The sequence below is a fragment of the Herpailurus yagouaroundi genome, unplaced genomic scaffold (assembly GCF_014898765.1).
Source record: "Herpailurus yagouaroundi ecotype Mexico unplaced genomic scaffold, PumYag 67690, whole genome shotgun sequence".
Lineage (NCBI taxonomy): Eukaryota > Metazoa > Chordata > Mammalia > Carnivora > Felidae > Herpailurus > Herpailurus yagouaroundi.
Window position 1 is genome coordinate 2,759,467 of NW_024420490.1, and position 110,835 is coordinate 2,870,301.

The 110,835-nt window shown below is 41.6% G+C and overlaps 2 protein-coding genes and 1 long non-coding RNA gene across 6 annotated transcripts; 1 reads left to right on the top strand and 2 right to left on the bottom strand.

Annotated features, from left to right (window-relative positions):
* Positions 1-19,635: 19,635 nt before the first annotated feature.
* Positions 19,636-20,456, bottom strand: LOC121025680 (uncharacterized). The gene is made up of 2 exons (XR_005788127.1): positions 20,294-20,456; positions 19,636-19,871 (listed from the first exon to the last, which is right to left on the bottom strand). It is a non-coding gene; the product is annotated as an uncharacterized LOC121025680 (long non-coding RNA).
* Positions 20,457-20,649: 193 nt separating this feature from the next.
* Positions 20,650-75,349, top strand: TXLNG (taxilin gamma). 2 transcript variants are annotated; one of them, XM_040468282.1, is made up of 10 exons: positions 20,651-20,810; positions 47,723-48,026; positions 51,325-51,416; positions 56,015-56,185; positions 57,398-57,592; positions 61,010-61,129; positions 62,614-62,688; positions 68,489-68,581; positions 70,844-70,939; positions 72,357-75,349. In XM_040468282.1, exons 1-10 carry the CDS (start codon positions 20,709-20,711, stop codon positions 72,669-72,671), a joined length of 1,563 nt encoding a protein of 520 aa, XP_040324216.1. In that variant the 5' UTR covers positions 20,651-20,708; the 3' UTR covers positions 72,672-75,349. The 2 variants fall into 2 exon arrangements, with proteins under 2 accessions (XP_040324217.1, XP_040324216.1); XM_040468283.1 differs by lacking the exons at positions 61,010-61,129; positions 62,614-62,688 and having other exon boundaries at positions 20,650-20,810.
* Positions 75,350-76,507: 1,158 nt separating this feature from the next.
* Positions 76,508-101,205, bottom strand: RBBP7 (RB binding protein 7, chromatin remodeling factor). Of its 3 annotated transcripts, none has more exons than XM_040468286.1 (12): positions 100,895-101,205; positions 99,914-100,058; positions 94,253-94,398; positions 90,665-90,838; positions 89,539-89,654; positions 84,469-84,629; positions 83,581-83,707; positions 83,382-83,459; positions 82,694-82,770; positions 80,237-80,294; positions 77,674-77,784; positions 76,508-76,955 (listed from the first exon to the last, which is right to left on the bottom strand). In XM_040468286.1, exons 1-12 carry the CDS (start codon positions 100,908-100,910, stop codon positions 76,887-76,889), a joined length of 1,278 nt encoding a protein of 425 aa, XP_040324220.1. In that variant the 5' UTR covers positions 100,911-101,205; the 3' UTR covers positions 76,508-76,886. The 3 variants fall into 3 exon arrangements, with proteins under 3 accessions (XP_040324220.1, XP_040324219.1, XP_040324218.1); XM_040468285.1 differs by lacking the exon at positions 100,895-101,205 and adding an exon at positions 100,338-100,500 and having other exon boundaries at positions 90,665-90,811; XM_040468284.1 differs by lacking the exon at positions 100,895-101,205 and adding an exon at positions 100,338-100,500.
* Between the last annotated feature and the right edge of the window lie 9,630 nt (positions 101,206-110,835).

Here is a 110,835-nt window from a genome sequence, read left to right on the forward strand (position 1 = left end):
TTTTTTTTTTTTTTTTTTTTTTTTTTTTTTTTTTTTTTTTTTTTTATGAACTCCCTGAGTCGTTCCCATGAGCAGCCCGATTTGCAAAGCTCTGGGCCTAGGGGGAAGAGGCCTGGGATAAAAAGATTTGCTCGGGCAAAATAACCAGGGGGACGCTGAGTTACTTCCTTAGAAAAATGAAACGGTAGAATTGCCTGTTTCCTGTTTTTGTTTGGTTTTTTGTTTTTTCATTTTTTAAAGAAATCTCTGCACCCAGTGTGGGGCTCAAACTTAACAACCCTGAGATCAAGAGTCACATGCTCTACTAACAGAGCCAGCCATGGGATGGTTTTCAAAGTCCATCCCGTGTCCTAAATGTTACCCTATTTTTACCCTTTGTAAAATAGATACGATTTTAATTCTGTTTTCAAAGTGGTTTTTAGTTTTCTGAAATGTACGATGTCTTGGGCTTTGAGATTGAATATGGTAGACTAAGTATATGCGTTTAGCTCCACCCCATCCACGAATCGCACTAAATGACAGTAAAGCAGTAAAAAGAAAAGGTATAAATTCATAGTAACAAAAACAGGAAAGCAGGCAACAGTAACCAGATGGTGAGGAAGACATTCTGATGTTTCAGAACCCTGAAAGGCTCAGAATTCCCAAAGGTGTGCCCCCTCTAAAGACAGGGAAAATTGGTATCAGCATAGGCGACTAGAGAGACCTTTCCCACAATTTACAACTGAAAAATCAAGAAAGAGTGGTATGAGCATATTATGAGCTACAGAAGCAAACAGATGAAACTGCTAAGGGTTTAAAATGATGGCCCCTGGGGAAAAACAAATAAAAGGAAAAAAAAAATGATGACTCCTGGGAAGTGGGGATAGGGAAGGGCAAGTCAGGGGTCTGCTGTCCTGAAAGCCTTTATCATTTGACTTCTAAAATTAAGATTAGATTATAAAGAGAAGTTTTTTTTCAATGTTTTCGTTATTTTTGAGAAACAGAGCGTAAGCGGTGGGGAGGGGTACAGAGAGTGGGAGACACAGAACCTGAAGCAGGCTCCAGGCTCTGAGCTGTCAGTGCAGGGCTCGATGTGGGGGCTCGAACTCACGAACTGTGAGATCGTGACCTGAGCCGGAGTTGGACGTTTAACGGACTGAGTCACGCAGGCCCCCCTGATCTTTTTTTTAAAGCCACTTTTGACCAGGGTATGGGGAGAAAGGAATGCAAATACTGTAGATGAGAATGCAAAATTGTAAAATCTGTCAGAATGGCAGTTGGATGATATGGATCAAAATGTTAAAAGTGCAGAACATTTAGTCCAGCATTTTCACTCTTGGAATTTATCCTGACAAATTGGACAAGTGCTGCTTTGGCTATAAAAGAGGAAAATTGGAAACTACTTATATGTTCTACATCAGAATCTCTGTTTGAACAAGTGATGGCTCATCCATATAGTGGAACGATATGCAAACATTTTAAGTGATGGATTTCACACCCACCAGATGCTCAAAAATGTAGAAGTCTTAAAATAGCAAGTTGGGGAGCGTGTCAAACAACTGGACTGTCGATATACTGCTGGTGAGTGTGTCCACTGGTACAATCTCTTTGAGGGAAAGCAAAACTTGGCATTACTTAAATGCAAAGTTGAATATGCACTTCTCTTTGACCAGCAAGTCCCCTCCCGGGGAGTATAAAATGATATAACTACTTATGAAGAAAATTACCATTACTTAGTAAAATGGAAGATAAATGGAAGGATATATCCAATGTGACATGTGCCAAAATACCCATAATAGTGTTTGTTCTAGGAGCCTCAGGCTGCCCTCAACCCAAAGGACCATCAACACAGAATGGAAATATACACCAGAGTCCACAGAAAGAACATGAATAAATAACAGCTACATCCGGGAATGTGAACGAATCTATGAATCTCAAAATGTTTGAGCAGACAAAGCAAGACCCAAAAGAGCAGAATGACTTCGTCTGCATAATCTTGAAACACAGTAAACAGTAAAAAAACAACAAAGACAACCACCATGAAAATCAGATACTACAGAACTAGAAAAATGAGGGCCCTCTCACAATTTAGGAGAGACAGAAAAAGAAAGATAGGAAATCACAACCGCGCAAAAGTACGTGGCTACAAGATCGACCATTATACACAAATATCAGCCCAGCACGTACAAGGGCTCAAAAAAGATCAATACTCAAGCTTGTTTCCAATCCACAGAGATATTTAACGAAAGTCAAAAGATTTGTACTATCGGAAGAGAAGCAGGAGTAGAGCGGCACCATTAGAGAGAGGATTGACAGATGCTGTCACTCCTGGTGTTCTGAGGGTGAGGTTAAAACCAGCTCGAGAGCCCGCAGCAGCTCTTCCAGCCATTTGGGTAAAGAAAAGTCTCATTCTTTGAAATAATAGGTTTAAAGGAAACCTTTGGCTTTTAACTGGAAAATATATTGCCTGCGGTGCACTATGGTGATGCAAATCAAAGCTGAGTCATCGCCCTGGAGATTAACGCTCCCCAGATTGGCTGATGCCTGCTTGGCAGAGAAAGGCCCCCTCCCTAGTCGGCCCAGACCCTATTGCATCTGTTTGTTCATGGAGGCTCTGGGTGTGATTTCTCTGGGATGAAGCATTTTGTTCACTGCCTAAGAAAATGGTGTCGGAGGTCTGTATTTGACAGGAAAGAATGTTCACAGTATGTTAGATGAAATATAAAAGGCAAATAACAAAAATATATTTAATAAGGTTACATTTTTTTCTTCCCCCAAAACGCACGTGTATGTGTGCATTGCGCATGTATGTGCATAGAAAAATGCTTACACCAAAATGATTCTTACACCAAAATGTTAAGGCTGGTTGTGCCTTTTTAAAAACTCTCTGTTTTTGTCTATATTTTCAGAAATGTCTGTGTTGGGCATAGTACGACAAAATAGAAAAATAAAATGATTTCATAATAAGCAAAGACAAAGAAATTAGAAGGGAAGAGTAATAAGCAGCAGGAGCACAAGACAAAGAATCAGAGAAGCTAAATGATTTTTTTTGAAAGATTTGATCAAGATGAAAAAGAAGGCACAAATAATATTAGGAATTAGAAATGGGATAGGGGCATGCCTGGGTGACTCAGTCGGTTAGACTCTTGATTTGGCTCAAGTCATGATCTCACAGTTGGTGAGTTTGAACCCCACATCAGTGTGGAGACTGCTTGGGATTCTCTGTCTCCCTCTCTCTCTCTGCCCCTATCCCGCCCCCCTCAAAAATAAATAAATAAGCTTTGGGGAAAGGAAAGGAAAGGAAAGGAAAGGAAAGGAGAGGAGAGGAGAGGAGAGGAGAGGAGAGGAGAGGAGAGGAGAGGAGAGGAGAGGAAAGGAAAGGAAAGGAAAGGAAAGGAAAGGAAAGAAAGAAAGAAAGAAAGAAAGAAAGAAAGAAAGAAAGAAAGAAAGAAATGGGAGAACAGCATTCCTAGCCAGTGAGAGTGGCCAATGAGAAGCAAGTAAAAGTCTTTAGGGGAATCCTCAGAAAACTTTAATCAACCTCCTTCTTTCTTCCTTCTTGCTCCCTGGAACCTGTATGTGATGGCTGGTGCTACAGGTACCTCCTTGAGACCAAGAAAGAAAAGTCAAAGAATTACAAAAACCTCAACTTGGATAATTGAGGTTCTAGACCAGGGGTCAGTAAGTATCCGTATGAACTTATGGGTTTAAATATATTTGATGTGTGTCTATTCATTACAGTTTTTCTCTTCACTGATTTGTAAATTCTTATCTTAGTTCAATAGGTGCTTCTACAAGTAGGCCCCGGAGCCCTTTTGACTCAACTTAGTAGCTTTTGATATAGCTTCATTGTTTTGCTGGATACACACACTCACACACGCGCACAGCCACACACAGGCATGCACACGTACACAAGATGTTTCATACTCGTCTTTTATATGTCCTGACTCAGATATAGAATCAGGCATTTCTCCAAGAGCCCAGGTTTCTTTTGATTAGACAAAGTATTTATTCTTCAAGAATTGTCTTGGCTATTCTTTGCCCTTTGGTTACTATATTCAGGACATAGATGGAGTTTTGAAGAAGAGTCAATGACACGAAGAATTGATGAGGGAAAGTTCTTTTTTATAAAAAAAAAAAAAAACAAACAACCCTCCAGCTAATAAATACAAAAGGTGCCAAATGAAGTAAGGGTTTAGTTAATAATCACCAATGATGCTGAAACCATTAGAAGAAAGGTTGATGGGAAACTATAATGAACCTAAAACAAACAGAAACTCTCATATCTTAAATGAGATATTAGAAAGTATTGCATCCATGAAAAAATAACAGTATGCTATAGAAAAAGAGCATTCAGAGAGCAGGAAATAGGTCTAGAGAATTAAAATATGATGGCATAGGTCAAAACTTCACTAAAGTATTAGAAAACAAAGTTGAGATGATCTTCTAGAAAGCAGAGCAAAATAAGTGGCAGAAAAATAGAAGAGAAAAGGTAAAAATTAGGGGATCATTCCAGAATGTACAACCTCTAGCTTGAGGAAGTCCAGAAAGAGAAAACAAAATGGAGAGAAGATTATGAAACAATTAAAGAAACTTGAAGTACACACATGCACATGCACTTCCCCATAAAAAACATAACTGTGTTTTAATTTTGTTAATCTCCTTTTTACATTATTTCCATGTGAATATTATTTACAACTTAGTCATATAGTGCCCTATGAATATAGTAGTTTTCTTGTTCAACTTTTTTTGTCTCTGAGTTAACTATTGCCTTATGTTTTTATGTGCTTAATTTTTTATACCCCTATGACCCAGTCCTCTTCTAGAGTCTCTGCTACGAATACATTCAATGCAGTCTCCTTTCAATACATTCTAACACCTCAGGTAATTGAGTCATTTTATCTGATTCAGGAGACATCCCTCCAGGAAACCTACTCCCTTCTGTTCTGATCTGGACTGTTCACTCTTTCCAGTCAAGGCCTCCTTTCTCCAGTTTGCTCGATTGGGTCCCTTTTTCTGGATTTCATATTTTTCTTTTTTCTGAGTTACCCCTTTGTATGTTACCCAAGGTTAAGTTATGCTTTGGTAACAAATGATCCCAACACCTGTCTGGTCTTCAACAACAAACCTTTCTCAGGTGTGTTATGTGTCCCTCATGGGTTAGCTGTAGGTCTATGCCTCTCCTCCCCAGGACCAAAGGGATGGAGAGGCCCCTGGCTGGGACATCAATGTCAAACTGGAGGAAAAGACAATGTAGCTAACCAGAGATGACCCTTAAGCTTCTGCTCAGAAGTGAGTTTGTCTATTCTGCCTACTTTCCAATAGCCAAAGCAGGTTACATAGCCACTCTTGAGTTCATTCCCTATCTATGCTTTGGCTGGGTATATGATTCTCGGTGGGAAAAAATTTTCTTTCAGGGTATTAAAGGTATTGAGATTTCTTTCAGGGTATTAAAGGTATCTCAATATATATAGATATAGATATCTATATATACATATATAGATATAGATATAGATATCTATAGATGTATAGATATCTATATAACATCATGCTAAGTGAAAGAAGTCAGACAAAAGGTCACATATTGTATGATTGCATTTATTTATTTATTTATTTATTTATTTATTTATTTATTTATTTTTAATGTTTATCCATTTATTTTTGAGAGAGAGAGAGAGAGAGAGGCAGACAGAGAATCCCAAGCGGGCGCTGCTCAGCACAGAGACCGATGCGGGGCTCAAACCCATAAACCGTGAGATCATGACCTGAGCCAAAATCAAGAGTCAGATGCTTAACTGACTGAGACCACTAGGCACCCCATGTGTGATTGCATTTATATGAAATATTCAGAATAGGTAAATCCATAGAGACAGAACAAGGATTGCTCATTGGGGGAGGGAATGGGGAGAAATTGCTTAATGACTACAGGGATGATGGGAATGTTCTGGAACTAGATAGAGGTGGTGGTGACATGACGTTGTGTATGTATCAAATGCCACTGAATTGTTCACTGTAAAATGGCTACTTTTGTTCTACTCCTGAACCCAAGACTACTATATGTTAACTAAGTTGAATTTAAACAAAAAATCATAATAAAATGGCTACTTTTATGCAAATTTCACCTCAATAAATTTAAAAATATATAGCAGATACATTATGTATGTATTTTATATCTAATATGTGTATTACATATTAGTTGTGTATCATATATCTAAAATATATCCCTGAGACAGTACATTTGAAAACGGACTGGACATTGGATTAGATGAAAATTATTGTTAGAAATTTAGCATTGATGGGGCGCCTGGGTGGCTCAGTTGGTTAAGCATCTGACTTCAGGTCATGATCTTGCGGTTTGCGAGTTCAAGCCCCACATCGGGCTCTGTGCTGACAGCTGGAGCCTGGAGCCTGCTTCGAATTCTGTGTCTTCCTCTCTCTCTGCCCCTGCCCTGCTCACTCGCTCTCTCCTCTCAAAAATAAATAAACATTTAAAAATTTAAAAAAAGAAAGAAATTTAGCATTGATAATGACACTGTGAATATGTCCCTCTGCCCTTTGGGTCACTCAGACCCCTCTGCCAGGACTCCCCTCCCTAGTCTTCCCTATGATCCAGCCACTGACACCACTATAGCCACCTTGAGCCGAGGGCCTCCAGGACCCCAGGCGGCCAGAAGTTGACGACCTGTGCTGAGCCTTAAGCTCCCCTCTCAGAACGTCACACCCGCCTGTCCAGCTGCTTGGTTCTTCTGGGCCAGCTGCTCTCCATTAGGCCCTGCCAATGGGACGTGCTGGAGAGAGGACCTGTTTCTAGTTTTGTCCCCATCAATTTCACCTGGCTGTCGTTAGTTTCAACGGGAGCAGGTAATTCCCATTTGCAGCTTTTCCCTGAGAGACCCCGGTATCGACAGCGCCCCCCTCATCGGAGGCGCGGACCCCCCTCCACGCTGGTCACCCCAGTACTTCCCACTTCTTCTCTGTTTCCTCCAGTCCTAGGAGCAATAGCTGTTTCCGGCAAGTGCGACCTCAGGGTTCCCTTTTCCCTCTCCAATATGTGGATGAATCATCTTCACATTAAATTTGATCTGTGACATAACTGTCTTGTTGAAATTGGTAACCGAATGTGGCTAATGGGATGCACTGCAGCTGCAGACTAACAAGCACAGGTGCAGCTTTTTACCCAGAACTTTTTCCTTTGCCTTTTTTTTTAAGTTTATTTATTTCTGAGAGAGCGTGGGCACACACGAGAGCAGGGGAGGGGCAGGGAGAGAGAGAGAGAATCCCAGGGCAGAGAGCCTGACAGGGGCTTGAATTCACTGCGATACCATGACCCAAGCCAAAATCAAGAGTCAGCCGCTTAACCCACTGTGCCCCTCTTTTGCTTTTAAATTTCCGAGTCTCCTCCGTCAGGGAGGCGGATTTGAGGCTAACTCTCTTGCCCTTTGGTCGTCTCTCGAATAAGCCCCTTTCCTGCTGCATACTCTGCATGTCTCTGATCGGCTTTGTTGTGCGTCAGGCATAGGGGCTTGGGTTTGGTTACAAATTTGGCAAGCCAGCGGGGAGCTCCGTGCCCATGGTTCCTCTGGGCCCCCCGCCGGTAACAGGAGTCTGGTGAAGAGTCTCAGCAGCTGCCTAGATCTTTGTCCTCGGGACTCCCCAGGGCCCCACCCCGATTGAGCACGGCTGACCCGAAGCACCTAATCTAAGTCTTGCGGTTTGGAAATGGTTTTGACGTTTGGTCTGGACAGACTTCTCTTGATGAGTACTTTGTGTGACATGAGCTTCTTCCTCCCGTTTGGCTTGGCTCTCTTAGTCTTCTTCCTCTCATTTGCTTGCCTCCACATAAGGGATTTGGTTCTCCTAGCCTCCTTTTCTTGTATGCTTAAAAAAAAGGCTAGAGGGGCGCCTGGGTGGCTCAATCGGTTAAGCATCTGACTTGGGCTCCGGTCATGATCTCGCAGTTCATGAGTTCGGGTCATGACCTCGCAGTTCATGAGTTCCCGCCCCACGCTGACAGCTCAGAACCTGCTTCCCTCTCTCTCTCTGCCCCTCCCCCCCCCCCCATTCTCACTCTCAAAAAAAAAAAATTTATTTAAAAAAATTTTTATTTTAAGGCTAGAGAGGAAGCCATTTGGTTCAGTGACGTGCCAACTTTTCAGGGAGGAACCAATGCTCATAGAGCTACTCTGGGCTTTATTTGGTTTGCTTCTTGCTGCATCTTTTGGTGTCTTTGCATAAAACTGGCCATGGTGTAAGTGGAAAATGGGAAATGACAATTTGATCCCTGTATGCAGCCCTTTGGGCTATATTCTCCCAAATTGGGCAACAGTTTTGGTTTTTTTGTTTGTTTGTTTTTTGTTTTTTTGCAATGCTGCTTGGCTAGATATTTGCTAGACTCTGGAGAAAAATGACCAATTAATAGATCCATAAATTATAATACCATCTTGCAACTAGATTTGTTTTGTAAGAGAGAGATACTGAGAAATTGGGCCTTTAAGATTTTGTTTGCATCTTGTGTATCCATATATGTGTCCATGTATATTGTAAATGTGAGATCTTTTTCTCTACCTCCTGATGGTATTGCTAAAATTAATTTGTAAAAGAGCTCTATTTAGTTGGTTTAAAGACAAATACTTGTAAGAATTGGGAATTTAAAAACAGTTTTTTAATGTTTATTTTTTGAAGGAGAGAGAGAGCGTGTGCGAGTGAGCATGAGCAGGGGAGGGGCAGAGAGAGAGAGGGAGACACAGAATCTGAAGCAGGCTCCAGGCTCTGGGCTGTCAGCACAGAGCCCGATGCGGGGCTCAAACCCATGGACCATGAGATCATGACCTGAGTCAAAGTCAGATGCTCAACCGACTGAGCCACCCAGGCACCCCAAGAATTGGGAATTTTAAAACTCAGATGGTTTTCAAGTTCACATGATCTTGGGAAACGCTTGGCATTAAAGCTAATTTAAGGTTGTTGGTTTAATTAAAATGGACATGTATTTAGAATTATCAGCATTAAATGTAAAAGTTCATGGGGTGCCTGGGTGGCTCAGTCGTTTGAGCGTCCAACTCTTGATTTTGGTTCAGGTCATGATCCCAGGATTGTTGGATAGAGCCCCACCTCTGGCTCCTCACTGAGCATGGAGCCTGCTTAAGATTCTCTCTGTTTTCCCCTCTGCCCCTCTCCCCTACTTGCCCTCTCTATCCCTCTCTCTCTAAAATAAGAAAAAAAAAAGTTTAAATCAATGTAAAAGTTCATGTTATCTCCATTGCAAAATTTGTCAGAAAAGGAAAAAAAAAAGCTTAGAGCTTTGTCTACTGCTTCATGAAGTTTTTTGGGTCATCTAAGACAAAGCAGTAAGGGAAACAACTCTGTATGAAAGGAAGGTGAGACTGGTTAAAGAGGGAAAACTTAGAGCAAAATCTAAACATAAAAAAGGAAAGTTGTAGAAGGCTTGTGAGAAGGGAATCTTTGGTAAGGAATTTTGTACACCGCTTAGACTAAGGTTATAGAGAATGAGCATGGAGAAAAGTTTCTTAGGGAGTGATCAACACCTGGGGAAGAGAAGGGAGAGTAAAAGGGCAAGATGAGGTGAAAGTTGAGCAGTGATGAAACATTAACAGAAGGCTTAGCTGATTCTCAGCAGTTGCAAAAGTTGGACTACCCTTCAGAACCATCCAAAATGGGGGCAAAAGGGTTGGGCTTCCGGTCATTGGATGTGACCACCTGGGAAGAAGCCATGGCCTTCCAGTTATTGGATGTGACCACCTGGGAAGAGGGCATGGCCTTCACGAGGCAGCAGTCTTCAGCCAAGGCAGTCCCTGACAGCCTTGGAGAGTTGAGGATGGTTAGCAGTCTCCCCACAGCTGAGAGTCCTCCATATCATAGCATCCATAACTCAGATCCATGCAGTGCCCTGGACATTCTTGTCAAAGTAACTGTGTGTCAACATGGGAGGAGACACGGAGGGAAAAAGAGATGGCAGAAAGTCATTAAAAATTCGTCTTGGAATAAGAGTTTTATTTTTTATTTATTTTTTTTTTTTAAATTTTTTTTTTCAACCTTTATTTATTTTTGGGACAGAGAGAGACAGAGCATGAACGGTGGAGGGTCAGAGAGAGAGGGAGACACAGAATCGGAAACAGGCTCCAGGCTCTGAGCCATCAGCCCAGAGCCCGACGCGGGGCTCGAACTCACGGACCGCAAGATCGTGACCTGGCTGAAGTCGGACGCTTAACTGACTGCGCCACCCAGGCGCCCCGGAATAAGAGTTTTAATATCCAGTACACTGTACGAGATTGGGATTTGGTTTTCTTCTCTGTTAAAATGACAGTTTTTTGAGGTTATTGGTCTGAATTGTAAGCCAAGGTCATTATCTTTAATCTGTCTAGAAAAACAAAATTTGTATGTGTTGTCTTTATTAGGTCTCTGATTAAACTGAGGTTTCTAATTTTCTCCCATTGTCTTGAAATCATTGAGAACTAAGCTAGCCCTTTTTTCCAGAAGACCTGCAAACTGAGGCTAGAAAACTTGAAGTAAACTTCAGAGAAAATGGCCACACTAGCCCATGTTTGCCTGTTGCTGCGTGGGCCACTCAGATCACTGGAACAAGTTTATTCCTGTGTCCTGATTTGATGGGTCCGCCACTGGAAATTCCAGACCTTGAGATAATCATCGATGGGAGCAGCTTTATGGATCAGGGACAACAAAGAGGTAGATGGAGTGGTGACCCATCAGCTATGGTCCAATGCCAAGGACACCCCAAATTGTTTGACTGCTCAAGGGAATAATCGGAGAGACCAATGCGCCAACCTGGCAGTCTGTACAAAGACTCCAAAACCATCTATAATGGCGTTAGTACTGGACAGAGACTTAATTAAGTATCTGCCCCAATATTCCTGGGAGAGTCTCAGGAGAGCTAAAGAATGGGGATTTGGATACGATGCTGGCACTAAAGACAGCTGGAAATATAATGAATCCTTATCCTGGTTACCATATTCACCAAAACCCATCATGGGTGAGATGCTACTCTTCAGTGGATCCAGAAGTATTTGGTGGGTCCCAATCTTCAAAGAACAATTCCGAAATAAGACATTTATGTTCAAAGTAATCCTAAGACTGGGCCCCCACCAGTTCTAAAAGGTATATAACTTAGAGGCACCAAACCTGGAGAGGACTGACAGACTAGACCATGATGCCAAAAACAGGTAATTTTTTTTAAAAGTAAACTCTATGCCCAACATGGGGCTTGAACTCATGACCCCGAGATCAAGTTGCATGTTCTAGTGACTGAGCCAGCCAGGCACACCCAAAACAGGTAATTTTTATATTTGTTAGAGTTTGTAGACAACTTTACAAGTTGGGTTAATGCTTTTCACTGCTGTTCAGAGAAGGCCTCAGAAGTTGTCAAACACCGTTAAGCAGAATCATTTCCAGGTTTGGATTGCTGCTAATAGTTGAGAGGGACAATGGGGTAGCAATTGTGGTCCAAGTCACACAAGCAATGTCCAATGCCTGGGGCACCCAGTGGATATTACATCCTCCCTAAAAACCCCAACCAACTGGAAAAACAAAACAAAACAAAAATGAACTTTGGTCAAGATGCCAGGACACCAACTCAAATTGGGAAAAAGCCTTGCCCGCTGCTCTGCTCCAGCTAAGAGTGGCCTGTAGAAGTCGGCTTGGTTTAAGCTCCTCTGAAATGTTACATAGAAGACTATTTCTACACCCCTTTCATGACTTAGGAGTTCCCGATGGGGCTCACCTTAGGGAATCGGATACTATCAGATATATCCTGAGCCGGGTGGCTCAGTCAGTTGAGCATCAGACTCTTGATTCCGGCTCAGGTTGTGATCCCATGCTTGTGGAATTGAGCCCCGTGTCAGGCTCGGTGCTGAGCATGCAGCCTGCTTAAGATTCTCTCTCTCTCCCTCTGCCCCCTTCCTCACTCATGCTCTCTGTCTCTAAAAATATATATATATATATCAGATATGTTCAATAGGTTTGCTTCCAGCAGGTCGATGAGCCCCGCATATGGGCCCTTGTACTGCCTGAATCCTGGAGACTTGGTGCTATTAAAAACCTGGAAGAGAAAGTGCCCGGAGGACCGGCTCCAACCTCGTTAGATAGGACCTTATGAGGTGCTGTTGACCACCCATTCTTGAGTGACACTAAAGGGAATTAAGCTGTGGCTTCCTCACGCAGGTTCCTTCCACCCTTAGCAAGGAGAACACCAAAAAGAACACTGCTTGGACCAGCAAGGCTCTGACAAACCTGAACCTACTATTCAGGAGAGCCGCTCTGAAGACATGAATCGAGGGTCACTTGGCTGGCTCAGTTGCTGGAGCGTGCGACTCTTGATCTCTGGGTTGTAAGTTCAAGCCCCATGTTGGGTGTAGAGATTACTTAAATGAACACTAAAAAGTTTTTTTTAATAAAGTACAGCTGCAACTTTTTCATTGGCCTTTAAATTCCCCTGACTCTCCTTTAGGGAGGTGTATTTGAGTCTTGCTCTCCTGTCTCATTTGGCTACCTCTCAAACCCTTTCCTTGCTGCACACTCCATATCTCAGTGACTCTGTGCATCTGGCAGGTGAACTTGGGTTTGGTTACATTGTTACATTCTTTTGGCAAAAGAGGACTGATGCATCACCTGCAGACAGTGATATTTGCTTTATAGTTTGTTGTTATGTCTGAAATATTTCATTTACTTTTATTTTACCACTTAGCAACAAACAATATAAGGAAGCTAGGAAAAAATCTGACAAAAGACGTACATGCGATGTAAAGAGATATTAAATAACACTTAAATAAATGGGAAGATATACTGTATTCATGCATGGAAAGACAAATATTCCTAAAGATGCCACTCTTCTCCAAATTAGATCTTGGAGGGAGACCTGGAATATGTAATTTATCATCCAAGGAAAATTTTAAATTGGGGCTCTTAGACCAACTTTGGAAAACATTGAAAAGAGATAATATTTCAGGTAGAATATTTTCTCAAGGAAAAGTTGATACTTATACAGGGATTTTTAAAAAGATTTTGTCTTTAAGTAATCTCTATACCCAATGTGGGGCTTGAACTTACTATCCTGAGATCAAAAGTCGCATGCTCCACTGACCGAGCCAGCGGGCTCCTCTATATGGTGACTTTTAATAGAGCCTAACCCATGAATGTTTTGTGCTCTTTATTGTCTTTATATACGTAGTTTCCATTTCTTTGGAAGTATATAATTAAAGCTGAGACTTGGGGAAATCAGAACAAAAATTCATGAATGCCTATACTCAAATGTGCAATATATGTATTTGAGTTCTTGAAATGCATGTACTCTCCCAATATTCCAGACATGATAAGAATTTTGGAGGTATCCACCTCCTGCTGGAGCTGGCTCCCCAGTGTGTGCCGGTCTGACAGTACACTCCGTGACCTGCCATCAATATGCTTGAGCAATCCGGGTATAAAGTAAAATCATTGCCTAAATCTTTTAGCCTCTGCCAGCAATGTGGAAGTGTATAGCAAATCCTGCAATTGGCCGAATTCCTATAAGCACCAAAATCAGGGTTAGCTCGCAAGGATGGTATTGGGTAATCGAATTAAACAATAAGCTCTCTGTTCTATGACAAGGCAGATACTCCTTCCACTGCCTCCAGCCCCAGTAGTATCCAACAAACATGAAATTTAACTCTTTTTTTAAAAATGTTTATTTATTTTTGAGAGAGAGACAGACAGACTGTGAGCAGGGGAGGGACAGAGAGGGAGACACAGAATCCACAGCAGGCTCCAGGCTCTGAGTTCTCAGCACAGAGCTCGACGCGGGGCTCGAACTCACAAACCATGAGATCATGACCTGAGCCCAAGTTGGACGCTTAACCAACTGAGCCACCCAGGTGCCACATGAAATTTAACTGTTGATGAAGTAATACTCTTGGTGGCTTTATAGGCTACTAGGAGCTTTTCTTTCTCTGAAAATACTGAGGTGGACTAGTTAAACTGGCATGGTTAATTTAACTCCCGTTGACCCTTTAAGACACAGCTTAGATGTTACCTTAAACCTTCCTTAGATCTTTTTACCACCAGTAGAAAATAACCCTCAAGAAGTTCCTCTGCAATACCTGTATCTTATGAATTACATCATTTGTGTATGTCACTGTCTAGTATTGGCCTGGGAGCCCTTATTCTAAACTGTGGTATGGCCAGTGTCTAAGAGCTCAGAACGTAGTAGGTGCTCAAATGTTTACTCGATGAATGAAACTTTCTATTGCCACCAAGTTTATTCTGGGCTGATCTTGGTCCTGTGGCTTGCTGACGTCTTCTCAGTGTAGTGGTGGGCGGTGGGGGAAGTGTTGCCACCAGGAGACTCCCCAAGACGTTGCACAAAGGAATACCACTTTGGGGGATTGAGGGTTTGGTCTTCATCTGTACAGGTTCAGAAAAATGAGGGATCAGGACATTTTATCTATTCAGAGGCTCTTTTTCTCAAGTATGTAATGGGAGCTTTCTCTCAGTGTGACATTCTACTGGGCACTGGTAATACAGGAGTTTGATGGGCACAATCCTCACCCTCACTTCATTTACTACCTGGTTGCGGGAAAGAGTCAATTAAGCCTTTATACTGCAGAGTGGGGCTGACTCGGGATGAGTAGTACAGCCTGACAGGGATGGATAACGTGGTGCATCTAAGACACTCTGGGCACCAGAGAGGCTTCCCGGAGGGACCACTCGCAATACGTTCTTTCCAGAACACAGCTCTTGGGCCTGATTTACAAAGTCAAAATGTCCCTTTATTAACAATAAGCAATGGAAGTGGTTCCCTGAATGGAAATGCACACATATTTACATTCACTCTCTGTAGTCAGATCCACAGAGGGAGCCAGATTCTAATGGTAAAGTTGTTTGGCAAGACATCAACACAGTTTTCCCTGTTCAAAGACATTTGGATGATGGGGCCACCATCCCCACACTAGGAGTTAGGCTTGTGAATAGGGCCATTATTTTTGAAGTTCTCTTTTTTGACTAGGATTCTCTCTCCCCCCCAAACATTGCCTAGATGGTTTTATGAGCCAGGCTTTCCTGACTCTCCCTTTTCTAGGTTTCTATTCTTCTTCTTCTCTTTTTTAATGTTTATTTATTTTTGAGAGAGAGAGAGAGAGGGACAGAGCACAAACAGGGGACGGGCAGAGAGAGAGGCAGATACAGAATCCAAAACAGGCTCCAGGCTCTGAGCTGTCAGCACAGAGCCTGACGCGGGGCTTCAACTCACGAACCGAACCGTGAGATCATGACCTAAGCCGAAGCCGGAAGCTTAAAGGACTGAGCCACCCAGGCGCCCCTAGGTTTCTATTCTTCTAATAGACACACTGCTTCTCTAGATTTGTCAATACTTTTGATTATGTTATAGGGTATTGTTGGGGAAGAAAAATTTCCCTCTATCCTTCAACATTGTTCTAGGTAGTCTAAGAATCAAACTGACAAAAGACAGATTAACAGGAGAAAAGAATATTTAATTATGTATGTACATGGAATCCACACAGACATGAGAGGCAAAATGAAGTGTAAAGGTCCTCCAGAACTAAGGAGAAGTGGGTAGGGGTCTGGGACCACAAAGGGAAGGAAAGCAACTTACCCAAAGATGAAAGAGTAAATGTTTGGTAAACGGATGTTTGCTGGGCCACTCAAACAATGGGACACAAAGAGGAATTTGGTCAAACAGGCTTGCTGGGTTCCTTCTTGTCTACCATACCTAGTCCACAGTATAATATAGTTACCTACTGTGCCAGCTCTCTTTCTGGAGCAGGCCCTCTATGTTCTCTTAGGCAGTTAGGGGAAGTTCAGAGTTTCTTCCTGAGTATTTTTGGGCTTTGGTTATTTTTAGCTTGAAATAATCTGCATACTAAAGTGGCACATTTTGGGGCAGTCTGGCCTTGGCCCTTGCAGTATGATGAGGTCTGTAATTTACTGTCGTCAAGAAGTGTGGTCTTAGTAGCCTCTGTGTGTGTGTGTGTGTGTGTGTGTGTGTGTGTGTGTTGCATTAAATTATGGGCTAGCAATGACTCTGCTCAGGACTTTACACACCACAGGTGCTCAGCTGTATCAATCAGAGAGTCCATATGCCATATTATACCTACAGATGCTTCTGTCAGCCACAGCTCAAGCCAACAGCTTTGCTAGGTAGCAAAATGAAGGTTAGAAATTGGTTTTCATTGGTGGAATTAGTAGTTTATTAGCTAGTATAACAGGTGAGAGAGATGGGCTCGAATTGGCGAAATCAATGATATTGAAGACATGTGTATTGTTTAGAATATGTGAGACTGTCCTCAACATTGCAATGACAGGGTATAAGAACCTAACAAGTTGGAAGCCTGTTTCCTTAGGGATAATACTGTAGGCTAAACCTCCAAATGGCCCTGTGTCCAGCTATGAACTCTAAGGGTTCCAGTTCCCTGATAATGTCTATGAGGCCAACAGAATCCCTGTTCTGTAATAGTGGTGAGTCTGTCTTGAGTGCCTTGCATGGTTACCAGAGTACGTGAAACAACAGAGAGCTGGGGCATTACTGGGACATAAAAACTGTTTTGTGCCACAGAATCATGGCTGTTTCATAAACATCTGAATAAATGGGCCCATATTTAAGTTATATAAATAGCCCTTAGGGCACCTGGGGAGAATACCCCCTAACCAAGGAGGAACTTGTGACCTTCACTTTCCTGGCAGGCACAGTTTTGTTTTGTTTTTTTAATGTTTAGTTATTTTTGAGAGAGCGCATGCACGGAGGAAGGGGCAGAGAGAGAGGAGGACAGAGGATATGAAGCAGGCTCTGAGCTGACAGCAGTGAGCCCGATGAGGGGCTTGAGCTCATGAATCATGAGATCATGACCTGAGCTGAAGTTAGATGCTTAACTGAGCCACCTAGGTGCTCCAAGGATTGCACAATTCTTTTAAAAGAATTTTTTTTAATGTTTATTTATTTTTGAGACAGAGAGAGACAGAGCATGAGTGGAGGAGGGGAGAGAGAGAGAGAGAGAGAGAGAGAGAGAGAGAGACAGAATCCGAAGAAGGCTATAGGCTCTGAGCTGTCAGCACAGAGCCCGACGCAGGGCTTGAACTCATGAGCTGTGAGACCATGACCTGAGCTGAAGTCGGACACCCAACCGACTGAGCCACCCAGGTGCCTGAAGGTAGGCACAATTCTTAACAGACGACAATTCCTTGAGCAAATGTGAAAATAATTAATGAAGACAGAATACGGGGTGCCTTTTTAAGACTCAGAAAGAAAAAAATGATGGCCCCTGAAAACCTAAAATATAACCCCAACAATAGATCCCAGCAAAGTGCTTTATAGAGCTTTCGACTAAGGCTTGCCAGTGACCCTTTTGAAGACATTTAAGATAAAAATCGAAACAAAGAAAGGGTATATGAAAAACAATCAGGTTAGTCTGACCCAAGGAATATGAGAATGATCCAAGACCTAAAGGGCCAGGCAGAAGCTATTTGTCTCACCAGCGTTGAAAGCTATGCATCACCTCTGCTATGCTATATTCCTTAGAAGCCACTTTCTAAGCCTGGCCCACACCCAAGAGGAGGGGAATCAGACTCCACCTTTTGAAGAAAGGAGCATCAAAGAACTGTGAACAGATTTAAAAACCACCATTGCCTACATTAAAGACGTTATAGGTCCTCTAAAATTCATATTTCTCTCAGGAGCAGTAATAGCTATGTTTCTCTTGAGCAACCACTTTGTTTTTATGTTACAGTGTTGTGAATCACTCTGTAAATTGTGTTTTCCTCTTTTTTCAGCTGTCAAGAAGCTCAAAATAAAACTTTGGCTCACCTCCAGCTTGTGTACAAGACCTCAAGGCATGTGTTCTATGGATTCAAGTCACCCATGACTTCATCTTCTTTTTCCTTTCCTACTTTCATTCTCATTTCCCTCCCCCCACTTTTATACTTACGAATGAATGAATCACATGATATAGATCTATACATCTACATACACACATGTGTTGTGGCATATGGTGTATATGTTTACAAGCAACCTAAATCCCTTTTGAAATAAGAACATGTATAAATAAAATAAATACAATATTTTTCATCTTTTAAGACTTGAGGTAAGTTAGTTCTTTTGTTTTCTTTCTTTCTTTTTAATGTTTATTTATTTTTGAAAGAGAGAGAGAGAGAGGGAGGGGCAGAGAGGGGGAGACTGAAGATTCCTAGCAGGCTCTGTGCTGACAGCAGAGAACCTGATGTAGGGCTCGAACTCCTGAACTGTGAGATCATGACCTGAGCCGAGGTCAGACACCTAACTGACTGAGCCACCCAGGAGCCCCTTGTTTTCTTAACAAAGATAATTACTGACTTTCCCCCCATACATATACTCAAACAATACAGAAAACCATGAAGTAAAAATACTTCCAAATCTCACCACCCAGGGAAACACATTATTAACATTTCGGTCAATATCCTTCTAACTATCTGTTTATAAACATACAGGCAATTCTACACAAATGGATTTTTTTATTGAAGTATCACTGACACACAATGTTCTATTAGTTTCAAATGTACAATAGAATGATTTGACAAGTCTATACATTTATGCTATGCTCACCACAAGTCACCATACAGTGCTGTTACAATACCAATGACTATATTCCTATGCTATACCTTTCATTCCTGTGACTTAATTCATTCCATGACTGAAAGCCTGTACCTCTCACTCCCCTTCACTCCTTTTGCCCATCACCCACCCCTCCCAAATGGAATTTTAGAAAATGTTTATTTATTTTGAGAGAGAGAGAGAGAGTGTGTGCACAAGTAGGGGGAAGGGCAGAGAGAGAGGGAGAGAGAGAATCCCAAGTAGGCTCTGCACTGTCAGCACAGAGCCCCACGTGGGGCTGGCCCCCACGAACTGTGAGATCATGACATGAGCTGAAATCACGAGTCAGATGCTTAACCAACTGAGCCACCCAGGCACCCCTGGAATGTTTTTTTTTGTTTTTTAAGTAAGCTTTACAGCCAACATGGGGTTTGAACTCACAATCTGGAGGTCAAGAGTTGCATATTCTACTGACTTAGCCAGCCAGGAGCCCCTGGAATTTTTATTTTATTTTTAAAAAATTATTTTTTTAAGTTTGTTTATTTATTTAGAGAGAGCGCAAGCAGGAGAGAGGCAGAAAGAGGGAGAGAAAGAATCCCAAGCAGAGCTCTATCTCAAGAAATTTGAGGTCACGACCTGAACGGAAATCAAGAGCTGGCACCTTAACTGACTGAGCCACCCAGGCGCTCCTGGAATTTTTTTTTTTTTAAAGCTCACTATGCTATGTATATTTTCTAGGTCATATTTTAAAAATGTTGATCATTCTTAGTAGCTGCATGGTGTTCTATTGTACCATAATTTAACTACTGTGCATTTTAACATTCCATTCCCTGAACAGGTTTGAAAAAGCATTACCCACACATTTATTATGCATCTTGCTGGGAATTTTACCTTTAAGAAGGTGAGGCATGGTGGCTGAGACCATCAGCTTTATATAGAATCTGGGTATGAGTTCATTATCTACTGCTCTAGTTTTGAAATCTCAAAGCTGGACTGAGGTGTTCTGCCCATGAAAGAAAATACAGGTACTTTTCCCCAAATGTACAGAAATAATTAAAATTCATAGATGGAATTTGCACAATATTGAAATTTACTCTCAGGTTTATTACTAAATTTTTAGCGTCTGATACCACTGTTTTGTATTCAACTCTAATAAAAAATGGTAAAGGATTTACACAAATTTTCATAATGAGTTAATTATCAGAATTTCATGACGGTCTGTGACTTTCAGCGACTCGGTCCTTAGAGATCTGGTTCCATCAGATGGAAACAGGGAATATTTCTGAGCAAAACTGCACCTCCCGCCCCAATCCTGTCAAGAAAATAAAATCGATTCAGCAAACTCCATTTGTTTAAAAATTTCAATAACGAAACCACTAGCGGAGAAAATAGGATACATTCAACATGTATTAAGTATGGAGAACTGTGTTAGAAGACCGGGCGGTTCAGTCAAGGTGAATAGGACACAGCACCCACCCCGCAGCTCGGGACAGGTAAATAGCTCTGGTAGAAGAGCAGGACTCGGGGCAGGTGTCCCAGCCAGAGACCTCAAATTCTGAAAGCTAGTCCATCCCTCCCGCCGCGAAAGTCACGATTTCCCCTTATCCCTAAATAATTTAGCATCAATTCCGAAGAGGAGCAACAGAAACAAAAACACAACAACGTATGCCCACTCAGCTCCCTCCCAAACACTGCAATATTTCTAAACTTTTCCCTCAGGATAATAAAGAGTACCTTCCGGTACCGATTCATCGATTCCAGAAAACTACAAGTCCCAGTAGGCTGCAAGGGCAGCTCAGAGGCTAGTCTCCCGGTTTCAGAATGCCGCCTTATGCTCCAATCCTGAGCTGGGTCTGTGAGCCGTGGCCGCGCGGCCTGCTGGGATTTGTAGTCCGCTTCAGAGTCCCTTTCCCTGTCTGCGCAGGCTCGCGCGGCCTGTGTTCGCCCTTCGGCCCTGCAAAAGCCCAGCCCAGTCTTCAATGCTCCCCACCCCCATCCCGCTCCATCCCCTCGGGGGCCAACCTCCTCCGGTCACGTGGCAAGCCTTTCATGCGGCGATTGGCCGTGGGGGTTCAGGGGCGGGGCGCGGGGGCCCTGAAAGGTTCCGTGCCCCTTATCGGGCCGCTTGTTTGGCTGCTGCCGTCACCTCATGGCGACGCGAGTAGAGGAGGCAGCGCGGGGAAGAGGCGGCGGCGCCGAGGAGGCTATTGAAACCGGACGGGGCGGACGGCGACGCAGCCCGCGGCAGAAGGTCAGTCTGGGAGGCGTCCGCGTTGTTGCCGGCAGGGGAAATGCTCGGGCTAGCTCTTTCGGGGTCCACATCTTCGCTCTCTCCGGTTACCTTTAGCCACGGGACGAACATCCGGCCCTTTTCCCTCCCGGGGGTGACGACAGTGGGAGCAGGTGGGGGGGGGGACTGGGACCGGGATGGATGGGGTGGGAGGAAGCGATGGTTGGGGTTTCGAGGCGCGTGGCAGACGCGGGGAGAGGGCAGGGGGCGCAGCCCCGTGTGAGGGGGAGGGGATGCGAGGCGGGGGCGCACCAGGTGTGACAGCCACGTGCGGCCGGCGCCGGGGAGCCCCGGGCGCCAGGTGTTCCTTCTCCCAGCCCCCGCCCTCGGCGTGTTCTCGGTGCTCCCTGTGTTCCCCGCGCTGGGCGCCGCCGTCGGGGGGCTGCCTGGGTCAGTGGCCGGTCCTGCTCTTACCGGGCAGGTGCGCAGGGCGCGCTGCGGGGTGCGCCGGGGCGGCGCGGGCGAGGCTGTTGCGCAGTAAGATAACCGCGCGGGAGCCGGGGTTGCACTGCGCCCCCCTTCCCCCGCCCCCTCTGCGCTCCCCGCCACTGCGCGGGCGGGCGAGCGCCGCGGGGCTGGGAGGACCGTTCGGCTCCCGGCCCTGGGGCTCATCTCTGGGCGCCACCGGCCTCGTTACACGTGGGGCCGGCGATGGGAAGACGATGCTGGAGGACCTGGGTCCCGCAGAGTTGGGGGCAGCATCGCGTGATAGCCGGTCTTCCCATTTTAGCCTCCCTCCTCCTTCTTGCTCTTTATTTCTCCTCCTTTTTTTTCTTTCCTTTTTTTTTTCTTTTTTTGGGGGGGGGGTGAACGGAAACTTGACCGCCTCCCCCACCCTGGCCTTTGGTCTCTGTTAATCTGGGAGGCAGGCTGGACCGTTCCCCTTGCCTTACTTGACTCATGTCAAGGAGTTTTCAGTGTCTCCCTGGATACAGGAAAATCGGGACCTCCAGAATGGGAGAATTCCACTTGTTCTGGAGTCAGTGGGTGGAGTTCGAAAAAGATTGCACAACAAATGGGGTACAGGGCTTTCAGGACCCAGGAGTGGAAATCCGCAGGGTAAGGCGCTGGAAAGGTGAAAACCCTGTCTCTTTTTCCTTACAGTGGAACATACTGAAACGTTCAACCTGTTGGACGTCCTGCTTGATCACTCGGGGCTGTTTAATATTACTTAGTTATGTGTTTGAATACTCTCAAAAATCACCCCTGTGTGAAATTACGAAATATTTTTCTAATGCGAATTTACCATCTTGAAAAAGAACAAAGGTTTGGTTTACATCTGAGCAAAGTGTCAAGAATTGGCTTTGGGGGGCCTGTTTCTAAGGTCGGGTATTTTCATGTCTTTCTGCATAAGGGTGTTACTACTTCTCAGTTACTTTTTCTCTCCCTCTCTTTGTACTGTAAAATAAAGATCCAGTACTTGAAGGAATGAAAGAGAAGCTGTGGACCGAATGTACTCTAGGGATTCAGAACTGTCACTTTGGACACTTCATTTGTTCCCTGAGAGTGGGGAGCCAATCTGTGTTTGATTTCATAGGCCTCCCAGGGGAGGACTCCGATTAAAAAGCCACTACAGTTGAGGACATAAGTTCCCTTTTATGCCACTGGGATAAGGACCAGAAGTCTGAATTAGGAACTGAGGTTTAATCAACTAGCATTTTAAATGACCAAGATAAGAGGTAACGACCCTTTGAGGCAGCACTCTGGGTTACAGCTGGATATGAATAGTCATGTGTGTCTGTACTGTCTCATTTTTGTTTACTTATCTCATGTACCTTTTTTTTTTTTTTTTTTTTGCTCATGTTTTTCTGGGCATCATTTTTCCTTTTGATTTCCACTTGACTATGACATGGAATTGCAGTACATGATTAAATATTAGTTTTTGAATTTTCGTTTAAAAAAAACTAGGTGACTGTCTTGTGTCTGCAAAAATCACTTGTTTATGACCCTTAATTTTTTTACTTTCTCTGGGTTATCAATTTGAAAAAAATATTCCTAATTATAACTTCACTTGTACTCTGTTTTCAGGAAGCACAAATGATGTTTAACTAATTGGCATGTTTTCAAAATATTGAAAGAATTAAAGGAAAAGTGGTCACTTTGGTTACATTATGGGACTTAAAGTGAAAAACAATTGCAGATGGGCTTTATTGGTTCCTAGTTATTTGAACCATCTACTTAGTCCTTCACCAGCTCAGTTAATTGTGTCATTGTTTCATAACTACATTCATTGAATAGTCTCTGGAGGTATCTCTTTTCTTCTGAAGTTAATACTCGTACATTTCTAGGGATCTCTTGAGTTGTCTAAAGTGCTGTCTGACATGATAGTCACTAGCTGCATGTGGTGGTTTAAATATTAATTGAAATTGAATAAAATTAAACATTCCATTCCTCATCCATACTAGCTACATTTCAAGTGTTTAGTAACCAGTATGGCTAGTGGCTACCGTATTAGAGCAGATCAAAAATATTTACATCATGGCATAAAATTGTGTTTGACAACATTGGTCTGAAAAGATAGGATATACGCGGTCATGTATTCCAGGCATTTTTTACCCTCTTCCGTGGGCCTCTTGTCTACGCTTGGCTCCGGAGAGTCCATTCTGCTAGTCTTCTGGCGGTTTTCTCCAGGCATTTTTTAGAACACCAAGATCATTACTTTCTAAATTTCTATATAGTATTTGTTTTAGAAGGTTGAATTTTTAAAAAATTCATACTCTTTTTGAGCAGTTTTAGGTTACAGAAAAATCGAGTATAAATTACAGAGTTCCCATACATTCCCTCACACAGCCCGTTACCCCTATTATTTACATCTTGCAGTAGTATGGTGCTTTTGTTAGAATTGATGAGTCAATTTTGATACATCGCTATTGACTAAAGTCCATAATTTGCATTGGAGTTCATTCTTCGGGTTATATGTTCAGAGAGTTTTGACAAATGTATAATGTCATGTATCTACCATTATAGTATTCTATGGAATAGTTTTCACTGCCCTGAAAATCCGCTGTTTATCCCTCCCTCTATTCCCCCCAGACTACTGGCAGCCACTGATCTTTTCACTGTCTCTGTAGTTTTGCATTTTTCCAGAATGTCTAAGGTAGGTTTTTTTTCCCCCAATACTAGATTTTTGCTTGGGAATATTAAAAATTATTTAACTACTGTTAAACTTATTTTTAGGTCAGTAAACCATTTGGAAGGATAAAGATATGTAACCAAGGCTCAAATTAGCAAAATCTTACATCTACATAGTGCCCCATAATTTTTACAGCATATTTGCACATACGTTAACTCTTTCAGCATTACTGGATGCTATGGAGAAGGCTGGGCAGCTGTCGTTGCCCTCATTTAAAGATGACAAACTACTCAGCAAGGTCTAATAATTTGCCCAAGGGATGAAGCTGAGTCTGGAACCCAATACCCTTTCATCCAGACTGTGGTAATAAGTACTGTACTACCAGGTGAATAGTATGGATTTTGGAGTCAAGACTCTTGACTCTCTGCCATTTACTAGCTGTGCAAGCTTGGGTGAGTTTCTCAATCTTTCTGAGCCTCCATTGCATCATCTGTAAAGTGATGATGATGCTAACACCTACCATATAGGATTGTTGTGAAGAGTAACAGTTGATGGAGAGTGTTCAGCACAGTCCTGGGACTGGGCATGTAGAATTTTATTTGATCTGGCAGGGAGAATATATGAAAGATCCATTCCTCTTGCTTTTAGTGTACTATTAATTTTGTAAATCCATCTTCCAACCTTTGTATTCTTCTCTCTTCCCAGAATCTCTCTGTGATAGATGAAATGAGGAAAAGTCCAGTCAGGGTATAGCAAGAGTGTGGGGTAGGAAGAAACCATTTCACTATTTTGTTTTTTCTCCCCAGTTGTGGATTTGAATTTCCACTCTTCTGGCACAGAGATTAAATAATAAGAATCGAAGTGATCTTCTATTGACAACACTGTTGTCTGTCATCAAACTTCGGTAAATTTCGTTTTCAAGGGGAACCAAAGAGGCAGCAGTAATGAGAGCAGAGCAGATATAACACATTCCTTTACTAATACCATGTTTTTAGATCTTAATATGCCACATTTGTTTACTATGTTACTGGAAGATGTTTTGTATATTATGTGTTTCATTTATATCGGTCTTGACTAGAGAATTTTTTTTCTCAATTGAAGTATAGTTGACACAATGTTACATTAGTTTCAGGTGTACAACTTAGTGATTCAGCAAGTCTGTACTTGATATTGTGTTCACCACAAGTGAAGCTACCCTCTGTCACCATACAGTGCTGTTATAATACCTTTGACTGTATTCCTTATGCTGTACCTTTCATTCCGGTGACGTATTCATTCCATAACTAGAAGCTTGTACCTCTCACTCCCCTTCACCCATTTTGTCCATCCCCCTTCCCCCCCCGCAGTCCTCAGGTCTCTGTATTTATGGATATGTTCCTGCTTTTTGTTTATTTATTTATTTTTTAGATTCCACATACAATGAAGTCATGGTATTTGTCTTTGTCTTACTTCACTTACATAATGCCCTCTAGCGCCATATAGTTGATTAGAGAAATTTTATGGAGGAATGTATATGTCAAATCTAGATGTCATGAAACAGGGTGTGTATGATTTGCTTTTGTGTGGGATTCTTCACAGAAGGATTCACTATAATAGATTTTTCAATAGATGTTCTGTTCAGATTTTAACACTTTACAGAGAGGTGTGTTTCAAAGGAAAGAAATTTGAGTCCTCACTGTTTCCTGCAGTGTGCTAGGCACTTAAAATGTGCTTCCATTCTAGTGTCTGCAGAGTAGGTGGTATCCCCAGGTATATAGATACGACATCTGAGGCTCAGTCAAAAAACAAAAAAAACTTGCTTAAATAACATAGCTCAGAGTTGGTGAAGTTGGTCCAGCGTTGATATATAATTGTGCAACTGATAGGCCCTACTGCATGGACAGTTTCTGCTTACCTAGCAAGTTTTAATCTAATATCCCAAAGAAACTCCTTTACCTTTTCCTCCCCTTCCCAGTCCTTTTCCCTTCCCTCAATTCTTTTTTGCTTGGTTCTAAACTAATTATCAGTAACTTTCAGTTAGTATGACAGGTGTGACAGTATTTTAAATGTATAAAGTAACATAAAAATTTAATGTAGTATTCATTAGCATTGAGAATTAGCTATGTTTAAATTTTTCCCAAGTGGAGCATTTCCAGAAGAGAATAAGTATAGGTCAGGTGACCCTTTAAGGATTTGAACCCTGAAAGTATATTTTTATGATTCAGTTTATTTCCTAGTTGAAACTCTCTTGGTACTTATAACTACTTAAATTTTATTACTTGAAAGAAAAGATAAATAAAATGGCCAGTGTTGTCTTCCTGTGCTATCAAAATATTTTTTTCAAAATAATTTCCTTAGCATTTATTGCTCAGGGTGTTGATTTGCATTGTGTTTCATTACCAAAATGTCCCCAGAACGCCCCCCATTATCCCCAACTTCCCATTCTACAGTCTGCCATAAGTAATATTGCTAAACTAGCACTTTTCCACTTTTTTTCACCTCTCCTTTCAGAAAGGTCAGTGTAGAATAGTTTGGCGAGGAAGATGTGCCAGTAGCTTAGAAGCATATTTTGCTAAGGATTTTATGGATCCATGTGTGGGCCATATTAAAAGTGAGAATGGAGGCATTTTGCATAATTTGCAAATGCATCTTTATTCAGATATTATTATAACAGTTGTGTGTGCTACAGTTGATTAATCTTCTTACAACTCTAGAAGGTAGATAATCGTACATTCCTAGTTTACAGATAAGGAAACTGAGAGGTTGACCAATCTCGTGGCTACATGGGAAACAGCAAGTGGTATATTCAAAGGTCAGGCTTTTGGGGGGCTGAAGTTGTTACCCATATGCCATGTGTCTTGTGTTTTCAGCGCATTTCCCGATAGTAAATACAAACATCCACCTTGTTTTTTTTTTTTTTTTTAATTTTTTTTTTAACGTTTTTTTTTTTTTTTCAACGTTTATTTATTTTTGGGACAGAGAGAGACAGAGCATGAACGGGCGAGGGGCAGAGAGAGAGGGAGACACAGAATCGGAAACAGGCTCCAAGCTCCGAGCCGTCAGCCCAGAGCCCGACGCGGGGCTCGAACTCACGGACCGCGAGATCGTGACCTGGCTGAAGTCGGACGCTTAACCGACTGTGCCACCCAGGCGCCCCGAAACATCCACCTTGTTAAATGCAAGCAAAACTTGGTGGTGGGTGAAAAGAGAAATAATTTTTGCTAAATGAAAACAGATTATAAAGGGTGGGTTGGATCTTTGGGGGTATAGAAAAGCTCTTGTAATCTAGGAAGTTTTGAGGGGAGTTTTGAGCCTTACAGGTTTCATAGCTTTTGTTTCATGGTCGGCTTTAAGATAAATGATAAAGAATGCTTTAATTCCCCGCAGAAACACCTCTAAATGTAATTTGGACAAATGAAAAGAGCGTTTAGAAAGTCCTTTTTTTTAAAAACCTATCTTTTTTTTTTTTTTATTTTGAAAGAGAATGCGCACACATGAGCAGGGGAGTGGCAGAGAGGGAGGGAGGGAGAGAGAATCCCAAGCAGGCTCTGTGCTCAGCACAGATCTCACAAACTGTGAGATCATGACATGAGCCGAAATCAAGAGTCTGGTGCTTAACCGACTGAGCCACTCAGGCTCCCCTAAATTACCTGTCTTAAAGTCCACACAACACAGTGTTAACAAAGAACTAAAGTGGTCTGGGTAAGTAGGACAGGAAAAAAGAGATAGCTTGATGTTCACAGGTGCATCATAGTTGGTAAATGTGGAGCTGGTGAAGTGTGACTTCATGAAATTGGGATGGGGTGTTCCATTTAGGTAACTCATAAAAGTAGGAGATCATTTTACATCTCAGGAGTCTGTGCCTTGAAGATGCTAATTTTGTGACCCCGGCCCTTCCCCTCTGCAAAATCGGTCAAGTCCAAGCATATTTCAGTAGCTTTGGGCATTAAAATTTTTGGGTTTCCTGATACTTTTGCTGCCTAGATAGGTGTTTAAGTTAATGCAGGTATCTCTCAGATTGCAGATTATCATTGGGTTACAGTTTTAGAGCTAGAAGTGATTTTACAGATCAGAGTCTAGCACCTTTTATTTTTTATAAAATAAATAGCCATAGAAGTTACATGTGAAATCTAATGCCATCATCCTTGTTTTAAAAGGCAAATGATGTGCACATTCTAATATAGATGCTAGCACCTACCACTGGAGATGGTAACACTACTGCCAGGGAGGCCATAAGGCTACAGAAGCTGTGTCGCAACGAGACCTTTTCCGGATCTGTTTGCTCACTCTTGGCTTCTTCACCAGTGGGGGAAATCAGGTTCCCTCATCCTAACTTCAGCACTGGTTTCCCTCTTTCTCATTTACTATTAATGCCTCCATGTGCTCCCCGTCCTCCAAACATATTGCAACAGATCATCCTGGAGCCTTTTGCTGCCAAAAATTAGGAGTTGGGACAACTAGCACTTACTGCCTCCAATTTTTATCCCTCCTCAGAACTCTCATTTCTCTGGCTTTACTTATGTTTTAATTTATTCATTATTTGGGTAACTACTTTATTGAGGTATAACTCACATACCATACAATTCACCCACTTAAACGATACAGTTCAGTGATTTTTAGTGTATTCACAGAGTTGTGTGACCATCACCACATTCATTTTATTTTTTGAATTGGGAAGTGTTCCCCCCCTTTTTTTTAATACTTATTTTTGAGAGAGAGCAAGCAGGGGAGGGGCAGAGAGAGGGGGACAGAGGATATTAAGCAGGTTCCATGCTGACAGCATCGCAGGGCTCGACTCATGAACCATGAGCTCATGACCTGAGCTAAAGTTGGATGCTCAACTGACTGCACCACCCACGTGCCTCAACATATTAATTTTTGTTTTAATGTTTTTTAAATTTATTTTTGAGAGAGTGTGAGCAGTGGGGGGGGGGGACAGAGGATCCGAAGCAGGCCCCACGCTGACAGCAGGGAGCCCATGTGGGGCTTGAACTCAGGAACCATGAGTTCGTGACCTGAGCCAAAGTCGGACACTCAACCTACTGAGCCACGCAGGTGCGCGCGCCCCCCCCCCCACGTTTATTTTTTAATATAACCTTGGAAGAACGTATTCTCTGGAATGATACAGAGAAAACTAAGAATTCAGTCTCTGCTTTCCAAGCCCTAGGTTCATGACCGAACACAAACTAGCTAAAATTGCCTTATCAAGTGAGCCTATTTGTTCATCATACCTGCCTGTAAGACAGTTCTGAGGATTAAATGAGGAGAAGCGTATCAAGTACTGTTGGAGAGGCTTCTGAATGAGCCAGAGGAAATGGCACTCCTCTCCCTGTTCACACTAGGTCCTGTGGCCATATTCTCTAGAGATGGATCTGTTTGGTTAAGGGTGCCAAGATAAGGACCTCCCTTAGACCATGGTTTGGCCAAGCTGGCCTTTTAGTCTGTCTCTCTTCCTGTTCTGCCACAGCCAGGACAGCAGTTCTCAAACTTTTTGGTTTCAGAATCTTTTTTGAGAACCCCAAGGTGCTTTTGTTTTTGTGGGTTACAGCTAGTATTTCACATATTAGATATTAAAACAAATTTAAAATTATTATTCATTTAAAATGAACTAATGTTGTACCAGTTATCTATTGTTGTATAACTTAGTGCTTGAAACAACATTTATGATCTCACTGTTTCTATAGGTCAGGGGTGTGGGTGTGGCTTAGCTGGGTCCTCTCCTTTAGGGTCTTGTGGACTGTTGTCATCTGAAGGCTTGATGGGGATGGATCCATGTCCTAGTTCACTCATTGTAATTGTTGGCAGGATTCAATTCCTCATGAGCTGTTGGCTCGAGGTCTCCCTTGGTTCCTTGCCACATGGGCCTTTCCATCTGCATCTCACAACATGGCTGCTGGTTTCATCAGAATGAGCAAGAATGTCAGCACAAGAGAAGGAAGTTGCAGTCTTTTGTCACATAACCATACAAGTGACATCCCCTCACTTTTGCCAGATTCTTCATTAGAAGTTAGTTACTAGGTCTAGCTGCATTCGAGGGGAGGGGATTATACAAGGTTGTGAATATGAGGAGGATCACTGGGATCATTGGGAATCATGCCAGAATCTACCTACCACGTATTAACCTAATGTTTTTTGAAAATTAGAAATTATTGATTTTCCAAAGTAAAAGAACAGACTCCTAAATACAGAGAACAAACGTGTTGCCAGAGGGGATGTGGGTGGGGTAATGGGTGAAATAGATCAAGGGAATTAAAGTGAGAAGAATGGCATTCTTCTCTGCCCCTCCCCCACGCATGCTTTGTCTCTCTCTGCCTCAAAAATAAACATTAAAAAAAAATTGGTTTACCAAATTGTGTTGATTTTCCAAGTGTTGACACATTTTGTTATATAATATCAAAATCCTGTTAATATCACCACTGATGTCCTCCGCAGTCTTTTTTTAACAATGTTATATTAGTTTCAGGTGTACAGCATAGTGATTTAATAATTCTATACATTACTTAGTGCTTATGACCTTAAGTGTAGCCTCCATATGTCACCGTACAGTGTTACTACAATATTATTGACTACATTCCCTATGTTGTACAGTAAAGTCTTAAGTATTGGGAAGCTGTCAAACTTATGGTAGCAGATAGTTTTCAGAAATTCTAAATTTTGCTTAAAAACTCAATTGTTATCATTGGCAATAAATACTGTCAGTTGTTTGCCTTGAAGTAACAAGCTCAGTGTATATATTTTGGAGACTCCATCTGCCAAATACCCAAGTCTGAATAAACAAGCACCGGTTGGTTATCTTTAAAAAAAAAAAAGAAAAGAAAAAAAAAGGTGATGAAAAAAGCTGCTGGTTGGGCTTATAATTCAAGCAACTGCATTAGTGGTTTTCTTCAAGATCCGCTCATGCTTTGGTGTGCAGCAGAAGTGCTTTATGTGTACTTTATGTGTTGTCACACAGAGATAAAAAGATGTGTAGCCATTGGTTGAGATTTAATAAAAATTCGTAATTTTTACTGCTTCCTCAAGGGCATTTTTACTCGCCCCCCCCCCCCCAACTTTGAGTACACGGTGTTGAAGAAAATGATGACTTAAGAGTTTGATGCCGCTACGTTGACTTTGTTCTAAGAAGGCAGCACTGGTATTCTTTACTGCTTTTGTACCATTAGTGCAAATGTTAACACCAAAAGACAAATAATATCTCCGTATTACTATGAAAATTATGTTTGAGCTTGCACACTACCGTGAAGGGTTCATGGGGACCATACTTTGAGAACCACTGTCCATGAGTTTTATTGGAAGTGGGCTCTGCTTTTCCTTGTTGTTTCCCAAGACAATTCTGTCAGAATAGGTTTTTTTTTCCTGGGCCTTTTCCTAAGACTTGTTCTAGGAATGTGGAATCCCAGTTATTACTGATTCAAGTGCTTTATCTTGCTAAGGGGGCAATTCAGTAATCCTTAGCAACCAGAATTTTTTTTTTTTTTTTTTACAATTCCTAATGGCCAATATAAAGTTAGGTTTTATTTGCTAAAGGCTTAAAGAACATTCTAAACCAAAATACATTCATCATGATTCGTGAGTGTGTGTGTGCATGCGCGGTGGGGGGGGGGGCTAAAATATACATAACATAAAATTTACCATTTTTTAATGTTTATTTTGAGAGAGTGCATATGTGCGCACGTGGGGGAGGGGCAGAGAGAGCGCGCACGCGAGAACACCAGGCAGGCTCCTCGCTCAGAGTAGGGACAAGAGCAGGGACTGGATCTCATGAACCAGATCCTGGTGAGATACTGAGCTGAAAGCAAGAGTCAGACGCTTAACTGACTGAGCCACCCAGGCGCCCCTAAAATTTACCATTTTTCAACGTTTATTTATTTTTCGGACAGAGAGAGACAGAGCATGAACGGGGGAGGGGCAGAGAGAGAGGGAGACACAGAATCGGAAACAGGCTCCAGGCTCCGAGCCATCAGCCCAGAGCCCGATGCGGGGCTCGAACTCACGGACCGCGAGATCGTGACCTGGCTGAAGTAGGACACTTAACCGACTGCGCCACCCAGGTGCCCCTAAAATTTACCATTTTAACCATACAGTTCAGTGGCATAAATTATATCAATTACGTTAACAGTGTTGTGCAAACAACACAATCATCCATCTCCAGAACTTTTTCATCTTCCCAAACTGAAATTCTGTATTCCATTCCCCCTGACCCAGACCCTGGCAACCATTATTCTACTTTCTTTCTCTGTGTATTTGACTACTGTCAGTATGTCATATAAATGGAATCATACAGTGTTTGTCTTTTTGTGTCTGGCTTTTTTTCACTTAAGATGATTCTTTTTTTCTAAGTTTATTTAAGTAATGTCTACACCCAATTTGGGGCTCAAACTCCTAACACCTACATCAAGAGTTGCATGCTCTTCCACCTGAGCCAGCCAGGTGCCCCCACTTAACATGGTATTTTCAAGGTTCATCCATGTTCTAGCATGTGTCAAAATTTTCCTGTCTAAGGCTAAATAATATTCTAATGTATGTGTTATATGCCACATTTCATTTATCTGTCTGTGAACACTTGGGTATTCGTCATGATTCTTAACTTCAAATGTGATTCTTTAGGACACCCCCCATAGAAGCATTACTTCCAAGCTCAGTAAATGCAGGTCTCAAATAACGGGCTTTTTCCCTCTTCCTACTTTTCTCCCTAGTTTATCTGTATAATGGGGTGATGTTCTCACTATCTTAGAACTGTAAGGTTAAAGTAAATAATGTACTTAAAATGTCTAGCATATAACAATTAGTAAATGTTAGGTTTATTCTTTCCTTAGCCTTATGTATGTTAACCCTGTTTTGTAAATTCCATGTATCTCAAGCAGTAGACTTAGATTTTTTCAGTTTATTTTAATTGAGGTAAAATGGTAATATCACATATTAGTTTTAGATGTACAATGTAATAATTCAGCATTTGCATACACTACGAAGTGATTGTTACAATAAGTCTATTTACCATCTGTCACCATACAGTTGACCTCCTTTACCCTTTTGCCCACCTCCAAGTCCCTTCCTCTCTAATAACCACTGATCTGTTCTCTGTATCTAAGAGTTTTGTTTTTTAGATTCCACATATAAGTGAAATCATAGGGTTTTTGTCTTTCTCTGACTTATTTCACTTAACATAATACCCTCTAGGTCCATCCATGTTGTTGCAAATGGAAAGATTTCATTCTTTTTTATGGCTGAATAATAACTCCATTGTGTATATACCACATCTTCTGTATCCATTCCTCCACTGATGGACACTTAGATTGTTTACTTATCTTGGCTATTGTAAATAATGCTGCAGTGAACATAGGGATGCATATATCTTTTCAAATTTGTATTTTCATTTTCTTGAGATAAATACACAGAAGTGAAATAGCTGGATCATATGGTAGTTCTACTTTTTTTTTTAAATTTTTTAAATGTTTGTTTATTTTTGAGAGAGAGAGCACGAGCAAGAGAAGGGCAGAGAGAGAGAGAGAGAGAGACACAGAATCCAAAGCAGGCTCCAGGCTCTGGGCGCTCAGTGCAGAGCCTGACACGGGGCTCAAACTCATGAACTGTGAGATCATGACCTGAGCTGAAGTTGGACGCTTAACTGACTGAGCCACCCAGGCACCCCCTTCAGTTGTTTTTTTTTTTTTTTTTTAACTTATAAAGTGATTTGGCAGATATCCTAGCCATAGTTATAAATTGAGGCCAAATTTAAATGAGATATTCCAATTTTCAGAATTGTTTTAAGAAGGAAATAAATGAGAACTGCTACCCAGCCTCATGCTCAGTAGATCTTCTATAATCCAGTAGAAGATGTGTGTATAAAGATGGGATAGACCCAGAGGTGTAGAGCAGGGTGAAGGGAAAAGATGACATGAAACAGGAACTCTTGCCATCTTTAGACCTAATCTTGGGGGTGTAGTGGTAGAATAATAGGTATAATACTGTGATGTCACCCCAAAATTAATCAAAATTAAATCAGTCAACTTCAAAGTTTTCTTTTTACTGAAATTACTACATTCACATAATAAAAAATAAAATAGAACCAAAAAGTACAAAATTAAAAGTAAGCCTTCTTTTCCAGCTTCTAAACCCCCATCCATTGTGAACAATTTTGAGGATATCCTCAGAAAATTTTTACCAATATACTGGCTTATATATGAATACTTTTTAAATTTATACTGAGACATTCATCCTGCACTAGATGTTTGTCTTTTTCCTTAGTTATACCTTGGAGATCTGTCCATATTTTATTTACTTACTCCTTTATTTTAGAGCATGAGAGAGAGGGAGAGAGAGAATCTTCCGTGGAGCCAGTCGTGGGGCTCAGTCTCATTACCATGAGATCATGACTTGAGCCAAAGTCAAGAGTCAGATGCTTAACCAACTGAGCCACCCAGGCGCCCCTGAAGATCTGTGCATATTGATGTGGATCTGCCTTATTCTTTTGAAAAGCTGTGCAGTTCTACCTTGTATGGATGAGCATTATTTATTTAACCAATTCCTTACTGGTAGACAGGTGGTTTTGCATGGTAAGAGTCAGTAATTTGGTGAATAGCCTTCTTTGCCTTTGAGTGAGAATGTCTCTTGAATAAACTAGCCATGGAATCACTAGGTGAAAGTGAATATGTACTCAGACATTGGTAGATACTGCTAAATACCGCTACAAAATGAATACTCTGCTAATTTAGACTCCCCAGGACTGTACTGAGGGACATGTTTGCCCACATGAAGGTTTGTTTTGTGGTAGGTTAAAGATTATTTATTTGCATTTCTTTGATCTTGAATGAGGTTAAATATGTTCTTTAACTGTGATCTGCTTGTTCACAAACTCTTGCAAATTGGGTCTCTGACTCATTTGAAGCCTGTACAAATGTGGCCTTTTGGCTGGTCCAATGTTTTCAGTTACTATTTAGTAAATTGATCTTCCTCTCCTTTAAAAAAATAAAATAACTTTTGTGCTTCTTGATTTATTTAGAAAGGGCTTTCCCATGCCAAGATTATGGAAAAAAATTTTACTTAGGACTTCTAGTGCTTTGTGGTTTTCATTTTTTTCAGTCTTGGTGCATCTGGAGGAATGCTACAGGATATCATTCTTTTTCTCCCAAATGGTTTGGAAAATATCGGAAATCACTTCTTTTCTTTCCTTTTCCTTTCTTTTCCTTTCTTTTCAAGTGATTTTATTGGTGAAATTTGTTTTGATTTTTTTTTTATGTTGTTTTTTTTTTTTTAAGAGAGAGTGCACATGCACACTAGAGAGTGGGGGGAGGGGCAGAGAGAGAGGAGGATAAGAGGATCCAAAGCGGGGCTCGATTTCACTAATGGTGAGATCATGACCTGAGCTGAGGTCTTAACTAACTGAGCTACCCAGGCAACCCAATCATTTTATTTTCTTTACCAATTTGAAATGACACCATTTAAAAAAATATAGTGAATTCCCACATACGGTTCTGCATGGTCTGTTTTGGAAGACAGTGCTATATAATTAGGAATTCTCAGACAAGTATTTCATGCCTGAGATAAAAATAAGGACTCATCTGTGGGAGTTTGTATTTTGACATATTAGGAGTTTATCATCTTAAAGAATATAGGCATACTATAGAGACGTACACCAAAATATGCTTATTTTTTAGTGCACGGTAATATATCCTTTTATCTGTTAATAATTAAAACTCTTTCATTTTATTTCTTTGTTCTAACACAGTAAATCTACTAAAGGAGGTAGTGAGTTATCTAATACATATCTTAAAGGCTTTGGTCCAAGATGATTGAAACAGAATTTTGAGATGAATGATTGATACAGTGTTAACTGTGTGGAAGAGTTTGCTATCCAGAATAATTCTTTTAAAGACTAAAATAGCTTTACTATATTAACTATTTTAAATGACTTATATAAAGCCAAAATCACTTTTCTAATTTAGAAAGTACATGAAACCCCCACCAACTCCATCCACCTATTTAAGAAAATTAAAAAGCACATGAAAATGTACATTTTTAATAAGTTTGTAAAATTTGTATTTGGAAATGTAAAAGCTTCTCAAAATGGATATGTTTAGGAAGGAGGTTCATATTTTAAAAACCAACCAAGGCTGATAGTGGATGTCTGGAGAGATACAGAGTATCTTTGGTACGTTTCAGGATTTCCTCCTGCAGTCCTTCCTTTGCTGGCCTGCCCTGAGCCTAGTAAGTATGTACTCTTGTCCTCACATTCCTGTTTGGCAGTTGACACTCTTTGGGCAAATTATTAGAAACCTAGGGTTGAAGAGATTTTTAGACATAATTTAGTTTATCCTAAGACACAAAAAAGTAAAATAACAAAAACCTTAATGCCTTAAATAATCACTTAAAATTATTTAAAGATATCCTTACCTCCTGGGAATGCAAGCTGGTGCAGCCACTCTGGAAAACAGTATGGAGGTTCCGCAAAAAACTAAAAATAGAACTACCCAACGACCCAGCAATTGCACTATTAGGCATTTATCCATGGGATACAGGTGTGCTGTTTTGAAAGGGACTCCTGCATCCCCATGTTTATAGCAGCACTATCAGCAATAGCCAAAATATGGAAAGAGCCCAAATGTCCATTGATGGATGAATGGATAAAGATGTATAATATATATATATGTATATGTATATACATATGTATATATATGTGTATATATACACACACACATATATATATATACACACACACATACATACAATGGAGTATTACTCAGCAATCAAAAGGAATGAAATCTTGCTATTTGCAACTACGTGGATGGAACTGGAGGGTATTATGCTAAGTGAAATTAGAGAAAGACAAAAATATGACTTCATATGAGGACTTTAAGAGACAAAACAGATTAACAGGGAAGGGAAACAAAAATAATATAAAAACAGGGAGGGGGACAAAACAGAAAAGACTCATTGAGAACAAACTGAGGGTTACTGGAGGGGGTGTGGGAGGGGGGATGGGCTAAATAGGTAAGGGGCACTAAGGAATCTACTCCTGAAATCATTGTTGCACTATATGCTAACTAATTTGGATGTAAATTTTAAAAAATAAAATTAAATTAAAAAAAAAAGATATCCCTACCTCTGACTTAGGCCTGTGTCCCCTCCCTAAGTCCCAGAGTTAATCACTGCTAGAAATCTTAAAGCTTTTTCCCAGTGTTTTCCTAAATTCATCCTAGTATATCTAACATGCCATATATTTTTAGACATCCATTTAATTTGTTAGGCTTATTTTATAAACTGCATGAGAGATGTGTTTGACCTTTCATTTTTCAAGGCTAATGTATGAAATGAGGGGAGTTGTGTAATGGAGAAAACATAGGCTCTTGAGTTTGACCTGGTTTTGAATTTTGTGAGCTCCTTTTATTGACTTTAATATGATCGTGGACAAGTTACTTTAACTTCCTAAGTTTCATTTTCCTTATTGGGGAAAATAAGCCCCACCTGTCAGAGGGGAAGGTTAAATAGGGGTAAGGGGCTTGCAGGTTCTGAAGGTTCACTTTGCCTACTTGATAAATTTTTCCACGACTGTTTGGGAACTTGAAGCTAGCTAAGATCTCTCCTCAGGAAAATATATACATGTGCAGTCTTTCCCGCCTGCTCCCTCTGAAGGGCCACCCTAGCCCTCAGTGGCAACGACTGAGTGATTTCTGCTTTCAGCACATGCCTAGCACTGGTTGAAGGCATTCAATCTCATTTAAGCAAATGGTAGTTGAAATAATTAGGAAGTGAATGTGGGTGTTGGCTTTTTAGTTTTTTATTTAGACCAGTCTTATTAAAAGTACAGCCATTGCTAAAAAACATTTAAGCGCTTGAAACAAAATAAGCCAAAGAAATCTGGTTCTTTAGCTTTAGCAATATTTGAAAGAGCATAACTGAAAGTTTTAAATTTGGAAATTGTTCACCTTTCTCTTTATTATTCACAGAGTATAAGGGAAAGAAATTTATTTAAATATTTTTTTCTTCAGGCTTTTAATTCCCATGTGATCTCAGTTTCAAATGTATTGATGGAAAAAGCTTTTACACATAGTAGATGAATACAGTGTATTCATGTTTGCAAAAATTTTTAGCAATAGCGATTCTTTGCTCCTACAATTAATGATTGGTGAACTGGTGGCTATCATTTTGAAAGCATCTCTTCTTCACTTAAGGAGTCATCTTAGCTCCAAGTATTTATTTATTTATTTATTTTTATTTTTTTAAAAAAAAATTTTTTTTTCAACGTTTTTTATTTATTTTTGGGACAGAGAGAGACAGAGCATGAACGGGGGAGGGGCAGAGAGAGAGGGAGACACAGAATCGGAAACAGGCTCCAGGCTCCGAGCCATCAGCCCAGAGCCTGACGCGGGGCTCGAACTCCCGGACCGTGAGATCGTGACCTGGCTGAAGTCGGACGCTTAACCGACTGCGCCACCCAGGCGCCCCTAGCTCCAAGTATTTAGACAATGGAAGGAAGGTTGAGAAATGTATCCTTTGACAGGAGGGGACTGGCTGGGGTGGAGGATTGCTAGGGTTTAGGGCTCCAGTAAACACTGCTCTGGCCAATGGACCTTCTCTCTCGAGTGTCTTTCAAGCTGCAAGAGCTGTGTGTGCTGCTTACGACTGTAGACTCATAAAACAAAAATGTGATAGCTCATGTTTGATGATTTTCAGGGAAAAGTTCGTATAGAAATTTATCTTGAAACTACTTACTGTTGGGTTCATTTTCATTTGAGATTGGAATTTCAATAAACATTTCCTCCTCATTTTTCTTAATGATAGGTACTATGTTAGAGAACTGTATTCATCTTGGTATTTTTTAAAAAAAAACAACAAATTGTTATGAAGGTAACTCATGATCCCTAACTTGAAAGATAAAAATAGGCATGCTGTAAAAGCTTTGTTCCCCTCCAGCCCCACCCCATCAGTTTCTCATCATCTCTCCATTAGTATGTTTCTTTGTATCCTTCCAGAGATTGTATATGATTCTCAATCATAAACTTATACCACCACCACCACCACCCCTCCCCCTCCACACACACCCAAATTGTGGCATACAGTACATAGTACAGGACATTTTTCTTTTTCCCTTTTCAGCTTATCCTTACAGATCAGTAATTATGTAACTACCTTATTGTTTTTTTTAAATAGATGCAATAGTACTCTGCTGTATGGATGTACCGCATTGATCTATCCAGTCCATTATTTTGGTAGGGTGTATGTAGTCATTTTATCTTATTTTATTTTATTTTATTTTATTTTATTTCATTTTATTTTACTTTATTTTTAAAGTTTATTTGAGAGAGAGCATGCACGCACACGTGAACAGGGGAGGGGCATCAAGAGAGGGGACAGAGAATCTGAAGTGAGTCCCACACTGATGGCAGAGAGCCCAATGTGGTGGGGCTTGAACTCACCAATGGTGAGATCATGTCCTGAGCTGAAGGCAGATGCTTAAACCAACTGAGCCACCCAGGTGCCCCTATTGATTTAAGTATAGTTCACATGCGATATTAGTGTCAGCTGTACCATGTAGTGATTCAGCATTTATGTACATTACATAATGCCCACTGCAGTTTGCCATCTGTCACCATACAAAGTTACTACTGTCCAGTTCATTATTAATGGACATTTAGGGTATTTCTGATTTTTTTTTGGTTACTATAAATACTGCTATGTAAGTTTATATTTCGCAGATGTATTGGTTTGTCCATAGGAGAAATTGAGAAGAAATGAGTTTGGTGGGTCAAAAGCTATGTGGCATAAGTTTTTCCCCAACATTTTATTACGGAAAATTTCAAACATAAAGTTGAAAGAATTTGATGCTATCAACCATATTGCCACCATTTAGATTCTTCCATTGATAGTTTACTTGCTTTTTCATTTATCTATCCATCTATTGGTCTCTTCACCCATGAAGCCATGTTAGGTATGTACATGCTGGGTTTTAACAAATGCATGCAACTCTGTAACCCAAATCCTAGTCAAGTTATAGAGCATCCCCATCACCCCAGAAAGTTTCCTTGTGCCCCTTCTCACACAATCCCTGCCCTGAATTGGACTCCTTAGTGGTTAAACCAGTTTGTCCCCCAACCAGGAATGCTTGACAGTACCCCACACCCTCTCCCACATTGTGTGGTCAATGTTTTTGATGTGAATAATGTCATCTGATAGATTTTTTTAAAATGTGTATTTATTTTGAGAGAGAGCAAGTGTGAGTGGGGGAGGCACAGAGAGAGAATTTCTAGCAGGCTCCACACTGTCCATGCAGAGTTGACGAGGGGCTCGATCCCATGAACCGTGAGATTGTGACCTGAGCTGAAATCAAGTGTCAGACGCTTGACTGATTGAACCACTCAGGCGCCCCATTATCTGATAGTTTTAAGTTGTACTTCTCTTATTGTGAGTAAAGCTAAGATATGTTTACTAGCCACTTGTATTTTCTTTTCTGTGATTTTTTTTGCTTCATATTGTTTGCCCATTTTTGTTGGGTTGTGGGTCTTAGCATTCTTTGAGTATCCATTTGTGTTAAATAGAAATTACTTTTTTAATGTTTATTAAAATTTTTTTTTTTAATCTTTGTTTTTGAGAGAGAGACAGAGTGCAAGCAGGTGAGGAACAGAGAGAGAGGGAGACACAGAATCCGAAGCAGGCTCCAGGCTTTGAGCTCTTAGCACAGAGCCTGATGCAGGGCTTGATCTCCCGAACTGTGAGTTAATGACCTGAGCTGAAGTTGGACGCTTAAACCAACTGAGCCAGCAGGCGCCCCTATTTATTTTTAAAAGTTTATTTATTTTGAGAGAGAGAGTGGGGTAGGGGCATAGAGAGAGCTGGACAGAGGATCCTCAGCGGGCTCTGGGCTGTCAGCACAGAGCCTGACGTGGGCCTCAAACCCACAAACTGTGTGAGATCCTGACCTGAGCCAAAGTTGGACGTTCAACCTACTGAGCCATCCAGGCACCCCAATGTCTATTTTTGAGAGAGAGAGTGCGCACATGCATGCATGAGCTGGGGAGGGGCAGAGAGAGGGAGGCAAAGGATCTGAAGCAGGCTACGTGTTGTCAGCGTAGAGCCCGATGCAGGATTCAAACCCATAAACCATGAGATCATGACCTGAGCTGAAGTTGGACACTTAACCGACTAAGTCAGCCATGCGCCCCCAAAATTAATTTTTATCTTAAATGACTTGTGTAGAAGTTTTAATAACATTTACATATGTTCTATGATGCTTCCCGTGTTATTAGCATGAGTAGTTTTTGAATTTTTTTCAATTCCAATGGAAATAAAAATTGGCTGTAGTAATACTAGAAAATATAGTGAAGGAAAAAGAAGCACTACCCATAACTATACTATTTAAAAATAACCATTATTAATATATAGATGTATTTCCTGCCGGCACTTTCTTTTTTTTTTTTTTCTTTTAATTTTATTTTTAAGTAATCTCTACACCCAACATGAGGCTTGAACTTAAACCCTGAGATCAAGAGTCACATGCTCTACTAACTGTGCCATTCAGGTGCTCCTCCTCCCAATACTTTCTTTGTGTATGTATACACATACATAAATGTGCACGCATGTATGTAAAATTGGTGTGTACTGTTTTGCAATTTTTTATATACATAGTATTTGGGGAGCATCTTTACCCATTATTAAATACATTTCTGTAAGATGGCTAGGCCAGGATAAGGGTGTTTGTATAGGGTAGTCATGAAGCAGTATATCATTGTGATTAAACACGTGGACTCAGAAACCAGATTGCCAGGGTTCACATCTTTGCCCTGCTATTTACTAATTGTAACCTTTGGCACGATACTTTATCATGTCAGTTTGCTCATTTGTAAAATGGAGATAATAGTACTTCTCTTGTGACATTTTTGTGAGGATTAAGGTAGTTAATATAGGAAAGTGCTTACAGTAGTGCCAAGATGTAGTATTTGCTGTATAAGTACTAGCTGCTGCTGCTATTGATTATACAGGAGATGATCCCCAAGGAAAGGCATCCAGAATAGGTATTAGAGCAGAGTAGGAATTTGTATTTGCTGTATGATATAGAGGTCTCTGCTTAAGCAGATGAAGTCTGAGACATAATTTACAATATAAATAAAGTAGTTGGCCTAAGAATTTGCTTCATACCATGGCCTAGTGCAGAACCTCAAGTAAGTTCTTGAACAAATAGTCCTTACGGTAGAAAAATTGGGGCCTGCTATTTCAAGAGTCCAGCTGGACCTGGGCTTATTTATAAACAAAAAAGATCTTTAGAGCCAAAGTCAGTCTTTCATTAGCACATGTGAAAAATATATCAAAATTAGTTGCACCAGTTTTGTCATGTAATACTGTGTTGCTTCTAAAGTAGTAATAGTGGTATTTTTCTCTAAGCTGTGTAGTAATGTTTAGGTACTCTCCGTGGCTTGTTTTCAGTAGCCATTTTGGCTCCTTGTGCTCTCCATCAATTGGCAATCGAGTACCTTTTATGCATAAGTTTTTGCTGTCTACAGGAGGATATGCATACCAAGTAAGTGATAATGTAATATGTGTGACAGTTGAGAGGTGAAGGGGGCGTGTCTGGAAAAACAAAAAAAACAACAACGTAGTATTCACTAAAAATAGAGAATGTTGAAATAGGACACTGTGGAATGTGATGGTTGTGTGCTCTGCAGATCCGCATCCTTATTTATGCTCAGTGTCGCCAGCTATTATTTTGAGTTAGGTAAACATTTTGGCCTTTCTAGTCTTTAAACTTTTTTCTGTCTCTGATAGTTGTAATTGCTTTTAATCTGAAAGCCAGAGTAACTTTTAATTACATTGATGACATTTTGAAATTGGTGAATATATTGCACCTTTTCTCCAAAATCGAGAGAACAGTAATAGAAGATACTTCCAAATCATACCTCTGATAAGGGACTTGTGTCTTTCCTATATAAAGAACTCTTACAACTCAGTAATAAAATTACAGATAACTCAGGTAAAAAAAATGGGTGAAGGATCTGAATAAACATTTGTCTAAAGGAGGTATACAAATGGCCAATAACTACATGAGAAGATTCTCAACATCATTAGTCGTTAGATGAGATACCTTCACACTATAGTGGCTATAGTCAAAAGGACAGACAATAACAAGTGTTGGCAAGTATGTAGAAATAATGGAACCCTTACACACTGGTGGGAATATAAAATGGTGCACTTAGAAAAACAGTGTCAACAGTTCCTCAAAAGATTAAACAGAGTGACCATATGACCCTAGCAGTTCCACTCCCCAGGTATATACCCTGGAGAAATGTAAACGTATGTCCACATAAAGACTTGTACATTAATGTTCGTAACAGAATTATTCATAATAGTCAAGAGTTGGAAATAATCCAGATGTCCTGTCAACTGATGAATGGATAAATGTGGAATATCCAAACTATATGGAATATTATTTGGCAATGAAGAAAAATGAAGTAGAGATAACATACTACAACATGGATGAACCTTGAAATGCTTTGTGAAAGAAGCCAGACACAAAAGGTCACATATTATTATGTGATTCTATTTATGTGAACTGTTCAGAATAACCACATCTGTAGAGACACCATGCATTAGTTGCCTAAGGCTGGGGGTAATGGGAGGGTTTCTTTTTGAGGTGACAAAAGTATTCTAAGATTGATTGTAGTGATGGTTGCACAACTGTATGAATATACTAAAAACCAGTGACTTGTACACTTTAAATTGGTGAAATATATGTGAATTATATCTCAATAAAGGTTATGCAAAATCACTAATAGAACTGAAACACTAGAAATTGACCAATTCCATTCCTCAGGTACCCTTATTAAAATTGATCCTAGAAGAGGCCTCAGGTTTTCCTTGGTGAAAATTATTCCTGCCCCCGCTTCTTTGAACAAATTGCTTGCTCATATTTTTGGTGTGGCTTAACAAAACATTTTCTGGTACTATGTGGATTTTATTATTATTACACTTCTGAGAAATTCTATCATGTGTTAGAGATATAGCAGTCTTCCATTTTAGTTATCTTTTACACATATATTTTTTTTAACGTTTATTCATTTTTGACAGAGTGAGCGAGCATGAGTCGGGGAGGGGCAGAGAGAGAGGGAGACACAGAATCTGAAGCAGGCTCCAGGCTCTGAGCTGTCAGCACAGAGCCTGACGCGGGGCTCGAACTCACGAACCGTGAGATCATGACCTGAGCCGAAGTCGGACACTCAACCAACTGAGCCACCCAGGTGCCCCTATTTTAGTTATCTTTTAACACACTTTCATCAGTATTTAAAACCAATATTGTGGCCAAAGCATAAGAGACTCTTAAAAACTGAGAACAAACTGAGGGTTGACAGGGGGTGGGAGGGTGGGGAGGGTAGGTGATGGGTATTGAAGAGGGCATCTTTTGGGATGAGCACTGGGTGTTGTATGGAAACCAATTTGACAATAAATTTCATATATTAAAAAAATAAATAAAACCAATATTGTGATTTCTTGAACCCATTCTTACGCTAATATTTTTCAGGTTTAAAATTATTTTTTAAAAGTTGGGAAAGATGATATTAATAGCACTCATTATTTTTCCTCTGTACTGCTTTTGTGTAGAGGGTATCTGTTAACATTATCCATGTGCCCAATAGTATATGGCAATTCAGTATTTGATATAAAGTAGAGGTGGAAATAGTAGTTCTATGTATAATGTGTCATTAAAATGAGCACTTTACATTTCAGTTTGATAGTAATACGTCTGTAGTATGTTATTTGGGCAGATTTGTGGCTTTACAGGTTTCTGCAGTAATGAAATTTAACAAAAGATGTTTCTTGAAACTTCATGAATGTCTTCTAAGTTTAAATTTAATACCTATGGGTTACACTTGAGAAATGTCATTCTACAGAATGCATTATGCATGGAAGTGAATTTTAAACCTTTTTAAAAAGAATATAAGAGTCTTTGCAGTATTTCTAAGCATTTAGGCTTAGAGTGTGGTTTCAAACCATAACTCTGAAAATAGACAACCCATTTCCCCTTAATGCATTAATTTTTTTTAAGAAATGAAAGTATTATGTGTACATTATTTTTAAAGTATCATGGAAAGCAACACATTGCTTTTTTTTTCAATTTTATTTATTTGTTTTTAAATTTACATCCAAGTTAGTTAGCATATAGTACAATAATGATTTCAGGAGTAGATTCCAGTGATTGATTCCCTATGTGTAATACCCAGTGCTTATCCCAACAAGTGTCTTCCTTAATGCCCCTTACCCATTTAGCACATCCCCCCACCCACAACCCCTCCAGCAACCCTCAGTTTGTTCTCTGTATTTGAGTCTCTTATCTTTTGTCCTCATTTTTATATTATTTTTGCTTCCCTTCCCTTATGTTCATCTGTTTTGCATCTTAAATTCCACATATGAGTGAAGTCATATATTTGTCTTTCTCTAATTTCGCTTAGCATAATATCCTCTAGTTCCATCCATGTTGTTGCAAATGGCAAGATTTCATTCTTTTTGATTAAAGCACGTTTCTAATCTTTTTGTCAAGAGGAAAATGTTTTGGTTCTTCATAACTCTTGAACAGTATACAAATTGCACTTCTAAAGTTTTTTTTTAAATGTTTATTTTTGAGAGAGAGAGTTTGAGCGGGAGAGGGACAGAGAGAGAAAAAGAGAGGAGGGGGGAGATACACAGAATCAGAAGCAGGATCCAGGCTCTGAGCTATTAACACAGAGTCCGACGCGGGGCTTGAACTCACGAACCGTGAGATCATGACCTGAGCCGAAGTTGGATGCTTAGCCAACTGAGCCACCCAGGTGTCCCTAAATTGCACCTTTTAAAATAAACTTTTCTGAAGTTATGTTTCACTTCAATAAAGTACACAAATTGTAAATGTTTAGGTGTAATGTATTTTCATAAAGTGAACATCTGTGTTACCCTATCTGGATCAAGAAATAGAATATTACCAAGCACCGCAGAAGACCTTACTCCCAAAGGTAACCTACTTGATTTCCAGCACAAATGATTAACCTTGCCTGTTTTTGAACTTTATATATAAACGGTTTCCTATAGTATGGATTTCTGCACAGCATTTGGTCTACGCGACTTACCTACCTGTGTCACTGCATCTAGAAGTAGTTCTGGTGCTGGATGGCATGAGCATAGTACAGTGTATCCCTTCTGTTGATAAAAATTTGGATTGATTCCATGTTGAGGCAATTAAAAATAGCACTGTTTTAAACTTTCTTGGCCTTTGGCTGCACACGTGTACACACTTGGGTAAAATCCTAGGAGTAGAATTAACTGGGTTGAAAGGTATCCATTTTGCCAGTTTTTCAAAGTGACTATACCAATTTGTTCTTCCAAAAGCACAGTACCTGATTGATCAACATTACAAAAGATTTAGTTCCCATAATCTCCCTATCCCCTGCTACTTTGATACTTTAAATTATTTTTAGGGGCGCCTGGATGGCTCAGTTGGTCACGTGTCCGACTCGTGATTTCGGCTCAGGTCGTGATCTCACGGTTCCTGGGTTTGAGCCTTCTGTCAGCTCCACATGGACAGCTGACAGTGGGAAGTCCGCTTGGTATTCTCTCCCTCTCTCTCTCTGCCCCTCCCCACGGGCACACATTTTCTCTCTCTCTCAAAATGCATAAACTTAAAAAAATTATTTTTAATTCTTCAGTTGGAAATACTATTGTAACTTGAAATAACAAGTCTCTGCTCTCCTATTAACTGGAAGGTAAACCTTTGTCCACTTGTGATAAGAGAAACACACTACTAGACAGCTACCCCTCAATTGTATTATTCAAAAAAAGGAAGATGCCCTCCTTCATACAGAGAGGAAATGTATAGAATTCAAATTTATGCCACATCATATGACCAAGTAGTGTTAAGGGGTGAGGGAGAATCCCATAAATGAATGGGGTTAACAATAGGATAGAAGAGAGAGTAAGGTAAATTTTACTGATTTGAGAATAAAATACTAGAATACTGCCTTCTCTCCCATGCCTACTGTCTATATTTGTTAGGGCAGGGATAGTTGCTTAAAACATTATTCTCAAAATTTCTGTGGCTTAATGTGAGAGAAATTTATTTTTATGCTCCTCTAATCCAGTGTGGGTGTTCTTTGTAAGAAGGGCAGCCTTCCCTTGTAAGTACATGGGACTTAGGGGCCTAGACTGTCACATTTCATCCTGTGGCTGTGCCATCTGTCAGGGCGTAGGAGACCTCTGCATTCAGCCAGAGTGGGGAAGAGATGATGGGGAAAGAACGTGTGCTTCTAAGAATAAAAGTCTTGTTGCAGAAGGGACAGTCTTTACTTGGTCTTATATTCTATTGGTGGGAACTTCACATGGGAGTTCCACTTACATATGGGGGCCTGGGCAACGTAGTCCCAGGCGGACATTTGTCCAGTAGTGCCAGCTCCACAGGATATTGGAGGAGCATGGGTGTTTGCTGGATAGCTGGTGAGCCATCTCTGCTGCACCATCTCATCAAGGATAAGACCAGGATAATTAATGGTCACTAACTTGGGAGAATTTCACTTCTAAGATGCTAATTATTTTAAGTAGTGAATTTTTATATGGAGCTAAGTTTAGATTTACAACTAAATGTCATTTCTCACTTCTTTTGGTACCACTTAGTTGTGTGATTTACTTTAACTTTAATTTTCTTATACTTTATAGTTACATCACCTGTCTATGAAACTTAGAAATTACCATGTTTATATCAGTTTTACAAATCAGTAAGAAACAAAAAAAGCTGTCAACCTATGGTATGTCGTTGGATGTAAACATTGATTACATTTGATATAACCCCTCTTCCATCTTTTTTCCTCCTTCTGTCTAGTTTGTGATTGGCACAATGGAAGAAGCTGGAATGTGTGGGTTAGGGGTGAAAGCAGACATGTTGCGCAACTCTCAATCAAATGATATTCTTCAACATCAAGACTCAAATTGTGGTGGTACGAGTAACAAGCATTCATTGGAAGAGGATGAAGGCAGTGATTTTATTACAAGGAACAGGAGTTTGATGAGCCCAGCATACTGTACACAAGAATCGAGGGAGGAAATTCCTGGGCGAGAGGCTCGAACAGATCCCCCTGACGGTCAGCAAGATTCAGAATGCAACAGAAACAAAGAGAAAACATTAGGTAATAATCTGTGCTCCGTGATTGGGCATTTTCACATGCTGCTCTTTTTACTTCTGCTTTCTTCAGTGCAGGTGATCTTGAACATGGCCGGTGTTGAGACACATGTTGTTTAGCTAACACAACTCTTGTCTGCAGTGGAGTCAGTCTGTATCTGCTGCCTTTTGTGTAGGAGACAAAGAGCAGGAAGTTGTTTTCCCTAAATAATCAAGAATAGGCTTTCTTGACAAAATTTGGGGCCAACTTGACAGAAGTAGTATTTGACTTGCCTTTTTGCATCTGAAATGGAATCTGACTGGAATTTACTGTGAAAACTGTATATTTATTTGATTTTTTTGAAAACTCCTCCTAAAACTTTAGAGAAAACATAATGTCTGGAGTTCAGAAAGTGGGTTAAGACTGGCTTTCAAGGGTATGTTTTCTTTTTCCTGCTGTGTTTGAGATTGAGGGCTAAAAAGGTAATGCATCAAATCTTGTTAGGAAATCCGAAATCCCCTTTTATTTTAGCTTTACTTATTGCCCCTAAGTTTTTTATACTTACTATACATATACTAAGATTAATAGTGTTAGATTTGTATGGTTTTATCCATAGAATTATCCTTATATATTTTTTAAGTTTATTTAGAGAAAGAGTGAGAGAGGGAGGGAGGGAGGGGCAGAGAAAGAGGGAGAATCTCAGGCAGGCTCTGTGCTGTCAGCACGGAGCCCATCCAGGGCTCAAACTCAAAAAACCATGAGGTCATGACCTGAGCTGAAATCAAGAGTTGGACACTTAACCAACTGAGCCACCCAGGCGCCCTGAATTATCCTTATTAAATCCATTTTCTGCCAACTTGGAAAACCTAAAAATTATTATAGAAAAGACAAATAATTTTAATTCCTTACAAATAAATTTCTTCAAAATTGGCAGCCCCAATTATTTGTGTGAAAGCAGATGGAGTCTTAAAAAGTTACACATAATGTTACCATGTGACCCAGAATTCTACATTTAAGTATGTACCCAAAAAGGTTGAAAGCACATGTCCATACAAAAATGTGTACACGAGGATTCATGGCAGCTTTTTCCATAATAGCCAAAAAGTTGAAACAATACCGTTATCCACCAGCTGATGAATGGATAAATAAAATGTGAATCTGTACAGGGGAATATTATTCAGTTCTAAAAAGGAATGAAGTACTGATAACATCCTACATGGGTGAATGTCGAAAATGTGCTAAATGAAAGGAACCGGACACAAAAGTCCATATAATAGGTTTCCATTTTATATGAAATGTTCAAAATTGGCAAGTCTGTGGAGACAGAAAGTGGAATAGTGGTTGCCAGGGTCTTAGAGTGGGAGCGAGAGGGAATGACTGTTAATGGATATGGGGCTGCTTTTTGGGGTGATGAAAATGTTCTGGAATTAAGCAGTGGTGATGGTTGCACAACTTTGTGAATGCACTCAGTTGTACACTTTTAAAAGGGTGAATTTTGGGGTGCCTGACTGGCTCCGTCGGTAGAGCATGTGACTCTTGATCTCATTGTTGTGAGTTTGAGCCTCATGTTGAGTGGAGAGATTGGTTTAAAAAATAAAGGGGTGGTTTTTATGGTATGTGAATTTTATCTCAAAAAAACCAAAAAATAAGAAAACCCAGATGGAGTATGGGTTTTTAAATCTTGATTAAAAGTTGCAGGTTATATTATGGCTACTTCTAATCCTATTTAATAATCATGTTTAGTCATCTCTTAAAATTCTTACTGGCCTTGGGCTGTGAATGAGAGGTTTTGGTATTGTGGATAGGAAGGTGTTCCATTTTGAAGTCATTTTTTCTTTAAAAAAAATTTTTTTTGATGTTTGTTTATTTCTGAGAGACAGAGACAGAGACAGACCGTGAGCAAGGGAGGGACAGAGAGAGAGGGAATCACAGATTCTGAAGCAGGCTCCAGGCTCTGAGCTGTCCGCACAGAGCCTGACGTGGGGCTTGAATTCACAGACTGTGAGATCATGACCTGAGCTGAACTTGGGCGCTCAACCGACTGAGCCACCCAGGTGCCCCAAAGTCATTTCTTTCTTCATAGCAGTCTATATACCACATAACAGAGTCATTTTAATATATATTTCTAGGGGCTCCTGGGTGGCTCAGTTGGTTAAGCATAGGACTCTTGATTTCAGCTCAGGTCATGATCTCATGGTTCATGAGTTGAAGCACCACGTCGGGCTCTGTGCTGACAGTGCAGAGACTGCTTGGGATTCTCTCTCTCCCCCTCTCACTGCTCCTCCCGTGAGCACATATACATGCTCGCTTGCTTGCTCGCTCTCTCAAATAAAATGAACTTAAAACACACACACACACACACACACACACACACACACACACACACACATATATTTCTAAATGAAATATCCTACATATAAGAGAAAACATTTTTAAAAATAAGAATGGTTTTTTAAAAAATAAAACATTACAGGGGAGCCTGGGTGGGTCAGTCGGTTAAGCATCCGGCTTCGGCTCAGGTCATGATCTCATGGTTCATGGGTTCGAGCCCCGTGTCGGGCTCTGTGCTGACAGCTCAGAGCCTGGACCCTGCTTTGGATTTTGTGTCTCCCTCTCTCTCTGCTCCTCTCCCACTCATGCTCTGTCTCTCTCTCTCTCAAAAATAAATAAACATTAAAAAAAAAGATTTTAAAAATAAAACATTACCACTTATTTTGAAAGACCATTTGTCCTCTATCTCAGCCACCTGCTTCTCCCTGCCAAAAAGTTTTAAAATTACTGTTTTTAGTGCCTCTCATGGGGAAAAGAAGTTATGATGACATTCTTTTATATACACTAAACTTGGTTAACACATGGAATGTGCTTTTACTAAATCATCAGAAGTTATTTTAATTGCTCATGGAAAAGATATATGTCACAAGTGATTATGTGCATCTGAGATAGAAAGTACCAACTGAAATTTCTTTTGAACTTGCTTCTATATTTGTACTTGGTGAGGAAGCTTTTAAAAATATTCTGCCCTTTGTAACTTGCCCTTTGTCTTAACTTGGACACCAATGGTTAAGCAAGGGAATTTTAAGCCTTCAGCAAGAGTTCTTACAAATAGCTAGCGGTATTAATGAAGAAATTTGGGGGAGGTGGGGGTTGCGTGCTAATCCAGAACTTAAAAATAACTTTCTTAATTTAGCTGGTAAATCTTACTTCTAGTTGTAGGCACAAATTATTTCACTATGGCTATCAGAACATAGGAAGTGTTCCATAGAATTTACAGGTTAAGTTTGATCTCACTCTTCTGGGACTTATTTCTTATCTTGTTAATCATCAGGAAAAGAAGTTTTATTATTGATGCAAGCCCTAAACACCCTTTCAACTCCAGAAGAGAAACTGGCAGCTCTCTGTAAGAAATATGCTGATCTTGTGAGTATTAAATAAAGGTAGTAAGGTTCATATGAAATACAGCAAAATATGTACGTACTTGATGTAGCTTTAGATGTAACACATTGTATTCCAAAATTGAAGAGGAGACTGTTGTTCTTGGGGCTTTTTGTTGCTTGTATGACTTCATTTTATAAGGTGATACATATAGAACATTGTAATGCTAAGATACAGCATAGATTTTTTAAAACTCAGTTTTAGGAATGAAAAGGCTGACTTAGAAGCACTGTGTTGTGATGCTTTAGATGCTAGTTGGGGTGTAGTGGTTCCTGTACTTAACTTTGTTCCCAAGGGAATTCTAGAGATAAAGGCTCTACCCATTGTAAATGAAATTGTGAATTAGATGAAATAGTCTACTAAAACAATACTGTCTCAGGAAATCTTTATTTCACATCTGTGTGCCAGAGATTTCTTTTTCCATCTTCGAAAGACACTGACCTCATTTGTTCTGTGCCTATGTTATTTCAAGTAGCATTAGTTCTCTTTTTAAATTTTTGAAAGAAGTCTCAACATGAAAACTCTGCCATTCTGTTTAAGTTGAAGAATAGGGAAGTCAGAACCCTTTGAAGTAAGGGTTGTGGGAAACTTTTAGAGTAGTTGTAATATAAATGCTAAAAGTAATGCCTTTTGTAAAACTAGTGTGAACTATTGACAGTTTTTATGCATTTTCATTTGTTGTTAAAGCAGTTGTTACATGTCATAAATAGTACTTTTTGTCATTGACCAGCTCTAAAAACGAATTGTTTTATTACTCAAAGAATTCTAGTTACTCTCCCTTGATTTATAAAGGGGTGTGTGTATTCCCCCACGTAGCTGGCATTCGGCAGCCTAGCACCTTCTAGTCAGAGCAACAGGAAACCTTGTGTGACAGTATAAATGGCCCAGAACAGTCACAGATGCAAAGATGGCAGAAAACACAGTGTGTTCAGATTGCTGGCTTCAGGAAAGGAATGCTTCCGTCTGCAGAAGACAGTCGCTGTTGGTTGCATCCGCATGAGAATCCTGCGAGGAGTGATGGGAAAAGAAGACAAGGTCAAAAAAGGGAAAAGAGAAAAAGCAGTGTAGAGGGTTAGCTACTTGCCCCAGTATTGTGATGATGGCAGACTGCCGTGAATAAGTTAGAAGAAGAAAGGACAAATAGTCGCCTACGGCAGTCCTTCTCAGATTCACGCATGTCATTGGAACTTCTGTTAAAAGGCACATTCTGATTCACTGGGTCCAGGTTTGGGCCTGAGAGTCTGTATTTTAACAAACTTCCAGCTGGTGATGATGTTAATGCCGTTAACCCTGAGATCACACTTCAAGTAGCAGGGGTCTATGGTGTTTTTATTTGTGGCTTTTGTGTGTGTGGAGGTGGGTATGGTTATTTTTTTAAGTACCAGTAATGATAACTGCATTCAATTCAGGATGCGTAACACATTGGAGATTGGCCTAGTGAGTAACCTGACTTATATTTGTGCTGAATTTATGAAGGATGAGATGTGTACTGTTTACAGAAAATGTACTGAAGTTTTATTTGTTGAAACAACACTCATTTCTTTTAAAAGGTATATAGGCTATATAGCAGTGAGACCGTGAATGGAGTAGCCTTTTCCTAAGGATTATTTAGAGACCTTCCCTTTTGCCATCACTGTCCTCTGCCCTTTAGGGGGTGGCATTATCTGCCATCACTGATGCCTGTGGCATGGATGAATAGAAAAGGCAGAGCAGGTAGAGTGGCGTGTTGCACTGCAATCGGTATTGTCCATTGGGGAGACCTTGTGGCCTCCACATTTACCAGATAGCATAGGTTCACGAAATCCTCACATTTCACTTGCTAAGTGTGGATACCCTTAGGCTGGTAACACGATTCTTTTTTTGAGAGAGAGAGACAGAGACAGAGAGGAAGACACAGGATCTGAAGCAGGCTCCAGGCTCTGAGCTGTCAGCATAGAGCCCGATGCGGGGCTGGAACTCACGAACTGTGAGATCATGACCCGAGCCGAAGTCAGACGCTTAACCGACTGAGCCACCCAGGCGCCCCTTACAACACGATTCTTAAGTACTTGTTATAGTGCTATTCTTTCCCATTCCTTAGTTTGTGTAGATTATTATAGTGGGATAATAAATCTTGATATCTGGTGGCATAGGTGTTGTATGTATCCTTCTTATTACTCTTTTTGCCAGAAGTATCTTGGCTACTCTTGGCTCTTTATATAAAATTCTAAGTTCAACTTATTGGGGAAAATTGGGGGAAGAAACACCAGTTGGGAATTTTGAAGAGCATTTCATGGAATCTGTTGGTGCGTTTGGGGGAGAATCGCCATCCTCCTGAAGTAGATGGAATTTAAAAAGTATATATCCTCGGTTGCCTGGCTGGCTCAGTCCATCGGGCATGTGACTCTTGATCTTGGGGCGGCGAGTTTGAGCCCCACATTGGGTATAGAGATTACTTCAAAAAAAAAGTGTATATCCTTATGGGAAAGAAATTAGGTTCTTAGACACCATACACGATGATTAGTTCCAAATGGGTTAAGGAATTTAAATGCCAAAAATTAAGCTTGAATAATTTTAGATATTTAGATTTATTTAGATAATAAGCGAATATTTTTCTAAATTGGGGTTAACGGAAGGATTTCTTACAAAAAGCACTATCAGAGACAGGATTGCAAAAATTGGCTGTGTTAAAATTAACTTACTGTTCAGCAAAAGACATTAAAAAATTGGGAAGAATATATTTCCAACAAACAATATGTAGTTTCAAGGCTATCTAAGGAATACCTACAAATGAATACAAAAAGGACAAATAACCCGATGGAAAACTGGGCAAGAGACATTTAAGAGGCATTTTGTAGAAGTGGAAAAACATGAAGATTCAAAGATCTGCCTTAACATAAAGGTACATAAACATACAAAGAGATGTTCAACTTTATTAGTGATCAGGGAAATGCAAATCTGGACCACAGTGAGATGCGATTTTATGTCCATTGTAGTGGCATAAATTTAAGAATTCTGGTTGTACTTAGTTTTGGAGAGGATGTGCATCTATATCTATATGAACCTCTTATTAATCGCTGATGGGAGAATAAATTTGCCAGCCACTCTGGAAAACAGTTTGGCATTGTCTTGTGAAATAGACCATTAATCACTGCCTAGCAGTCCCACTCCTGGGTTTGCACCCAGAGAAATTCTTGCATGTGTCTACCAGGAAACACATAGGGCAGTGTTCATATCATTGTAAGTAATAAAGTCTGGAAACAACCCAAATGCCCATTGCCTTGAGAATGGATCAAATATGTTGTGTGTGGTATATTTTTAAGTGGAATGTGACCAGTGGGCCAAATCTGGCAAGGCCGGTTTTTGTACTGCCCACAGCTAAGAATGGTTTTACATTTTTAAAGTGTTTAAAAAAAGAAAATGACACAACAGACACAGTATGTGGCCCACAAAGCCTAAAATACTTACTTTTGGCCATTTACAGAAAAGGTTTGCTGCTCCCTGATCTGGCAGACAATTTGGATGAGTTCCAGCAATCTAATCTACAGCTGTGCTGTCCAAAATGGGGCAGCCATTAGCTACGTGTAGCTGTTTAAGCTTAAATTAATTTAAATTCAAGAAAATGAAAAATTCACATCAGTTGTACTAGCCACAACAAAGTCAAAACGACTCTTTAAGGACCACACACAGATGAGATAAAGAGGGGAGAGCAAAGGAATTGTGAGCCCAGGATTCAGGATTGTGATTACCTTGAGTCCGGGAGGGCAGGGGGAGTTTCCAGCTCACGGTGGAGTTACAGATAGTGTGTGCAGACTGGAAGCTTCTTGGAACTGTCACAGCCCACAGTCCATCTACTTTGCGAAAGTATTTTACAAAAAGAAAATTATTTTTCCTGGAGGAATTTCTCTAAGGTTGTTTTTAATAGCTGTAAGCCTATGGCCTGTAAGGATGCTTGGAATGTTTTGACAGGCCACAAGGTGTCGCTCTTGCTCTTGAAATTGACTGCATCATTTCCTTCTGTGAAAGGTTCGTAAGGCTGCTGTCTTATCTGTTAGTGTTGATTGAACCTTGAAATAGACTCATTTGCTCCAAACCTAAAATTGCAGCAGTTCCCCTCTCACTCAAAAAAAATCCTGAGTGCTGCTTGTTCTAATTTGGGTAACCATTTCAGTAGAGTAGCTCGTGTGTATTTTTCAGAAAAGTAAAACTCGATGGTGTTGGTTTCTAAAGTTTTTCCAAAAACATTTAAAAATTTTTAATAAAATTAGATTAAGGGGTGCCTGGCTGGCCCAGTGGGTGGAGCCTAAGACTCTTGATCTCAGGGTTGTGACTTTGAGTCCCCATGTTGGGGGGAGAGTTTACTTAAAAAAAAAAAAAAGATGTATTTTTTTCCCTACCCTAAATTATTTGCTTACTCTCCTATCACAACTGGAAGAGAGACAAGGTTGGCAGAGTAGCATGACACAAAAATAATTTAAAGAAAATCTTGTACTACAATATTTGATGTTTGAAAATGTGTTCCATAGTTCTTACTGTATTTCCTCCAGCCATAAATCAAAGGTTTTCATTGTACTTCCTAATTGTAAAGTGCTTATTAATTTTAGCTGGAGGAAAGCAGGAATGTTCAGAAGCAAATGAAGATTTTGCAGAAGAAACAAGCCCAGATTGTGAAAGAGAAAGTTCATTTGCAGAGTGAGCACAGCAAGGCTATCTTGGCAAGAAGCAAACTAGAGTCTCTTTGTCGGGAACTTCAGCGTCACAATAAGACATTAAAGGTTAGTTGGTTAAGTTTTCTGTTTTTCAAGAGGTACTGACTCTGACGTAGCTTGCTTTATAATTACTGTGTACATATTTAAAATAAATGCTGCTCTCTGCCTGGAGACAGATACCAGCCACATTCTACTGTTTTGCTTGGCCTGATGCTTCTTAATGAACCTCATACCTGGTCATGGGGAATCTAATTGAGATTGATACTTAGACGACAGCTTTCCTGCCTGGAGTCCTGGCTTAGGAAGCTCAGAGCTGCAAGTTTTCTGCTGAGCACTGATGTAGTTAATCACCACGTATGAAAAGTTGAAGTGAAATGAGAAGCTGAGGAGAAACAGAGTTGAGGCAGAGACTGAGCCTGGGAAGGGAAAACACCTGCCGAGCTCCTTAAGGGCTGTTAATCAGCTACATTGCCAAACCACCCTTGCCTCCCCCCCACCCAGTTGCTAAGTACTTTTAGAATAGCACTCAAATCTTGGCTGAATATAAAGGAAGACAGAGCAGGTACCCAAAGATGAATTGGTGCCAGTAGGGGAAGAAGGAAAAAGAGCCAGAGACATGGAGAGGCAGGCCTGCCCTCATGTACAGCTTTGGTACGATTTTGACTAAGCAGGATCTCTCCTCAAACTGCCCCAGCACAGCAAATGCCCAAGGCCCTAGAATATAGTTGCACTCAGGAAATGGATCTTTACCTACTGTGGGAGCTGTTAGTTTTTTTGGCTTTTGAATCCTTGTATTTACATAATCATTAAAGTAGGTATGTTTTTCTTGTAGCAAATCAACATTTTGATTGGACTGATAGCTGTTTAGACATATAGAAGTCTTTTAACACTTGTATCTTAGCAAGTGTTGAAAGTAAGCTTTTTAAGATACAGGTTTCTTTTGTCCCTTGGCTTCTAGGGAGTAGTGTAACCAAGAAGGTAAGCTGCAAGGAGGAGTCTCTCGGCAGGCTGGTTTCAGATACTGCTGTGTAACTGGCCGGGAGGGTGGAGGGAGCTGGCTGTGTGGGGAAGCAGCTCCTTACTTAGCTTTCAGTACAGCGAATTATTCTATCTACTCAGGCAAAGCTGCTGGCTTATTACATGAGAAAAATCTGGTCACAAATACAGGGAAGGAATACTTCAGGGTAGCAATAAATGAACCCCCGTGGCAGCAGCTTCTTTTATGAGCATCTTCTCTATAGGTCTATACCATTAACAGAACTTATTTTGGATAATAAGGAAGAAAACATGCAGCAGGCACGAGAGGAGGAAGAAAGACGTAAGGAAGCCACCGCACACTTCCAAATTACTTTAAATGAAATCCAAGCACAGCTCGAACAACATGACATACACAACGCCAAGCTCCGCCAGGAAAACATCGAACTGGGAGAGAAGCTTAAGAAGCTCATTGAGCAGTACGCACTGAGAGAGGAGGTAAAGCCATTTTCTGGGTGTAGACAGCTCATTATCAGCAAGGATTTTTCACCATTCACGACTGAAGGAAAACTGCCATCACAGGAGGTTTAGGGACTTCTGTATGCATAGGGGGAGCCGGACATTTCATGGGAGAAGCTCAACCACCATGGGAACAGGAGTCTTGGGGACCATCACTTAGATAGTGGAGAGTCCATGGATTTGGGGAGGTGAGGCAATTTCTTGGAGACGTGTTAAGTACTACTTGACTTCCATGTAATACTAGAAGATTATGTTTTTAGCATGCAGGTTTTTCCCCTTATCTAGACTAATAATAAATATTTGGCCTCCAAATATGCTGTAACTCAGATATATGTGACAGTCTGGACAGTCTATATTACCACCGTATTACACCTGTGTTTCACATTTCTTTTTTTTTTTTTTAATTTTTTTTTAATGTTTTATTTGTTTTGAAGGAGAGAGAGAGAGAGAGAGAGAGCGTGAGCGGGGGACGCGCAGAGAGAGAGGGAGACAGAATCCAAAACAAGCTCCAGGCCCTGAGCTGTCAGCACAGAGCCCGACGCGGGGCTTGAATTCACAGACCACGAGATCATGACCTGAGCCAAAGTCGGACGCTCAACTGACTGAGCCACCCAGGCGCCCCTCACATTTCTTTTTATTTTATTTATTTTATTAAAAATTTTTTTAACATTCATTGTGGAGAGAGTGTGAGGGGGGAGGGGCAGAGAGAGAGACAGACAGAATCTGAAGCCGGCTCCAGGCTCTGAGCTGTCAGCACAGAGCCCGATGTAGGGCTCGAACCCATGAATTGTGAGACCATGACCTGAGCCAAAGTCGGACGCTTAACCCACTGAGCCACCCAGGCACCGCTCACATTTCTTTTCACATGGGGGCTTTATACTATGTGAGAGGATAAGTAAGAACCTATTTCTCAACTCTCCTACCCATTAAAGTAAAAAATTGACTGGAAGGATCCATGCCTGCTGATCTTGATCATTGGCCTCCAGCTAAGACTTTTTCAAGCTAGTCAGGAAGTTCACAGGTGCTGTCTGTGTTAAACAGGCCATCGCCTATTTGCTTTTTCTAAGGTTCCTTACTTTTGGAGGTCAAATGGGCAGGACTAGAGGCATCAGGCTTTTGAAAAGCCTTTGAAAAGCCTTTGAAGTTAGGGAAATGTGCTTCTGTGTGTGTGGTAGCCCTACACAAACAAGTAGATTAAAATAGCCGATTAACATTAAACAATAAGATGAGCACCTCTGTGGGTCACTTTATCCAGTTTTGAAGGCAAAACTTTAGATCATATTAACTTACTTTCAGCCCTTCAGAAGCTGTTATTTAAAAGATTTTTGTTTCTGGTTTTTTTTTTTTTCTTTTTTAAATGTTTATTTTTGAGAGAGTACAAGCAGGGGAGAGGCAGAGAGAGAGGATCCAACGCAGGGTCCTTGGTGACAGCACAGAGCCCGATGTGGGGCTCAAGGTCACAAGCTGTGAGATCACGACCTGAGCCGAAGTCAGATGTTTAACCTACTGAGCCACCCAGGCACCCCTAAAAGAATTTCTTTTTAATCACTCTCTCTGCCTTTTGCTTTTTGTTGTTGTTGTTGTTGTTAATGGAGAATTACACACTTAACAGTAGAGAGTATATTACCTGGTTTCAGCAGGTGAAACCATAGTTTCAGCTTTATTCCCATCACCTTGCCCTGGATTATTTTGACACAACTTCAAGGTGTCCTGTTTATTCCATTCATATGTATTTGACGGTGTACCTCAAAAAAGACAAGGGATGCTTTTTTTTTTTTTAATTTTTTTTAATGTTTGTTTATTTTTGAGAGAGAGAGACAGAGTGCGAGCAGGGCAGGGGCAGAAAGAGGAGGAGACAGCAGGCTCCAGGCTCTGAGCTGCCGGCATAGAGCCCAAAGCAGGGCTCAAACCCACCAAGTGTGAGATCGTGACCTGAGTTGAAGTCGGATGCTCAACCGACTGAGCCAGCCAGATGCCCCATGGGATGCTTTTTTCAAGCACAACCACAATATCATTTTCATACCTAAGAGAATTAAAACAATTACTTAACATTTAATATTGAGTCATTATTCAATTTCTGCGGTTCCCCCATGCCCCCCACCCCCCTTTTAAGCTATTTGAATCAAGGTCTAAATAAAGTCTGTTTCACTGGTTGATAGGTCTCAAGTCTGTAACATGAAGATTTCCTTTTCACTCTTTTTCCTTTTTGTAAAAATTTTTTTACTTAAAAAAATTTTTTTTTAATGTTTATTTTTTGAGGGAGAGAGAGAGAGAGGGGCAGACTGCAAGTGGGGGAGGAGCAGAGAGAGAGACGGAGAGACCAAATCGGAAGCAGACTCCAGGCTCTGAGTTGTTAGCACAGAGCCCGATGCGGGGCTCGAACCCAAGAACCGCGAGATCATGACCTGAGCCAAAGTCCAATGCTTAACTGACTGAGCCACCCAGGCGCCCCAACTCTTTTTCCTCTTAAGGGGTTTATCGAAGGAACTTTTTTGTCTTAGAGAATAAATTTTGTATTAGATTATAAACCCCTCAATTTTCTTAAAATTATTCTTTTAGTTTTGTTTAATATGACAGTCTGCCACGTTATAGATGTAGAACACTTGAAAATTCTGTATGTTTAAATCACATTACGTGTGAGACTTCCTTATTTTGAATATAATCAGATGTTCTTTGGTCAGGAAGAGTTACTCTTTCTGCATCTGAGAAGGGATGTTCTGATGACTTTATTGTACATAAATAACCACCTGACAATTTCATTTGGAAACCATAGCAACCTTTTACCAAATTTTAGTATGTGCTAGGCACCAAGCACCTTACGTAGTGTAACCATTGCACCGGGTCTTACAATTCTGCCGCAGAGTGTGGTTCTCCCTGCTTAGAGGAGGGAACAGAGATTTGGCAACGGAGAGATTTGTCCAGGGCCACACACTAGCCAGAATTTGACCGGGGCCACGTCACAGCGTGCTGCCTCCATCTGAGAAATTTGGGGAAATTTAAGATTTGCGGAGAAAAATACCTAGGAATTATGTGTATGATGCACGGCGTTAACAGTTTGATCTCTTTATCCGTATTTTTCTTGATACACTTTAAGCCTCGTTTTCATCGTAGGGCAGAAATAGGAAGTACAGGTGTGTGGCTGATGAGGCTCCTCGACAGCCCAACTCCAAAAGGGAAGGGGTACAGGGTAGTAGCCAGAAGGCTCCTTTCCTGCAAGTGTGGGAGGGTCTGCAGTGTGATGTAAGGCACACGCTTCTCCAAGCGCATGGACCCGGTGTCCTCAGCTGTGGTGGAAGAGCAGGGTGATCGTGAGCGTGGTATCGTAACTTGTGTTGTTGCCCCATCATTGTGTTCCTGTTTCATTAAGTGATGGAAGAAATCTTACTTCTCCCATAGCATATTGATAAAGTGTTCAAACATAAGGAGTTACAGCAGCAGCTTGTGGATGCCAAGCTTCAGCAGACGACACAGCTAATAAAAGAAGCTGATGAAAAACATCAAAGAGAGAGAGAGTTTGTAAGTTCTCTTTCTTAACAAAAAAATTTGTCGAAATTGGACCAAAGCCATTTGAAGCATTGAAACTTATTCTACATTTAATACGGCACCCGGGTCATGCTAACTGGTTTTTTGTTCTAGATTGAGAAGGGCATGTGTGTCTCAGAACGCATTTGGCTTTTATTTCCATTTTTTATACAGAAGATACACTGAAGAGTTTAGACCAACTAGTGGAAAGACCTGCACTCATTTGACTTTTCCATGCTTAGAATAATAGTCACCAAGTTCCAGAATTACACCAGTATTTAGGGGTTCAGTTTAATATCAAGCTTACCGAACACTAGTCTCATATATTGTTATATTTTGTCTTTAAATAAGTAACTTGAAAGTAGGGAAACTATTTGTCTACTTATTCTGGCATAATATTCTGATAAAATTTTAACAGAATTCTCTCTACCTAATCACTCAGCATCGTTCCCAGAGTGTATGTTCAGACTATATTTCCCGTCAGTAATTATGAATACCATGGAATCTCACTGGGTATGTACATTTAACACACGCAAATTCGACTCTATATGCTTAACCAAAACCAACCAACCAACTGGGAGATGATTATGGCAGTGAGGACTGTTCCATCCAGCTTCTGCGGAAGTACCGTAGGCGTTGAGGCGAGCCTGCTCTGAAGACTTGGTTCGTCAGTGCCCCTCATGGTGTGAACTTACCGTGTTGAGTGTGAGCCTAGGCTTAGGAGAGAGAGATTTTTCATACAGCACGATCCTTCTGTGTGAACTGATAATGCTGTCCTGTGCGTGATGGAAGAAACGGTTGTCATTTCCAAAGCAGGAGTATGAATTTTGTACATTCACACACGCACATGCCTATGTTGCACGTTTATACTTTGTAATTGGTTTAATATCTTTTCCAGGCTTATTTGGACTATGTGTGACATTTTACTTCAGGGACTGAATTTCAACAGTTGTTGACTATGCAACCTCGCTATATAATTTTCCTGAAAACTCAAGTATATAAATTAAAGCGCTCATCCACTTCTCCCCTGCTTTTTAAAAAGTGATCAGAAACTGGTGTCTGATTTCACTGCTTTGCTCCATACCCTTTCGCTCTGCCTCATGTTGGTTCTCAAGGAGTACCGTGGTTTTCTAAGTCACTTAGATAAATGTCAAGATTCTGAGCCCTGTTTTCTAATACCAGACTTGTCTTTTCACCTGAAACATAACAATTTAACCCTGAGTTTTGTAAACCTATTATTAGGCCTCTAGCGGTACTCTTTCTAAGCAGTAAAAGATGATTCCAACATTCCTTAGTGTTAACAAGGGGAACAGATTGAAGACAATAGGTAATGAGCAGTTGATGTAACAAATATCTATAGGCTTTTAGTTTTTGCTAAAAAAATGAGTGGAAGGATTAAGCCAGACTCTGATCATTTGACTTAATAGTCATATTTGTAATTACTATTAGTATTCTGCCAGAATGTTTCTGTTTTCTAGTTATTAAAAGAAGCCACAGAATCAAGGCACAAATATGAACAAATGAAACAGCAAGAAGTACAACTAAAACAGCAGGTAACTTGACAGCAGGGGGTAGCGGCGTTTGTAAGAAAAATCTGTGGTTCATTTGATACGTATCTTGAATTTTCTCTAAGATGCTCGTGCTTATTCCCAGCCAGAACTGAGAGTAGATCACGTGTCCCTCCTGGAGTTTTCCTCTTCGCTTAGGGTGACCAGCTCATCCTGACTTGCCCAGGACTTTCCTGGTTTTAGCATTCAGAGTACCGTGTCCCTGGAAATACTTAGGTCTCAGGCAGACGGGGACAATTGGTGATGCTGTCTGCAGTGGCCCCTTTCCAGTAGCCCAGGTATTTCCTCCCTTTCCCAGTCTGTTCCCATGTGTGTCTGCTGATTTCCAACTAAAGAAAACCTGAGAAATCTTCAGATTGTAGCTCTTTTGTATTAAGATGAATTCTACAAAATTGCTGGTACTTCTTTGACCTACAAAAATGGCAATTTCATATAGTTGAACCTAAAATCTTTAGAATTTTGTGCGGTGAGCACGTAACAGGCAGTTTTAAAAACTGTCAACCACCATACAGTTCTACTCCTAGATAGAGCTGTGGAGGTGGTGGTTTTCATGGGGGTCCTTCCTACTTTTCTCTCTTTTCTTTTTCTTTTTTATTGTTTGTTTATTTTTGAGACAGAGAGAGCACGAGCAGGGGAGAGGCAGAGATAGAAAGAGACACAGATTCAGAAGCAAGCTCCAGGCTCTGAGCTGTCAGCACAGAGCCCAACACAGGGCTTGAACCCATGAAGGGTGAGATCCTGACCTGAGCTGAAGTCGGAGGCTTAACCGACTGAGCCACCCGGGTCCCCCCTGCTTTTTTCTTTTCAAGTATATGATAACGTTATTGTTAAGCATAGTCACCATGCTGTACATTAGATCCTCAGAATTTACTCATCTCCTAATTGAAAGTTTTTGCCCTTTGACCATCATATTCAGGTATCCTCCTCCCGTCAGCCCCTGACAACACTATTCCACTTTCTATTGGAGTTCAGCTTTCTTAGATTCTGTATGTAACTGAGATCATACAGTGTTTTTTCTCCGTCTGGCTTATTTCACCTAGCATAATGCCCTGAAGGCCCATCCATATTATCACAAATGGCAACATTTTTTTTTTAAGTGGCTGATTAATACTCTATTGTGTATATGTACCACATTTTCTTTATTCATCTCTTTGTGGGCACTTAGGTTGTTTCTTTATCTTGGCTATTTTGAATAATGCTGCAGTGAACACAGGAGTGCATAGATCTGAGATAGAGATTTCATCTCCTTTGGATATACAGTATACCTGGATGTAGGATTCCTAGATCATATGTTGTATTTTTAATTTTTTGAGGAACCTCTGTACTGATTTAATGGTGGCTGCACCCATTTACATCCCCACCAGCAGTGCACAGGAATTCCCTTTTCTTCATACCCTCGCCAGTGTTTATTATCTCTTGTCTGTTTTATAATAGCCATCCTGACGGGTGTGAGATGACATCTCATTGTGGTGTCGATGTGCGTTTCCCTGATGAATCGTGATGTTGGAGCACCTTTTCATGTTCCTGTTGGCCATCTGTGTGTCGTCTTTGGAAAAATGTCTATACAGGCCCTCTGCCCGTGTTTAAATTGGACTATATTTGTTTTTTGCTATCAAGTTATATGAATTCCCTTAGATATTTTGTATACTAACTCTTATTGGGTATGTGGTTTGCAGATATTTTTTCCCATTCCATAGGTTGCCTTTTCATTTTGTTGTTTCTTTTGCTGTGCAGAAGCTTTTTTAGTTCAGTGTAGTCTTCACTTACTAATTTTTCCTTGTGTTGCTTGTGCTTTTGGTATCATAACCAAAATTTCCAAGACTATTGTTGGGGAGTTTTTTCAACCTATGTTTTCTTCCAGGAGTTTTATGGTTTTGGGTCTTATGTTTAAGTCCTTAATTTTTGTGAGTAGTTTAAGATAGGGGTCCAGTTTTCCCAACGCTATTTATTGAAGAGACTGTCCTTTCCCCATTGGGTATTCTTGGCTCCCTTGTCAAATATTAGTTGACCATATTTGTATGGGTTTATTTCTGGGCTCTCAGCTCTGTTCCATTGGTCTATGTCTCTCATTTTATGCCAGTAGCATACTGTTTTGATTACTTAGCTTGTAGTATACTTTGAAGTCAGGGAGCGTGATGCCTCTCTGTCCAGCTTTGTTGTTTCTCAAGATTGCTTTGGTTATTCTGGCTCTTGTGGTTCCATTCGAATTTTAGGATTACTTTTTCTATTTCTGTAAAAATGCCATTGTGATTTTGATAAGGATTAAATGTAGATGGCTTTGGGTAGTATGGATACTTTAATTATACTGACTTTTGATCCATGAACACAGGGTATCTTTCCATTTTGTGTTCTTCAAGTTTTTTCATCAGTGTCTTAGTTTTCAGCATGTAGATCTTTCATATCCTTGGTTAAATTTATTTCTAAGTATTTTCTTGATTTTGATGCTATTGTAAATAGGAGTTCTGGTTGTTTTTTTTCTTTTTGGTAATAGTTTTTTGGTGGAGTCTTCAGGATTTTCTGTGCATAAGATTGTGTCATCAGAAAACAGATATAATTTTACTTCTTCCTTTCTGATTCGGATGCCTTTTATTTTTCTTGCCTAATTACTTTGGCTAGGAATTCTAGTACTTGTGTTAAACAGAAGTGGTGAGAGTGGGCATCCTTGTCTTATTCTGATCTTAGAAGGAAAGCTTTAAACCTTTAGCTGTGGGTCTATCACATATGGCCTTTATTAGGTTGAAGTATGTTCGTTCTGTGCCCCATTTGTTGAGTGTTTATATCATCAATGGGTGTTGTATTTCGTGAGATGTTTTCTCTGTATCTATTGAGATGATCATATGGTTTTTCTCCTTTATTCTGTTAATGTGAAATGTCACATTTATTGATTTGTGTATGTTGAGCCATCCTTGCATCATCACTGGGATGAATCCCATTTGATTTATGGTATGTGATCTTTTTAATGTGCTTTTCGATTTGGTTTGCTAGTATTTTGTTGATTGTTGAGAATTTTTGCAAGTTTATCCATCAGGGATTTTGTCCTGTAGTTTTCTTATAGTATTCGTATCTGGCTTTGATTTCAGGGTAAATGGTGACCTTACATAAAAAAAAAGTTGGGGAGTGTCCCTTTTCTTCCGTTTTCTGGAAGAGTTTGAGAAGAATTGGCATTCGCTCTTCTTTAAGTGTTTGGTGGAATTCATCCATGAAACCATGTGGGCCGAGGCATTTCTATGTTGCTTCCCTATTTTCCAACCCAGACCCCTTAGTTTTGTCCTAATGCAAACCTTTCTTGGTGTTTGTCTTCTGTGGAGTAAGGCTAGCAGACGCTGCCTCCCCACTCAAAGAAAAGATAGAGAAAAGACTTCCTGTGTCTTTATGGACAGGTGAAATTAGGTATTTACCTGTAGTTCACCCTTTTCCAAGTAACTAGATTATATTCAGTTGAAGAAAGTATTACCTATTTTATTATATAATAAACCTGTTTTAATGTAAGGACTCTAAATTAGTTCCAAAATGCATTGATACATTGAGGCTGCTGTGAATCTTTATGACCACCTCTTTTTCAATGCTTTTTGTCTTCAGGCCTGTTTTACAGTGTGGTGATTGATACTCATTTCCTATGAGGTTAGACTAACTTTAGAGTGAAAATTCAAGAAGTCTTTTGAACTTCCCACTATAACTTAGGATTGTGGTAGATTGCTTCTAGGAAATTTGAAGCCCTTATTAGCTCCATAAACTCTGCTGTCCGTGTAAGTGGAGAAGAGAATTGATATGGAAAAGGTATATAAAGTCTATCTATGTGTACAGCTTTGGAAAATAGACTTGAAAAAATTTTTTTAATATTTGTTTTTGAGGGAGAGAGAGAGAAAGAGCGAGTGAGCAGGGGAGGGGCAGAGAGGGACACAGGATCCAAAGCAGGCTTTGCACTGATGGCAGAGAGCCTGACACATGGCTCGAACTCTAGAACTGCAAGATCGTGACCTGAGCCAAAGTCAGACGCTCAACTGAATGAGCCATCCAGGCGCCCCTGGAAAATAGACTTGAGTGTGGGAGTCCCTGCAAAGCACCAGAGGACCCTTCTGTGAAGCTCCCAGGCAGCTCTGATTCTGTTGGACTGTTCTCATTGTAACTTCTGTTTGCGGTCTGTGTCACCCTGGGTCGTGTTATCTGATTATTAGTTTCCTTTGCTGTCACGTCTTCCTTTTCCTAGTCCCTAAATGTGGCTGTCCTTTCCAAGAGTTGGTCTCATTCTGTGTTCTTACCATGTCAGTTTCCAGCATTTGTTGAGGATAGAGTCGAATTGGTGTTTGTTGACCCATTGTTCTGTAATCCAGGCATGTAAGGCCAGGTGTGATGGTAGTTGCCACTTACTAACTACCCAGTGTGGGCCAACATTGAGCTCTCGGATGGGACAGTCTACATGGATGTTGCATCTTCAGTAACAGTGGCTGTGGGGGTGCTTGGGTGGCATCGGTTGAGCACCCAACTCTTGATTTTGGCTCAGGTAGTGATCTCAGGATCAGGGGATTGAGCCCTGCGTTGGGCTCCGTGCTGAGCATGGGGTCTGCTTAAGATATTCTCTCCCTCCCTCTTCCCCTCTCCTTCCACCCCCCCACCCCTCCCTCCCTCTGCCCTTTTTCCTCCCTCTCTCTCTCAAATAAAAATAAAATAAAAAACCAAATAGAATTTAAAAAAAGCTGTGAACATGCATTTTAAGCTTTTTGAGATTATACAATGCAATAGGGACATTATTATGGTCCTTGCAAGCAGGGTAGTTTCCAGTATTTAAAGTTTACTTTGAGCCATGGTCCTCAAGACCCAAACCGGTCAAAAATCAAGTAAGTCAAAAAACCCCATTCCACTGAATTCTTTCTTTCCCCACCAAACCAATGCTTCACCTTCTGTTTCATTTTCCTGTATATGTTAAGGAAAGAGTTATCCTTTTTTTTTTTTTAATATTTATTTATTTGGGGGGAGAGCATAAGCGGGAGAGGGGCAGATAGAAGCGGGCTCTGTGCTGACCGGCTGACAGCAGTGAGCCCGATGTGGGGCTTGAACTTAAATGGTGAGATCATGACCTGAGCTGAAGTCGATACTCAACCGACTGAGCCACCCAGGTGCCCACCTTTTTTTTTTTTTTTTTTTAAATGTTTATTTATTTACTTTGAGAGAATGAGAGCATGAGCGGGGGAGGGGCAGAGAGAGAGGGAGAGAGGATCCCAAGCAGGCTCTGTACTGTCAGTGTGGAGCCACACATGGGGCTCGATCTCAAGAGCCACGAGATCATGACCTGCGCCGAAACCGAGGGTCGGTTGCTTAACCAGCTGAGCCACCCAGGCGCCCCTGGAAAGAGCTGTCCTTGATACCAAGCTAAGAACTGTGCAGGTGATGTTCTAAAAGAATGCTCTTTTTCCAAGGACAGTTTTTCAAATCTAAGGAGAGGGAGTAGTTGGGGAACAGTTAGTTGTATGAAATTTGCAGTTCTACCAACCACAGCAGTTTTTATTATAATTGGTGGATTGGAGCTAGTAAATATTTGTACATTTTAAACATTTACTTCTAAAGATGTTTAAGTCCACGAAACTTGCTAAGTTTCAGTGGATCTCAGTGGGTTATGGAACTTGAGCTATCTCTGTCCAGCACCCGAGGGCTGCTTTGTGTCTGCTCTTCCTTCTGTCACTTATAACAAGTAACTAATGCTTAAACATAGGATGTTCTTTTGGAAAGTCTTTTGGGATTTCAAATGGTTTACCTGGAACTCAGAATATTTCATACTTTTTTTCTGTAGCTTTCTCTTTATATGGATAAGTTTGAAGAATTCCAGACTACCATGGCAAAAAGCAATGAACTGTTTACAACCTTCCGGCAGGAGATGGAAAAGGTATTTGCGTATTTTTAGTAGAATATTACGTAAAAGGGAATTAGTAGAAGAAGCTGTGTTAAGCAAGATCACTGCCTGGACGAGCTGATGCTGTTCTGGTACAGTCTTCATTTGCCCTGTTCTGATCCTCTAGTGGCATCCTGTGTGGTCGTTGGAGTGGTAGTCCGTGTAGCTAGTGAGCTCTGTGCTCTTAAATACTAGCTTTATTAAAGTGAATTCCTCTGTCAAATACAATTTGTCATTACACATAAATGGTTTCTTTTTTTGTTGTTGCGTCTTGTTTTATTCACTCAGGTGACACCCCACCCCTCCTTCACAAAGCTCTGTGTTTTTGGAGATTTTTTAAAGACATCCAAGCCCAGAACACATTTTGGTTGGTTGATTTTATATATATAGATATATTTATATATCTATATATATATTATTTATATTTATATTTATATACATACACAGAGGCAAACACATTTATGTATATTTTTATTTATATATATATGTAATCAATATATATGTATATATATATCAGTGTTTCCATCTTTTTAAAAAATTTAATTATCTATTTTAAGTAATCTCCACACCCAACATGAGGCTTGAACTCACAACCCCAACATCAAGAGTCGCACGCTCCACCAGCTGAGCCGGCCAGGCGCCTCAGTGTTTTCTACATTTTTAGCTTTTCGTTTTCTTTTAACTATACCCCCACTGAATTCTTTCTCCTTCGTCCAAACCCTTTCGTCTTCGGCTTCGGTTTAATTTTCCTGCCCACATCAAGGAAAGCGATATCCTTGATACCAAGCTGAGAACCAGAATATATACACATATATCCCTAAATCTGTCCATTCATTCTCCTTTTACGTGGCATATTCCCCTTAAAATGGGTCCTTGGAAAAGGGTGGCGGGTTGGAGACAAGTACGGCGGCGCCTGGCACTTTGTGAGCATTCGGTGGGTGTGTCATGACTGTGACTGGACCGTGTGCAGTGGCGGGGAGTGTGTGCTCCAGGCAGCGTCCCGGTCCCGTGTAATATGACTGTGGACAGGTGGTTTAACCTTGCTGTGCCTTCCTCATTAAAAATAACAAAAATCCCTATCCTCTGTAAAGCCGAGTAATTCTGACAGTACTTGGCCATGTTACGCGCTCAAATTACCACCTTCGGGTATTTTTAGACCCGGTAATCTAGGGAATTTGGTGAGCGGTGGATCAGTTCTGCCTGCCAGTCCTCCCAGCTGGGGCTCAAGTTGAGGGGTGCTCTTTCTGCATAGCGTGCGCCCTAGCACGCTGTTCGGGCAGAACCGTTTAAGACGGGCTCTCCAGTCGCTGTCCTCGCCGCTCGTGGCTTGGAGATCACTGTCGGTCAGTACTCGACCCCAGTCTTCCACGAGCTCTTCGCATGGCCTTTGTCCCACTCTGCGTGGTGTTCGTTTTGTGGGTGACAACCCACCGCCCCGGGCATTGGCTCTGTCGTACCCTTGTTTCCCTTAACGGCGCCTGGCTCAGTGCCTCAGCTGGGGTCAGGGCTGGGGCACAGTCAACAGGACATGAAGGAATCTCGAAAACGGGACTCATTGACAGGCGCAGATAACTCTCATTGTGAGTTTCTGAAAACTGGGTTCTTGTAGTGCAAGTTTAAAAACGTTCCCCTTATTTTTGGAGCCATTTTATTGTTAGCAAAACCTGAAGTCGACCAGTCTCGTGAGGTGTGAGGATGCTCAAAGCTAAGGATGAACTACTTTCATCTTTCTCTCTCACTGGAGTGCTCGCGAAGTTACGCTGCCGATAGTTCCAAAACTGATACGGTCTTGGGGCTTGCAGTACGTCACTAATTCTTCTTTGCGGGGAGCTGTAGAAACCCCTGTGCTTCCAAGAATCAGATGAATTAGTTTAATGAACAGAAGACTCCTAACGTGGACATGTCTTTGTACAGTCTGGGGAGGAGGTCTCTCAGCTGGATTGAGAGATGCACTCCAGCCTAAGCCGAGAATTCAGTGTGGTGTCTGACCGCTTCCTCCATGTGCTGCTGCCTCTGAAATCGAGGAGATTAGATTTGTTTGTCTCATAATGTGAAACCCCTACTTTGGTTCCCGCTGCTGCCACCCTAGATGCTTCTGAGATCAGCTCTGCCGCCAACGGATGGGCACAGCTGTCAGCTGGGCAAGGCAGGTGCAGTGACGGGGGCGGGGCGGAACAAACTTTTCTGTGGCGGGACAGGGTGTACAGCTAAGAAATGGAACTTAGAATTTACATTTGCAATTGTGTTGATTGCCAGATGACAAAGAAAATTAAAAAACTGGAAAAAGAAACAATAATATGGCGTACCAAATGGGAAAACAACAACAAAGCGCTTCTGCAAATGGCTGAAGAGGTGAGGTGGTTTCCCGTGAGTAAGGTGTGTTTGTAGTCATGGGGACTCGTGGAGCTCAGGCCCTAACAGGGCACGGGGCGTGTGGGGACACCACGGCCGGAGTCAAGGGCTCTGGCCAGAACCGGGGGCGGGGGGATGGCTTCGCAAAATCTGCAAGTGTCTTTCGGGGTTGTAGGTGGGGGGCCCCGAGGGAGGCCTTAACAGATTTCCTACTACCCGCTCAGTCGGTCTAGGCTTCTGCTGGAGATCGCCAGAAGGCATGTGGATTTCGCTTTCTTCTACGGGAGTCAGTTCTCACACTGGAACTTGCTTCAGATTCCAGCTTGTTAACAAGCTTGGTCTTAAGACCAAGATGGCTAGGTTCCACCCAGAGTTCGGCTCACTAGCTTGAGGAATCAGCCTTTCGAACCAGTCTCCTGGGGCTGCCGGTGCAGGGCCCACCTCCAGAAGCACCGATGGGATCTCCCGGTGCGGGAGTGGAGTACAGAGAACAACTCCAGTGCCTTTCTTTCTGCTTTTTTTCCAGCCTTGAATCTTGTTCTCATCTAACAAAAGAAATGTATGTAGAAATGAGTCGTTTTCTGTTTTTAATCAGGCCCTTAACTTTTTTTATCTTTAGCTTTGTGAGGAGTATCTTGAATTCCCTTAATTGTTGATCGCTACAAAATGTTTTTTTGTTTTTTTGTGTGTGTTTTTTTTTTAAATTTTTTAAAGACTTTTTATTTATTTTTTTTTCAACGTTTATTTATTTTTGGGACAGAGAGAGACAGAGCATGAACGGGGGAGGAGCAGAGAGAGAGGGAGACACAGAATCGGAAACAGGCTCCAGGCTCTGAGCCATCAGCCCAGAGCCTGACGCGGGGCTCGAACTCACGGACCGCGAGATCGTGACCTGGCTGAAGTCGGACGCTCAACCGACTGCGCCACCCAGGCGCCCCTTTGTTTTTTTAAATTTTTTCAGTGTTTATTTTTGAGAGAGCGTGAGCGGGGGAGGGGGCAGAGAGAGGGAGAGAGAGAGAGAGAGAGAGGGGGAGACACAGAATCCGAAACGGGCTCCGGGCTCCGAGTTGTCAGCACAGAGCCGGCCACAGGGCTCAAACTTGGGAACAGCAAGATCGCGACCGGAGCCGAAGCCTGATGCTCAACCGACTGAGCTACACCAGGCGTCCCGCAAAATGTTGTAAAAAGTGGATTTTGGATATTTCGGGACCCTAGGATAACGTTAACCGTGTTAAATACATTTGGTGCCTGTAGCTAGGTATGTAGTGAAGCTGGCTAGACGGTTAGGTGGTGCTTGAGGAAATGGAGCCCGTTCAAGGGATTAAACAAGTAGTTTCTGACGGGACTCCGATTTGTTCACATTTTGTATCCCGTAAACTGTACTCCACGAGGTCACAGGAATCATTTTTCCTTACAGAAAACTGTCCGTGATAAAGAGTACAAGGCCTTTCAGATAAAACTGGACCGGTTAGAGAAGCTGTGCAGGGCTCTTCAAACGGAACGGAACGAGCTCAACGAGAAGGTGGAAGTCTTGAAGGAGCAGGTCTCGGGGAGGGCTGCAGGTGCGGACCTAGCACTGCCTGGGACGCAGCCCTACACTGCCCCGGTGTCCCCCAAGGAGCCGAACACTGCTTCCGAAAGCGCCCCGGGAGTCTCCCCGGAGGCCGTGCCCAAGGCGGCGAAGGAGAGAACGGCCGTGTCCGCCGGGCCAGGTATCGAGTCCGTCGACTGAAATGAAGTATGATCACTGTATCGAGAGCTATATTTTGTGTATAACTTTCTGTTAGTAGTAACTATTGGTTTTGTGGTGAAAATTTTCTTACTTTTTCTACCATATCTGTATTTTCTTAGAACTACTGGACTTACGTGGTACAGGAGGCTGCTTAGCAGTTTTGAATAGTTTTCCTTCGATACGTTTTCCTCAGCCGTGTTGCACATCTGCCTCATTTCCCTCCATTGGAACGCATGTGACCATTGCTTTGTCCTATCTTCCCTATTCCTTGCACAGAATTATTCTCATTTCACTCGAGATGGGACCGATCATTACAGGGGAACTTTGTTCTGATAATGGTTCCTTGGTGTGAAAACCATATTCATTTCAACATCCCGGCCCCTCGATTAATATTACTCAAAAAGAAATCAAGATGATTAGCTTTGTCTTAACGGTCCATTTAAATGCCAAGTAAAAATAAAGTAGGGTTGGGTCAGAAACCAGCATAGCATCTTTGATTCAGATTAGCTTTTTGATAATATTTATATCACTTGACAAATTGACATGGCTGCAAGCCTCAAATTATTCAAAGTTTCGGCAGATTATGTACATAAAGGTGTCGCTTTTAAAATAGTATATACAGGCAAATCATCGGACAAACAGGCTTAATCTTGTGACTAAAAACAATCCTACTGCTTCGGTTTCAGGTTAGAACTAGAACCAGTGTTTGAACTTGGACCACCTAGACACTTGGACCGCCGTGGAATAATATGGTCGTTTGTTGGCTTTGTTTGGGATTTGGGTGCACATCCTCCACTTCCCGCAGAAAGCAGCCACTGGTGGTTGTCATTTTAAGCTGGGGAGGGTTCAATTCGCGTGTAGCTTTCATCAAGCGGAAGTCCCTCCTCTGCTGCCTTCTGGCTACTTGAAATTTGGTGTTCAGCTAGTTGCGTGAATCCCAACAGCAGTTCTTCAGGTTTTTAAAAAGGGAATTTTAATTGTGGATCACGCTAACCGAAACATTTTATTTCCAAAACAGAAAAGACTGGAACTCACATTTTTAACTGTGGGAAGACTTGGCAGAGAGTTTTAAGTAGTCAGGATCCATTACTTAGGCTCTTGGTGTGTGGCTCTACCACCCCCTTTTCTTACTGTCTTTTAAGAGAAAAGCCAGTATTAATTAATCTAGGTCTCTGCAATTGGCTTGGACTGGGGGAACTTGCCCTCTGAAGCATGTCACTTCTGAATTTGTTCGGCTTTCCTTTGTTCTTAATCATGTTGAGTGTGGCTGAGTTATGCAAATGAGAGGTCAGGTTGCACCATGAAAGCTTGGACTTTGATTTGCATTGAAAATACTTTATGAAATAAAAAGGCTCTACTAGAATGGATGCTCTAGCACATTCCACTGAGCACAACTATCAAACTGAAATTGCTCACTGGACTGAAGTTTGTTCTGTCTAGTTAAAAAGGTTTTCTCTTTAAAATTGTAAAGTCCTGTCACAGTCCTAGTCTAAACTGGGTTCAGAGAATCGAAAGTTGTCTAAAGGAAACTTCCACCCTCGGTCATATGAAATTGAGGGGTCAGACAGTGGAGGAAAAGAAAAGCACAGAGCACATTCTGTCATTACTGTCAAAAGGAGTCGGAAGCAAAAACAAATACCCCTCCTCCAACGGCCTCTTGTTATAAATACTCCTTTCTGCTACTAGATGAAATGTTGGACTCGTTTCCCCTAGAGGAGGTGAAGGTATATATCAAATATAATCTACTTTGAAATTAGTACTAATGATTTCACAAGAACTCTGCTGAATGTACAGCTCTTACTGTTGAAGCCATTTGTGTAGCTCACCACGTTTCTTTGTGGTGCTTGTCCTGTGTGGAAGATGTAAATCTTGGACCTGTTGCATATTTTCAAGGGCTTTATAAAGCAATGTGATTAACAGTACTTGGCCTGCTGCTTTTGGCTTGCTATGTATTTGTAGCTAGATGCGATCACGGTATTTCAGGGAGGTAGATTCTGCTTGGGATGCACTAGGTGTCCTTTCAGAATCTTGCCTCCCCCTTACCCTGTGAATCAAAACAAATGGGACCCTCTGAGGAGATCTCCTCCCCACCCCCAAGCTGTCACCTCACCAGCTCAGTGTTGTGGCTTTGTAGCACGCCCTGTGTCCACCATATTCTAGAACACTGTAATGCTCTTAGGCTGGTCCAGAAAAGGTTTAAGTGTCGAATTCACTTCAGTTGCATTTGTTGCACCATCCTGGGATCTTGCTGTGTATTATTTCTAGTGGCGGTAGACTCCAAGGAGTAGAGAATACTTGGATCATGGACCATTTCACCCTCAGACTTGTTAGGAGTACATTTCTTGGTCTTGAGACCAGTGTTTTTTTAGTTATGTATGCAACTGCCTTTATTACACCTGGTTATCACAATTCAATTCTCAGGTGTTGCAGAAAAATCTACCTCTTTCAGACTGTAGATGGAAATAACTGTGAAAAAAAAAGATGCAGAGATCTTCTAGTTTGTGCTAAACACACTGCTTTATTTTTTACAGCCCACGTCTTTCATGAGGATACGAATTGTTCAGAGGCAGTCTTGTTTTGCTTTTCAAAGACATTTTGTAGAGATTTTTCACTAATGTGAATCTGATTTTATCTACTCGATTCTGTATAGATGAAGTAAATATGTATGATAAATTTAACGGCTTCTCTGTATTTTGTTCCCCATGTGTCTAACAATGTGTCTGAGGATTCCAAAGACAGCTGTAGATAGTTGGTTTCTTAGGCCTTGGGAGGGGTGGAGACTGGGTGGAAGCCTCACTTCGTGTGGCAGGCCTCCGTGTGTGCCTTAGCTTTGACTCTAGAAAAATCCTAGAAGCTTAGCTGCTGTTGAGCCCTAAAAAAACAAAACGGTGCATTTCTCCAAGCCTTGACTGCTCCTAGAACATTCCAGGGTGTACCTATTTGAACAAGAGAATTAGGTGTAACAGGCAGAGAAGGAACTTTAATTTTTGACAGAGTCAGCACGAGTGGGAGAAGGGCAGAGAGAGAGGGACACACAGAAGCCGAAGCAGGCTCTGAGCTGTCAGCCCAGAGCCCGACATGGGGCTTGAACCCACGGGCCGTGAGATCATGACCTGAGCCAAAGTCAGACGCTTAACCGACTGAGCCACCCAGGTGCCCCAGGAACTACCTAATTTATGAAGATGAGCAAAAAAGTACTTAAGCACATACATACAGATATAAGAGGGGCCAGCAAACAAGTCAGGTGTAGTAATTATTTTAGACTTAACGGGCCACAAAGTCTTTGTAAAAGTCCCATTTTCGTTCTTTTAAACCACCTTGTAAAAATTAAGCGTAGGGCGCTGGGTGGTCCAGTTGCTTAAGTGTCCGACTTCGGCTCGGGTCACGATCTCACGGTTGGTGGGTTTGACCCCATGTCGGGCTCTGTGCTGACAGCTTGGAACCTGGAGCCTGCTTCGGATTCTGCGTCTCCCCCTCTCTCTCTCTAAAATAAACATTTAAGAAAAATGAGGTGTAAAAACCATTCCTAGCTGGCAAGTCTTACACAACAGGTTGGGGGGCGAACCTGGGTTTGTCCGCTTTGCTGACCCTTGCCTTGTAAGCAATCAAGCTTTTGTGGGGGAGGGGGTGGGGAGACGTGGAAGATCAGGGTAGTTCTGGGTTTACAAGTCTATCGACCATGAACACACCTACCTTCTCCCTACCTTTGCAGTAGGACATTGTCCACGTACCCTGGAGAGAAAGTCAGTTCAAGGCACATACGTACCAGCTTTCTCACAAGACCGGACACACACATACATACTCTCCTACCCAGGTTCTAAAAGAATAAAACAGACTTTATTTTAAAACTTTATTTCTGCAAAGCCAATCAACAAGTGTTGGAGGGAAAAAGTGTAAAAGTTATTCTTGCATATCTGGGAACAGCAAGCACTTAGTTTGAGAAAACAAGGACTTAAAATAGTTGAATCAAAGGCAGTACCCTGCTACTTGCATTTTAAAACGGTGATGTTCTTTCTTAACATAACTTTCTTCCCTAAAAGCTACAATATGATACAGTACGCAATAGCTCACTTGAAAGTGCTAGAATCAGAAGGTAAAGAACGCCGTATGCCATCCCACTTACATGTCCTACTATACAATGCCTTTTTGGCGCTTGATAAACCAAGCATTCGTGTAGCATTACATTCAATAGAAACGTTTCTTGTACTTTGGGTTTTAAGATCCTTGCCCCTCCAGTTCCGATGTTGTGACATCTGACTCTTCGTCATTGTAAATATTTTCAGCCTGGAGAGGACAACCAAATAAAAGCATAGGTAAAAACGCCTCATCGTTTTTACAAAATTGTCTAAAACAGCATGAGATAATTCTGTCTACGCTTTAGGATTCGCCGGTCAATGGGTTTCAGTGTTGGAAATTTTTAGGTGAGAGGTTTCCCCCCACACTTTAATGAGGACACACTGAGGTGGTGTTCTTATTCACCAGTGTGTAAATCGCACCGCCATACCTAGCTGTCCACGTACTGCTTATTCCTATCGTAACAAGTGTTTTCCAAAAGTATTTCAAGCATCATTTGGATGAAGCAGTAGCCCCGAAGTTAAGAGATTTGGCTGGTTAACAGCGCCTTAGAAAGGTCAGGTACTTAGTACTCCTCACCAGAGAACTAACTCAGTACCCTGCAAATGCTGCCTACGATGACACAGCAGACACCAGACATCCAGCAGTGATGCCAAGAGCCCAGGTGAAGTGGGCAACGGTCGTGCAGAGCGACCAGATGCCGTGTCCACAGCTGTGTGTGTGTGTGGGGGGGGGGGGGACACACGGGTTTCTCCTGACCTGACAGGTACATAACTGAACTAAAAGACTGTTGTTAAAACGGACAAAAGTCTTTTAAAATTGTTTCCTTTCTGTATTTGGTGTGATATGCACAACTTATAATAGAAATACTTTGAGTAAATAGTTTCTTTCTCCTTTTCATTCAGGAAAAATAAACATTTTAGCTCACCATTTGCCATATCTGCATGATGTTATCCTCAGACACCGAGCAAATGACCCAAGGTTCATTGGGGTTCCAACTAAAATCTGATATCTTGGCGGTGTGTCCTCCATGAATAAACTGTTAACAAGAGTTGAAAAATAAAGCCTTTGTTTCGTACCTTAAGTTTCCAGAGCATCAGTCTTGCTACGGAGGTTTAGAGGGAGGGGTTTACAGGCTTAGTAAATCCACCCTGCACTTATTTTGCAAATTTCCAAACCCTCAGAAAAGGTGACAGAACATAACAGTGAATGCCTGGACACCCTCCACCTACATTTCCCAAATACTAATGTTAACACGTGTGTTTCCCTACACAGACACACCTGCTGAACCACCCCTAAATAATTCGCCACACATCACCCAAAAGTAAGGGTATTTTCCTACACAACCGCACTGCCATTTCCATACCTAATACATTTAACGTTAATTCAGCCTCATTATCAAATGTATGTAGTTAGGTACCAATATTTAAGGCAATAAATTTCCATAATGTTCTATTACAGACATTCTTAAAACTGGCCCACCTGAGGAGTCTCCTGGTTCTTCTCTGTAGGGCCCCCCCCAGGTGCCCCTTCTCCCCTTGCTAAAAGAAAGGCACACCTCCCAGCCACCCTCAATCTTTCCATGGCACATCACTCAAGGTGGGGATTAAGAACAACCACCACCACCACCCCGGGCCGGGGGGGGGGGGGGGGGGCAAAAAAAGCAAAGCCCCAGAAAGGCCAGGCAGAGAGCTTTGCTATGAAGTGAAGGGGGCAGAGGCTCACTTCCTACAAGACACAGCCTCATGAGAGAGTACTGGGCTTTCCTTACCTCAGAAGAATCAGAAGAAACCATTCTCACAAGGATAGTATGAATACACGATTTTGAACAAAGAAGTCACAGTTCCTGACCAAGTCTGATTTGACTCGTTTGACAATTAGGTTACAAGCAAGGTTAACTATTTTACCTAATAATTTTTTCAGTTTAAAAACAATAGGAAAAAAACAGCTTTTCAAAATCACGTTAAGGGGGACATAAGAGAAAGTATGTTCAGACCACAGGCTTGGAATATAGGAGTCCTCAAATCAAGATCCTGTTACACTAAAATTATAGTATCCAGTTTACCACAAGTAAATGTCCCTTGATTTCAGGCTCTCGTCAAAGGAGCAAAATCCTAGTGATTTCCTCAAGAACTACAAATTTGTTCTAGAACCATAAGATACAGGGTATCCAAAAATAGCTGGAAATCTTGAAAACATACTAAGTGCATGAATCAGTCACAAAAGACGTTATATTCCATTTCTAGGAATTGTCCAGAACAGGCAAATCTAGAGACACAAAGTAGATCACTGGTTGCTAAGGGCTGAGGAAAGGAGCAGACCGGGAGCGGACAGAGTTCCTTTTTGAAAGAGAAATGATCTAAAACTGATTTGTGGCAATGGTTGTACGATTCTGTGAACATACTAAAATCCATTGAATTACACAGTTTAAATAGGTGAACTGTATCTCAATGAAGGTTTTACCAAAATGAAGTACAAACAGCTGGGCGAAAACATCTTGTAGCAACGACTCAGCTAGAAAATACTTTAAAACCACGAAGCCATGCATCCCAAGACAGACTTTAGATTAAGCCACTCAATACAGAATAAACCATTTAGGTGCTATCATCTGTCTAGGACGACAGTTTATTAAGAAATGCTATCCTTTAATCAGCAGGACACAGAACACACTAGCACGTGAGAGTCTCCTTATACCCCTTTGCCACTTTCTGCCATTGCTGGTGGGCATGGGAACACATCGGACAAGGAGTAAGGGGATCTTGGACGTCCGTGCAACATGGAGGTTTAGTGAGCATCTTCTTTTAAAAGTGGTGGGCAAAGCACAAGTATACTAAAACTGAGTACTGGCCTAGGAACTAAAAACACGTTACAGAGGAATGAGTGACTATGTGCCAAGTAACTGGTGGAAACGAACGTGGATTCAGAGCGAGGACGGACCACTGTGAAGTCTGGCCATGCTTAGTAGGAAAGGGACTTAAAGGACGAAGACCGACAAGACAGACACACCACAGAAACCTCCCAAGGGCCAAGGAGATGTAAGTGATTCAACTAGGAGTAGGAGAGAGATGGTAGACCATGTTGGCACCAACAAGATCGAGAATGTCTTCATTTTCTGGGCAGGGACCTCAAAAACTCAGGTCACTAAAACATGTCTATATGGTTAGATAGTGGGAAGTATTGCTGAGTATCAATACCTAACCCTCAAAAAAACCCTCAGAAATATTACCATCGGGAATCAGTGAGAAACTACACTATTTCCCAGGAACCCAACTGGTTCTTAGTGAAACATTTGTAAAAACCTACTGTGCTCTATTTACTAGTTTCAATAAATGTCAAAACCCAATCACAATAACCTTTAAGACCTCCAATTTGAAATCATCTTCAAGAGCTAGCGCTTGAAGTTCTGACTTATTTTCCAGATACATGGATCAGTAACAAATTGTCCGATCTGCACATAACATTTCATCTTGCATAACAAAGCCAAAATATACCAGGAGTTCTGGAGGCCCATCTTCTGCGTCTTCTGCTGATTGTTCTTCTCCAATTTTGCTATTAAGAAAGAATATAATGCTCTCGTTATTGGAATTCTTGTAATGGGAAGAATGTTTGCAAAACCAGCATCAGCCCACAAAACACATCTTAAAACACACGCTAGAAACAACTTCTATACCGTATCCATGACAGTTTCTCCACTAATTACTGGTGGAGAGCGCCTGGGTGGCGCAGTCGGTTAAGCGTCCGACTTCAGCCAGGTCACGATCTCGCGGTCCGGGAGTTCGAGCCCCGCATCGGGCTCTGGGCTGATGGCTCAGAGCCTGGAGCCTGTTTCCGATTCTGTGTCTCCCTCTCTCTCTGCCCCTCCCCCGTTCATGCTCTGTCTCTCTCTGTCCCAAAAATAAAATAAACGTTGAAAAAAAAAAAATCTAATTACTGGTGGAAGGATGGGATGCTTACTTCCTGTAAATGATTTAAGAGCTGTTCGTAACTGAAGACCCCAAAATGAAATGGCTAGTAAAAGTTAATTTACAATTCAATATTCAAATAAATACAATTCATTATTCTTAACTGTGGTTGTTTACTGCATTGGATTTAAAAGGTGAAACAACACATCAGTCAAGGGAAGGCTGTTTTTTTTTTTTTCCTTCTCTTAAATTCCATTTGTAGAATTTGCCAGCAGGCCCAACAGTGAAATCTCTTTACACACCAAATATCAGCCCTGGTATTTAGCCCCAACGTGGACTTAGCTAGTAATAACTGCTGAAAAAGCAGCCGAAATACACAACCTTCCAAGCGATACTTTCTTTTTCTTCCCATTAAACTCAAACCAAACACATGGGACTGCTAGACAATTCTGTTTATCCTCCAGTCAGGAGTACCAATTGCTAACAATGACCTTTTTGTTTGTTTGTTTTAAATGTTAGAGAGAGAGAGAGAGAGAGAGAGAGAGAGAGAGAGAGAGAGAGAATATGAACGGACAGGGAAGGGATAGAGACAGAGGAGAGAGAATCCCAAGCAGGCTCCATGCTGACAATGCAGAGCCCAATACGGGGCTCGATCTCACGACCCCAGAATCATGACCCGAGCTGAAATCAAGAGTCGGATGCTCAACCGACTGAGCCACCCAGGTGTCCCTAACGCTGACCATTTTAATCCATAATTTTATCTAATGTAATTTTAACAGTTATGCAAGTCATGAAAGAATTTTAAGAAGAAATTTTATAATGCCTGCAAATTTATTACGGGCACCTATAGGGACAATTCAGCTGCATCACTCCATACAACCACTAGTTTTAAGTTTCTAATTTTACTACTAAAATGGTTTTCAAATAAAACTGAACATAGTCAAATATCTGCTTTAAAGATCGTCTACATTTCCAAGATTCTATCATGGCCAGAGTTTGTTGCACATGAACACAGAACATTAGATGTTTAGAATACGAGCACTGTATTCCACAGTGTTTATGTCCTCTACACTGAAGGACCTGCCTGTCTCTGTAATTAAGGTGGCCTTAGTTTTAATAAACTAAAAACTTAGTCCACTTCAAAGCAATACATTTAAATGAAGGTAGAAAACAAGTTATCTTTTGGTAATTTAATGATTTAAACTTAGGATAATGACATCTTAGAAATATATATAACTGAACACCTTTATTAATGGGTCTAAAGGTTCAGACAAAAAAAAATAAAGGAATCTGAAATTCTTCGAATAGCTACTCAAAAATCAAGGAACTTTAAACACTGGGAGAAACTAGAGCCTGGGTGGCTCAGTTGAGAGTCCAACTCTTGATCTCGGCTCATGTCACGATCTCTGCGCTGACAGCACGGAGCCTGCTTGGGATTCTCTCTCCCCCATCTCTCTGCCCCTCCCCCGCTCGCTCTTTATCTCTCTCAGAAGAACTTAAAATAAATACAATAAAATTGGAAGAAACTATAAAATACTGAGTCCCAGAAGAACATAAGCTCTCTCACAGCATGGGCTGCGCTTATCCGTTCCCAAGCGTATCCCCAGCAGTTACACAGCCCACAGTGGGAGCTGAGCTCTTCCAAATGAACCAATGAAAGCACCGAAGAGCAAGCGGTAAAAACGACTCTAAGAGTGCAAGCATCACGTGAGCTCCAGTGAGACGTGAACAGCTAGCATCCACACCCCCTTTCTACAGCAAGAGTGTCCACGATACACTTACCTGGATATTAAAACCACACACTCCCCCCAACTTCATGCCTGAATATCAACAGAAAAAAACTCATCTTATCAATCTAGTTTGCAGTCCATTTGCTGATTCATTTCTATTTCACAGAAGAAAGACTCTTAAGGAAGGTACATGAAAGTTGCTTTAATATATTTGGCTTATTAAACTGGGGTTAGCAAACTACTCTCTAGTTTATTATTACATCATCTGCCAGATTAACATACTTCTGCAGTTTCTCGTCACCAGATTGTGAGTTACCTTAAATCCCACACGTTCAGGCGGCGATCAGTACCACTTGAAGCCAGAATAGTTTCGTTATGTGGAGACCAGTGGACCTAAGTAATACAGATTTGGAAGTGTAAAGAATCATCGGTTCCTACATTTGTGGATAGTTTCTAATCCTCGAGATTTTCCCATGTCCTGTTCTGCAATACTCTCTGTGGCCTGCGGCCGTCCTTCCTTGTCCTAGCCTTTCAAGTGCTCTTAAATGGCCCATCTCCCCAGCCTGCCCCCCGAGAAGGACCACACTTCCCAATACAGGGGACCTCGGCTAGAAATCCCCATAAACTTATTCGGCCCCATAACCATCCCAGAATCTTGTAAACTTTTCAATGAAGTGCATCTTAAGCCTATCCAAATCTCCATTTGAAACCACATACAAGGTTTTGTTTTGTTTTTTTCACTACAGGACCCACCCACACTGGATACCTTAACTGAAGAATCCTTGGGTTTCAATTTTTAAACTGATCCTGTTTTGCAAGGTCTTTTCTACTTCTAAAGTAATAATCTCACAGAGCTCCAAGGTACTTCCCACTAGTTAACCTAGAAGAGGAACTTAAAAATATATATACATACCATGTCTGCTATAAAAGCAAAAAAATTTTAAATAGCCCCCATCCAAAAGTTAGTAAAAACCTGACAGAGACACCAGAGAACTGTCACGTACCTGGAAAATTTCATCTTTATGAGATTCAAAGGTATGGAGTTTTAATTTTAAATTACGCAGATCCCATAAAGCTACAGTCTGAAGAAAAAATAAATGAAAAGGAATTCATTTCTCCACTTCACAGAAGAATTTTAGAGTATCTGATTATAGAACAAGGCAACTGGGTCCATAAACACCAAATATACAAAAACTTAGAAACCTTATCCGCAGAGCCAGTTGCGAGAATGAACTCGCTGTAGGGATTGAACGACAGACAATTGACCTCGGCAGTGTGAGCGTCCACGAGGTGGCTCGGCTTGGAGGTGGTATTGGACCTGGTGTCCCATCTACAACACAAAGTTACGAGGCACACAGCACAAGAGGAAGCCACCCGACCCTCCCCAGCTTGTCACACCTCACACTCGTTTCCAGGTCCACACTGCTCCACACCACCCTATCTCTGCTATGCTCGCCCCTTTAGAGACACCCCAACCACATACAGAGCTGCCACAGGACTTCCAACCACTAAAGGACATATTCTAAACCTACGGAAAATAAATTAAGGCTATCATTCCTGGTTTCGTGTTGATTAGATTCCTGTCTTAATTACCAACTATTTCAAGCATACGCCAACTACTCTGTAGAGAATGATGTAATAATTTGATTCCTACAACCTAGCCTTGTCAAATTTTACTATCTGGCCATATTAGCCTCAGATATTAGTTTACGAGATAAAACACATGACAGGTGACTGAGCGCAGCCCTGTGGCTGTGACCTGATGCAATCATTCTTAGCGCTCATCTTCAAAGTCACCTTGACTCCCAATTTTGATATTTACCACTACGCTACCAAGCACGTTTCTTCACATTTACACTTTTTTCTTTTTTCAAATAAAAATTATGTTCATTCATATAGCACAGTAACTTCTATGCAAAAACAGCCATTATATGGCTTCTTGTATGTCAATTCTACCTCACTAAAGTTTTTAACACCAGCATAGAGCTAAAAAAAAAAAAAAAAAAAAATCAAACCACAGGCCACCAGAATCACTGATGGTCTCATACAGGACACCCATATACGAAGATCCCACTGAACCTTCCACCTTACATCATAAGTTTCTGATCATCAGCAACAGATCCAAATAATGACTCGTGTAGCAGATGCCAGGCCACATCCTCTACGACAGCTGAGTGGCCAGTAAAGATGGCTTTAGCGTCCACAATCTTGCCTTCCTTTGGTCCTGCATTTATATCCCACAGACAGACAGTCTAAAGGAAGGAAAAAACAAATAACCTTCGTTAAAAAATTATTTAACTATAGGCGCTTGGCTGGCTCCGTTGGAAGAACATGCAACTCTTGATCTCAGGGTCATGAGTTCGAGCCCCACGCTGGGTGTAGAGATTATTTAAATAAACTTTAAGAAAACTATTTAACTATATAAGAGGTAGAAATAAACACAAGGCAGAGGAAATGTAAATAAAAGTAAAGCTTCAGAAACAGAAGAGTGTATGGTTGTAGTATAGCTTCCATGATCTGAGATGCAGGGGCAAGGAAAGGAAATGGTAACAGGGACGGGGAAACCGAGCATGATGGCAGCAAGAGACAATCACATTCGAGTTTCCACCTAGATACAGTCAAGTATCTAAAAGTCAAGTGTCTAAAATTCATCTAGATTACACAATGCAACACTGAGAGCCCAACATTCCATATCTACTGAACAGAAATTCACATCCTAAAAATTCAAGCAAGGTTGGGAGACTGGGAATTAAAACTAAAACATGCCTCTTAAAAAAGCGAAGAGGCTAAGTCTCACTTCACAGCAGAAACCACTACAGCACATTAGAAAGTGAGACAGGTGCATAGCCCAGAAACCCCAACTAGGCTACTTTGAGGGGCCAAACCTTAGGGCCTGCAGACAGATCCCCACAGTGTACTCCTCAAAATATCAGCAGAACCCAAGGAGAGGCCACAGGCCTCAAAGATCACAGATCAGCAGGCTCTGGGAGTGGAGTCTTCTATTGACAACCATCACAAAGAGGAAAGACATACTGTTTATGAAAAAAACATTGTAAGCTATATAGGGCAATGATTATCATCCAAACAATTTAAGACAAAGGTAAGTCCACTAAGGTATATTTGCAGTAATACCACTGACACTGGTATGGGATTCATCTTTTTTTTTAGTTTTTTTTTTTTTTTAACGTTTATTTATTTTTGAGACAGAGAGAGACAGAGCATGCACGGGGGAGGGTCATAGAGAGGGAGACACAGAATCAGAAACAGGCTCCAGGCTCTGAGCTGTCAGCACAGAGCCCGACATGGGGCTCGAACTCATGGACCGCGAGATCATGACCTGAACCAAAGTCGGCCGCTTAACTGAGTGAGCCACCCAGGCGCGCCATGGGATTCATCTTTTTTTTTTTTTAAATTTTTTTTTCAACGTTTATTTATTTTTGGAACAGAGAGAGACAGAGCATGAACGGGGGAGGGGCAGAGAGAGAGGGAGACACAGAATCAGAAACAGGCTCCAGTCTCCAAGCCATCAGCCCAGAGCCTGACGCGGGGCTCGAACTCACGGACCGCAAGATCGTGACCTGGCTGAAGTCGGACGCTTAACCGACTGCGCCACCCAGGCGCCCCGGGATTCATCTCTTTTAAAATCACTTTCGAGGAGGCGCCTGGGTGGCTCAGTCGGTTAAGCATCCGACTTCGACTCAGGTCATGATCTCATGATTTGTGGGTTCCAGCCCCGCATGAGGCTCTGTGCTGACAGCGCAGAACCGGGAGACTGCTTCAGATTCTGTGTCTCAGTCTGTCTCTGCTCCTCCCCCGCTTGCATGGTCTCCCTCAAAAAAATGAATGTTAAAAAAAAAATTAAACATTAAAAATAAACATTAAAAAAAAGTTAAAAAAAAATCACTTTCTTAATCTGAGTTTCAGCAACAAAGCTATTTCCCAGTAGCAGCTATTTACCCATGAACAAAAAAGTAGTTTTACATAATACACACACCTTAGCCTTTGTTGATACGTAACACACTCAGATGCAAAATTTACAAGCACTGAAGAGAAAGGAACATGCAGAGCTCTTGCCATCCTCCCCTGCTCACTTCAGAAGGATCCTGGGAAGATTAGCAAGATGCCTGGCACATGCAGAGCCCTTGGGAAATGTCAGCTTTTATTATGACTAGCAACTCCCAGCCTAGTGTCTTCAAAAGGCACTAGTAATTAAGTTACTGAGTATAACCCATCCTCCCTGTTTTGGAGACTCTATCACACCCACTTTGAGGGAAGGGGAGGAAAGCCTCCCTTTGGAGAACTAAGGGAGACCTTGCTTCCCAGCCTCACTTGTGACTGGGACATGATGTCGGCTCCAGCAGTCTGACAAGGATTTTGAACTGTGACCATCAACAGGGAAATCTGTTGTCAGGACTGCAAGCGTGGGGAAGAGGGAGTGGAGTATAACATCTACCAGCCTGATCTCTGAGTTGTGGATCTGACCTCTCCTCTCTGTTCTGGACCATTTTCTAGCCATTACAGCAATTCTGTGAGCTACCCTGCCCAATGTCCTTCTGATAAATTCCTCTTCTGTCTGCCATCAGCCAGAGTTGGTTTCAATTGCCTGCAGCTAAAGAATCTTGACTGGGCCAATTATCTGCCTTAAATATTTAGAAAAACATCAACAGAAATTGTGACCAGTAGAAACATAAAGAAGGTCTGTGATGTGACAGGTCCTGTTCTAGGCAGGAGGATATACTAAGGAAGAAGGCAAAGAACCTGTGGCCAAGTTATAAAAGATTTCAAAAGCTCCAGAAGTCTACTCTCAACTCTGGGGGCAGTCATAGCAAACATATTTTGCTTACAGTATGGGTTCCATGAAGGAATGTATGGAGCTGCAGGTGGCAAGAATGCTACAAACACTGGGGGCGCCTGGGTGGCTCAGTCGGTTAAGCCACCAACTTCGGCTCAGATCATGATCTCGCGGTGAGTTTGAGCCCCATGTCGGGCTCTGTGCTGACAGCTCAGAGCCTGAAGCCTGCTTCAGATTCTGTGTTTCCTTCTCTCTCTGCCCCTCTGCCTCTCATGTGCTCTGTCTCTCTCAAAAATAAACATTTAAAAAAAATTTAAAAAAAGAATGCTACAAACACTGATCTACAATAACAGGATCACTCTGCATTTGTGTGGTACCTTTAAGATACTTGTATGAAAGATGCCAAGACAACTCAATAGGTAAATATTAGTCTCCTCAACAAACAGTGCCAGAAAACCAGGATAATCACATGCAGAAAAGGAACATGAACCCCTACCCCACACACAAAACTAAACTCAAAATGGATAAAGGACCCACCTATACGCAAGATCTAAAAGTATGCAATTCTTAGAAGAAAACATAGATGTAAATCTTTGTGATGTTGGATTATATGTAATGGTTTCTTAGGATACCAAAAGCACAAGTAACAAAAATAAAAACTAAACTGGACTCAAAATTATTTCTGTGCTTTGGAGGACATCACCAAAAAAGTGAAAAGACAAGCCACAGAGTGGGAGAAGATCTTTTCAAATCTCATCTGATAAAGGACTGGTATCCAGAATAAAAACAATTCTGACAACTCACTAAAAGAAAAAACCCGAAATTTAAGGGGCACGGGGTGACTCAGTTGAGCGTCCAATTTCAGCTCAGGTCATGATCTCACATTCTGTGGGTTCAAGCCCTGCGTCAGGCTCTGCACTGACAGCTTGGAGCCTGGAGCCTGCTTCAGATTCTGGGTCTACCCCTCTCTCTCCCTGTCCCTACCCTGCTTGTGCTCTCTAATAAAACAAAACAAAACAAAACAAAACAAAACCACAAAATTTAAAATTTGACAAGGAATTTGAATACTTTTCCAAAGAAAATCTATAAATAGCCAATAAAAACATAAAAAGATACTCAAAATCATTAGCCATCAGAGAAATATAAATCAAAACCACAAGGAGATACCACTTCACACCAACAAGGATGGCTCTAAGAAAAAAGAGAAAATAACAAGTGCTGAGGAAGATGTGAAGAAACTGGAACCCTGGGGTACACACTGCTGGTAGGAATGTGAAGTGATGCAGCTGCCGTGGGAAAGCTTGGCAGTTTTTCAAAAAGTTAAACACAGAATTACCATATGACCCAGTATTTCCACCCCTAGGTAATGAAAACCTACATCCACACAAAAACTTGTACAAAAATGTTCACAGCCAACATCATTCAAAATAGCCCCAAAGCAAAGCAAAACAAACAAACAAACAAAAAAAACAAAGGCCAAAGTAGAAACAACCCAAATGTCCATCATCCGATGAACTGGTTGTTCAGCCATGAAAAGGAGTGACGTACTGACCTATACACTTCAACATGGATCAACCTTGAAAAACTTATGCTAAAAAAAAGAAACCAGACAGAAAAAAAAGCACATATTCCATTTATATGAATTATCAAGAATAGACAACTCTAGGGGTGCCTGGGTGGCTCATTCAGTTAAGTGTCTGACTTCGGCTCAAGGTCATGATCTCGAGGTTTGGGAGTTCGAGCCCTGCCCTCCATCAGGCTCTGTGCTGACAGCTTGGAGCCTGGAGCCTGCTTTGGATTCTGTGTCTCCCTCTCTCTCTCTCTGCCTCTCCCCTGTTCACGCTCTCTCTCAAAAATAAATACACATTTAAAAAATTATAAAAATGAAAAAATAGAGAACTCTATAGAGAAAGTAAATTAGTGGTTGGCAGGAGCTGGGGAAGTGGGGAGTGACTACTTAATGGGTCAAGAGTTTCTTTTTGTGACATTCGATGAAAATGTTTGAGTTAGTAGTGAAGATTGCACAGCTTTGTGAATATACGAAAACCCAGTGAAATGTACTCTTAAATAAAAAAGTTTTTTCAATGTAATTTCTATTTGTCAGGTCTCACACTTCATTGTTTCCATTAGGTATACTTTTAAATAATGGGACACCTTTTGCCCACCTTCCTTCTAGTCTAAGGCTGCTTCAAAAGAGCTCTGTGGAATCCCAAGGCTCCACCAGGGCGATATGATAACCATTGCTCTAAATCCTGTAAAAATGTTATCACAATAATCAGCAGCACTATCTTAGAACACCTCCTGCAGTGCAGAACTCTCCCTGACAGTCTTTAAGGACAGGAGGAGATTGGGAAGAGTAAGTTTCTCACATGGTCGTCTGATGCACTCAGGAGATGTCCACTCAAATTAGAATTCCAGGAAAGACCATAGCCTTCCTTTTGGTGGCCTCTTAACCGAAGATCGGGATTACATTCTCCACTTGGGTCTAAAGAGAAAAAGAAACACATTAACTACTAAGTGATTTTCTGTTTACCAGAACTAGTAAAAGCGATTTTCATTCCTCACTGAATGAGCCGTAACGTTCATTATAATGCCTGGAAAACACCACATATGAATGACGACTTAGGACTTGGTCTGACCCCCAGCCACCCTGAAAAGCTGTTCTGTGCTTCATTGCAAATACTCAATGCAAACCAAGACTCATGACCATAAAATGACTAGTTCCTTTGCAAAACCTAGTACTAGCTCCGACACAAACCCCTGAAAACTACAGCTGTTCCCTCAAATGTGAGTGGCAGCAACCCTCCCATGGATCAAATTGTTTACAACTTTCTTGTGAGGAAAGAGTTAATACGGCAGGTCTGGTTGCTCAGTCCTTGCACGTATCCAGGGTAGCCCGCAACCATGACTGACCCTTAGCCACCCTTTAGGAATGTGACCCTCACAAAAATCGTCATCACTGACATGAGGTTGTGTACGCCCAGGGCAGTGAGGCATGCGGTAGCAGCTTGTCAAGACTTGCAGGATTGTTTGGCGATTCATGATGTACCTGGCTTCACTGCTAGGGTCCCGAGTTTCCCTCAGCATGGCAGGTCAGAGCAGGATGTGCCTATGTGACCAGACCTCTATAAAAAACGCCAGATCCGGAGACTCAAACAGGATTCCCTGAGCAGAGACATTTATCACATGCCCCTGTGGTCTGCTGCTAGAGAAAAAGCACGTTCCGTATGGCCCTGGTGGGGAAGGACTCAGAAGCCTGCGCCTGACCTCTCTGGACTCTGCCTGATATGTATCTTTTCTTCCTGCTTTTTGCTCTGTATCTTCTGTGGTGATAAACCCTAGCCAGGAGCATAACCTGCCGGGAGGTCCTTCTGTTCAATCAACTGAATTTTGAGGACGGTTAATAGACTCCCAAAATGTTTAAACCTTTAAAAACCATAGAGTACACTAGTTTCAAAAGTGTTGGAGCAATGGCCTGATTTCATTACTACATACCTGGCTTAGCAGGGTGCTTTGTATAGTCAAAAACCAGCACATCAGAAGATGGTGTTTTTGTAGCAATGATGTGAGGATTCTGCGGCATGTAACGAGCACGGTTTACTTCTCCTTCATGGTTAATTTTAATTTCACATTCAATTTTTCCTGTTACAGAACCAAAGCCACCAAATTCTAATGTGAGAAGAGAGAAATAAACATACACTTACGATTAAAATTCACCAGTCATTTAGTTTAATACACCCAACAGATTTTAACAGAATACAACATAACCAGAGAACACAAAAATAGGGGTTCAGTTGCCACTTGAAATTAATTTATTCTCAAAGCCCATTTGGAATGGAAAATGATAACACTATTTTCTGCAAGTTAAGTTTCACCTTGGATTTAGAATAATTAAAAACTGGCCTCTTTCAATTGTGAAGAGGATGTAATTATCCCTAAAATCAGAAATCCATACTAGCTAACCCCCAACTCAACTCTAAGACACAAATATGCTGGCTCCACCAGCACACCTAAGCTAGTGGAGTGCCAAAGCTAAAACGAGGGGGCTAACCTATCTGGCGTGTGAATAAGACTATAGTGTTGAGTAGTTATTAAAAAGGCCTTGGAAAAGTAACAAAGTCACATAAAAAGTAGAAGAAGCTCGGGGCGCCTGGGTGGCGCAGTCGGTTAAGCGTCCGACTTCAGCCACGTCACGATCTCGCGGTCCGTGAGTTCGAGCCCCGCGTCGGGCTCTGGGCTGATGGCTCGGAGCCTGGAGCCTGTTTCCGATTCTGTGTCTCCCTCTCTCTCTGCCCCTCCCCCGTTCATGCTCGGTCTCTCTCTGTCCCAAAAATAAAATTAAAAAAAAAAAAAAAAGAAGAAGCTCTGAGAAAGCAGCAAGATGATAGCAGAAAGAACACAAGTAGAGAACATCTAAGCAGATAAGGACAAATGAGAACATTTTCTTTTTTGTGCCCATAGATTAAAAACTTGAATAGTTGCTGACACTTAAAACGTTGGGAGGCTCATTATAACTGTATCATTTCTTCCTGACCTATATTGCTACTTCTTTGTCCATTCCTTTTTTGTTCACCCTGTGTCTCGGGTTAGGGAATCACAACTCAAATGCCTAATGGAGCCAGGGAGGTAACAAGTAAAACAGACTGGCCAGGGCCTGGAGGAAACAAACCAAAAGCAGCAAACCATTTCTCAGTTTCAGCCAGCTCTTGGTATATGGGAATGCTTAATGAACACTGGCTCCCATGGTTTAGTATCGGTGTTCAGCCATTCTTCTCCGTGGCAAACAGAGCTTACTACTCCGTGTGGCTGAAAATCATCTCTCATTCCCCACAGCTACTCCCACACAACCATATACAATCACCTCTTTCCCTCTCAGCACTTCCCTTTCCATCATGTCAATGGGAGAAATGTTCCCTAGCAAAGACCACCCCTCCTGATCCTGACACTGCTCCAAACCTGCCCCAACTTTGATTTTCAACCCACCACCCAACCCCCCTCCCTTTGTGGACTGTAACAGCTCTAACACTTCTATATAAAGACACTCAAGTCCCCCAATTCCTTTACTTATTACAACCTGAACAGCTCTCCTCTTTAAAAAAAAAAAATGGATTTCTAGGTAAGATTTACTTCGAACACAGGGCTTTGTTTTCTCAAACTCAAAAATTTGAAAAAAAACCCCACTATTTTAATAATAGTATCCATTACAAAATACTGTAACTGAAAACAGAAAGAGGTATTAACTGAATTACTTCAGTCACTTGTTAGAATATACTGAACAAGTGACTTCAGTAACTTCATATATCCATAGGTTATGCAGAGGGACTAATTCTTAAGCCAAGGGTCCAATAAACACATACTTCAGGATTAAAAGCCACTAAAAATTTCTGATTATAACAATATTTACAGAAATAATGCATAAAGTTGTAGGGAAACGGACTGTGAATTATGGGAGTGGCAAATGGAGTAAATCATTTTGGAAGATAGTTTTCTACTATTTTAAGTGGACAGTGAATACACCATACGACTCAGCAATTCCACTCCACTAGATAAATCTTCCCACATGTGTATAAGGAGACATGGCAAGGATGTTCACCGAAGCACCATTTGTAAATGCAAAATACCACATACACGTAATCCAACTGCCCCCAGTTGAACAATGAATGAAGTAAGGTTTAATCACAGTGGAACATCAAACAGCAGTTCAAAGGAGACAGGCATCTACATGGTACACACACACATTATCGTATAAAACAAGCTGTAAAAAACCCTTCATATTTACTACTGTATGAGTAATAACAGTTAAAAATGGCACACTGATTTTCAGGACACAGTGATAAAGTCTTCAAGGAAAGCAGGTCAGGAAAGGGGCATGGGGTGGCAAGACTTTAGCTATAAAATATTTTATTTTCAGTAAGAAAAAAATTAAAGCAAATTCCTTAAAATGTCAAGATGAAACCTTTTAGGGCTGTGCAGAAAGCACTAACCCAGCAGGTCTGGCTGCTGAGCCCTCGCCGCTCTGAGGAACATTGGGACCATGAATGACCCCTGGCCGAGTCCTGGGAACACAGACCTCAGAATGTTCTTTCCGTTACTGATGGGACTGATGGTTCTGTGGTGTACACCTGGAGCAACAGACCATGCTGTACCAGTTTGTCAGGGTCGCTATGCACAAACATCAAGATTGACGATATGCACCTGGTTTCATTACTGGGGTCCTGAGTTTCAGCTGTCTTAACTGGCTGCCAGCAGAATGTGCCTGTGAACCGCCCCCCACCCCAGCCTCACATCCAGACACTCAAATGGGTTTCTCTGGGCAGGAGAGAGAGATTCCGCACGTCCTTGTCGTCTGCTGCCAGAGAGAAAGTACATCGTGTGCGGTCCTGGACGAGACTTGTGCCAGACCTCCCTAGACTCCCTGATGCGTATCTTTTTCCTGTTGCTTCTCCTCTGTATTCTTTACTGTAACAAATTTTAGCCATGAGTATAATTTGCTATGGAGTATTGTGAGTCCCTCTAGCACAATGACCAAACTTGGGTGATGGTGGGAATACCAAATCAAGGGAATATAGGTTTGACAGGGTAAAAAAGGAAGTCAATAGCTTCCATAGAAAAACCACTGTAAACTGTTTGGTATGTATGCCTGCTTTTTCCTATGCACACGCAAGACATATTATTCCTTTTACCAAAATTGGTACTATAATCACACAGAAGTTACTCGATTTATCTTGGACATCTTTCCATACAAGAGCATATAGACTTGCCTCATTCTTTGTGAGTCTATGTAAAATTTCATATTTACCTCATTCTTAACAATTGCTGCACGGTATTTCAAACATACCATAATGTGTTTAACCAATTTCCTATGAACTAACATCTGGGTTGCTAAATTGATCCTAATTTTTCCATCTTACAAATAATGTTATATCATGAAATCTTTGTGCACATGTGAGCAAGTAGTTCTATGCGATAAAGTCCTAAAAGTTAAACTGCTGAGCCAAAAGAGATTAGTAGAAAACTGTAATAACATATAACTAGAAAAAGGCACACTCCCTCAGACACCAATAGAATATATGGTATACCTACCACCCTTCTCACTGTCACAGTGGGAAGCATCAAACTGTGCATCATCGTTCGGAATATGGACTCGAGCAACCACAAGATGATTCTGCTCATCAGATGTGTGAGTCCCCAGCACTAGCCAATGAAGGGCATAATCCTTTCCTTCCGGTCTGTTTAGGAAAGAAAATAAGTCACACTAATCCTACAGGAAACCAGTTACTAACAAATGCAATCCATTACCAATCTCCATACCCATAATCATGACTTCTCACTTAAAAAATATCTTCCAACTTAGTACATTAGATATTCCTAATTTTCCAGTAAGAGACAAGATAGAATGTTAAGTTTAAGCATCGAGTCCAAGAAACTGGGTTTAAATCCTGAATCAAACTAAAATTAGCTATATGCAATTCCTTAAATCACAACTTCCTGTGGACCTCAGTGTCTTCACCTAAAAAACAGGTTATGAGGGCAAATGGCATGATGAGAAAACGCTTTATTGACGTTCACGGTGCTTAATGTTGGAGGGCCAAGATGTACGGCTCTGGGCCCCAACACTAGACAAGTTAGGCTATTTATGTTTGTTCCTAAATTTTAGTTGTTGAAAGGATTTAGTGGTTTTTAAAAGAGGTGTGAGGGTTGCTTCTATGAATGTAATTTAGTAATAACTTAAAAAATACAAGGCGAGGGGCACCCGGGTGGCTCAGTTAGGTGTCCGACTTCAGCTCAGGTCATTATCTCACAGTTTGAGTTGGAGCCCCATGTCTGTCCCTGCACTGACAGCTCAGAGCCTGGAGCCTACTTTGGATTCTGTGCCTCTCTGCCCCTCCCCCGCTCACACTGTCTCTCTCTCTCTCTCTCTCTCTCTCTCTTTCTCTCAAAAATAAACATTAAAAAAAATTTTTTTTAATTTTAAAATGCTGAGATTTTACTAAGATTTGGCTTAAAATAAAAAAGAACAATAAATACATATACAACTCCAAAACCAGAACAAAGCAACCATGGTTAAGCAATAACAGGTTGTTTGAAAAAAGACAGGAGTCTTAGTTGATGTATGTTCAGTGCCCAAGAACAGCATATGGCTATCAAAAAAGATAGTTCCATCTTAGGTGAACTTACATGGGGAGGGAGAGGCAATGCATGGGAGCACTCACCCACTTAAGTTTAAATGAAAAAAAAAAACATACCTAGAAAATAGACTCAAAGCAACTGTACTTTAGGAGGACTTAGACAAAATGAAATCTGTTCTGTACAGGGAATACTAATTCAAAACAAAAGGGAACTTCAACATATCTCAGTAGAACCATTTGAAAAGAAATGGAAATGCTTGGGAGAAAGGAAGCACCACAGAGCAATGTTAAGGCTGACATAAAAGGAAGTCACTTTTCATAGGGTTAAACAGAAATAACAGGTTCTAAGGAGCACGGTCCCAACATGGAATGGAGGACCTGAAAAATTCCTCGACTCTAAATTCAATTTGGGTTTTCCCTAACACTATAACCATATAAGGATTTTTCTTTTTTCCTGTAAATCCTTTCATCTCCATCATTAAAACACAAACCTATTTTCCTGAACCAATCAATATTACAAGGTTTCCCTCCAATGCTGGAGGCACCTAAAGCCACAGAAGCACTAATGTTAAAAGACCTTGTCCTTCTGTAGCGCCAGCATCTTTTGATCACTTTGACTTCACTGCTAAGAAATTTCTCTAACAATAACAGATTGTCACAAGGTTATTATTCTCAGGAGCACTGTCTTAGCGGCCAAAGACTGACAACAACCTAAATATCCATCAATAAGGCACTGGTGACATAAATTATAGTATATCCATAAATGGAATTCTGTGGAGGCCTTAAAACAAGAGAGTGTATTGGGGAGCCTGGGTGGTCCGTTAGGTGTCAGACTCTTGATTTCGGCTCAGGTCATGATCTCCCGGGTTTGTGGGTTCAGGCCCCTCATTCGGTTCCTTGGGCTGTCAATGCGGAGCCTGCTTGGGATTCTCTCTACCCCCCACAGGCTCTCACTCCCTGTCTCAAAAATAAACAAACTTAAAAAAACCCACCAAAACCCAAGAGTATATTTAAGCATGCTGATAGGAAAAAGTCTCCCATGTAAACCACCAATTGAAAAATCAAAAATCAAGTGAATAACTTACTACATAAAAAAAGATGGAGGGGAGGGGCACCTGGGTGGCTCAGTCGGTTAAGCGTCCAACTTCAGCTCAGGTCATCTCACAGTCTGCGAGTTCGGGCTCTGTGCTGACAGCTCAGAGCCTGGAGCCTCTTCAGATTCTGTGTCTCCCTCTCTCTCTCTCTCTCTCTGCCCCTCCCCTGCTCATGCTCTGTCTCTGTGTCTCAAAAATAAATAAAAACATTTTTTAAAATTTATAAAAAAAGATGGAGGAGAGATATGTGTAATGTATTTTATTCTGGCAGGAAGAGTTAAAAAAAAAAATGATGGTCTCTGCTCTGGGTAATGAGACCAAGAGAATAGGGGACATGGAAAGGGGATTTATTTCTTTTTACTCTATGCACTTCGTACCATCTGAATTTGAATGATTACAAAGCGTTTTAGGTAAAGACTTAAGTTAGTCTCAATATGTTTAAGAAATTATCTAATAAAAGATATGGGTTAGAGGCGCCTGGGTGGCTCAGTCGGTTAAGTGTCCGACTTCAGCTCAGGGCATGATCTCGCGGTTCTTGAGTTCAAGGCCTGCGTCAGGCTCTGTGCTGACAGCTTGGAGCCTGGAGCCTGCTTCAGATTCTGTGTCTTCCCCTCTGTCTCAAAATAAGTAAATATTTAAAAAAAACTAAAAAGAATAAAAGATACAGAATAAAATTATTTTCTTTTATTAAAAATTTTTTAATGTTTTTATTTACTTTTGAGACAGAAAGAGACAGAGCATGAGCAGGGGAGGGGCAAAGGGAGAGGGAGACACATAATCTGAAGCAGGCTCCAGGCTCTGAGCTGTCAGCACAGAGCCCGACGCGGGGTTCAAACCCACAGAATGAGATCATGACCTGAGCTGAAGTCGGACGCCCGACCAACTGAGCCACCCAGGCGCCCCTAAAATTATTTCTTAAAAATACCTAAATGAAAATTTTTACAAGGCAAATCCACTATGTGGACAACTAACGAACTCAGTTTAAGGACAAGAGCTTAGAAAGTACAAGTAGTTACTGGGAAGTATGTAGGTAGAAGGCAGGCCTTATGAGGTTGACCAGAGTCTAGTTCCTCAAAGACCCAGGCAGTAAGAGCAGCCAATATTTCCACTGTTCCATATAGTCACATTCCCTTATACCCAAAGAGAATCCTGCAAAGCACCATATAGCTATCCTCAACATCCAAGAATGTAGGCAGGCTGGCTGGCATTTTCTTGCATTCCCAGAGCCACTGCACACCCCACAACCAGACCCCACTTCTTTGTAATGCAAAGAATACCATGGAATACATAATTTAAGGTATTTTCTGTTCTGTTCCTAAGTGTTCATATGCAAGCAGTATCTGGGAGGATGCCTAGCTGGCTTAGTCAGTGGGACATGCAACTCTCGATCTTGGAGTTGTAAGTTCAAGCCTCACATTGGGTGTAGAGATTACTTAAAAATCTCGGGGCACCTGGGTGGCTCAGTTCGTTAAGCATCTGACTCTTGATTTTGGCTCAGATCGTGATCTCACAGCTGGTGGGAGGGAGCTCCACATCAGGCTCTGTGCTGAAGTCCCAGAGCCTGCTTGATATTCTCTCTCTGCCCCTCCCCCCAAACTATATTATAAAAAAACCCAAGAAAATAAAAATCTTAAAAAAAAGCAGTATCTGGGCTAAGAACACAGAGATCATTTTTAAAATTGTTACACAAAACATATCACAGATAATATTTTTAAAAGACTCGAGTAAGCAGTTTGCACTGAAATCCAAATGGAGAAAGTTACTACGCTCTAATAAATTATTTCTCAACAATGGGGTGGGAAAATCAGCATCAGTCACCACTTACTGTGTACTTACTCTGTGCCAGCACTTTAACAGTGTCTAATCTCATTTAATGCCCTCAAATACAGGCAGTCAGAACCTAGAGCACCTCCATTTACACATCAGACGACTTGGGAATGGATATTGACCAACCTGCCCTAATTTGGGTACTGAGAAGTAGGGGGCAGGATTCAAACTCAGGTCTCTAACCTTACAGTCTCACCCCACCCCCGCTGTTTTCTACTGTTCAGGTAGGTCAGAAAGATCCAAGAGAATATAAGTTAAGCTGTTAAAGTTTTTAATTTACTTAACAGAAATACACAGAGTCAAATGTACATGGTACTCTAAAGGAGAACCTGAATACCTTCAGGTATTTGATGCTCAGAAGTGTTATGTCAATGCTTAGAAGTCTCCATTATTTATTTCTTGGCTACTCTTCCCACATCTGTAGATTTACACTGCAATTTTTGGGAACCCCAATGGAAGCCCCTACCTGTATGTAGGACAATGTTTGCATATGGGAGTCTGACCTTTATTTTATCTTATAAGATTAACTGGGTTCTTGAAGTGCCTCAGTGGCTCAGTCGGTGGAGTGTCAGACTCTTGATTTCGGCTCGGCTCATGGTCTAACAGTTTCACGGGTTCCAGCCCTGCACTGGGCTCTGTGCTGATGGTGTGGAGCCTGCTTTGGAGTTTTCTCTCTCTGCCCCTCCCCAACTCGTGTTTTTTCCCCCTCTCAAAATAAACTTAAAAAAATTAAATACAATTAACTTGCTCATATTTTCATAACTTGTCACAAAATCCTTCATAGACTAGTGTCGTCAATCCTCATTAAGTCATATACTCACATTACCTAAATTGAATAGTTTTAAAGTTCATGGCCAAATTCCTACTAGAAAAAGTGCAAGCATATGAGAAAGGTAGTCTAGTACAGGAGTTACCTCAACTCTGGGGCACCCAGATTGGGCTCAGAATCCCACTTCACCACTTACCAGTTGTGTGATCTTGTGGATGTTACTTAGCTCTATCCCAGTTTCCACCACATTACAAGGAGGATAAAATCACAGTACTGTTGAGTATTAAACCAAATTAGCAGGACACAAAACTCTTCACATGGACCATACCCTATTCTGAATGTTCAATAATGACAGCACTTATTACCAGAGAAATTTAAGAAACAGCCAAAAAGAACACTCTTACGAAGACCAACAACAACCTCAAAGTGTTTTCCACGCTATTAGCCAATAACCTCTTTTCTTCAGTGAACTGTTGCTAAATTCTTTTCCCCTTTGTCCATTAAAACCTATTCATATTGGGGGCTGATTACATGAGTGTGCTCGCTTTGTAAAAATCCATCAAGCCGCATACTTACGATTTGTGCACTTTTCCTGTATTCTATTTTTCAATAAAGTTTTAAAGAAATCCATTAGTCTAGGGCCCCCCAAAATGCTGCTCTGTTCTGCCCAAGAAACATCAAATATGTTAGGTGTTTTCTACAAATATCATTAAACGCACACATTCTTTACCCCCTTTTACACCCACGCTTACATGTCAGAAATCATCCCACAAATCACTTAAGTTTTGAGAATAAAAACCACCTGCCAGTTCATCCAAGGGCTAAATTGATTACACGCTCATGTTCTATGTGTAAAATGCTGAAACTTGGAAATTCAGGACAATAGCTAAATTTACGCAAAGTAAAAGTTGCCAGAAACCCTTACTTAGTCACTTCAGGAAGCCACTGAACGGTAAGACTCGGCCACTGAAGAGCATGGGTCATAACCAGGTCATACAGAAACGGCGTATTCTTCTTCCAGATTTTATATTCTTCATTGATGACACGCTCCTCCACAGTATCTTCAAACACTGAAATTTGGAGAAAGCCCATACAATTAAGCGGCTGAGAGAAATCGAAGTCAGAATCTGTACAGATACTGGAGGTCACCTCGAGATGGCCACACCTAACCTACTCTTTAGCTTTACATCTAATTTGGACGCAAACTAACTGCTCTTCCAGAACGCGGAGAAAATATTTATTAACACCAGGAAGCTTATTTTTTGCACCTAGAAGTCAATACCGCTTGTGTGTACAGAATTGAGTAATTACACGGACGATTCTGTTTTGCCAGTTACAGCTGTTCGCACCTGTTCTAAGATGACGACTCGTACGTACAGGGGCTCCACGACCCACTCGGGGAGCCGAATCCACGTGTAGCAGAAACCCCTCGGCCCGCTCCCTCCATCCCCCACCAGGAGCGGCCTCCGCTCCCACGAAGCCCGCGTCAGCAGCCATAGGCCGGCGTGTTCCAGAATCCCCCGGACAAGGGCCGCGACCCTGAAGCGATCGACGCGCGCGCGTGGAAGGAGCTGCCGTGCCCGCTTTCCGGCGGTGGAGGCCGCCTCCGCCCGAAAGCCAAGGGCGCCGGAGGGAGCGCCGCCGCCGGAGGGGGGAGGGGAGTTGGGGGGGGGGGGAGGGAAGGGGGCCCAACCCGCGGCCCCGCGCCCGGCTCCGGAAGTGCTCAGAGCCCTCCGCGCCGCGGTCCCGTCCAGCGTAGGCCCCTCGAGGCGCGCGCCTAGCCTCGCGCCCGGCCCCGCCCCCTGCTCCTCACGCCAATTCGCGCCTTTCGCCGGCGCGTGCCGCGGCCTCGCGCGTCCGCCGCCCCCCGCGGTCCCGGCGCGCGCCGCCCCGCAGGGCCTCTTACTCTCTTTACTCGCCATCTTGCGTCGGGTCGTTCGCCCCTCGCCGCCGCCTCGGACTCCCCTCGCTAGCCAACAGCAGCCCAACCACAGGCGTTCCTGCCTCGCCCAGGCGCGTCCACTTCTAGCTCTCGAAGCGCGAGCTCCGTCTTACAGCCTGGGTGCTCCCCAGACGCTGCGTCCTTCTCTCCTGCCTCCTCCCCGCTCGCGGGTACCGAGGTCTGAGACGCTCTTCTCTCTCTCTCCAAACTTGGAACGAGACTTTTCAACCCGCGCCTCCCAGCCCGCCCAGGCAGCTGAGCGCAGGCGCATCCGCCCTGGGAAAAGTGAGAGGCGGTGGAGAGGCGGGCCTGGGAGCCAACGGCTCCATGGTTTTGACCAATGAGGTGCGGCAGGCGGGTTCACGCGGCGTTTGGAGGCGGGTTTCTGGGGGTGGGCGGGGCGTTCCGCGGCAGGAAGTTGGCGAAGCGCAGGCGCGAGGACTCGCCCAACGCTCCCAGGGCCCGGCGCGGGGGCGGATGGGGGCGCGCGGGGGTGGGGCGGATGGGGGCGCGGCGTGCGGGCGGCGCGGGGGCCGCGAGCCCCGAGGCCACGGGGCGTGGCTGCTTGCAGAGGCCGAAGCGATGGGGTGGGAGGGGGTAGGGAGACTGTCGCCGCTTATCCAAGCAAAATCTCACAGCGAGAGAGGAAAATGGTTTCTAGTCTCGAGAGATTACTGTGCCCTCAAAGTCTCCCCGATAATCACGGGCATGCAATTCTGTGCACCCTGAAAGGTTTCCTTTCCAGCCGACTGACTTTTCCTGGGGCCCGGTCGAGTGGAGGTGGGGTTCGTTGGAGGCGAATTACAGAGGCCGCGGGCGTTTTCGACTGGTGAAGCCGCCGGGCCTCCCTGTTAGGCTAAACCTGCGGCCTGTGCTGGCACAGGCCGCCAACGGCCCGAAGTTGACTTGAATTACATTTTCGTTTGTTCGCGTATTTGGGTCTTTAAAATGATTTGCGGCCTCTCCAACTGCAGAGAATTTTGTCCCTACCCCGGCGTTCTTGTCTCCGTCCCAGGCCGGGACCCTGCTGAGTCATTCTTGTCACCTGCAGGGGTCCCAGGGCAACCCCTCTCCACGATTGGCGAAGCTGGGGAGAGCTGCCCTAAGCTGACCCGGGATGGCTTGCTTTGAGCCCTGCTCTACCTTGGAACTTGGTAGCCCTGGAGGAGTGCGTTCGGGCGCGGGGGTGAGGAGAAAGTGGGCTGCAAGGCCAGATGGGCCAGGAGCACAGGGTACGGGGTAGGGGTAGGTGGCCGAGATGCCTACGTGCATAGGGAACCTCAGTGTGCATCCAGACTCTGGGAGAGGCTCTCCCTGCAAAAGCACCCCAGAACATTTGCTGCCTTTATATTTTCCAAGTGCGACCATGGTGATTCTCAAGTGAAGTTGTTCAGTTGCCCCTGTGATGCCCACTTTTCTGATTGGGAAACACACTCAGACGTTACTCTACTCCATGGCAGAACCAGTATTATTACCTTATATAGAAATTTATTGTGTGGTGCCTCTGCTTTCCAGTAGGTTACAATTCATTATTATAACACTCTGCCTTCGTGTCGGGCCTAAGAGACTAAAGCTGGGGCAGGGCCGGGCGGGGGAGGGGGGGCCGCGGCTGGAAAGGGACGAGGGTTGGAAGGGCGTTTAAATAGTACAGTTTTCATATTCTAGAACAGTGGTTGGCAAAAGTTTTTCTGCAAGGGGCCAGGAGAGTAAATATTTCAGGCGTTGGAAGCAACTACTCAGTCAGCTCTGCCACCTTATAGTGAGAAAGCAGCCCCAGCCAATATGGATGAACCTGGCTCTATTCCAATAAAACTTTATAGACACCGAAATTTCATATAAATAATTTTCACATCAATTTCACGTGCCACAAAATATTGATTTATTTTTCAACTACATCAACATGGAAAAATCATTCTTAGCTCGTGGGTCATACTAGAGCAGGTGGTAGGTTATATTTAGCCAGAGGACCCTAGTTTGCCCACCTTGTTCTAGAATAATTGTCTTATGGCTTTGCTTCAATGGGAACATCCTCATGTGCACGGCAAGAGAAGGCTTGGCGGACAATTTCCAGTCTCCCTTTAATCTATTTTACTTCTATCTGATGGGTAGGCATGATTTCCAAAACCTATTATACATGTGTAGAGGGTTGAAAGAAATCTTCCCAGACGATATGGCTTTAAAATCTTTATACCGTCCACCTGAGGGTCAGAGAGGGGAGTATGAAGCAGATATTTTGGGAGTTTCTGAAAATATTCAGGCACTATCATACACCTAATCCAAAAGTATCATGTACAACATATTTTATTAACTGGATTTTTTGTTGTTGTTAAGTAGAATCTGTCGATTCTGTTTCTCTAATTTTTTTGGTCTTTTGTTTTTCTGGCCAGGTATCTTTTTGCCTCAGTAATTAATGTTTCCCTTCAAATTGCTTAACTGTTAAGTTTTGCTTTTGTTTTTCACCCCAACTTTTTAGCTCCAGTCCTAATCTTTTCTCCCACTTTCTCTTTGTCTCCCACTCAACTAGGTCTGCTAAATGAGTAAGGCACCAACAGGTGCATGCTCAAAGTATGCTCTCTTACCGAAGATGCTCTGTTTAGGTAACTTTCTCTAAGACTGTTGACATCAAAGTGGCTGTATTGTCAGCTGCCACTTTCTCCATGCTTACAGTGTTTTACAGACTATTATACTTGTGTATAAACTGAAATGAGTTACACAGAACCATACTGACCTTTACTATGTGTGATATAGTCTGATATTTTCTTTTGTTGGAGAAATATACAGATCACCCTATACATTGATTTTTGTGATCGCACTTAGTCACAACTTGAAGTTTGAAAAACAGGGACACTTGGGGGCGCCTGGGTGGCTCAGTCGGTTGAGCGTCCGACTTCAGCTCAGGTCACGATCTCGCGGTCCGCGAGTTCGAGCCCCATGTTGGGCTCTGGGCTGATGGCTCAGAGCCTGGAGCCGGCTTCCGATTCTGTGTCTCCCTCTCTCTCTGACCCTCCCCCGTTCATGCTGTGTCTCTCTCTGTCTCAAAAATAAATAAACGTTAAAAAAAATTTAAAAAAAAAAAAGAAAAAGAAAAACAGGGACACTTGGATATTTTTGAAACCTTTAGCCAGTCCCTGGCTTTTATAAAATAGCAACACGCCCTCATCCACCCCTACAGGTAATCACATTCTAACCCCTTTACTCTATCTTCTTTTTTCTCATAGCGCTTATCACCACCTGACAAATGTTTGTTCATAGGTTATTCCCCCTACACTAAAAAATATAAATTGCAGGATCTGTGTTTTGTTATATTCCCAACCTGGACCAGTGCTTACCACGTGAGGAAGCTCAGGCAGAGAATGGTGGTTTTTCGCCAAGGTCACATAGCTAGTGAGTGTTGGACTTGGAATTTGAATTCAATTGGCCTTATATTAAGACAGCAAAATTGATCCTATGTGATAGAATGAACTGTTTACCAAAAGAAACAAGAGAGGGAAATAATACCTCGATATTCTGTGTTCATAAGCAATCTTCACTCATTTTTGGTGAAAATCTTAGCCATTCAAAGAAATTGTGGAATACCTACTGTGTGTCATGCATTGTTCTGGGAACTGAAGATACCTGAAATAAGACATACAGAGCTCCTGCTCTGTATTCCTTTATTTTTGTACATATATCCCTTCTATTTTATACATTCTTTTATTGTTTTTTTTCTTATTACAAAAACAAAGCTCGTCACAGAAAAATCTGAAAATCACACAAGCAAAAGGGAGCATAAAGAATACCGATTTCATCCAAATTGTTAGGAGCAGAAGATACAGAAAATATTAATAACTATCATGTCTTGGTTACTGGTATTTTGAATGATGGTTATTTTATTATTCATATGTTGCTCTATTTTAAAAACTTCTCCAGGGGCGCCTGGGTGGCTCAGTCGGTTGCGTCTGACTCTTGGTTTCTGCTCAACACACTGATATCACAGTTTCATGAGGTCGAGCTCCACGTCGGTCACTGCACTGACAGCACGGAGCCTGCTTGGGATTCTCTCTTTCCTCTTTCTCTGCCTTTCCCCCAGCTTGTGTGCTCACTCTCTCAAAATAAATAAATATTTAAAAAAAAAATCTCCAATGGACAGACATTACTCTTAAAAGCAGGAACCCCCCCCACATTTTAGAAAAAAATATAAAAAAATGGTTGACGAGTAATGCACACAAATGAATGGTCTTGGTGTGATAGAATTCTAACTAATTTCTCTTAAAATATTGTTTAATGCACTTGTGTAAGAGGACGTTGAAGGAAAATTATTATAAAATAGAATACACTGTACTTGTTTGAACTTGTACTTTTGTTTTCATTTACTATTGTGATATTAGGTAAAGTGAAGTCATTGTTTTATACTTATAAATGTGTTAATATTTAACCTTTGTGGGTGTCCCTCTGGATTTCTGAAAGGCTAGCTTATCCTGTTGTACTGGCTGTTAATGTTAAGCAACATGAGCTCTGCATTGGTGACAGTGAGTAAAGGAAATGACCTAGACCAGAATCCCTGGGGCTTAGACTTAGAATCACTGGGGCGGAGTAAATAAATATTTGTCAAACGAAAAATATTGAATAGGAAACTCCTCCTGGTCTGTCCCAGTCCATAAGTAATTGATGACAAGACTTCACACATAGAACCTTGTTTTAGAAAAATTGCTTTGAGTATTCCACCCTAAGATCATTGTTCTTTTCTTCAACCTTTTAGTACACAATGCATTGTAATTTACAAGGAAAGACTGCTTCTGAAGTTCAAAATAGTGAAAATTGGTTGTAATTGCTGGCCATCATCCATTCTTCCTTCTCCAGGAAGTAGCATGCTAAATTTCTTTGACTGAGCTCCTCTTCCTCCTTCACACTTCTTACAGGCTGGTAGGATTGTTTATCAAGATACCCCACCGTGGGGGCACCTGGGTAGCTTAGTCAGTTAAGCATCCAACTCTTGATTATCAGCTCAGGTCATGATCTCACGGTTTGTGAGATCAAGCTCCATGTTGGGGCCCCGATTTGATTGCCTGGGTGGCTCAGTCGCTTCAGCATCTGACTCTTGGTTTCTGCTCTGCACTCACAGCACAGAGCCTGCTTGGGATTCTCTCTCTCCCTCTCTCTCTCTCTCTCTCTCTCTCTCTCTCTCTGTCCCTCCCCCACTTTGGAGAGCGAGCTCTCTCTCTCAAAATAAATAAACATTAAAAAAAAGATACCCCACCCTCAACCAGCCTAAAGGTAGGCACTTAACCCCAGTGGGGCCAGTCAGCCACACCCTTCCTGGAATGTGGATTCCATAGATTCATGCTTGTAAATACCTCAAGGTGCCTTCCATTGGTTCCCACTTCCCAGATCTCTGGAATGGCTCTGGTTCTCACCTTTCCCAAATGGATTCCTTTGATTCTGGGAGTTCCTCATATCTTTCCATAGATTCCCTTTTTGCCTGAGGTAGGCTGAGTCCATTTGTTGCATGCAAACAGAATCCCTGATAGTCACCTAACCCTATCCCCTTCCAGCTCCAAGTCCTGAATTCAACCACAGATTCTCGTGAATAAGAACGTGACCCTTATAGTTGGAAAGGAACTAGAAAAGATACTAAAAAGTTGGGGGGAAATTAAAAAAAAAAAGTTGGCAACATTTTGTTTGCAATTGTGTAAAAGCTACAGAAGACAAAGCCATGCTAAGTATTTCAAAAAGCATATTCAATACGAAGAATTGAGTACATCGATGTTAGATGAAAGAGGGGATGACAAGGTAACCCAGATATTTGTCACTGCTTCCTGTGCCCCTAGGGCTGATATAGTGACTGCAAGCAGTTATCACGCTCAGGGCTGGGAGAACAAAAGGAAAGAAGTGGGGTTACCAGAATGGGGAGTGTGAAGGAGAGGTCTTGCTCTGGCTGGCTCTTGGACCTTTGGTGGAGGCACTCCACACAGCCCCAGATCACATGTACTGTGGAGCTCAAGGTCAGACCACCAAGGAAGGGGTGGCCAGTGAGCATTGGTGCCTCTGTGGCGATCTGGTGTGGTATGCTGGGAAGATTGAAAGAGTCTGGAAAGAAAGAAGCTGGAGACTGGAGCTATGGAGGGAGGCTGTTCACAGAAGCCAGCAACCAGAGGTCCCTTCTTCCTTCCTGTCTCCCATCAGAACCTTATATTGACAGAACCTAGTAGAGAGGCAACGGGCTTAGGAGTTTGGGAAAAGCAGTTTGCAGAGTCTCAGCCCTGGCATCACGCAGTAGAGTAAAAAAGGGTTAGTTTAGAGCTGAGAGATGGTGGCAGGTAAATAACAACGACAAAAGCATGCTTTGCTTTTAAGAGGATCAGTAGTGGTTTTTGAAAATAGAACTCCCTAGACAATTGGAAATTTTCAATATATCTGTGACTAAACGTAAATTGCATCATTAGTGTACTTTATGCCGAAAGACATAAAGGGCACAAATTTCAAACCTGTAACATGTTCTCTGGCCCTTAGTGATGGCATATGGATGTATCAGTTGGAAAATTTGTCTCCTAATACATATTTATGAGGTACAAGAGGTACAGCAAGATTGTTCCCTTTGATTATTACAAAGAGGAAACCAGCTTTGATGTAGACCTATCTTAGTCATCAAAAGGTCTATTATTGTAAGGTCATTTACAAATTCCTATTGAGAATTGCTTTTCAAAATATGCTAGGAGAAAAGCCAGAGAAATTCATTATATCATTGAGAAGATACTTTATAATTTCACTTAAGGGAAATTACACATGCTTCAAAAGTATAGACTGATTAAGCCAACAGATTTTATTTTGAAAGTTTGCAAAATTACTAGTCTTCTAAGATTAATGAATAGAAGAGGAAATTACTATACTAGTAGCAAAACAAAATGTTATATGAAAAATGCATCTATGAATGTTCATGGAAGCTTTATCTGTAATAGACAAAAGCTGAAATCAGCCTAGATGTCCCTCGACAGATGGAGAGTTCAACTGTGGCACATCCATACCACGGATTTCCACTCAGCAATAAAAGGAAAGAATCTACTGATAGACACAACTTGGACGAATCTCTAGGGAATTATGTTGCATGAGAAAGCCAATCACAGAAGATTATGTACCTTATGATTCCATTCATATGGCATTTCTGAAATGACAAAATTTTAGGAATTGAGGAGAGATCACTAGTTGCCAGGGGCTAGGGATTGGGGGTGGGGGTTCAGGAATGTGATGTGAATGTGACTATAAAATGACAAAGTGTTGGGGCACCTGGGTGGTTCGGTTGGTTAAGCAGTTAAGCATCTGACTCTTATCTTGGCTCAGGTCATGATCTCATGGTTCCTGAGATCAAGCCCCAAGTTGGGCTCTGCGGTGACAGCAAGGAGCCTGCTTGGGATTCTCTCTCTCCTTCCCTCTCTTTCCCTCCCTCACTTGCACGCATGTGCACACACACACACACACTCTCTCTCTCTCTCTTTTTCAAAACAAATAAACTTAAAAATTGTTAATTAAAACTTAAAATTAAAAATGGTGTGCAGTAACAATAAAAAAACCTTAGCAATGCTTTCAGTCTTGTTCCATTTATTAACTGAAGTAAAGACAATAGTTCCTACATGTGTGATTTTTAAAAACTTTTTAATTATGGACAACTGAAAACAAATACAAAAGAAAATAATTGAATGAACCCCCATGTGCACACCATCCAGCTTTGATAATTATCACTCATGGTCAAAGGTGTTTCGTCTGTACCCCCATCCACTCCTGCTATCCCTCATTATTTTGCTGTACATATCACATCTCATATTATGTCATCTGTAAATATTTCTTTATGCATCTCTAAAATGTAAGAGTTCCTGGGGCGCCTGGGTGGCTCAGTCGGTTGAGCGTCTGACTTCAGCTCAGGTCATGATCTCGTGGTCTGTGAGTTCAAGCCCCGCATTGGGCTCTGGTCTGACAGCTCAGAGCCTGGAGCCTGCTTCGGGTTCTATGTCTCCCTCTCTCTGCCCCTCCCTCACTTATTCTCTCTCTCTCTCTCTCTCTCTCTCTCTCTGTCAAAAATAAATAAACCTTAAAAAAAAAGTAAGAGTTCCTTTTTCTTTTCTTTTTTTTTTTTACCAAGGATGTTGTGTTATAGGGGTTTTACATTTTTTTAATGTTTTATTTATGAGAGAGAGACAGAGTACAAATGGGGAAGGGGCAGAGAGAGAGGGAGACACAGAATCCAAAGCAGGCTCCAGGCTCTGAGCTGTCAGCCCAGAGCCTGATGTGGGGCTTGAACTTGTGAACCATGAGATCATGACCTGAGCCGAAGTTGGATGCTTAACCAACTGAGCCACCCAGGTGCCCCAAGTTTTACATTTTTAAAAAGTAATTTCTATGCCCAACGCGGGGCTTGAACTCACGACCCCAAGATCAAGAGGCGTGTGCTCTACTGACAGAGGCAGCCACGTAGCCAGGCACTCCAAGTTCCTTTTTTGAAAAACTTCAAAATAACAACAATACATTCTCACATACAAAAAAAAATGTAGCTATTCCTTGATATCAATATCCAGCCAGCATTTATATTTATTGACTTTCTCTTAATAAAGGTGTATGCTTTAGCTTAATTTATGTACAATAAACTGCACCTATTTAGTTGAGTGTCTGACTCTTGGTTTCCATTCAGGTCATGATCTCATGATCGTGGGATCGAGCTCCATGTCAGGATCTGTGCTGACAGTGTGGAGCCCGCTTGGGATTCTCTCTATGCCCTTCCACCACTCTCTCAAAATAAATAAAGTAATACTCTAATAAAAATTTTTAAAAATTTAAAAAAGAAATTAAAAAGTTAACATCATAGAAACGGAGAGTAGAAAAGTGGTTGCTATAAGCTGAGGGTGGGCAAAATAGGGAGAAGTTGGTCAAGGGTACAAACTTTCTGATATGAGATGAATGAGTTCTGAGGATCTAATGTACAACGTGGTTAATAACACTGTATTGTATATTTGAAATTTGCTAAGAGAGTAGAACTTAAATGTTCTCACCAAAAAAGTTAAAACGGTAAATATGTAATGAACGTGTTAACTCGGTGTGGGGAAGTCCTTCCACAATGTATATGTATAGAATCACACCACTGTACACTTTAAATAGTTTAAAATTTTGTCGATGATGCCTCAACAAAGTTTGGGGGAAAATGCTAGAAGACAACATAGGAGAAAATCTAGGTGACTTTGGACTTACTGACGACCTCTTAGATATAATACCAAAAGCATGATCCACGAAAGAAAAAACAGATAACTTGGACTTCATTGTTCTATAAGCCTAAAACTGTTCAAAAACCTAATGTCTATTAATTAAAGTGTTATCCTCTGCAAGCCTCAGTTTCCTCATCTCAGAAGTGAGGAATTCGACTAGATCTCAGAATGAAATCTGGTCCTTGGAAGTAGTGATGAATGATCGCCACCCCCTGCACTTCCTAGTGTGTACTTGAGGATCTTTCTAGCGATTGCACTGACAGATCGGTGGAGCCAGCATCACTTGCTGTGCGTGTTCTGGCAAAGAGACTCACGCAGAGGTTTCCTTTATCAAGTCTTTTTGGTGATTTTTTTTTTTATTGTAGAGAGAGAGAGCTAGTGGGGAAGAGGGAGAGAGAGAGAGAGAGGAAGAGAATCTAAAGCAGGCTCCATGCACAGCAGGGAGCCCCACATGGGGCTCGATTCCAGGACCCCGGGATCATGACCTGAGGTGAAATCAAGAATCAGATGCTGAACCGACTGAGTCACGCAGGCACCCTTTGGTGACTATTTATTTATTTATTTATTTTACATTTTATTTTTTTTCAGATTTTCTGTTTATTCATTAATTTTTTTTGCCATTTATTTTTTTTTATTTTTCAATATATGAAATTTATTGTCAAATTGGTTTCCATACAACAC

Coding starts and splice junctions, on each gene's coding strand:
- TXLNG (XM_040468282.1), top strand. CDS start 20,709: ATGGCGACGCGAGTAGAGGAGGCAGCGCGGGGAAGAGGCGGCGGCGCC. Junction 48,027..51,324: donor AAACAAAGAGAAAACATTAG/GTAATAATCTGT, acceptor GTTAATCATCAG/GAAAAGAAGTTTTATTATTG. Junction 62,689..68,488: donor AAGTACAACTAAAACAGCAG/GTAACTTGACAG, acceptor TTTTTTCTGTAG/CTTTCTCTTTATATGGATAA.
- RBBP7 (XM_040468284.1), bottom strand. CDS start 100,485: ATGGCTGCTGACGCGGGCTTCGTGGGAGCGGAGGCCGCTCCTGGTGGG. Junction 83,708..84,468: donor GATGATCAGAAACTTATGAT/GTAAGGTGGAAG, acceptor TTTGTGTTGTAG/ATGGGACACCAGGTCCAATA. Junction 76,956..77,673: donor TCATGCAGATATGGCAAATG/GTGAGCTAAAAT, acceptor TGTCCTCTCCAG/GCTGAAAATATTTACAATGA.